General features: G+C 49.3%; 1 long non-coding RNA gene across 1 annotated transcript; it reads right to left on the bottom strand.

Annotated features, from left to right (window-relative positions):
• Positions 1 to 39,014: 39,014 nt before the first annotated feature.
• On the bottom strand, positions 39,015 to 111,664 carry LOC123567214 (uncharacterized). Its single transcript, XR_012418348.1, has 7 exons — positions 111,564 to 111,664; positions 103,985 to 104,411; positions 103,753 to 103,900; positions 78,376 to 78,546; positions 47,101 to 47,289; positions 42,809 to 45,117; positions 39,015 to 42,341 (listed from the first exon to the last, which is right to left on the bottom strand). It is a non-coding gene; the product is annotated as an uncharacterized lncRNA (long non-coding RNA).
• Positions 111,665 to 144,179: the final 32,515 nt, after the last annotated feature.

The following is a 144,179-nucleotide window of genomic DNA, read 5'->3' as shown; positions in this document are numbered from 1 at the left end:
GGCCCAGTGTGAGAGGCATCAGGCAGGTAACCAAGATAACCATCAGTGATGGGGATGGGGGGCAAAATAGGGACAAGCTCTGGTAGTAAACAAGAGTCCTGTGGTCAGACCAAGGCTCTGAGAGGATTGGAGGCCAAGGTCAGGCTGTGGGAAGGAGCTGAGGAACGACCTTTAATGCCTGTCCAAGGTGGTGTGGGGACTCTGGGAAGGGCTGAGCCTGCAGGGAGGAATCGTGCTAAAGCTTAGCATTATCAGAGTAGAGGTTCTGTTCATCCCATCCTGCTGTGGATTTACACGTGGTACAGATGCAAACGGTGCCTCCCTGGGCATACACCCCATACTTACCACCCCAGTGCATGCTGCTGAATGCACGTGACAGCAAGCACCTGCAGCTCTCTACCAGCGCTTTTGCTCAGATGATGTGCATGAGGGCAAGGTCAGAAGCACCAGGAGTTAATGCTCCAAAAGCACCCTTCCAGTGATGGACAGAAGTTGGAGGATAAATATCTCAGCTCCCTCACTTTCTGGGTAGATAACTGAGGTATGTGTTTTACACTGGTTCTCAGAATTCCCCAATGGGATTGAGTCCCAGCTGCTCAACGTGATCAACTGCTCATTAGTGCACCCTGGATAAGCTTTTCCCTTCTCTGTCTCACTCCTTTCCTTCCCCACCAGTGCTTCCTGGATTATTCCTCTAAAATGCCACTCGCCTTCACATCCCTGTCTTGGGGTCTGTTTTAGGGGAAGCCTATGTTTAGACAGCATACACCCTGGGAGCAGGACTGGCTTATGGCTGGCTCTCCAGCCATTTAAAAGAAGCCTATCATTTTCATTTCCATGTAAACCATTTGTTCTGGAAGCACTTCCTGCCTTGGCCAGGTCTCCCTGGCATTTGCTCTCAGGAACTCATGAAACTTCCTACTTAACTTTGCATGACTCCCTTGCACTGGACTTTTGAGTCCATGAGGGCAGGGCTACCATTGTTTTGTCATCCCCCAAGCCCCCAGCACCTGTCACAGGACCCAGGGTTGGTCCAGGATATATTTGTTAACTAAGATATAAAATATTCATGTGCTGAACTCTTCCTGGGCACCAGACCCTGTACCTATTTCCTACGGACTTTTCAGGCATCATTGCATCCACTTTACAGATGGGGAGGTAGAACTCACTTCCCCCAAGGTTACTGTATTCATTATCTATGCCAAGTAACGAATTACCCCAAAGCGGAGATGCTTGAAACAACAGCACGGGTATCTCATGATTTCTATAGATCAGCCATCGAGCTTTACCTGGTTCCCCTGTTTTAGGGTCTCTCAGAGTCTACCATTAAGGTCTGGGGCTGCAGTGTCATCCTAATAAACTTGGCTGGAACGGGACACGACTTAAACTCACTCACTTGCTTGCTGGCAGAATTTGATTTCTCGCAGATTGTAGGACCGAGGGTCTTGTACTGGCTGTTCAATCCAGATGATACTTTGAAGTTCAGGATCCTGGATCTGGTTGAAGACAGGAAGAGCACTCTGGAGGGGATCTCCAATATAGCAGCTTTCTCCCTCCAAGTATGCAGGTGAGAGAGAGAGAGAGAGAGACAGAGACAGAGACAGAGAGGCAGAGGCAGAGAGAACAAGAAGGAATTCATGGTCTCTTTTAGCCTACTCTCAGAATTAACATTTCATCACTTATGCAGTATTCTATTCTTTAGGAGCAAGTGACCAGGTCCAGCTCACACTTAAAGGGAGGGAATACCGTGGTGTGAATACCAGGAGGCAGGACCACACCAGAACCTGCTGCCACAATCATTACTAAGGATCTGAACCCAGGCAGTGTGGTCTTTCTCAATGCCACAGATTCTCTCTGAAATAAGGGTGTATGGACAGACCTCAAGGGCTGAAGAGGGTACCCCAAGCTGAAAGAGAAAGAAAAAGCCATTTCCGACTACCTGAGCTTTTCTCATTGCATAGAAATAATGGAAAGGAAAGAACAGAGGATTTAAAAATATATACGTATAGGAAGCTACCGGCTTTCTCCAAGCCGCCTCAAAGACTGAAAAAAGAAAGAATAAAAAGAAAGAAAGAAAACAGAAAACTACCAACTCTTCCAAGAAGCCCCAAGACCAAGCAAACTGGCAGCATCTTGGAGTCACTTGGGCTGCCAAGAGGCTGCGACTTTTGGATCTGGAGAGCTCTAAATACCAACCAGCTGATCCGAGGAACATTTTCCTCATTTCTTCCAGCATCTGCAAGCTGCTTTGGGGCCAAGAATGCTCCAGCTGGAGAAAGGGCTGTGTAGGTCTGCCAGTAGCTGGCTGCCCCCGCAACTGCAGGCCCATCCCTATCGCAGTCTTTGGGATGGCTGACTCTGTGCTCACAGCTTAGGGAACAGGGACAGATTGAACAGAAGCAAGAGAAGCAGAGACCATTGTGTTCCCGTGAGAATGAAACAATCCATTAACCCTTTTGTTCCTGAGGTCTCAGGGCCAGGATCAGAGTGACCATTGACATAAACCTATAGGTTTGCCACACTCTTCTTTGGGATTTGTAATTATGACTGAGGTCCACTTGCCCTCTCTGGACCTTCCCCTCTCTTCTATTTTCTCATATATAAAATGACATTGACTCATGTGGTACCACCAACCTTGGAAGGAAGGTCCACTGTCAGTTTGGCAAACTCCTACTCATTCCTCAAAACCCCAACCAAAATATCCTTTCCCCCTGAACCCAGGTAGGAAGTATAACAGCAGCTCACTTGTCTTATGATTCTCATAGTAATAATAAAAGCTAATATTATTGGAATGCCTACTATGTGCCAGGCATTGTTCTACACGCATTACATAATTTAAATAATTTGATCCTAACATTGACCTATGAGGCAGGTGTTGCCATTACCTCTATTTGCAGATGAGGACATTGAGACTCAGAGGTTAAGTGACCTGCCCAGGGTCACCCCATTAGTAAGTGGCACAAACAGTATTTGAACCCTGCTCTGGCTCAGGTCTGGCTTAAAACCTGTCTGCCCTAAGCAATCAGGGTCCTCGCCACCTTGCCTGGGTGGTTGATATTTGGGGATGGGTGTACTCTGTAGTACTGTGAACTCCTGGAGAATGAGGTTGGAATGCCTACTATGTGCCAGGCATTGTTTAATTCTGAGTCTGTCCTCCCAGCCCCGGGAACCACGCTCACTCCCAGGGCTTCTGGTCTCATTTGTCACACTCGCCTCTTCCTCAATCAGAATCCTTGGAGGAGATGGGGGAGGCGCGCCGTGATGTGAGCAGCTCTGAAACCCTAAGCCATCGCTCTGACCCATCATTGCACAAGCCAGGACACGGAACATTGAAGAGAAAGTTCACACTGGTGTGTACAGGGCCCAGAAGCTGATGGCCAAGAGGGCGTCTTCTAATTGAGTGGGGAGGTTGAGGCAGAGATGCAGGGGCAGAACGCAGGGAGAAGGAGACCCATTGAAGGAGACACACACGGGGACCAACACAAGACAGAAATGTTGAGAAAGACAGAGACCCAGAGGGAAGAGACAAGTGTCGTGGGAGAGACAGGGACAGAGACAGGAGAAAGAGGGAGACAGAGAGATGCACACAGAAACCCACAGGTGGAAGAGGGAGAGAATGAGTTGGAAAGGGGAAGGGTTGGAAAGAGGGGACAGATAGAGAGGGCCATGCACAGGGACAAAGGACAGAAAGAGGGAGAGAGAGAGAAAGAGAGAGAGAGACAGAGACAGAGATAGAGACAGAGGGAAAGAAACCCTGGGGGACAGAGACCCAGAAGCCAAGACTGAGAGAGAGATGAGCTGGGCTCAGAGGCAGGGAGGACAGCCTGGCCAGGAGGGTCAGGGGACAGAGGACCAGGCTTGCAGACAGTCCTCATCCCTGTTCCATCTCATCACCCTCGCTATTGATTCCTGAACGAACTGGCTTTGTTGGCCAAACAAATCCAGGCCAAGTCTGGGCTGGGATCTCTTTTGTGTGGCAACTGTTGCCATGTGGAGAGAAAACCAGATCTAAAGGATTCCACGATTTTCCCTGTTCCTTCTGGTTCCTGGTCTTGGCAGGCAGGAGCTGGGGAGAAGGTGGGATGTGCAGCCCCTCGGCAGGAGAAGGAAGGGAGGTGGGGGTGTGGAACTCCTGCTTCTGAAAAAATAAAATGTTCCTCTAGCTCTTCTTCACTTTCTTTTTTTTTTTTTCTTTTATCACAGCCAAACCCATCACACATCCCAAGGATTTTTTTTTTTTTTAAAGGAAAACAAGTCTTTGGAGACAGAGGTGACCCCGGCAGTGATAAGTGAGGAGGTTCACCTGCACAAGTGTTATCAGCGCTCCATGGCTGCCCGGACCACAGATTTCTCATTTCGATGAGGAGCCGGCGGAATTGGATGCACCCCGGTGGTGCTCCTCTGATGAGCTTCCGTGAGCAGGGATGGCAAGGGCGACTGCTGGGCCTCGTTGTCAGAGGTTGAGGGGTTGCCAGGGAGGCTGCGGGAGGCTGCAAGAAGCCTTAGGGGCTGTGCCAACTCCTTGGGGAACCCAGAGCCCCCAATTTCACCAGGCGCATCCAGCAGAAGCTGAGGCAGGGAGGGTGAAGCGAGGCCCAGGAAGGGGAGGGATTTCCAGAGTGACTTTCTCTTGCACCTTTTTATTTCTGTGACTTCTTCCCTAGCCTGTCCTCCATCTCCCGTGCTCAGTTTTAGCTGAGGGACCTTCCTGGGTAAGGAAGACATAGATGCCTACTGAGCCAGCTCCATGACCAGTGCTGTGAACCCAGCCCTTTTTCTGGGCCAAGTGGCCTCAAATCCATCTTCTCGTTTCATTCTTTCAACATCACTTCAGGGGTTGGCAAACTCATGCTGTAAAGGGCCAGATAGTAAATATGTTCAGCTTTGCATGCCACATAGCCTCTGTCACAACTGCCCAACTCTCTCACTGTAGCATGAAAAACGTCATAGACAATATGTAAATAAGCGTGTGGCCATGTTCCAATAGAACTTGATGTACAAAAGAAGATGGCAGGCCCACGGGCTGAAGTTTGCCAACCACTGATCTAGGCTAAGCCTCGACTACTCAAGATGCGGTCCCCAAACTTGGAGCCTCGGTGTCCCCAGGAGCTTGTCTGAAATGCAGAACCCCAGGCACTGCCCCAGACGTACTGCGTCAGAGCCAGCATTTAACAAATTCCCCAGCAATCAGCGTGTGTGACTGTCTGAGAAGTCCTGGTCTGTGTAAATGGAAAGCTTGCAGTCTTTTGCATATAAGGCACCGTGTCCATCTGCCAAACGAGGAAACAGGCTCATAGAGAGGTCAGTTGCCCAAGGTCATGGGCCAGGAGCAGCAGAGCCAGGATTTGTGCCCAAGGTCAGAGTCCACACTCTCGACCACCACATTCTACAGGAATTGAAGGAGCTTTGTAGAAAAGGGACACCAGTCTCTCTGAAACCCACAGACAACCCAAGGAATATAGCCAGGCCTTACAAGAGACAGGATTTTCAGGGGCTGAGGCTGTTCTCAGCCTCTCTCCCACGGGCCAAGTGGTGTCCCATGTAGACTGTGGTGTCTCTCTGTCTCTGCAGAGGTCATGCCTGTGTCCCCACCTCCTGCCAGGATTGTGGCTTCTCCTGCCTGGGGGACTGCGGAGGGTGCCAGGTGCTGAGCTGGAAACAGATGTAAACAGGAGCTTCTTGTCACCCCTAATGAGCGGAGAGTCTGGTAGGGGAGGCAGATAGGTGCCAAAGTTGCCAGAGTTCAGAGCTGCTGTTATTGTCCTTATTATTATGACAGTATTCTCACTGCTACTGATAGTATTCTTCTGCCAGACTAACCACTTGAGGAAATCTAGACTTACCCCATGTGTCTGCCAACACTAAGCAGATTGAATTTCCTTCTAGAAGGGAAGACCAGATAGAGAAATACCTTCTCCCTGCTTTATCCATTAGGATGCAGATTAACTTAGAGAAAAGCTAAAGACCAGCAACTTCAATAAGACAGAAGGTTATTTCTCACTCCTGTAACAGAATTCCAGAGGCAGGCAGTCCACCCTTTGGATGGAGCTTCTTTCCTCATGGTACAACATGGTTGCTTGAGCGTCAGCCATCCCATTCACATCCCAGCCAGTAGGAAGGAGGCAAGGAAGAAGAGGCAAAAGGGTGTCCACCAACTGTGCTTCCAAGGAGTATCCCTGATGCTGTTCTATATCACTCTGCCTGCACCTCATTGACCAAAATTGTAAGTCACCTGGCCACACTCAGCTACAAGGAAGATTGAGAACTATAGCACTGTGAAGAAGAAAACAGATTTGAGGTGGACAACTCAGTCTCTGCTGCCCTTATCATTTGGAGGGTGGTCTCCCAAAGCAGCCTAGGACTCACCTACTGGAGAATTCTCGTTGAAGGGTCCCAGACCCAGTAAGGAGGAGCCACCACAGGCATTCAGGTGGCACTTCACAGCGTGCCAGGCGCACTCTCATCCCTTTGTCTTCAGACAGTGCTGAGAAGTAAGAGATGATAATGAGGGGACGCAGGTTCCAAGAGAGAGTCTCTCCAAGATTACCCCGCTGGCCAGGGACAGGACTGGCCCCTAGGAGGCCAAGCTCAGGCCACTTTTCAACATAGCATGCCTTGAGCTGTTGAGAATATGTTCATTTCCTTTCTGTTTCTCTGTCTCTCTTGTCTCTATTTCTCCCTGTTTCTCTGTCTCTGTTTTTCTCTTGACAGATAGATGGATGGATAGATAGACAGACAGCCAGACATATGTATGTATGTATATATATACTTGTGTGTATCTGTATCTCTATCTTCATCTCTGTCTCTCCCTCTTTCCCCCTTCCCCCATCAAAAAGAATTTTGAATTTCAATTTGCCAAGGCTCACCCTTTCTCAAATAGGGTGCTCCCGATAAACCCAAGCACCTCTGCCTCCCCCTTCCCTGCTAGGGCTCCCATCCATGGTGTCTCCCCATCCCTGTCGCTGTCACGTAAATGGGGAGATGGGCCCAGGGAGCTTGGCGTCACACAGGAGCCTCTGTTGGGAGGTCCTGGGCGCCAGATGTCTCTGGGCTTTGAGGAGCGTGTCTGAAACTGCCCTGAGCACCTGGTGCCTTCCCCACAGCTGGGGAGTCGGGGGCTTCCTCCATCAGGGCCTGTGAAAGCAAATGTCTTTAAGACCCCAGTGTGGGGAGGGGGAGGGGGAGGGTGGCCCCTGTAGACAGACATCACCGCACCTTTGTAATTGCCAGGCAGGCGTGTGCTGAGATAGCCCCATTTCACTAGGGAGAAACTGAGGCTTAGGGGCCACCAACCTCGAGTCTTAGCCTTCCTGGCAGAAAGTGGTGAATCCAGGATTTGAACCAGGGCAACTCCAGAGGTCAGTGTCCTCATGGTCCCATTTCAGTCCCATCCTGGGGAGCTGCTGAGTTCTTAAATCCATAGTGACCTGAGATTCCAGCAAAAGTCCAAATGATGCAGACAGAAGTGGTAGGTGAGGGGTAGTTTGCACACAAATACACACAGGCACCAAGGCCATGCATACACACACAGACACACAGGCATGTGGATGGACATATGACACACATATACACATGCATGGGCACAAGCAAGCAAACATGTGCATACACATGCACACACAGGTGTACACATGGACACAGGCACGTATGCACACATGTGTGCCTGCTGTCAAGCAGGGACATACCGTTGCTCTGGCCCCAGGTTGGGGGACGCTTTCCACAGACATTCCATTCTGTGATCCCACACTGAACACTCAATCGAGGATAGAGGAAAGCCCAGAGCCCAGAACAAGGGTCAGTCCTCCAGCTCTGAATCTTTGATCCGACCTCAGCTCTTCAGATCTCCGTGGAGGACCCTTTGGGGTATTTTGCAATCATCCAACTCAGCCTCCACCCTACAGAACCTCCTTCTGAGTCCAGCCTGTGAGCTGGAATGCACCCAGCGATGGGCAGCTCATTACATTTCTAAAACCCACCCTAGTGCCAGGTGGCCCCCAACATCAGATGGATCCTCTCTTACTAGCCATGTGGCTTAAAAGAAAGCCCCTTCACCTCTCTGTGCCTCAGTGTACATAACCATGAACAGGGCCATAGTACCCAGCACCAACCACTCTGAGGCCCAGAGGAACAATGAATGTGGCCAGTGTGTCCATGATAAAGCTTTGGCTGGCTTCAAAAGAGCAGGTAGGGAAGACGTCAGATTCAAGAATCAGTCGGACCTGGATTCGAGTCTAAGCTTTGCCACTTGTTAGATGTGAGGGCGTAGGTAAGTGGCTGTCCCCCTCCAAGACCTCATATCCCCATCTGAAAACGGGAGCATCATATGCTGGTGTCTGACACTATGAGGCTTAAATGCCACTGGGCGTGTACAGCTCTTCCTCAAAGAGGCGGAACACGTGAGAGTAATTATTCTTCATTATGGTCTCCTCCAAAGCCACGGCCCTTCCCTGTCTAGTGCATGGTGTTCCTGCCTTGGGGAGAGGAGAAACAGGGGACAGACGCAGCTACAGTGGCCTCTCTGCTTATAGAGACAGCTCCATAACCTGGCATGCTAGAATGAGGGCTGGGGACAGTTGCCCTGTCCCTACCCATGAGGGTCTCCAGCCCTCACAAGGCCTGGCTGGCCTCCTGCAGGTGACTAGCTCTGGCCTCTGGTCCCTGGGGCCTTAATTTCTCATGGAGAGCTGGGGTGGTGGCCAGCAGGGTTTCACTGCACAGGATGGCTGCCAGCACACATGAGCAACAGTATGCAAGAATGCAGTAAGGGATTACACTCTGAACCAGAAACTCAAGCAGATCTCTGATGTTATCACCCACTCCTGTGTTATCTCCAGCAAGCCTCCATTCTACCCTGGGCCTCAGTTTCCTCATCTCTCCAATGGAGACAAGCAGGCCAACCTCAGTGGGCTGTTGTGAGAATCAAATCCACAAGCAGATGCTTGTGCCCAAGACAATACTGCATGATGATTAATTTCAATGGAACCATTTTATAGACACAATAGCTGAGGCCCAGAGAGGGCAGGTCATTGGTCTACGGCCACACAGCACGCAGGACCCAGCCCATGCCATCCTGTTCTTCATCCCTAGTCAGAGAAAGGAAAGAACTTGTTCCACTGATGTCAAGATCTTCAGCACTGGGACCCCATTTCGGCCCCTCCAGAACATACACCAAGCCCATTGGGCATTGGATTAACTCTTCCTTTTTGCAAATGATCCCCGACAGAAAATCCTTCCAAGACAAGGAAAAATATTTCCCCAAAACCTATTTACTTTTCAAATTTCAGTTGCCATAACAACTCGGCACAACTATTTATATGAAATCTTCGCCTTCCAAGTCTTGCTGAGCGCCGCGCTCTGTAAAGAGTTCAACTCGGCCCTTTCAATAACAACACGTTTTTTCAATCAATTTGGGTTGGGGATTTTTTTTTCTATAAACACACATAAAATATGTTTGCAAAACTTTTTAAAGCTAACGGGGAAACGCCACATTTTATAGACTCACTCTCCTCTGATTGCCCCCAATAGTTACTTTCTGAAGCATGACAGTGACAAAAAATGACTGGTCAGCTTAGTATTTAAAAAAAAAAATCTTTTAAAAGTATTTATGTTCTTCATCATCGGGGGAGTCGGTAGAATCCTTGGTGGGGAGCTTTGAACACCAGCTTGGGATCTGTCCCTGTCACTAAAAGACTATGTGTCCTTAGAAAAGTCAGCAGAGGTCTCTGGCCCAGAGAGGGACATATTTTGATCCAAATAAGCCCTACCCAAAATTGGGAATGGAGAGGGGTGCAGAGGCCCTGTGTCTGAGGCATCTGTGCAGATGCTCTGGGGCCACAGCGGTCACATGTTTGGATTTTCGGAGACAATTCCTGTTTCAAATTTTCTGTTCCAGGCTCCTTGTAAGCCTTTGTACAAGCTGTTCCCCTTGCCTGGAATTTCCCCTTTGTCAACCTGTCAAGCTGACATGAATGGACCCGTACTTGGTTTAATGCTCAGCCGTTGCTGTCTTGAAATTCTTAATTGTTTTTGAGCAAGACACTCTGAGCATTCATTTTGCAACTGGCCCCACAGATTCTGCAGTGATACTGGTCAGTCTCTAGTGTGCTGTGTGCTTCAAGTCATTTAATCCAACACAACCCTTTGAGGCAGGCACTGTTGTGATCTTCATTTTACAGATGAGGAAACTGAGTCCAAAGAGGTGAAAGACCCTCCCAGTGCCCACAGTGGCAATACAAGGCTGTTATGCACTTCGCTCTGTTCCAGGGACTTCTGTGTTACTTCATCTAGTCCTCATGAGATGGGAAATATTGTGATCCTTGTTTCCCAAAGGCCCAGAGAGGTTGGGTAATTTGCTCAAGGTCACACAGCAAGCAAGTGAAGGAGCCATGATTTCCAGAGAGGCCCATTGGATCTCACCCCAGATGCCAGCAGTAACTTTCTCAACAGGTCTTGGCCTCCAGGCTTACTTCTTCCAGCCCATTCATGACATGGTGACCAGAACCATCCATCTCCCTTTACCTGACCTCCCGTCATGCCATTTTCTGGCTGCAAATCCTTCTATGGTTCCCAGTGCTCTCAAGAAGTATCTAACCTCCTTAGCCTGACCATTGAGACCCTCAGTGATATCACCTCGGCACGCCTCTGCAGCCTTGGTGCCTGCCTGAACTCCTGGCACTTGGTGCTCTTGCTCTCCAGACTACCTGCTGTTAGATCTCTGCACAAACAAGACTGCTTCTTGAATTGCCAGGTTAGGAACCACTGGTTCCCTAAACAGTGGCTGGCACATGGGTATTCTAGGAAAGAATTGGATAGGTTGCTGGACTTAAGTAACCTGTTCAGTTGGAGCCCCTTCACCCCCATAGCCAGGATGCTATCCCTTCCATGTCCCTCCAAGATGCCCTTTCTCTATCCTCTGCCAACCCTCTATCTAGAACCACCACGACTGTTCGTGCAGATGCCTGTACTACCTTCTCCCCAGCTTCTCCACCTCCACTCATGCCCCTGCAGGTCAATTCCCCAAACTGCAGCTGGAGAAACATTTTTAAAACACGAATCATTTCTAACCATTTCAGTCTCTGCTGAATACCCATCATTCTCAAAATGAATCTAAAAAGCCAACAAGACCATGACATCCAAGCCCTGCTGACCTCACTGGCCATGTCCCCATACCCCCAGACACCCGACATGAGGCTGGGCCACCTCAGACCTCTGGCTCCCCATGAACCCTTCTTCCTGGCTTGCTGCTCTCCCACTTCTGCCTCAGTTAAATAGCTCTTCTTCCAGGAAGCTTTCCCTGACCACAGCTCCTTACCTCAGCAAAGTCAGGCTCCTCCTGGGCTCCCATAGTCCCCTGTCCTTCCCCATAAAAACACGTATCACACTATTGCAAGCACTGGTCTGCATGGCTGCAACCTGTCCTCCACATGGAGGCTGAGCTTCCTGAGAGCAGAGGCCATAGTCTGTTCCTCAAGGTACTTTCCATGCTTGGAACGTAGAAAATGCTCAATAAATAGATAGATGGATGCATGCTGGATAGTGGATGGATAGATAACAGATGAATGAGTGAGTGGATGGATAAGTGGGTAGTTAGATGAATGAATAGATGAATAAATGAATGAATGGGTAGATGGATGGGTGGATGGATAAATAATGGATGAATGAGTAGATGGATGAGTGGATAGATGAATGGGTAGATGAGTGGATGGATAAATAATGGATGAATGAGTAGATGGATGAGTGGATGAATGCATGGGTGGGTGGGTGGATAGATGAATAAAGGGGATGATGGATGAATGGATGGATAGGTGGATGAATGGATGAATGAGATGGTGGATGGATGGGTGGATGGATGGATAGATTGATGGGTAGGTAGACAGGCAGATGGGTGGGTGGGTGAATGGATGGGTGAATGGATGGATAAATTGAGAACATGGATGAATGAAGGATAGGTGGATGAGTAGATGAATGGATGTATAGGATTGTGGATGGGTGGATTAGATTATGGATGGATGGATGGATGGATGGATGGATGGATGGATGGATGGATAGACAGGTAGATGGGTGGGTGGGTGAATGGATGGATGGATGGATGGATGGATGGATGGATGGATGGATAAATTGAGGAGAAGATGGATGAATGAAGGATAGGTGGATGAGTGGATGAATGGATGCATGGGATGGTGGATGGATGGGTGGGTAGATAGATAGGTGGATAGATGGATAGGTGTGTGGATGGATGGGTAGATGGTTAGATGAATAAGTAGATGGATGGACAAATGGATGGATGGGTGGATGAATGGATAGATAGAAGGATGAATAATAAATGGGTGGATGAAGATATGATGGACGAATGGGTGAATGAATGAATGGATGGATGGGTGGTTGGGTGGACGGATGGAGAGATTGATGGGTGGAAGGGTAGATGGGTGGGTAGGTAAGTAGGTAAATGGTGGGTGGATGAATGGATAAATTGAGTGGATAATGGATAAATGAATGGGTGGGTAGATGGATGGATAAATAGATGGATGAGACGGCGGATGGATAGGTGGGTAGGTGGCTGTGTGGCTACATGGATGGGTAGACAGATGGGCCATGAATGATGAACATATAGATAAAAGAAAACCCCAGGAACCACCTTGCAGTAGTTAATATTTGGATGTTAAGGTACTCAAAGTTCCTAGCATGTAGTAGGCCAGCAATAAATGTTTATTGAATTAATGGTTAAATGAATGTCACAGAGCAGCTGGTCATTAACCTTTCACGATCACCTGTTTTCTTCCCTTTGTTTCCATTCTCTCCACCTCTGCCTCCTAATCTCTCAGGCTCCCATTGCTTCCCGCAGTTACCATGTGACTCACAGTGGCCAAGTTCCCCGGATTCATGTCTGCACATTAATTATTGAGTGATATAATCCAAATTTAGCTAATGAATTAATAATAGACCATAGGGGTATTTTAATAATGAAATACTTGGAGTTGTGTTTTGATAATTACAGCAGGCTTTCATAATTACACCAAGGCTGTGAAAATAAAATCAAAATCAATTAGGCAGTGTGCAGTCCCACCCCAGGAGCACCCCCTCAAAGCTGTGACAAATAGACCCACCAGGAACAGAAAGATCCATTTAGCTCTGAATCGGGTGATGTCTCAGGGGTTGGGTGGTCAAGATCTTTGCAGGATTGTAGATTTGGGGAGAGATTCCGGGAAGGACAAGAAAAAGAACATCCCAGAAATGCATCGGATGTGTGAATCAGAAAGCACCTCAAAGACCAAGAGAACAAGCCTCTGCTTTTACAGACGGAAAGACCAAGACTGAGAGAGGAGCCATGACTCACCAAGTCAACTTCAGAACAATGACAGAGACTGGACCTTGTCTCTGGACTCCTAGTTCAGTGCTCTCTTGGCCCTGGACCATTCATGTGCCTTGCTCTACCATGACAAAGCTCTCAGTGGTCTGCCTGAGCCCTGGCTATGCCTCGTGTCTCATCCTCTACCACTCCCCATATGTATAACCAAACCACAATCGTACAGGAAGTTAGACTACTCCATACCCCTCTGCCTTTGCCTATGTTGTGCCCTCTGCCTAGGATGCCTTCTCCTCCCTCCCTCCACCTCTGGACATCCACCTGGAAAACTCCCCCAAGCAGGGATGACATCCTCCTCTGGCCCTCCAGGGCCCCCACTACATGATAAGTGTTCATCTAGCATGTAGTAGGCCAGCAATAAATGTTTATTGAATTAATGGTTAAATGAATGTCAAGAGCAGCTGGTCTTCCCTAAAAGATCGGAAGCTTCAGCCAGATGCACTGGCTCACACAGGTAATGAGCCACTTTGGAAGGCTGAGGTGGAAGGATCACTTGAGCCCAGGAGTTCAAGACCAGTCAGGCAACACAGTGAGACCCCATCTCTACAAAAAAATGAAGAAATTAGCTGGCCATGATGGTGCATGCCTGTAGTACCAGCTACTTGGGAGGCTGAGGCAGGAGGATCATTTGAACCTGGGAGTTTGAAGTTGCAGTGAGCTATGATCGTGCCACTTCACTCTAGCCTGAGTGACAGAGGTGACAGAGTGAGATCATGTCTCTTTAAACAAACAAACGAACGAACAAGACGGGCAGCTTCTTGAAGGCAAAGATAAGTCCTACTCATTCAGTCTCCCCAGGATGTTAACATGGGGTCTGACAAACAGTTAAATGTATAATACAGATTTGTTCAAGGCCAGATGGATAGAAGGAGAGGGAGAGAAGAAACGCAGGAAGGGAAAGAAACAAGGAAGGTTGGCTCGGGATTTATTTCCAGAATGTGCTTAACCAAGGCCACCAGAAGAATGTTTTGATTTAAAAGTGCTACCGTGGCGACATCTTACTGGATATTTGAGCAACAATAAAATTGGAAACATTAAAGAGAGAGAAATCTTTTCAGGTGGATAGTGATAATGATGGCAGATTGGTAGATTCTAAACCACCACCCCCACCGCACCCACACACAGGCCCCATCAAGAAGCCTGGGCTGTTGACCCCAAGGTCCTTCTCTAAGAAGTGTCCTCAAGAAGACACTTGAAAGTGTCAATTATAAATCAAAATAATTAATTTTAAAAAGAAGGCACTTGAACTTGCCACAGACATTGCCCAAAATGGGTCCCCCGTGTGGAACTGACAAGAGGCAGCTGGGGCTAGAGCTGATGTGATGATGAGGTTTCTGCAGACTCCGTGGTGACGTCACCACTGGTAACTACAGACACAAGGTCGAACTTCAGGTGTCAGCCTGGCTTGGCCGTCTTTGCCGTCTAATGTCAACAGTCATGTTGGGGGGAGCTGTCTAAATCACAGGAGGTTGGTGAATGTAAAACATCATCACCTCCTCTTCCTCTCCCCTTCCTCCCTCATTTCAACTCCAAACAGGATCTATTGATTTCATCTTCAGGCATTATTCTGAGAGGCAGTGTAGTACTGCAGATAAAAAGCGCGGACTCAGAAGCCAGACTTTCAGGTTCAGCACTGCGGTTCACAAGTTGTATAACCTTGGGTGAGTCCCTGAGCCTCTCTGTGCCTCTGGGTTGCTGGGGGGATTGATTAATGGGTTGATTTGCATAAAATGCTGGATTAAGGGATATCTGCTATTCTTACCTCCTCTGCTAAGAGCACCTTGACGACTTGCACTGCCCTCCCTGGCTCTTAATGTGGATTGGGTGGCACAGAACCCGCCCACCAGCTCAGGGACTTAGTTAGGCACAGTTCCTACAACTGGTCAATCAGCTGAGTCCATTCCTCTGACTACCATGATTGGTCAGAATCAAGCCCTTGACTGAACCCCACCAGTCACAGCTAACGAGAGTAATCATCAACTAATATTAGCTGGTGTTACTGCTCCATTATTGTGACAAATGTTAACTCCATCCCCCACCCATAGCCGGGTCTTGGTAGGGAGAGGGTAAAATGATGGACCAGGAGGGATGTGGGATCCTTGGGACACATCTTGCCTTTTCCAGCAAGGCTGGGTTGCATGCCCTCTCTCTCTCGGCTCCTCGAATTCCCCCTTGGCTTGCTCCTATTCTGAGAGGAAGTAAAACGGGTGATTCTAAGCATGGGTCTTGAGTCTGGCAGACCAGGTTTAACTCCCAAACCCAATTCTTTCTTCCCAGCTATGGGCCCTTGGCCCTCACCTCCCACTTCTCAGTTTCTTCACCTGGGCAATGAAGATGACTAAGGAACCTGGGCCTTGGAAGGTTCTGGGAATTCAGTGGAGTCAGGTATGCCCGGGGCTGGCACCAAGGTGGGGCTCCAGAAGAGTTGCTAGCTATGAATAACATGCCTGTCACTGCCTTCTGTTGTAACTGGCTGTGAAACGTCTGTCTTCTGCCAGACTAGGCTTCTAAGGTAGAGATGGGTTTGGTCAAGATTGTGTCCATAGCATACTGTGCAAGGCTAGACATGGAGTGGGAAGGAATGAATGAATGAACAGCAGGAGGGAGGGCAGAGGAAGGGAGAGACAAAGAGAAAAACCACAAGTCTCTCTTTTTTTTTTTTTTTTTTTTGCTTGAGACAGAGTCTCATTCCGTCTTGCCCAGGCTGGAGTGCAGTGGCACGATCTCGGCTCACTGCAGCCCCCGCCTCCCAGGTTCAAGTGATTCTCCTGTCTCACCCTCCTGAATAGCTGGGACTACAGACGTGTGCCACCACACCCGGCTAATTTTGTATTTGTAGTAGAGATGGGGTTTCACCATGTTGGCCGGACTGGTCTCAAACTCCTGACCTCAGGTGACCCACCCACCTTGGCTTCCCAAAGTGCTGGGATTACAGCAAGAGCCACCGTGCCCGGCTGAAAAACCACAAGTCTCTTGATGACGCTGGAAAGCCCAGCTACTCCAGCATCAAAGAGTGTTCAAAATGGGAGACAGAAGACCAGCTTGAAGCCCTTCGCTCTGCAGAGATGGAGCCCAGAGAGGCCACGTGACTTCCCCAGGGGCACACAGCAGGGCATGATGGGACAGGCTGCAGAAGACAGTGCTTCCTTCAGCTCCCTTGCAGCCTGTCTCTAACACCCAGGCACTGGGGCCTGCTCTACCTGCCCAGCCCTCTCCACCCCTCCTCGCCCGCCCGTCTTCACCTGGGGCCAGTCCCAACACAGGGTGCCTCTTCCTGTCTGCAGACAACACCGCCCCGCAAGCCAGGTGTTCCCTCAGGTGTCTCTTCCCTAAGCGGGCTGGGTTCCTCCGGTGGAAAATATCCTGGGGGCTTCAGGCTGGAAGGAGTGAGATGACTCAGGGCCAGGTGGGAGAAGCTCAGGGAGAAGGAGGCCGGGGGCACAGATGGTGGGAGTTCTTTGTAAATGAGTCAGAAAAACAAGCCTTTCTCCAGATAATACCAAGAATCTATTGGCCCGAACTCAAGTATGCAGGACATGAATGTTAGTTTCCTGTAACTGAACTTGCAGTGCCGTAGCCGCACTAGTTAAATTCTGATCCCACCTGCCGTTCATCTCGCATCTTGGAGCGACTGTGACACGCAGCCTCCTTCTGTGCCTTCCTCTGCCTGCCCCTCCTAGGAAGCCTCTGTCCGGTTCGGAGGTGGGAGAGGGGTCTCTCATCCCCAGTTCTTCTCCACCTGTTGTTTATATCCAAGGTTCTGGTTTTTGAAGTTGATTATTCCCTCCTCGAGGTGATAAATGCAAACTGCTTCCCTGCCCTGATGCGGGGAAGGACAGGGGTTATCTAGGAAGGCTAAAGGAACAACTTTGCTTCATGTTTCAAGGATTCTTCAAGGAGAACTCCCTTCCTGACTGGGGTGTGGGTTGCCCTGAAGCACATCCTGCAACAAGAACTGCAGTGTGTGGGGAGGTGAGAGGGTGAGGGAGTGAAGCCAGGAAGGGAAGCTTCATTAGCAAGCAAGGTTCCACTGTGGGCAGCCGGGGCACCTGAGTCCAGGGCCTCATATGACTATGTCCCAGTTCCTGGGGTTTAATTCAATGCCAGGAGCCCCCTTCTCCTTGACCTGATCCTCAAAGGGCTTCATCTGCCTCTCTGTGCCCTCTCTCGCCTGTGAGCAGAAATGAGTTTTAAACTCAAGTGGCCGGGCACGGCAGCTCACACCTATAATCCCAGCACTTTAGGAGGTGGAGGCGGGCTGATCACGAGGTCAGGAGATCAAGATCCTGGCTAACATGGTGAAACCCCGTCTCTACCTCTGGGAGCCAACATGGAACATGGCTGGGAGTTGTCTCGCCCAAGGAGCAAAGGAGCTGAGGTATTTATCCTGCAGCCCCCATAGGCTCTGCCACGGGCTGAGGGGTACTGCCCTGGCACTTCATTGTGTTGGAAACTGTAGAGTGGACACACATGGGGATGGTGAGAGCCCAGGAGGAGTGGGTGGGCGCCAACAGCCTCTGCTGCATTCACATGTGTAATATGGGGGTACAAATCTTCTCATCTGCATATGGGGATAGTTCATATGCTCATGTATGCTAGCAGCATGACCTGCAAACCCCAGTGCCACCCCCATCTTACAAATGAGGCAGTTGAGGCCTCGCCTACGGAAGTACCTCATTGATAAAAGCGGAGAGGCTCAGAGATCCAGGTCTTTGGCATCTATGTCTAGGAGAACCGGCTCTGTGTGAGCTCAGGCCCAGGTTCCAAATCCTGGCCTGCCTCCTCCCAGCTTTATTTTTCTGAGCTGTCGATTTCACTTCCTTTTAGCCTCATTTTTTTCCTCTGCAAAGTGGGAACAGGATCGTCCCCCATCGCAAGGCTGATGCGAAGATGCAAGATAATGCGTGCACACGTGTTGTGGACCAAGCCTAGCACACTTTAGGTGCTTCATAATCATTCCCCTCCCACCCTCTTCTCAGCCTCGCTCTGCCACCAAGTCCCTCTGGGACTTTGAGCCAGTCCTGTGTTCAATTCAGTGAACATTTTCAGAGCCTCCGAATGTTCCATGGTTGTGGCTGTAGGTGAGTCAGGCTGGCCACATCCGAGTCAGCAGTGACTCACCTGAGACGGGACGTGGGGCGAGGCCCCATGGGGTCCTCCCGTGGGAAGGTCAGGGACAGCAGACAGGAGCAGGGGTGGCGGGCGCAGTGTGGAGGGCTATAAGCTAGGTGTGGTGGAATCAGGTTTCTGAAACTTCCTCCACTGCCTTGTGGATGCAAGGCTGAAGCTGGCCCAGGAGGGTCACTTAGAAGGCCACCTCTTAAAATGGAGATGAGCAAAGATAAGGCTGACCTGGGGCAGGGGAATTAGGGGTGGGGGAAGGGGAGAGGAGATGCTGCGTGGGCTGGGGGCGGTCTTTCCTGAGGCAGCCAGAGGAGCCAAGGATGGCCACTGAATGGGAGGCTGGGGCTGAGTCCAGCCATCCCAGGACCTCCGGTGTGTGACTTCTGGACACAGCAGTCTTTGCCATCCTGCTGCCCTTCAGAGCTACAGCCATGGCCCTCAGGCCTGTCCACCGCCCTCAGCTCCATCATGGCTAACCTGGGCTCCATGCTTTTCTTGCATCAGCAGACAATGCCCCTCTGGGGGAAGCTCTGAGACCCAGCACCTGTCAGGAAAAATTCGAAGGCCTGGGCACTGAATCCAAGCCGGGTAAAAATGTAGATAAAGAGTGCTGGGAAGGAACTTTTTTGAAAACACACCCACCCAGCCCCTGGGGTTGAATTGAATGCCAGGAGCCCCTTTCTCCTTGACCTGATCCTCAAAGGGCTTCAGCTGCCTCTCTGTGCCCTCTCTCGCCCATGGACAGGGATGAGTTTTAAACTCACAAGCGGCCAGGCGCAGTCGCTCATGCCTGTAATCCCAGCACTTTGGGTGGCCGAGGCAGGTGGATCACGAGGTCAGGAGATCGACACCATCCTGGCTAACATGGTGAAACCCCATCTCTACTAAAAATACAAAAAAAAAAATCAGCCAGGCATGGTGGCTCACGCCTGTAATCCCAGCTACTCGGGAGGCTGCAGCAGGAGAATCACTTGAACCCAGGAGGTGGAGGTTGCAGTGAGCCGAGATCACGCCATTGCACTCCAGCCTGGGCGATAGAGTGAGACTCCGTCTCATTCAGATCAACAGAGGATGGATGGAGCGTCCCGAGTCGGAACGTGGCTCCAGCAAAGAAGACAACACTTGAGAGTTGGCTTCAAAATACACAACACAACGGCCACATTCAAAGCCACAGGAACTGTTTTTTGGGTGTTGGGCCATTTTGTTTTGGTTTGGTTTGGATTGGTTTGGTTTGGGATTTATTTTTTTTGCAGCTATATCAGGGGGTCCAGAAAGGAAGGCCTAAGTTTTTATTTTTAAATAACAGCTTTTTAAAAACTTTAAAAACAAAAAACAGCTTTACTGAGATATAATTCACATACCACTTAATTCACCCATTTACAGCACACGATTCAATCATTTTTAGTCTATTCAATATGAGCAAAACAGTCACCACGGGGTTTAGAACAATTCCACCACCCCACAAAGAAACTCAGTTCCTCTCAGCTATCACCCCATGTTCCCATCACACCCCCCAGCCCCTGAAAACCACCATCTACCTTCTGTCTCTATGGATTGCACTGATCTGAATGTTTCATAGAAATGGAATCATATAGTACATGATGTTTTGTGTGTGGCTTCCTTCACTTAGAATAATGTCTTCAAGGTTCATCCATGTTGTGGCATGTGTCAGTGTGACATTCCTTTTCGAGGTGAACCCATTGTATGGGTGGACCACACTTTGACTGTTCGTTTATATTGATGAACTTCCACACTTGGCTCTTATGAATAACGCTGCTGTGAATGTTCCTGTACCAGTCTCTGTGTGGCCATGCGTTCTCATTTCTCTCGGGTAGATACGTAGGAGTGGAATTGCCGGGTCACGTGGTAACTGTCTGTTTATTCCTTTGAGGATCTGCCCCACTGTTTTCCAAAGTGGCTGTATCTTTTTTATTCCCACTCTCCCTTACTTTTCAAAACTACCGTATATTGAGCCAGGCACTCATGGGCATCATCTCTTTGAATCCTCCCCACAATCTACCCACGGGATATCTGGGCATGACCATCACCCCATCTTCCAGATAAACTGAGGCTCAGAGACACAAGGCTGCTTGCCTGGGTCACTTGGCTGGTTGATGTTGCAGGATCCTGATCAGCTGCCCTGCTTCCAGCCATGCCTCTGGGGCCTTCCATCCGTCCCCAGTGGGGCTGCTGTTTGGGAGGCTGGGATGCCCCACTGGGCCTGTGGTGACTCCTGCTCCAAGGAGACCCTCCCCCATGCCTGACAGGTGATCCTGGGAGGAATATTTACCCTGGGGCTCCGTCTGCCGAATGGGAAAGCCCTCGGGGGCTGTAACTGGAGAGGCCCGGTCCTGAGGCTCTGCTGAGGCTGGAGGAAAAGCACAAAGGGTCCTTTGTCCTGCCCATTGTTTGCACTCACAGCCAGCCTTGCTGTGCCCCTCAGACCAGCACGGGGCACGCTGGGTCTGCAGAGCAGCTGGGCTGTCTCAGGTTCTCTGGGGGGCCCCCTGGGATGAACCAGAGGATTCACCGGGGCGGAGGCAGAGGGGATGTGGAAAATATTGGGAGCTTAGTAGGCACTCAGCCTATGGGAAATCATCCCCCAGACTTTTTAAAGGAGTCCTTTGTGCTTGGGTTATAAAGTCAACGGGCACATGCGTAAAAAGGACGAAACAGCCCCAAGGGTGTGTGTACCCTCCTCTTCCCACCCTGAGCCCAGCAGCCACATCCACACCTCTCGTGTGTCTTTCCAGAAAGTTTTTAATGCTTACATATGAAAATGAACGCGTGTGTGTGTGTGTGCTTCTTTTTTACATATGAATGGTGGCTTTCTTTTTTCTTTAAGATTTAACTGGATTTTACTGCGACAGGGGAGACCCCACCAAGCAGGGCCAATATATGTGGTCCCAGGAGGTCAACACATGGTGACTTTCTGTATCCACTCCTGTCTTTCACTGCACAAAGCCCTCAGAAGATTATTCCATAGCAGTATGATGACAGCATCCTCCTTCTAGGGACTGCATCGTCTTCCGTCTCTGGATGTGCCATCTTTTACTCAGCTAGTCTGCATCTCAGTTGTTCCCTGTCTTCTGCACACAAGTCTTTGCACACGTGTGTGAGCGTGTGCTGTGGGCACATTCTTACCGGTGGTATCATTGGGTCATGGGAGGTGTGTCTTGTTTTTGCATGTGACAAGCACAAGCAAATTGTCTTCCATGGGGGTGGCCTCAATTACCCATCCCCAGCATGGCTTGGGAGTGCCTGTGTGCCCATAATCTCACCAATAGGATAGCATCAGCTCTTTCATTTTTCTTTACTTTTTTTTTTTTTGAGACAGAGTCTTGCTCTGGCACCCAGACTGGATGCAGTGGCATGATCTCAGCTCACCTGCAGCCTCCACCTCCCGGGTTCCAGCGATTCTTCAGCCTTACCCTTCCAAGTAGCTGGGACTAGAGGCAAGCACCACCACGCAGGGCTAATTTTTGTATTTTTAATAGAGATGGGCTTTTGCAATGTTGGCCAGGCTTGTCTGGAGCTCCTGACCTCAAGCGATCTGTCTGCCTCAGCCTCCCAAAGTACTGGGATTACAGGCATGAGCCACCGCACCTGGCCTTTTACTTTTCACTGAAGTGAAATGTACATACAAAAAAGTGCGCCTATCATCAGAGCCCAGCTCGCTGGATTTTCACAGCGTCCACGCCTCCATAAAACCAGCACTTAGATCAAGACGGGAGGGTCCCCAGTCCCTGAAGCCTGCTTGTCCCTCCCCTCCCAACATAACCTTGATCTTTTGTCAGTCTTTTTTGTTCACTAAAATCCCCTTCCCTTTCCAAATTCCCCTGTCTGCATTGACCATGTCAGTGCTGCCTAAAGCATATGCCAGGAAACTGAAAAACTAAAATGTTTTGATTTTTTAAAGGGAAAATAAATCAGTAAGAACGAGGGTCCCCAAACTATTCCCCATGGGCCAAATCCATTTTGCAGTCCTTTTACATGTGGCCCACATGCTAACAATTATAGTCATTTTTTTAAATGATTGGGAAAAAAATCAAAAGAAGAATAAATCTGGACACATAAACATTTTATCAAATTCAAATCTCAGTGTCCATAAATAACGTTTTCTTGGCACACAGGCATGTTCTTCATTTGTGTATTATCTTGCTGCAACAGCAGAATCAAGAAGCTGCGAGAGAGACCCCGTGGCCTGCAAAGCTGAAAATATTTACTTCCTGGCCATTCACAGAAAATGTTTGCCAACCCGTGACCTAAAGCATCATCTCTCAGAGGGCTGGGAAGGAACCTGGAAGTTGTCCCATTCAGGAGCGGGAGCTTCAACGGGACCCTGTGTCTTCTGCCTCCAAGGCCTGTAGTAGGGCTGTCGCAGGCTGCAGAGGAGCCTAGAAGGGAGATGCTACAGGTAAGGCAGGAGGATGGAGAAGAGAGAACGGACTTGAACTAGACTTAGGGTCACACTAGCAACTGTGAGTGGCTGATGAGTGTTCCAGTGCACAGAGAAGAGGTTGCAAGAGCCAGGGATTATGCATTAATTAGCTTCCATTGCTGCAGGAATTAGCTTGTCTGTGCATGGTGCAAGGGTCTGGAACACACATTTAACCAAGACAAGGAGCGAAGTGAGAGGAAGCAATATTGTTGTTTGCAGGAGGTAATGGATGAGATGAGAGAAGAATCTGCATGGTCAGAATCTGTTTGGCACCAGAAGGGAAGTACCCAGGAAATCTGAGGATCACCTCGTCCAGTTGTCTGTGGAACTGAACTGTGAGTTGTCCGTGAGGGATGAATGGCAACACCAATGTTTCCAGGGTTTCTGTTGTGAGGTCTCCTGGCTTGGAGATGGAGAGGGCACACACAGGTTTCGGATTCAAGCCTGCAGGACAATCCTGGCTGCACCACTCAGGAACCCTGGGTGAGTCTCTTTACCCCTCACAGCCTCAGTTTGCCCTTCCTGGAAATGGGACCACAATCTGAACCTTGTAGAACTGCTTCAAAGATGAAAGGAGACGTCGTGTGTGAGATGCCGGCCCATAGGAGCCACTGCCCAAATGGCAGCTCCCCATTAGGTCCCCAGAAAGTCTCCGCAGGTTGGCAGCCAGGAGAGCTACCATTTCTTTATTTGGAGAGATTCCACCCCCCGGCAAGGGTAATCCTGCAGGAAAGGAGGAGGGAGTCGTTCCGGAGTTTGGGAGATGTCAGCTTTGACTCTGAGTGATGCCTCCTCAAACACTTACTGTCATACAGGAAGTTACTCAAACACAATCAATTAGACACCCATATTAGCATATTTTTCATTGTAATACAGCCGCAGACAGTAGATGCTGGAGACTGTTTATTGCTGTTCTGAGCTAATATTTATTAAAGTGATTAATATGTTTTTCAAATATCTGTGACAGGCATGGCAGGCATTATTTATCTCCTCCCTCGCAAGCCTGAAACCGTGAGGGGTGGGAGTCACTTAGAGAGGGGCGGCAGGTAGGGGCCTTGGGTTCTGGGGGACCGTGACCTCCTCTGGGGCCCCTTTCCTGCTCGGGCCTCCTGCCTTCCATCTTCCCCTGTCTCCTCCACCTTCAACTTCCCCCTCTACTGACCGTTCCCATTGGCATTCTGAGACATCTCCCACCATGACAAATAGAGGCCTCCCAGGACGCCCTGTCCCCCTGCTCCTCCCTGGATCCCCTCACCCCTGGCCATTCTGCCATCTTCCTCCTTCCCTCCATAGCCAAACTCTTCAAAAGACCTCTTCCCTCCTTACCTCCTTTGCTCATCTTCCAGTCTCTGCTTTTTAAAACTCCTTACAAAAAATTAAAAGTGGCCGAGCGTGGTGGCCCAAGTCCATAATCCCACTACTTTGGGAGGCCGAGGTGGGGGGAATCACCTAAGGTCAGGAGTTCGAGACCAGCCTGGCCAACATGGTGAAACCCCGCCTCTACTAAAAATACAAACATTAGTGGGGCATGGTAGCGGGTGCCTGTTATCCCAGCTACTCAGGAGGCTGAGGCAGGAGAATAGCTTGAACCTGGGAGGCGGAGGTTGCAGTGAGCTGAGATCACGCCATTGCACTCCAGCCTGGATGACAAGGGCGAAACTCTATCTCAAAAAAAAAAAAAAAAAAAGTTAAAAGCAGCATCCAGGATGCTCTAGAACAGCAACATGCAAAAAAACTTTCTGCAGTCATGGAAACATTCTGTGTCTGCATTGTCCAATTCAGAAACTGCCAGCTACATGTGGCTTTTGAGCTCTTGAAATGTGGCTAGTACAACTGAAGAATCAGATTTTTTTTTTTTTTTTGAGATGGAGTCTCGCTCTGTCACCCAGGCTGGAGTGCAGTGGCGTGATCTCAGCTCACTGCAAGCTCCGTCTCCCTGGTTCAAGCAATTCTCCTGCCTCAGCCTCCTGAGTAGCTGGGACTACAGGCGCCCGCCACCACACCCAGCTAATTTCTTTTGTATTTTTAGTAGAGATGTGATTTCACCGTGTGAGCCAGAATGGTCTCCATCTCCTGACCTTGTGATCCGCCCTGCTCAGCCTCCTTTTTTTTATTTTTTGAGACCAAGCCTTGCTCTGTCATCCAGGTTGGAGTGCAGTGATACAATCAGGACTCATGGCAGTCTTGACCTCCTGGGCTCAGGTGATCCTCCCACCTCACCCTCCCAAGTAGGTGGAACCACAGGCACACGCACCACACCTGGCTAATTTTTGTACTTTTTTGTAGAGATGGGGTTTCACCATGTTGTCCAGGCTGGAGGAACCAGATTTGTAATGTTATTTAATTTTAATGAATTTATATCTAGATTTAAGTAGCCATGTATGGCTCTAGAGGATTATACAGTGGGCCCCTGGATCCCCAGCACCCACCAGCATTATCAAATGTCTACACTTTGTCATATCTGTTTGAGGATTTTTAAAGTAACAAAATCTTACAGACATGTTTCCCTTTTTTCTCTGCTGACGTAATTACTATCTTAAGGTTGGTCTCTATCTTTTTCCATTCATGTTTGTATACTGTTACTACGTTTGAATGTGTCCACAAGCAATATATAGTATTATTTTTCACATTTTAGTAACTTATATACATGGTAACCTACTTTATGCATCTTTTTGCAATTTTTTTTTTTTTTTTGGCTAAGTTTTGTTTTCCCAGTTAACACAAAACTAGCTCATTTTCACCATTGTATAATATTCTACTATAAAAGGCATGCTTCAATGTATTTCTCCTCCTTCTATTGGGCAACTTGTGTTACTTAATGCTGCAGTGAATGTCTTTGAACATGTCCATTAGAGCAATGGGTTAACATTTCTGAAGCCTATTCAAGAAGAAATAGAATTGCTGGGTCAGTTTGCATAGCTTTAACTTTACTAGCTGCCCCGAGATGGCTCTACAACACGGCTGTGCCAATATACCCTCCAACCAATGCCAGAAGAGAGGCCCTGCTTCCCCACCGGCTCATTGATGCTTGGTATTCTCAAGTTTTAAATTTCTGTCAAATAGATGGGTAGGATGGTGTAGTTGTTTTCATTTGTGTTCCCTGTTTATCCGTGAATTTAAACATCTTTCATAATTATTGGCCATGTGAATTTTCTCTTTTGATGACTGTCTGGTCATGCTCATTGCATATTTGCCTATTGGGAAGTTAGTGTCATTGATTTGTCAGAGCTCTTTACATATTATGGATTCAATCCTCTTTCAGTTATATGTGTTCAGATATCTTTTTTGAGTCTCACCTCCTATTTTAACTTATTTATGATGACTTACTTTGAAAATAAGGTTTTAATTTTAAGGTAGTCAAATGTGTCAATATTTTTCTTTAATGTTTATGGTTTTTGTACTATGAATAAGAAAACTTCCCTTACCCCAGGGTTATAAAGGCATCCTATATTTCCATATAGAACTTTTCAAGTTTTCCTTTTTGTATTTAGATCTTTAATGAATCTTGAGACTATTTGTGTATATGTGTGCTATATGAGTTTGGAATCTAGCATAATATTGTTTATGTAATATAAGGCAAGACTAGAAAAAGGTATTGTTTATGTAATATAAGGCAAGACTGGAAAAAGATATCTGAACACTTAAAACTGAGAGAGGATTGAATCTATAATATGTAAAGAGCTCTGGCAAATCAGTAAGACACTAACCTCCCAGTAGGCAAATAAGCAATGAGCATGACCAGACAGACAGTTTTTGAAAGAGAAAATCCAAATGGCCAGTAATCATTAGTTGTCTATGCTGATGGCAAATTGCCACAATTGGTGGATTAAAACAACACACACATGTTTACTATCCCAGTTTCTGTGGGTCAGGAGCCTGGCACAGCTTAGCTGGAGCCTCTGCTTAGGGTGTCACAATGCAAACAACCAAGGTGTTGGCTGGAGCTGGGTTCTCATCAGAGGCTTGACTGGGGAAAGATCCTCCTTCAGGCTCCTCAGCTTGTTCACAGAGTTCATTGCCTTGCAGCTGTATGATCCATGGAAGTTTGTTTCTTTAAAACCAGTAATGAGGCTGGGTGCAGTGGCTCATGACTGTAATCCCAGCAGTTGGGGAGGCCAAGATGGGTGGATCACAAGGTCAGGAGATCAAGACCATCTTGGCTAACACAGTGAAATCCCATCTCTACTAAAAATACAAAAAAAAATTAGCCAGGCGTGGTAGCAGGCGCCTGTAGTCCCAGCTCGGGAGGCTGACTCGAGGACTGCCTGCCACAGTGTATACTGATCTTCATCTTCCAGCATTTTTTTTAGGTGGTCCACCCCTTCCTCACCAACTGGCAATGCATCCTCCACCATGTATGAAGTTTCCGTAGGCACAGAGGTCTGTTTTGGGCTCCTTTGTTATTGCTGTTGTTCCAGTGGTCTTCCTGCCCCTACCACCCTCTAAATATGCTCCAGTTTGGGGTCACCAATGCCCACCATACTGCTGAATTCCATTAAGTCTTTTCAGTCTCACCCTACTAGACCCTCAGGGGTATCCGGCACCATGGACATCTCCTTCCCTCTGCAATCATTCTCCCCAGACTTGAGGCTCCTCATCCGGGGTGTCCTATGCCAGGTGCCCCTCCTGCCTGATGTAGGGGTCCCCCAGGTTCACTGCCTGGGTGATCTCATCAGCTCCTGGGACCAAATTCCACCTGAGGGTTGAGGATGCTCGATGACCACCCCAGGCTGGGGCCTCCTGGAGCTCCAAGAATGTGCAACTGATGGCCCATCAGACTCCACTTGGAAGACCTCTGCTCACGTCTGACTCAATGTGCCCACACCGATTTCCCAATTCCACGCTCCCCTCTAGAAGACCCCCTTCCCACTCACCATCACTGCCTCCATGGATGGATGGAATGGATGTTGAAATCCATGGTGGGCTGGACTCCTTCCTTCTGTCTCTGCTGCCTCCCTGCCCGAGCCACCATCACCTCTCACTTGGGTGTCTCCAGTAGCTTTCCAACTTCCACTCTTGCCCCCTGCAGTCAATTCCCCACATGGCGGTCAGGGTAATATTTGTAAAAACATAAATCATTTCACATCATCCCCCCACTTAAAATCCTTTCTGTGGCTTCCCACTGCTTTTGGAATAGGATCCAGATTCCTCAATGTGCTCTCCGTCATAGGCGGCCACCTCCTCTGCAGCTCCATCTATCACCACCCTCCCCCAACGTGCACCTCCCCCCTCGTCGGACCCTGGAGATTATCTGATTATTTCTCTAAGTGGGAGACTTTGGGGTGGTCCAAGTGGTCTGCGGGGAAAGGTGCCAAATTTCCCCTCTGAGTGGCAGGGCCTGGGCAGAGCCACGAGCCCCGAGGAGGTCAGGTTAAACGGCACTGTTTACTTTAGCCCTCTCCAAAGTGTGTTTTGGTGGTGAGAGAGAGTTATGAATAAGCTCTTAATTCCAGCAAGGGCGTGGGTCAGCTCTCCGACCGCGGCGTTTATTGACACACGCGTCTGCTCCCTTGCCCAGCGCCCCAAGTCTGAGGGGCCCGTCTCTGTGCAGGGGCTGGCGGCCCCGGCTCACCTGGGCGGGGGCCGGGCTTACCTGCAGCCTCTCTCCAAATGCACCGTGGCATCAGTTTTTCCATTAGTGCTGGTGGGGGCCAGGGAGGGTGGGAGGGGGTGCATCTGGGAAAACTGTCATGAGCAGGGAGGGACCCAGACCCCACCCCTGGCTGCGAGGGTGCCCAGAAGCCAGATGCCACCCAAGGAACGAGGTGGGTGGGAGGTCCGTGGGGCTGTTTGGAACTCTGTCACCTGGTTAGGCTGTTTGTTTGTGTTTTTACCGGGCTGATGGCATCCTTGGGGCCTGAGTTGGGAGCAAGCTGAACTCATGAGCTCACTTGCTATGTGGCTTGAGACCAGTTGGGTTCTTCTGCTGGTTGGGCCTCAGTTTCCCCATCTGCGTTACAGTCATTCTATTCTACAGGCAGCAGACTGTGTCCTCACATAGGATGGTGGTTTTTGGAAGAAGGATATTTGAGAACACGTTCTCAAATGGAAATCACAAGTTCAGAGAGGTCCATTTATGTACATCTGCCCAGGAGCCTTCCTGATGCAAGCCAAGAGCCAGGACAAGAAGGTCCAGATAAATATATGAGCCAAGAGTCACACAGTGACGCTGCTGTGAGGCTGCCAGTGCACCAGTCTCAAAATGACAAGATGGCAGAGATGGAGAACAGATTAGTGGTTGCCTGGGGATAGCAGCGGGATGGGAGATGGACGCAATTCTAAAGGGGCAGCACAAGGAACCTCTTTCTAGGGTGATGAAGCCATTCTGTATCTTGACTGTGGCGCTGGTCACAGGAATCCAAACATGGCACCAAGTTGCACAAAACGACACACACACACACCCCCCCCCCGAATTCATGTAAAAACTGGTGAAAATACAACATAGTCCATGATCTACTTAACAGTAGAGTACCAGTGTCAATTTCCTGATGTTGAGGTCATGCTACAGCCATATAAGCTGTTGCCATTGGAGGAAGCGGGGGGCAGGGGAGAGAGTACATAGGACTTTGTACTTTTTTCCCAGGGTCCTGTGAGTCTGTTATATAATTGCAAAATTAAAAGTTGTTTTTTTAAAAGCTCGGGAAGGGTATTCATGTGCCCAAGGTCACACAGCAAATTGAGAACTAGGCTAGACTTAATCCCCAGAGCTTTTGATAGCCATGTGTTTTCCACTCTATCATAGAAAGACAGAGCAAGACAGGCATTCTGTAAAATAATCCTAGATGAGTAATAGTGAAGACATGAGAGTAGTAATAGTGGAAGTAATCATAATTCTTTTTTTTTTTTTTTGAGATGAGGTCTCTGTCACCCAGACTGGAGTGCAGTGGCACAATCATGGCTCACTGCAGCCTTGACCTCCCTAGCTAAAGCAATCCTCCAGCCTTGGCCTCCCAAAGTGCTGGACTATAGCCATGGATCATAGTGCTTGGCTGCTAGTAATAATCATTGTAGTAATTGTAGCAGTGACAGTAGCAATAATCATGACAGCTTATGTTTATTGAGGACTGGCCTCAAGCCAAGAACCTTGTGTCTGCTTTACATATATTACTCCTGCTCTTCCTCACAGCACCCAAGGTTGTATAGATGGGAAACTGAGGCACAGTTCCCAGCTCACACAGAAGATAGTAAAGGTTGAATCTAAGCCTTTCACTCCATTTTTCGATTCAGGTGTCCACCATAAGCCTTTGTCCTTATCCCATGTCCCCATTTGAAACCCTCCTGCAAAATTATGCCAGCCAGGTTGAAATTCCAACCTGGTGTCCAGGATCCACACCTTGGTCATATCTGCTCTCTGACAGAGGTCCTGGCTAGCACAAAGGGGCCACAAATGGGTCAGTGGCAGGATCAGTGACCTTGCTTGGGAATCTAGGTAGGTGGCCAGAGATGGTTTTGGCACTGAGTGGCCCTCGCAATTTACATCCACCCTGATGCCATCCTGATGGAGGTCGTGGGCCAGGACAAGGAGGTGTCCAAATAAACAAACAAGCCTATAGCCAGGAGGTGCGGCTGCGAGGTGGCTATAAACAGGGAGCATATTGGGAGGCTGAGGCGGGCCGATCACGAGGTCAGGAGATCAAGACCATCCTGGCTAATACGGTGAAACCCCATCTCCGCTAAAAATACAAAAAAATTAGCCAGGCATGGTGATGGGAGCCTGTAGTCCCAGCTAATCGGGAGGCTGAGGCAGGAGAATGGTGTGAACCCAGGAGGTAGAGCTTGCAGTGAGCCGAGATTGTGCTACTGCACTCCAGCCTGGGCGACAGAGCAAGACTCCATCTCAAGAAAAAACAAAACAAAACAGGGAGCATAGAACACCGGATGGAGAGCCCAGAGCCCCTGGTCCTTTTTGTTTTCTGTTTTTTTTGGGGGGTGGCGGGGGGAAGACAGGGTCTCCCTCTGTCTCCCAGGCTGAAGTGCAGTGGCATGATCCTGGCTCACTGCAGCCCCAAACTCCTGGCCTCAAGTGATCCTCCCATTCAGCTTCCCAAAGTGCTGGGATTACAGGCATGAGCCACCGTGCCTAGCCTGCCCAGGTGCTATTTATTCACTGATCCACCCCCATGGGCTGGGCACCTGGGTTGACACGCCCCCTCTGTGCCTCAGTTTTGGTCTCAGAAAGCTCTGGGGGCCCTCCCATTTGAGTTGCACACCTGCTTTGTGTGGGGCTGTTTCTGGCTCCTGGATAGCCTGGCCCATGCTGGTGTGGCCTGGAGGTCCCTCTCCTGCTAGATGGGGCTGGGCAGCCATAACAAATGATCACAAACCTGGGTGCTTTGAACAACAAGATTTAGTGTCTTACATTTCCGGAGGCCAGAAGTCTGAAACTGAGGTGTCAGCAGGACCGTGCTCCCTCTGAAGGCTCTAGGAGAGTATCCTTCCTTGTCGCTTCCAACTTCTAGTGGCTCCAGGCATTCCTTGGCTCATGGCTGCATCCCTACAATCTTTATCTCTGTTGTCACCTGGCCTTCTCTTTTCTCCCTGTTTCTTCTCTATGTGTCCCTTACAAGGACACTTGTCATTGGATTTAAGGCACCCCTGGATAATCTCAATGATCTCACCTCGAGATCCTTAACTTCATTAAATTAGCAAATAAGTTCAATTCACAGGTTCCAGAATTAGGATATAGACATATCTTTTGGAGGGCCGCCATTCTACCCACTACAGACCCTCTGCATCAATCATGCCGGAGATCAAGAGAGATCATGACACCAGAGGCCTTCCTGACCCTGACCCAGCCTCTGCTTTCTCCACCCCTCATGCCCTCTGCTTCTGCACAGTGACTTAGCACACGCTTGCTTTCTCAGTTTGGGACACTCCTTCCCCCATGTGTCGCCAGTTTCTTCCTGACCCTCTCTGAGCCCCCATAGTGGGCCTAACTCCAGCTACAAATCCTTAGCACTCCCAGAACTTCTCCTTCGAAGAACATGTTATGTTAAAGTGAAATAACTCAGTTTCTCCATCTGTGAAATGGACCCAATATGATACCTCCCTTGCTGGGTCAATGTGAAGATTCAGTAAGGCCCTGGCTGGTCATGTGTTCAGCTAGTGGCCCAACATATACCAAAGGCTCAGTAAGAGGAAGGCTGCGTATCTGTTTTAATGAAAAGTCAAAGCTCTTTATCACCTGTCACCCAGATCTGAGCACTCATTAGGCATTCTGGCCTATGACGGAGATGGACAACTTAGAAGGGGCTCAGGAGAGGAACACGGGAGTTTATTAAAAGGAATTCAAGTCCAATGAAAAGAATAAAAGCAGGATGTGGGAGTGACTGGAACAGTAGAGGCAAGAGGCACCTTAGTTGTGGTGGCCAGGGAAGGCCTCAAAATGAAATCTGAGTGACAAGAAGGAGCCAGCCTGAGGGCAGCATGATCTGCAGAGGCAATAGGTGAGGCAAAGGCCCCGAGGTGGGAAGGAGCTGAATGCTTCCAAGGAAGAGAATTAAGCTCAGTGTGGCTGGAGCAGAATAGATATGAGCAGGGCTGGTGAGGCCTGAAGTCAGAGAGCTGGGCAGAGGCTAGGTCAGGCGACATTTGTAGGCTAGGGCAAGATGGAGTGGGCTGGAATAGGATGGAGTCTGTTCCCAGTGCAAAGAAGAAGCCATCGGTCAGTTTAAGAAGATCTGAGGCCTGTTTTAAAAGCTCTCTGATCCTAAGGAGAAGAGTCTGGAAGGCCCCAGGGTGGAAGCTGTGATAACATGGGTGACTAATGGGCAGATTCCAGAAAAATAATGGAGGGACCTTTGACAGGATGTGCTGGCATGTGGTGTTTCCATTGCTTATCATGTGTAACAAATCACCCAAACTTAGTGGCTCAGAACAACATCATTTTATTGCTCATGGTTCTGTGGATTAGGTGGGCTCAGCAGGGACGGTTCATCTCTCCTCTACAAGGTGTTGCAGGGATAATTCACAAGGCTACACTCGGCTGGGGGCTGAATTGGCCTGGAAATTTCCAGATGCATCCACCCATGCCTGAGGCCTTGGGGCTGGCTGTCAACTGGGGCACCTCAGTCCCTTGTAGGTGGCCTCTTTGTCCAGCAGGATAGCCTTGGCTTCCTTCTCTGGCAGCTTACGGGAGCACAAGATTGAAAGTGAAAGTCACTAGGCCTCTTGAGGCCTAGGCCCAGAAGCATTGGAGTCACTTCCACCGCATTCTGTTGACTACAGTAATTCACATGTAATTCACATTCTGTTGGCTACAGTAATTCACATGCTAGAGTCTGGGCTCAAGAGCAAGGAAAATAGACTCTGCCCATTGGTGGGGGGAGCAGCATGCACATACAGGGAAGAATTGATGGCCACCGTATTTGCCAATGACTAGCACAGATGAGATGTGGGTGGTGGGGGCTGGAACTCAGGACAATGCCCAGGGCTTTGCTGAGCCCTGGGTGCACAGCGGTGCCACTGAGATGGGGAAGACTGGGGGAGAAGCAGCTTGACGGAAGGGAAGGGAATCAGGAGTTCTGCTTAGGCTGTGTGGATGTCAAGCTGCCGGGTGGCTGATGGAGCATCCTCCATAACAAATGGGACTGCATGTGAAAGAGGAGGGAGCTCCTTGTATGTGCAATGACCCTGAGAGTTAAGGCTAATTCGCCCCATTCTAGACATGAAAGAACCTGAGGCTCACAGCATTTTACCCACAGTCACCTAACAATTTAGTCTCAGAACAGTGATTCGAACCTTGGGTGAGAAGCAAAAAGCATTTGATCTTCCCCCTCTTGCTCATCATGGACCTAAGGGAGGCTGGTTGGGACATAGTGTGTTTCTATTACAAATGAAAGCAATCACCGGTGTGGTGTTCCTTCAGGGCTCACCATGCACCAAGGCATTGCTAAGTTGTCATCCCAACAAAAAAGTAGAATAGGCACTGTTATTGTCCGCATTTTACAGAGGAGGGAACTGAGGCTCAGAGAGGGGAAGTGATTGGCCCAAGGTCACACAGCAGTCGCTCTTCAGAGACAGGAATCAAACTCAGGCCTGCAAGACCTCAGAGCTCGCAACCATTCACCTCACCCCTCTGTCATCTATCATTTGGGACTCATGGCATGGCAACCCCATGAAACTTTGCCCAAAAATCTACACCAAGGGTTGGCAAACCACAGCCCACTGTGGGCCAAATCCAGCCCACTTCCTGTTTTTGAAAATAAAGTTTTATTAGAACTCAGCCACACTCATTTGGTTCCATATTGTCTGTGATATCTTTTGTGGAATGGTGGCAGAGTTGAGTAGTTCCAACTGCTACTACTGCATATCCAAAAATATGTACTGTGTAGAGGTCCTTAGAGAACAGTTTTAGAGAAAAGGTGTACCAAGCCCTGATCTAGAACAAAGACAGTAGGATCTTGGCTCTTCATTATGGAAATGAGGAGAGTGATGCCTGAGGGGGCATCCCTCAGCCGAGGCCACAGAGTGGCAGGGCAGGGACAAGAGCAGAGGCCTCAGGACTCTGTCCCTCACTCATTTAGCTGATGGAGCCCTCCAGAAGCAATATGCTGCCAGGTTGGGACTCAGGAAAGACACGCTTTGATGGGAAGGCAAGAAGGACTGAGAAAGGCTCTTTCCCCAACTCAGAGAAAGTTCTCTTCCAGTAGGGATGAAAAGTCAGAGAGATATGGGCTGCTCTGAAGTTTTGCTGGACTGGTTTTCAGGCAACTCTTCCACCCTTCCCCTTTCTCTTCAGCTCAAGGGCTCCTTCCAGGGCTCTGGCATGTTCTAGAGAATGTAGCCCCTGACTTTCTAAGTCATCAGGGACCTCCACCCCCAAGCGAGCCGCTCTTGCAAGGACTCTGAGAATCGAATGAAAGGTCAGCGAGAAACCCAATCTGGGCTATCAGGTGGGGGCTTAGCCAGCGTCTCTTTCTCCCCGAGATGGGCAGGATCCCTTTTCCTCTCGCAGCCAACGACCGTGCATTCCAAGTACCAGCTGGATTCTCCCGGCCGAAAATAAAAGTCCTTCGAACATTGCAGAGGTTCAGAAGACTTCTTTTAAAAGTAACCCCCCAAACAGCGGCTTTGCAAGCCACCCACAGGCAGAATCAAGCTCCATTTGTTTCCAGAAGGCCGAGGGGCAGGGGCTTCGAAAAAAGAACCTTCTCTGAAACTCACGGGGAGGCAAAGGCGGGGTCAGAGGGCACATTCCGATTGCTAAGATGCATTGATGAGAGCCCAGGCCCCCCTGGGCCCTGCCAGGGAGAAAAGGAGGGGGCTATAGCAGGGGGCACCGGGGCCTACAAGGCAGCCGGCCTCAGAAACACTCCCCCTGGAGCTGGCCACAAAGAGTCGGAGAGCAGACCATCCTCCCTAGCTGGGCCCCTACCTCCTGCAGATATACCGAAAAAGAATCCTCAGGTCTTCTGAAAGGAACAGAAAGCAGCGAGGTTTTGCTAAGAGGGTTATTTATTATTTATTTATTTTTGATTGGTTTGGTTGGCTGCATTTTGCCCCAAAATCGGAAACTGCAAGGGGGAGTAGTGAGTGATGAGCAAAAGCCGGGCAATGTTTTGTTTCTTTACCATTTGCAAGAGGGGAGCAGGAAGGATGGTCAGGATGTTCTGGAATGAGTCCTGGTTCGGCCGTCCAGGGCTGGGTGATCTTGGACAGACGTCCTCACCTCTCTGAGCCTTGGTTTCCTGCGCGTTGACTGGGTCCCTAGTTCCTGCCTCCCGAGGTTGAGACTATCCACTAAGATGACAGAAGGGTACAAGGACCTGTGTGTGGCTAGCACAGAGGAGCTGCTCTGAAACGCTGAAGGCAGAGGTAGCTAGAGGGTCCACTGGGAGGCATGACACAGGAGTCTGCCAGTTGAGGCCCCAGTGGTGGGCAGGGAGGAATTCTGCTCGGAAAGAAGGAGCAGCGGGTAAAGTGATCTTGAGCTATGAAGTGGCTCAAACAGAAAGAAGCTCTGAGAGCATCTTCTCAAAATCTTTCCGGAGGTAAACTGAGGCTGAGGAACACATGGGCAAGTCAGTGAGCGAACTCTTGGCATCATCTAAGGCCCCAGTCCATAGTTTTCTCAACTCACCTTCTCTCGGAAGCACGTTGGCCAAACGCCTTGGTCCATCCCTTTAAAGGTGGGTCAGGGAAAGCTCTTTTCCCTTCAGAAAAGTGGGGCTGGGGGGAGGTTCCCTAAAGTATTAAGAAATGAGGAAAGAAAACTTGCCTTACTCCCTACTAAGGAGAAGAACTCACAGCCTATGTAGTTTGGCCTCCGCTGGAAAATAGCACAGAAAATAATAGCCCATTATTCAAAATACATTCAAGGAGCTTGATGGTGGAGTCACTGTGGGCTGGGGCAGCCCAGGAAGCTTTGGGCCCTGCAACTCCTGGAGGCGCAGAGGGAAAAAATAGCAAGTAGACAATGGGGAGTGAATTTATAAGACAACTTCTTATAATCCCAGTGCTTTGGGATACCAAGGTGGGAGGATGGCTTGAGGCCAGGAGTTTGAGACCAGCCTGGGCAACATAGTGAGACCCCCACCTCTACAAAAAATTTTAAAAGTCCCGGGCGCGGTGGCTCACACCTGCAATCCCAGCACTTTGGGAGGCTGAGGTGGGTGGATCATGAGGTCAGGAGATCGAGACCATCCTGGCTAAAACGGTGAAACTCAGTCTCTACTAAAAAATACAAAAAAATTAGCCAGGCGTGGTGGCAGGGGCCTGTAGTCCCAGCTACTCGGGAGGCTGAGACAGGAGAATGGCGTGAACCCGGGAGGCGGAGCTTGCAGTGAGCCGAGATCGTGCCAGTGCACTCCAACCTGGATGACAAAGCAAGACTTTGTCTCAAAAAAAAAAAAAAAAAAAAAAAAAAATTTAAAGTTAGCCGGGCATGGTGCAGGCCTGTAGTCCCACCTTCTTGGGAGGCTGAGGCAGAGGATTGTTTGAATCCAGGAGTTTGAGGCTGCAGTGAGCTATGATTGCACCGCTGCACTCCAGGCTGAGTGACAGAGCGAGACTCCATCTCAAAAATAAAATTTATAAAAGATGCTTTGAACTCATTTCTGTTGACAAATAATCGGGAACTGAGTTCCATGTGCTCAGGGGGAAATAGCAGGGCACAGTGGCTCCTCACGGGGCCTGGACCTCCTCAGCATGAATGAGTGACCTCATTTATCTCATTTCCTCAGTGAAATTGTCAAGATCGGAGGTGATGAAAAGGCCCTGGGGTAGGTAACCCCCAGTTCACAGGTCCTTCCTGGGTGTTTCCCAGCCTGTGTGTCATCCCTGTTTCTTGCACAGTGCCTGGGACCTGGTCTACGCCGCTCTCATACAAACTGCTCACTAACTGGTGGCTCCAGGCACTGAAGAAGGAAGGCCACACCTCCAGCTGCCCCCTCGGGGTCCTTAAACTCACTGCCCCCAACAAATCCCTAACAAACGTGTGACAACTCAACTCCCTCAGTTCCATGTCTCCCCCATCCCATCTCAAAAGCTCTTCCCACAAGGAGGAATCTGTGCTTCTGGAATGCCCTGGGCCTTTCCTGTCTCTGAAGTTCTTCCATCAGCTCTTTTTTTTTATGCTTAATTTTTTTTTTCTTTTTTTGACTGTGTCACCCAGACTGGAGTGCAGTGGCACCATCTCGGCTCACTGCAACCTCCACCTCCCAGACTCAAGCGATTCTCCTGCCTCAGCCTCCCAAGTAGCTGGGACTATAGGCAGGTGCCATCACACCCACCTAATTTTTGTATTTTTAGTAGAGTGGGGTTTTGCCAAGTTGGCCAGGCTGGTCTTGAACAACTGACCTCAAGTGATCCACCGGCCTGGGCCTCCCAAAGTGCTGGGATTACAGGATTACAGGCACGAGCCACTGCTCTCGGCCTTTTTATGTTTAATTTTTAGAGACAGGGTCTCACTCTGTCGCCCAGGCTGGAGTGCAGTGGCATGATCATGTCTCACTGCAACCTTGACCTCCCGGGCTCAAGTGATCCTCCTTCCTCAGCCCCTTGAGTAGCTGAGACTATAGGTGCACAACGTTTTTAATTTTTGTAGAGACAGGGTCTTGCTATGTTGTCCAGCCTTGTCTCAAACTCCTGGCCTGAAGGGCTTCTCCTGCCTCAGCTTTCCAAAGCACAGGCATGAGCCACCACACCCAGCTCATCAGCTCTTTCTGGGCCTCTCTTAAGAGAGGACAATTTTTTTATTATTATACTTTAAGATCTAGGGTACATGTGCACAACATGCAGGTTTGTTACGTATGTATACATGTGCCACGTTGGTTTGCTGCACCCATTAACCTGTCACTTACATTAGGTATATCTCCTAATGCTATCCCTCCCCCGACCCCACGACAGGCCCCAGTGTGTGATGTTCCCCACCCTGTGTTCAAGTGTTCTCATTGTTCAGTTCCCGCCTATGAGTGAGAACATGCGGTGTTTGGTTTTCTGTCCTTGCGATAGTTTCCTCAGAATGATGGTTTATGAGTTCATGTCCTTTGTAGGGACATGGATGAAGAGAGGACAATTATTGTTCCCACCACATAGGGTTTGTGGAGGGATCCTGAAGCTGCACAGTGGCCCCTTTACTGGGATGTCTCTGAGAATCAGGCCCCCAGAAGATGCTAATGGTGACAGGGCACGGGGGGAAGTATAAAGGTAACACCCTGAAAATCATCTATCTTCATCTGCACATGAAAATGAGAGGCAAAGCCCACCCTAGTCTGGTGCACAGCCCTTCAGAATTTGCAATATGCTTTTCCTTCCCAAGAGCTCCCTGGCTTCTCTGAGTGACCTCAAAAGGGAGGGAGGACAGGGATTCTTATCCCCACTGGACAGATGAGGATCCTGAGGTCAGAGAGGACCAGGAGGACTAAGCTGGAAGGAACACTGAACAGGAGACAGGAGCAACTGATGGAAGCCCTGACTCAAGGGCCACGCTGTGGGGGAACAAACCATGGATCCACTACAGATTAGCTGTGTGACCCTCAGTAAGTGGCTTAACCTGTCTGTGCCTCAGTTCCTTCATCTGTCAAATGGGGATACTAATAAATTCCTCTCTCCTGGGGCTATTGTAAGGACTAAATGAGTTAATGAACGTAAAACACTTAGAACAGACCCCTGTGCATAATAAGCACAAGAACTGTTAGTTTTTATTTTTATTGTCGTCATCATCACCATCCTTACCCCACAGCCAACCGGCAATGGGACCTTGGGTATGCTCCTTTTCCTCTCTGGGCCTCAGTTTCCCCACGGGCAGAATGATCTTGGTTTGACGGTCTGTAACAGTTCAGTGTGTCCAGAATTCCTGCTTCCATGCCCAATATACAGACGAGAAGCGGGGTAGAAACTCGGGACTCACAGAGTCCCCGCAGGAGACCACATTCTCTTTTCTAGGTCTCAGTTTCCCCATTTGCCAGGTGAGGAAGTGAACAAGTCATGCCCTGAGAAGCACAGAGCACTGTGACCTCCCCAGATCCCCAGAAGCCTGTGGAGCCCTGGGGGAAACCGAGTCACCTGGCTTCAACTGCCCTTCTGCAGTGTCCCAGGCCTAAGGCCAGAGCAGGGTCCAAAGGGTTAATCCCCATGGGCAAGGTGAAGGGAGCCCCTTCGTGGTCTCCACAGCCAAAGCCCCAGAGGGAAGAGCCCCATGTTTGTGTTGGCAGCTGGGCCAGACGGTGGGAGGAACCGGCGCTCAGTGGGGCCTGGAAAAGTCGGCTCATCCTGCAGCGGGGCTGGGCCAGCCTCGCCCAGGTCCCCGCTCCGCCACCTGCTGCCCCATTACCTAAGCCCCACACAGGACATGAGCACATGGGCCGGGCGTGAGCAGCAGCAGCAGCTCAAACAGGACGGCCATTCACACAGCCGCCCCCAGCCCGGCCCAGACACAGCCCCAAGTGGGGTCTGCAGCCGGCCTCCTCTTGCTCCGCCATTCACCATGAGGCCTGTGGGTGCCAGGCATGGAGGGAGGACACCTGGCAGGGGAGAAGGGGACAAGACAAACCAAACGTGGCTGGGGCCCCCCACCCCCGAGAGCTCGTGGGCCAGGAGGAAACGTGCTTTAACGGGGGTGTGAGGCACCAGTGATTAAGGAGCAAGAGGAATGTTCCAGACGCTGAGGACCAGGGGCCTCCATGAAGGCTTCTTGGAGAGTACAAGGCCTGAGCCCATTTAGGAGCTTGTCCAGGAAAAGTGACGACTTCAGGGAGGACCACAGAAGGCTGCAGAACAAACACAACACTTGAACTGACCCTCAAAGGATAAGGTTCCATTTGACTCAGTACACAAATAAGAGAGAACTCCGGGTGGAGGGAGCTGCATGCACAAAGCCTTGGCGGTGTGAGGTCCTAGGAGGTTGGAGCACACCCGAAGCATCACATGGGTGTCTCTGATTGGGAGGGGAGGAGTTTTTCCTGCAGTGACAGCTACAGCCCCCTCCTCAAGCAAAGCTGTGGGGTACTGTGGTCTGAGCGGCAGACTCAGGCCCAGATCTCCTGGGGGGTAAACCCCTGCTCCACCCCTTGCCCTCTGTGAGACCTTGGGCGAGGTCTGTGCGTGGCAATTTGTCTTGCCTCAGTGTCCTCATCTGTAAAATGGGCAGAATGAGTGGGTTACAGATGAGGTAGACTGAAGAGCAGGAAGGGCCTTTGCTCTGCCGTTTGCCGTAGTTCCCACCATGCCCTACTGCCTTGCACTCTGTTCAGTTATATTTTTACCTTCCTCGTCTGGCCCAAGCCTTCTCCGTTTACTACCAGCGACCCAGAATGTCACGTGCCATCCCAGCAAGCTGAGCTTTGCCCTGGACGGGCGCATGAATGTCTGACTCTCCTTACTGGCTTGGACATTTTCTAGGGAAAGAAGGGACCCCAAGGGATGGCTCCAGGGAAGGGTGTGGGGGCTTGCCTGAGGAAAGCAAACAGCTCCAATGATAGCCCCCAGCCTGGGCAGGATAAAGGGAAGGGAGAGAAGGGGGCAGCTCAAAGCTCCTATTAGAGGTATTTGTGCTGTTGGGGAGCAGGGGAGTGAAGGGGAAGGTTGGGGATAGGGAGGTGGGTGGGGGGTAGGGAGGAGGAACAGGGCCTGAGACTGGCTCATACCTCCCCAGAAGCTAATTGTTTTGCCTTCTTCTGTCTGAGAGGTCAGAGCTGGGCACACTACTGGGGGAATGTTGAAGAGCTCAAGGGCTGCAGCTGCTGACCCAGGGCTGTGACCACCTGGCTGGGGGCCTGGGGCTGGCATAAAACTGGGCATAGGGTCTGGGTCAAAGTTCAGGATCTACATGGCCAGAAGTTCAAACTGAAACAGGAATATGATTATCATTATTTTTAAGCAATATGACCTGAGCTATAATTTTGAATGCTTCCTGTATACTAGGTGTGTTAAGCCTTAAAAAAAAATCTTATTTAATTTAATTTAATTTTTTTTTTTTTTGAGACAGGGCCTTGTTCTGTAGCCTGGGCTAGAGGGCAGTGGTGTGATCATAGCCTACTGCAGCCTTGACCTCCTGGGCTCAAGTGATCAGGAATGTGGGTCCAGAATGCACACTTATTTCTTGGAGAGAAACTGCAAGTTTAGCTTTTAAAAATGTTTAAGAGTTACTGTCTTTTAAAACCCTACAGGGGCCTAGTGAAAAATATCTGAGGGCTGGATTTGACCTATGAGACAGTAGTTTGTGACCTGATTCCAGGTCAGTGTGTCCTGCAGACCAAGAATTCTACAAAATGTTCACTGATAAAAGCATCCCCTGGTCAGTACCACTGGGCAACTCAGCATTCCTATGCTGAGTTGAACTCTGGGAATCCCAGAGTTCATTAGCATATTAAAGGCTCTGAAAAGGTCTGTAAGAAAGAGATGTGATTAACTTGTGAAGCCCAGAAGGGCATCAGTGCTCCATAGGACCTGTCTTGTGACATAGCCCCTCCTAGAGCTGTGATCTCTTCAGTGTGCTCACCGTTTCATAGGGTCATGGGTCCTGGAGGCCCATCTAAGCCCTGAGTTAGGAACCTACCTCTTTTATCTGCTAATCTGACAATAGTTATGAAGCCTGTTTCTAGGCCAGGCATGGTGTGAGCACCAGGGACACAGTGATGACCTGACAGGTGTATGTCCCCTGCCCTGCCTTGTACAGACCACACCTAATGGCCCCTTTGTCTAGGTTTGCTCTCGCCTCCAACTCCAACCCTTCCAATCACACAACGATAATGCACACATAAAGGCCTTGTCAGCCCAAAGCAGGCACTGGTGTTCTCTCCCAGAAGATCTGGGTTCTATCTTGGCTCTGTCCTGAACACACCATGAGATGTCCAGTTGACATTCAGTCATCATATATCTACTGGGCAGCTACTATGTCCAGGCACTGAGCTCAGTGCTAGGGACAAAGGCAAGAAGAGGAAGGATTCTAAGAGCTGGCTCTGGCCATCGTGAAACCTGCAGCAGAGAAGAACAGAGAGAGAAATAATAAGAATAATAATAAGGAACAGCAAGGACTGACACATAAAATAATTAAATTGCTCTTAGGTTTTGTTTTGTTTTGTTTTTTGAGGTGGAGTCTCGCTCTTGTCACCCAGGCTGGAGTGCAATGGTGCAATCTTGGCTCACTGCAACCTTCACTTCCCAGGTTCAAGCGATTCTCCTGCCTCATCTTCCCAAGTAGCTGAGATGACACCTTGCCCAGCTAATTTTTTTGTATTTTTAGTAGAGACAGAGTTTCCGCATGTTGGCCAGGCTGGTCTCGAACTCCTGACCTCAGGTGATCTGCCAGCCTCAGTCTCCCAAAGTGCTGGGATTATAGGCATGAGCCACCAAACCCAGCCTGTTGTTGTTTTTATTTTAACTTTTATGAAGCACATAAACAAGAGATTGAAATAGAGAATGTAATAGATCGGGAAACTTACTTTTGAAGGGATGGTCAAAGAAGGTCTACGGAAGTGGCATTTATACTGAGACCTAAAGGGCAGGAAGAAAACCATGACAAAAACTGTCCAGATGGAGAGCACTGTAAGGGCAAAGGCCTGGAGAGAGGGAAGAGCAATAATTATAGAGGAGAAGGATAGGAGATGAGATTGGAGAAGTTAGAAGGGCCTAAATCATGCAAGGGCTTATAAACAATATGTATCAGTTAGCTTTTGCTGCATAACAAACAATCCCAAAACTTGATGGCATGTAAGACCTATCATCTATTATTATAGTTCACACTTCTAGGGGTCAGTAGTTGGCTTGGGGGGTGTTCTTCTCTATGTTTGGATTGGCTGGAGCATTTTAGCTGGAACAAATTTGCCCCTAGCTGTCTCATCCTCTCCTGGGATTGAAAGCTAGCCTGGGCGTGTCCTTCTCATAGCGATGGCAGAATCTCAAGACAGTGGAAACCACAAGGCCACTGGAAGTCTTGACTGGAACTGACACATTGATACTTCTGCTTCATTCTAGTGACAAAGTCACATGGCCACCTTCCGAAGCAGGCAATTCCATCCCATCCACAGTAGGAGAGCACAGCAAGAGAGAGGGAGAGGTGGTGGCTTGGACAAGGATGGTGATCATAATTAGGAGAAAAGTAGATTAATTCTGGAGCCATTTAAGGGGCAGAAACAACAGGAATGTTGATGATGGGTTGGACAAAAGAAGTGGAGAAAAGGGTAGACTCAAGTTAGGCTTCTCAAGGTCTTCCAGAGCGAGGGGTTGGATGATGAGAGCAGTGGAGGCAGGAGAAAATAGGTGTGGGGCTGACCTCAGTCCACTCTGGCCCCCAGCTTCCTCATCTGAACCATAAGAGGATAGGGAAGGGCCTCCCGGGCTAGCCCATGCCCCTCTTCACCTCCATCCCCAGCCAGAGCCCAAGCTGCCTGCTGACTGTGGCTTCCATGGTGTACAGTGAAGAGCAGCCAGGCCTGCCGTGATATATGACCCCCATAGCTCACAGCCCGGCTGCCGCTGGGATGATGTGTTGTTGCCATCCATCACCAGCCCGACGGGCACCCAGCGCCAGAATTCGGCAGCTGCCCTTCACCGGGACACTTAATTATAAAGGCCTGAATTTTTTCCCCACCGACCTGGGAAATAAAGGCTTTGTTTACCAACGGCAAGTTGGGAGGCTCCCAGGAGAGGGCCGATATATCAGAGCAGCCTGGCAGACGCAGTGCAAATCCTGATGGGGTGGTGGAGGGGTGGGGGCTTCCGAGGAGCTGTCACCTCGAGCCCCCTGGTCACCCCCGAGCCCTGCTCTCCAACGCTGCACGAGAAGATTGATTCCCGAAGCTCTATGCCGTCGTCTCACCTGTGCCGTGTTGGAGTTCGCTGAAAGCTCACTCCGTTGCTGCAGAGCCCTCAGATCCGCTCTCTAGACTTCTCCTCTGGGTTTGCCAGAAAACTCGCAGGACATCATCTCTGTCAGGACTCATGTGAGCAGAGCCACTGGGGAAGTGGGTCACGGATCGCAGGGGAAGCCAGCGGACTCAGCAGTACTTGGAAGAAACCATTCAATGTCACTACTCAAAAGAATCTGAGTTCATCCAGCCAAGTGGTCCTCAAAAGTGTGGTCCCTGGACCATCAGCATCAGCATCTCCCTGGAACTTATCAGAAATACACACTCTTGGGCCCCATCCCTGACCTAATGAATCAGCAATTCATTGCTGGGGATGAGCCCGGTGATCTGTGTTGTAACGAGACCTCCAGAACATTCTCATGTGCGCCGAAGCTTGAGAACCACTGGCTGGTCCACTCACAGCCTCCTTTTGTGCTTCTGGGTTACCAAAGCTCCAGAGAAGGGGACATGGCTTGCCCAGGTGACCCAGAAAGCAGAAACAGCTGCGACATTCGACCCAGGTACCAACACTCCCTAGGTTTCTGTGTGTAATCCTGGGGTGGTGGTTAAGTCTCTCCAAGCCTCTGTTTTCTCTTCTGTAAAATGGGATTAAGAGTGCTAACCATGTAACTTGAGCTCAGGGTTGAGTGAGGAAGGCCCCTGGTGCACAGAAGATTCTGGACACAGACGGGCCTTTACTGTGTCTCCCTGCAGTGGGATGTGGCCATTCCCTTCCATCTACACAGAGGGGCCTCCTCGGCATTCCCAGGACCTACCTGCTGCAGGCAGGGGATCCGTCCTTGCTGATGCTCAGCTCAAAGCCAGGGCAAAAACCCATGCCAGCTGGCGTCTGAAAGAGTCCCAAGCAAAGGTATCTTCTTTCCACTCATTCTCCAGCCTCACTCCTGGGATACAGGAATTGGAAGGGTGAAAGAATAGCAGGGATAGGAAGGGGGCTTCAATTGAGAGAGAAGGGCTCTCAGAAGCACAGAGGCCAGAAACAAGAAGGCAGCCCAGGCTCATCTCAGTCACATCCAGAGATGTATCTGGAGCCCTCACATTGGTGGCTTAAGGCAAGGCAGGGCTGGGTAGATTTATCCTCATATCCACCGTCTGTTTGATTCCTCACTGAGATTTTTATTTTTATTTTTTATTTTATTATTATTATGATTTTTTGAGACAGAATCTCGTTCTGTCACCCAGGCTGCAGTACAGTGGCATGATCTCAGCTCACTGTAACCTCTGCCTCCAGGGTTCAAGCAATTCTCCTGCCTCAGCCTCCTGAGTAGCTGGGATTACAGGCACCTACTTGCCACCACGCCCGGCTAATTATTGTATTTTTAGTACAGACGGGGTTTCACCATGTTGGCCAGGCTGGTCTTGAACTCCTGACCTTGTGATCTGCCCACCTCAGCCTCCCAAAGTGCTGGGATTACAGGCGTGAGCCACCGTACCCTGCCTGAGATCTTAAGATAAAGGGCAGGGTCCCGCAGTCTACCAGTGCCAGTCAAGACTCAAACCCGGGTCTGTCTGGCTCCTCTAACAAAGTGTTGGAGTTAGAGAAGGGCAGATGTCCTCCTGGGAGAAGGAAAGCATTCCTGGTGTGGGCCAACCCTGAATCAGGTGCTTCAGGGGGAGGGAGGCAGGTGAAGCATGGGCAGCCTCGCATCAGAGTTTGATCTCTGCCAGGTGACCAGATCCAAGAAACATCCTCTTCCAGATCTAGTCTTCTTGGGGACGGTGGGGAGACTGTGGTCAGAGTGGGTCAGAGAGGGCTCTGTAAACCATCAAGTGTGATGCACAGGTTACTGTGGAAGGACAGTCCCATGGGCAGCCTTCAGGGGGTAAGTCTTTCTCTGGGACTCGGTTTCCCCACTTGTACAACCAGAGGATTGGACAAAGTGATCCTGCAGTCTCCTGCTCTGCATCCCTGAGTCCTTTTGTAGGATGACAACAAATGACATTGGTCTACAGGGTCCAGGCTCACAGCAGGTGCCTACTAAGTGCAGAAGTGCTCAGGGGGTGACTGCCCCAAGCCACATAGTGGTGCAGGATCAAAACCCCGGCCTCCCAACCCCCAGTACCTATCTCCTTTCTCCTTCCCCTGCCACCACTCCCCAGAAATGACATCTGCAACTTGGCTTTTGGTTCCTGGTCACCAGGGAACCTACTCTCTAGTGGCAATTGGTTTATTGAGCACAGAAAGGTCAGCTCCCCCATTGTGCAGCTAAGGAAGTGGCTGCAAAACACCAGCCTTTCATCGAGTGCAGGATCTTAGTAATCGGCAGTCAATCTGCCCCGGCTTCTGCTTCCCAGGCTTGGGAAAGACCCAGCCAACTCTCCCAGAAGCTCCTCAGAGTCAGGTTGAAAGGGACAAACAGCATTTTGGCCAGCAGCCCCACTCCAGCAAACCGGGTTATTCTCTTGGCAATCATCTCCTCCAAACCTAAATGGGGGTACCTAATCTGATTGCTGGAGAGAGGAGTGGGACTGAGGGCTGGGGCTAGCACAGTGTCTGGGGCATGGCAAACATTTAACTAATCTTTTCCAAAAGGGGCTGGGAAGGAAAGGAGGGAGGGGGTGATCCTGGGGACTTTCATTAGTCAGATACTTGGTATGCACATTGCAGAAAACCCAATTCGAATTGGCCTAAGCCAAAATCTTTTTTAAAAACATAGGACAGGGAGGGGCTTTAAGAACATTTGGTGGGATGGGAGTGGTTGATTGAACTGTCTGATATTCCAATTTGTGGTAGTGGTTATATGACTATATGTGTTTGTCAAAATACATAAAACTATACACTGAAGAATGTGGATTTTACCATGAGTAGATTATACCTTGATAAACCTAACCCTCATCCAATAAAAAGGAGAAATATATTAACTTACGTGTTGAAGTCAAGATATGCTGCTTTCAGGCAAGGCTTGATCCAGCAGCTCAATGTCTCCAAAGTCCCAGTTTCTCTGTTTTCCCACTCTGCCTTCTCTGGTGCTTGTTTCTCTCTCACTTCCCTCTGAGGCATCCAGGAAGCTTCAAGGTGTCTCTTATAAGGTACCCAGAAGCTCCGGAGTCTCGACCTGGTAACAATTTGACCATATCTATCACAGAGATTATATCTTTACTTCTCACTCTTAAGTAGAAGAAAGAGGAATTGTCTCTTTTCTAGAAATCCCAGCAGATGACTTCTTGCATCTCCTGGGCTCTCATTGTCTGACCTTGAACCAATCACTATGACTTGATAGTGGAAAATGATGACTGGTATAAGCCAATCAGGGCACTCCCTGCAGTGAGTTCCATGCCACCCCAAACGCAGGGCTAAGAATAAGAGAGGGGTGATGCATCCCAAAGCAATAAATTAGTCAGGAGGGGGAAAGACAAATGCCCCTTACAGCCTCCCTTGGAAATTTCCCAACCTCTTACTCATGAAAGTTCCTACTCTTCTTTTTGGCTTCTTCAAATACTATCATGCTATAGAGACTCTTCCCAGCCCCACTTTCCCCAAGCATTTTGAATGCATTCAACCACACTTCATCAATTGATTGCTCACTACTCAGAGAATCCAGCATCCAGGCCCCATCCAGCAGGGCTGGAGCTCTTTGCACAGTAGCACCTGCTGCCTGCACAAAACTACCCCCTCAACACACACACACACACACACACACACACACACACACACACACCCTCCTGGCTGTCCCCCACCTTGTTCCAGGGGTCTCTGAGATGTGTCAGCTGCCCCAAGGGAAGAAGGTGGCTTGTGTCTGAGGGACAGGGGAGGCACACAGTGGAAACATACCTTGCACCCTGCTCCAGAGAATCATACAGTAACCTGCAGAGAAACTGAGTCACAGAGCCCTGAAAGATGTACAACAAGACATGGTGGTATTCCTGGCCTCGAATCACAGGTTCCTGGCTTCTAGTCTGCACCACACAACCACTGGCTCTGTGTTTCTGAGCAAGTCAACTTACTTGTCTGAACTTTGGAGTCTTTACCTGCAAAATGAGAATTGAGGATGTTCCCCAGTGGGCTGGTCCAAGCCAGGTCAGAATGGGAATGGCCAATGATAATGGATACCTAGTTTAATCATTGACAATAGATCACTCATCACATTTCAGGAATGTGTCATGTTGGTGATCCATGCTTCTCTCACTGTCTTGGTTTGGATTTTCCCAAAAGCTGGCCCCCACATTAATAGCAGTTTACTCAGAATGTGCAGAAAGCCCTTGCTGAAGAGTGGGAAAAGGAGATAAGGAAGAAGCCAGCCATAGAGGATGCATTATCTATGGCAATTACCATGATGGGTAACTAGGGGTCAATCCCAATGGGGAACATTGGGAGATTCTGCAGAATACACAACTCAATGTTATTCCATCTGAGTGGGGAGGGAGCTGGGGTATTGATACACCAACTCCCATCTGTTAGCAGTTGAGGGCTTCCTGGGAATGTTAATTCCCAGCCTCTCTCTGCCTACCACTCACAAGGACAAAACAAACTCTGGTGACCAGAAAAACCCTCAAAGAGCATTTGGTGTTGGCCATTGGAATGGGACAGGTACACGTAGAAACGTTTTGTGCTGAGAGCAATGTGGGTAAAGCACTAAAATACATGCCACATCCTCCTCCCTTCTCCACCTGGAGAAATACTTTATCTTCTTCAAGACTCAGCTCAGAGTATAATTTCCTCTCTGAAACCTTCTGCTAATCTCCCAAGGAGAATGGGAATTTACTTTCTTGCAGCAACTTTATCTTGTCTCTATCACAAACACTGCTTTCATTCATTTGCTGGACATTTCCTCAAAGACAGCCGGGTGCCAGGCACTATGTGGATCTCTGATCTCACTGCACTGTAACTGTTTTTTACCTGCCTGTGAGCACTAGACCATGAGTTCTCTGCAGGTGGGACTATGTCAGATTCATTTTTGCATCTCCAGCTCCCAGCACATAGTAAGCACTCCATGTTGGCTGATTTACACTTCAAAGTAAAAGTAATCCAATAATACATGAAAAGCACTTGACTTGAAACAAGACCTGCCACAATAAAAGTCAAAGAAAATTATAGTTAATGTGTGGATACAAACTGTGTGGGTCCCTCTTGAACATATCACAACCCTCATCTGTTCTGGAAGGCACCCACTTCACCCCAGGCACTCCAAACAACAGAGCTTGAATTCCCTTGGGAGCCCCCGGCACAAGAGTCACCCCGAATTAGACCTGCCCCTGCTGGTGCTTAAAATTAGAAGGAGTTTGCATTCCAATATGCCAACAGGTGCAAGCAATAGTTCATGGACCAAAATAAATTGGTGACACACTAGGGCTTAAAATTAGATGAACCCTCTTGGTTCAAACTGTTGTCCATGTCGGGTGGTTGTCTTGGGTAAAGGATAGGGAGGAGGATGCTCAAGCTACTCAAAACCTGAACCCAGGAGATGAAGAGAATCCACATGGACTGAAAATGTACCTGGTGCCGGCAGTCTGGATTAAATTATGCAGCTGGATGTGCACAGTGGTGCTGGAAAACAGTGCTGTCCTTATTATCATCATACCTTGCCAATGACAAAACCCAGCTTCATGCTAGGGACTTGTCCAAAGGCACCCAGCTAGCAGGAGGCAGAGCAGGGTTTGAAACTCCGCCTCTCGCTGGCTGCTCCAGGCTTGTTTCAGTGAGCCAGACTACCCACCACTCCTACTTCCCTAAGCAGCCTTTGTCTGGATGAATCATGTGTCCTGGCCCTGAACACACTGATTGGACAAATCATTGGTTGTGTGCCCTAGTGCAAACCACTCATTGGCCAGGGACTTACAGGTGGAAAGGATGAACTGAACCAATCAGATGTCACCTGGAGGAATGTGCACTAGGCAACTGTCCTAAGAGGAAGGGATGGAGTAGGCTCTATTGAGGAAAGCGAGAGAGGTGGAGCAGCAGCCCAGAGCAACACGGTCACATAACGACTTCAGCAAATACTAAGGGGCAGATGGGCATATTACATTGTATCCTCAACTCATCCCTGGGAATTTTACCCCCTTTTATAGATGAAAGCAGCTGGGTATTGGTGAGGCCACCAAGCAACCCCAGAGAGAGAGGAAGGCAAGGTTTCAGATTTCAAAGTCGTCCAGTCTACTGTAGGAACGTAGGGGTGTGTGTATATTCACACACGTGTACACAGTATGGGAGAGTGCATGTGTGTGTGAGTGGCTGTGTGTGTGCCTATTGTGTATGTGTGCATGGATGGGGGTGTCATACAGGAAGGATGCGAGAATGGGGGATTCAGAACAGGTTTGTTCCTCAAAGTGGCTGCCATGGGTGCCTCACTCCTCAAGCCACCAGTAACTCTGGATCCTCTTCACATTTCCCCTGTTTTCCAGCAGTGGGGCCACATCAGCCCCACCAGGGCTCCACTGGAAATTGTTGTTGATACCCAGAGAGAAAGGGCCTTTCACTGTCCAGACCCCCCGTGGGCTGGTCGCTCTCCCAGGATCAGCACGAGGACTTTCTGTGAACTCTGGAAAAAAGTAGGCTGCGCTTAAGAAAAAAGTTCCCAAAGGAGTAGATTTTAAGTCTGGTTCAATTGAATGCCATTGATCTCTTTCTCTAAAAGACCCTCAACAGTGAGAGAGTCCTACTCAGAGGTTCTGATCAAGGCTGGGTAAGGCTCTGTCCCCACCAGCCCTCTGTGTGCTACCGAACACAGGCATCAAGCTTTGGGAAGAAGCCACTTCAAGACAAATTCCGGGTCCTCCACGGGGAGCCAGCTCAAACCTCCCTGAACCTGTTTCCCCATCAGTAACACGGGGAATATTCCTCCTTCATCGGTTGTTCCAAAGAAGTTACAACTATAAAGTCATTGATCAGTAATAGTCAGTTTCTTTGAGCATCTTGCACGATGACATAAAATAAAACTGTACTAAGTGTCAGGAACATTGGGTTCCATTTTTTCACCTAGCCGTTGACATACTCCATGATTTCGGACAAGCTCCTTGTCCTCTATGGACCATATTGTTCTCAGTTCTATAATTGAAGTGTTGGCCCTGATTAATTGATTCATTCCTACTATGTGCTAAGTCTTGGACTCAACATGGTAGGTGTAGATGTGAATGTGACAAAGAAGGTCCCCGTGGCATCTGGGAAGGCTTTACCTAGACACCTTAGGTAACTACTATTGGTGACTGATCTTTGGAAGAAGAGGTGTCTAAGTTAACTCCTTTTTTTCTTTCTCGGGAGGTTGCAAGAGTAAAGAGCATGTTCAAGGAAAAAAGGAGTCCCTCTCCAGGGTTCTCCTAGGTCTATTTGTTGATTGGCTTGTTGAGTACTTAACCTACACGTGCACACACACACATCCGCACGGGCATGCGTAGACTTGTGGCGCACACACCTACCAGAAGGCAGGGTTCAACAGGCCCTGCAACGGCGTCTTGGGGAAAAGGATCGATTGGAGAGAAAACAGGAAGCAACTCCAACTGTTCAAGCCTCCCTTAGCAACCCTGTTCCTTTTCCACACATGATGAAAATGGGATTGGACGGTGGAGGGTGGAGAGGTGCGTAATGCTCCTGCTATTTCCTGACGTCCTTCCCAGTGCCTCAGAGGCCCAGATCGAGTGGAATTATCTCCTCCCCTGGCTGGGAGGGAGCTAGCTTAGAGCCAAAAACACCAAGATATGGGGAAGAAGCCTGAAGAACTATACAAACAAGTTAGGCTTGTGGCTTCAGGCCAAGAGGAACTGAGCCAACAACCCTCCCCTGTCCCAGTCCAAACCTAGATGTTGGCTAGCCCCCCAGCTATTGGCCACAGAGGTAATGGGGGTCCCACTTCAGGATCTGAGTCCTGCTTGATTAAGACTGACAGGGGGCTGGTATGTGAATCTGGAGAGAAACAAGAGGCTGGATGCCTTCCTTTCTCTTTCTCTCTGTCTCTCTCTCTCTCTCTCTCTCGCTTCCCAGTCTCTGCCTCATCATCTTGTCACCTATGTGTATCTCTCTCTTTCTCTTTGCAGTGTTGGCCCAATCTTTTTCTCTGGAACAAGTAGGGTGAAGCCGGCAGGATGTCTGAAAAATCCAACCTGACCAAAAACTTGCTATGAAACCCAAATTAACATAAGACACCCTGTTTTGTCTATCACACTGATAAAAACAGAAACATCAATAATATTCTCATTAACAAGGGTAGAGCAAACAAGCTTTCTCAAAAATTATTAGTGGGAGTAAAAACCAGTATTAAATGTGCATGCTCCTGACCAAACAATGTTACTGGCACAAAGTCAATGTGCACAAAGATATATGACGAAGTGTAAGAACACAATGGTATTGTTTATACACCAGTGAAATGTGGCAATAATGCAAGAATGATCTAAAGGGGATGGGTTAAATAAGTCAAGGTGTCACCATACTATGGAATATTATGCAGATATGTAAAAGAATGAGCTAGGTCTACATGTCAGGGCATGGAAAGACATCCATGAACAAAGAAAGTCACATAAAGGTTTAGCTGAGTTAGCTTAGGCTATGCTGTAATAACAAATATGTCTGAACACCTCAGTGGCTTACTACAAAAAGGCTCATTTCTTGCTCACACAACATCTCATGGAAGCCTGGTCACTCTCCAGGGTAGCTGTGCTCCATGGTGTGACTCAGTGATCCAGTCTGAGTCCATCCCGTAGCTCTACTATCTCAATACTATCTCAGCATCCTGTTCACTATAGAGGGAAGAGAATGCAGAAAGTACTCACACCTGATCATGCATACACCACCCTTTGCTGGGAAGTCACATGCCCTTTGCCTAAGTACAAGGAGACAGGAAAATTGGGAGGAGTAAGTTGATTTTAAGTGAGCCATAAAAAGGCAAATGTAAGAATTATCCCCACTTTATATATGAAAAAATGAAGTCCCAGATAGACCACCACTCACTGCAATGAATGTTTTTACCTCCCTAGCATCCATCCACCTCTTCTTCAGCCAAGGGTATCATTATATCCCTTCGAATGACCTGTCCTAATCTCACCTACACAGAATATGTGGGTCATAATTGCCTTAGGTTAGTTGCTTCCACAATTCTCTCAGTCATAATGACTGGTCTGGGAGGTCCTATAGTTCCATCAGAGCCAATGAAACCGATGGACACTCTCATGGGAGTTCTGTGTAAGCATCTGGATCAATCCATTCCTGAAGCTAATAGCAACCACTTTGGCCAATATGTTATTACTCCCTTACTCCCCCGTCCCCTTTTATTATGTGTGTTGATTTTTGTTTTGGTTTGTTTGTTCCTAAGCCTCTTAGGGTTTTTATCAGGACTTAATCCCAGGTCTTCCAGATTCCAATGCCCACTCTCTTAACCAGCAATATAAGATACCCTGTCTTAGATGAGGGAGCAGAAGGGACCTTATATATTTTCTGGTCCAAACCCTTTTATTTCACAAATGAGATTGAGACCCAGGGAAGTCAAGTGACTCTCCTGAGGTCACACAGCAAGCCCATCTCAGAGCTTGCATTGCTGTCCACAGACCCCTGATCTTGCCACAAAACCTCCACTCAAATTTACCTGACCTAAGCCCCTTGTGTGACTCTGGAGATGCCGGCATCATTTCTGATTTAAACAGATGATGACCAAGGCCCACCCTGATACGTCTGGCTGTGAACTATGTTCCAAGCCATCGGTTGCCAATAACAGTTCAAGTGCTGACATTTTAGAATGACTTAGTTTCTTTTTCATTTCATTTAGTGTGGATTCTAATGACATCATCCTCACTCAGTCACCTTCTGATGGGTTTTGTCCAGTGCAGAGAAAGCCAGAGATTTGCAGGTGGCCTTCTGCAGGAATTGCATGTCCAGCCTCTCAAGGTGTCCAAGCCTCAGTTTCCTTCCCTATAAAATGGTGAAAATGATCGCACCCATCTCGCAGGATGTTGTCAGAATTAAATGAAATCTCACATGGAAGAGCCAAGCACAGAATGCAGTGCAAACAGTATTGTGTAAACTCCAGTTAGCATCTTCCTCAACATCCCCTGATGGGGCCCAGCAATGTCATGAATTCTCTGGGCCCCAACAAAGTTCTCTCCACTCTGAACCTCAGTTTCCCCAAGGGCAAAGTGAGACCGAGACACTCTAAGGACCTTCTAGCCCTAACAGCTGGACAGCCAGCTGGAGAATAGCATTTAGCTGATTGCTACAATTCCCTGGATATCTGCAGGGTGCCAGCTCTGTGTCAGGGCCCCTCCCTCCATGAGCTCACCAGCCCTTGTGGGGGTGGATACTTTTCCCCCAATTTGCAGAGGAGGAAAGTGAGGCCAAAGATACCCAGGCAGACTTGCACTGGCCGTCCAGATCCAACATTCCTGGACACTTTCCTAAGCAAGCAAGTTAGACTTTATTCCAAGTTTCAACAAGCTCTACGGCATGTTTTTTATGTTTCCTTTGAAGGAGAGGCCACAGCTGATGGATGGGGAAACCCAAGTCCAGAGTGTTTGATGGACTCGACCAAAGCCACCTAGCCATAGGCAAGAGGTGCAGAGTTGGAACCCAGGGCATGTGATTCCCAATAAATTATTCTTTCCACCAGACCACATGATTCTTTTGGATTGAACCCTTCTCCACTCTTTCCAAACAGAAGACATCAAGCTGTTTTCAGAGGCAAGGAAAACTTTGCTCTATATTTTTGAGATCAGGAGGTGGGAAGAACTTGAGTCTGAACTCTCTTCTTACAGTTTCTTAACCTTAGGTAACTACTACTGGTGACTGACCTTTGGAATCACTCGAACTGGCCCCAGGATGATTCCTGGGGAAGAAATGTGAGTGTGATAGACCCAAAGAGGCCAAGGTTTGAAAAGAATAGATCTAGTGTCTGCCTCTCAATTATAGCTGTATGACCTTGGGCAAGTTACCTTACCTCTCTGAACCTCAGTCTTTTCATGTGTACTGTGGAGATAACAGTTGCTTGTGACATTACTAGGTGGCTAGAAAAAAGTAAAATTGGTCTGCATGAACTGATAAGGATTATTAAATCTCTGATGTGTTATTAAGTGGAAAGATAATATTGCAGGACACTGTGGTGTGATCGTGTTTGTGGATGTGCCTTCCTCTCCCTCATCCTCCACTCTTATAGCAGACAGCAGGAATGGCCCCAGTTCTCCATTATTCACCCCAGCATCCATGCCCTTGGTCATATGACCTACAGTGCCCTTCCACTCTGACCTTAGAGTATCCTCTCACATGGTTCAACCATATGACTTGCTTTGGCCAATGAGATGTTAACAAACATGACGCTTGTGTATTTCACTTGCACTTTCCTGCTCTTCCATGATTGCCATTGGAATGTGACCTGGGCAGCCTTTTGGAAGATGATTGACAAGGGGGCTCAGGTGAGTTGTCCCCAGCTGAGGCCATCCTAGATCAACCAACAGCCAGGCTGACCCCTGGATATGTAAGCCAGCCCAGCCAAGAGCAGAAGAACCATCCAACCAAACCCAATCTAAATCATCAACCTGCAGATTCGTAAGTGAAATAAATGCCCATGAATTGACACCATGACATTTTGGGGTGGTTTGTTAACATGGCCTCATTGTGTCAACAGGTGACTGATACACCCCTCACCCCATCCAGTTAATTCCACCTTCCAAATATGTCTGAACCTTTTTGTTTACCTCCTCTCCTTCTCCACTCTCCTCTCCTCTCCTTTCCCACCACCACTGTATTCTAAGCCACCAATTTCTCTCTCCCAGATTTCTGCAAGAGCCTCCTTACAGGTCATTCCCCTACAGATTACCGGCCCGTTCAATCAATACGAGGTTACTCCAATCCACAACCTTGCAGAAACATTTGGGGCATATGACCTTTTGTGTTTCTAAGTGTATGACGTGGAAATACTCAAAGGTAAAGTTCAAAATGCTCTACCATCAGTACTAAGTGGACACCAAGAAGTCAACAGACAGCCAAGTATGGCAGTCCAAGATTCCCAATGTCAGCCCAACATAGCTGTCATGAGGATTACATAAACATAAGTTCTACCCACTAGGAGGAAGTGACAGCTAAATAAAGAGCTGGAAGGAACTTTGAAATTAGACTCCAGTCTCCTCATTTTAGATCCAAGGAAACTGAGGCACAGAGAGAAAAAGCAACCTGTCCAGAGTCGCACAGTGACCAGGAACCTGTAGGGGAAGGAAGAAGACCAGAGTCATGAGGCAGTGTTTTTCTGGTTCTTGTCGCGTGTATTCTAGCACCCACCACATGGTTTGGCTCATATTTGTTGATAAATGAACCAAGGATCTAGACACTTCCTAACTTTTGCCACATCCCTCTCCAAACCCCTTCCCAGACACACTCGCCTCTAACCTGAACAAGGGTAAGGGTGGGGATGGTTCTCCCACAGCCAGCAGAAAAGAGGTCTGGAGTCACCCTTCTGTGTGTTCACTGGATCAGTAAATCTGGGCTCCACATGTACCTTGAGCAGAACAGCTAAGAAGCCCCAGCAACACCAGGAAGAATCCACGATGGAGGGTGGGGGGTTGCCGTAGGAACTACAAGCCATTCAGACCATCTCAGGCTTGTGCCTTGGCTCAACCAAATGGCTGCGTCTTACTGTGCCTCTCTTTGCCCGTCTATGAAATGGGTATAACAGATCCTCTCACACAAGAGGCAAATGGTAAATATTAGCCCTTCTTGTTGCAGCACCAGGGTCTTGGTCACCTTCTTTCATTTTGTTAATTTCATTTTCATTTTGTTAACTTTTTAAAATGTGGATATAAACTCCAAAAATGGCCTTCAAGGGACCCCCTCAAGGAAGGCATCTAAAAGGAGACCTCTAAGAACCACCTTTCCCCAAAGGTGTCTACAAGTTGGGGAACCCCTTCCTCCTGCCTAACCTTAACAGCCACTGTGAAATATTTTTTTCCCCTCAAATATTCACTGTGCAGGATGAACTCTGGCCAGATGTGGACAAAAGTAACTTGGGGGTGGTGACTCAGCCCCAACAGAAGGAAAATGGAGCCAGGCCTGATGCTTTTGGGTGTTCAGCTGGTGGCCACGTGGTACCCAGGCCACACAGCAGACAGGAGAAGGAGGTGGATTTGAAACCAGCCCCCATGCCCAGCCCACAGCAGGGATCCTAGGAGCCAAAGGGGCTGAGGTTTGAATTCCAGTTCAGCCACCTACTGTCTGACTACAAGCAAGTCCCTGTTCCTATCTGAGCCTCAGTTTCTCTGTCCTGTTGGGGTATGGCAGCTGGCTGGGTCCTGGCGGAGGATAAGAGAGAAAATGACCTGAGTCTGAGCATAGGAGTCTGTTGAGGTGCGCATGTGTGTGTGCACACGCGTGTGTGTGTGTGTGTGAGCATGCACACCCCTTGCAGAGTGTCCAGTAGGTGTGACTATCTGAGCCAGTGTAAGAGCCGGGGCTGGAACCAAGGGGAGGCCTGCAAGGTGCCTGGGACGCATGCTTTATGGAGACATCCAGTCCCAGTCCTGGTGGGGGTTCCTGTTTCCATCACTCCAACATCCCCTGGAAGACCAGGTAGGAAAAATGAGCCGTAACCTCCCCAGTCTGGCTACCACCTCCCAAGCCCCCTCCCTCTCGAGTCAGCCTCCAGCAGCCTTCCAGGCAAGAAGGAGTTAACTGGATGCCCTTCCAAAGCAAATAGGGCCCAGAGCACAGCCAGTCCAGAACTCAAAACACATGAGAAGAGGGAAGCCCCTTCCCCCATTTTCTCCCCCATCTCCTCCCCCACTCCAGGGCTGCTTTTGTGCGGTTCCTCCCACACACCCTGCCCTTTTTCCCTCCTGCCCCTGGCTATCACTAGCAAGTCTCACAGATTTTTCCTGCTCCCTCCCTCCTTATCTCCATCTCTTGTGTCCCCAGTCTGCTCCTGCCTAGAGTACAGGCAATCGGGCCAGGAGTTGACCTGTTCTCTGTGGCTCTCTGGCCTTCCCCAGTCCTAGACGCCCGGACTGTGCAGGGGGCCCTGCCTAGAGACCCTCCTCTGTCACGCACTATTGTGGGAGCACAGAGCCCTGTCAACACTTCTGCTGCCTCCATTGCCTCTGAAGGTGAAGATGCGCATGAAATGCACACAATGAACCACCCACTTACTCTTAGGCGGAGAAGGACCCTTCCCTGGGGAGATCTGTGGCAGAGACTAGGCTGACAGCAGCAATATCTGGGCCTGCATCCTCTGTATGGGTGACACATAGCCCCTATCTGAGGCTGCAGTCCTCCTGGAAAATGAAGTTGCAGCTACCAGTCCTTCTCAGGGCAACCGTAAGGCTGGAAGGAGACCAAGGGTGTGAAGGCTTCACACACTGCACGGGCAGCCCACAGGTTTCTCAGCATCACGGTGCCTCTACTGACCAGCTTTCTTACTCCAGTGAGATGTGCTAAGAAGTAGACGGGCATATGGCTGTTAGAATTCCTGCCCCTGTGAAACAAGGGCAGACTGGCACTGATGGTTGAGTGTTTTTTGGTGTTTTTGGTTAGTTTTTTCTTTTTTTGTTGTTTTTAAGACAAAGTCTTACTCTGTTGCCCGGGCTGGAGTCCAGTGGTGTAATCTCAGCTCACTGCAACCTCCGCCTCCCAGGTTCAAGTGACTTTTGTGCCTCAACCTCCCAGTAGCTGGGACCACAGGCACGCAGCACCACACCCGGCTAATTTTTGTATTTTTAGTAGAGATGGGTTTTCACCATGTTGGCCAGGCTGGTCTCGAACTCCTGACCTCAGGTGATCCACCTGCCTCAGCCTCCCAAAGTGCTGGGATAACAGGCGTGAGCCACTGTGCCCAGCCTATGTTTTTAGTAAGAATAAGAATATGAATATTGATCCCTGCACTTGCACCTTGTGCTATGCCCATTCTATAAATTATTTCATTGAATCTGCATGTCAGTCCTGAAAGGCGGGTAGTACTGTCCCCATTTTACAGATGAGGAAACTGAGGTGTCCAGTGATATTTACCTTCCAAGAACAGAAGGAGGTTTACATTCTTTCTACCAAACTCATCATTTATCAGTTGCCCAATAAGCAAAAAAAAAAAAATCATTTTTAAGAGTCAGAGAAACTTCTAGTCCACACTGGGGACCAGAGAAGGGGTGACTTGTGGATTCCCAGAACAGACCAACCAGGTAACCCAGGAGCCAAAGTCATTTATTTCCTTATTCATAAAAGTGTTTTTAAAATGATTTGTGCAGCTGGGCATGGTGGCTCACACCTGTAATGCGAGCACTTTGGGAAGCCAAGGCAGGAGAATTGTTGGAGGCCAGGAGTTCAAGACCAGCCTGGGTGACATAACAAGACCCTGTCTCTATAAAAAGGGGGAAAAGTGATATGCGTTTGCAATGCTTTATAGTCATCATGAACAAGGTTGTGTGTCACCCTCAAAGCCACCTGCAAGAAAGATCCGACCTGCCCATGTTACAGATGAGGAAGCTGAGACCCAGAGCAAGGAAAAGACTTGCTTGGGGTCACAGCCAGTTAATCAGATCCAGACGGGGCCCAGTTTCCTGACTCCCAGCCTGGGATTCTAGGGTTCAGCATAGTCGGTCTAGGTCTGTACCAATGGATCCCATCCTCAGCATCCCCTGGGAGGGTTATTTCTGGGGTTTTGTTTTTGTTTTTTTGAGACAGGGTCTCGCTGTCACCCAGGCTGGAGTGTAGTGACGCAATATCGGCTCACTGCAACCTCTGCCTCCCGGGCTCAAGTGATCCTCCTGCCTCAGCCTCCCAAGTAGCTGGGACTACAGTCTCATCCCACCATGCTGGGCTAATGTTTTTGAATTTTTGAGAGTCAGGCTTTCACCATGTTGCCCAGACTGGTCTCAAATTCCTGGGCTCAAGCGATCTGCCCACTGTAGTCTCCGAAAGTGCTAGGATTACAGGCATGAGCCACCATGCCCAGACATCCACACAGATAAGTGCCCCAAGCTCAGAGTTTCTGATTCGGAAGGTGTAGGTGGACCCAATAATCTGTATTTCTAACAAATTCTCAGGTGATGTTGACACTGCTGATCAAGGGCCTCCACCATGAGAATCAGTGATTATTATGGGGGACCTGTCAGGCATTTTCAAGCTATTGCAAAAAGAAATTAAAATAAAAAAAGATATTTCAGGTAGGGCTGGCAGCACCTCAAATGTCATTCCATGTAATCACTTGAGTCCTCCCATTCTGCAGCTGGGAAAACTGAGGTCCCGAGATAGAATGTGCAAGAACCAGACATTGCCACGGCTACACCTGGACCCTGACGCAAAACAGGCTGCATAATTTGCCAGGCCACATGCAAAACCAAAATGCAGGGCTCCTCATTTTAAAACATGTTAAGAATTTTGGCCGGGTGCAGTGGCTCAGGCCTGTAATCCCATCATGCCTGTAATCCCATCACGCCCATAATCCCAGCACTTTGGGAGGACAAGGCGGGTGGATCACGAGGTCAGTAAATGAAGACCAGTGTGGCCAACATGGTGAAACCCCGTCTCCACTGAAAACACAAACATTAGCTGGGCATGGTGGCAATTGCCTGTAGTCCCAGTTATTCGGGAGGCTGAGGCATGAGAATCGCTTGAACCCGGGAAGCGGAGGTTGCAGTGAGCCGAGATCATTCCACTGCATTCCAGCCTGGGCAACAAACAGAGCGAGACTCTGTCTCAAAAAAAAAAAAAAAAGAATTTTAAGATGGTAACAGTAGAGCATTCAGCAAACATGGCGCCCTTCTCAGCTCAGGGCCCTGTTCAATTACAGAGGTCCCAAGGCCATGAAGCCAGCCCTCCCCTCAGGTCTCCTGGCTGCATCCTATACTGAGGCTACAGTTGATAGTCCAGAGCCACAGTGGGGGTGAACCCCAACTCCCCAGATGAAGCTGCCTTCCTGGGGAGCAGCCTGAGCCATTTATCCTCCAGGTGAGAAGACCAACAAGGCCACCTGCACTGAATTTCAGTTTGTTTTCTTTAAGTAGAACGGCACCTCAGGAAGCCGCTTTTGGCAGAACTACAACCCCTGAAGAATTTGACCTGCCTCAGCCGGCTCTCATGGGCCCCCACCAAGCCCCTTCATCCTCCCCCTCTCACCTCAGCCTGTGTCCTATTCTTTCGTTTTTCACTGCAACCTCCGCCTCCCAGGCTCAAGCAATTCTCCTGCCTCAGCCTCCCAAGTAGCCGGGAATACAGGTGCGTGACACCACACCTGGCTACTTTTTGTATTTTTAGTAGAGATGGGTTTCACCATGTTGGCCAGGCTGGCCTCGAATTCCTGACCTCAGGTGATCCACCCACCTCGGCCTCCCAAGCATAAGCCACCGTGCCCGACCCTACATCCTATTCTTAGGCATTTTAGGAAGGTTTGTAAAGATGGAGCAGGAACCAGCTGGACCAAAAAGAGAAAGGAGAACTTGATGTTTTAAGTTGCAGACCGGGGAGGGACACCACTGCGGAGTCGCTGAAAACAGGGGCAAGTTTGATGGAATCAGTTGAGGATGGAGTGACGCTTACAGTAAAGCCTCCTCTCCCTACAGAAAGCAAGCCCCGTGGGGACTCGGGAAGGAGGGGCCTCCCAGGAACGGAGACCCTCCCCATTGCCTCCCTGGGACCCCACCTGATCCCCAGCTGCTACCAGATTCTTCTTTCCACACGGAGACACCTTGGTGGCCAGACTCCGATGACAGAGAGAACAGCATGCCAGGCTGTGGAGCTAGAACCCCTGAGTGAGACCAGTACGAAAGATGTCTAGGGAAAGGCGAGTGGAGTTCCCGCCTTGTCTCCAGTGACTTCAAAAGCAGAGGAAGAAAACCAACTGCCAAAAAGATGCCTCAGAGAACCCCATTTAGGTCACTGTGCAATGTGTGCGTGTGTGTGTGTGTGTATGACAACAGTCTGTTGACAGTGGTTATCTGGAGAAGGAGGTGGGAGAGAGGCTGACCTCTGATTTTTGTTTTGTTAGAGACAGGGTCTCACTGTATTGCCCAGGCTGGAGCGCAATGACATAATCATAGCTCACTGCAGCCTCAACCTCTCCAGCTCCAGGCGATCCTCCCGCCTTAGCCTCCTGAGTAGCTGGAACAATGGGCACATGCTACCATGCCTGGCTAATTTTTTTTTTATTTTTTGTAGATACAGGGTCTCACTATGTTGCCCGGGCTGGTCTCAAACTCCTGGCCTTGCGTGATCCTCCTGCCTTAGCCTCTTAAAGCACTGGGATTATAGGCATGAGCCACCGTGTCCAGCCAAAAAACTTTTTAAACACGAAAGAAATGTTTGAGGAAGTCAGCAGTGCCTGCTGAAACCAGACGTGCCCCTGCCCTGGGAGCCAGCAACCCTGCTCCTGGGCAAACCACCAACATAAAGTGTGTGTGGGCACCAGAGACCCACAGGAGGACACTAGCAGAACCGCTCTTCCTACTAGCGCTAAACTAGACACCACCCAGGTGCCTATCAACAGGCAAATGGATGTGCAGACTATGGAAGACTCACAGAAGACAAAACTCCTTGGCAAGGAGAAAGAACAAACTGTTGATACCCACAACTGAGTGGATGAATCTTGCGGATATAGTGTGAGCAAAAGAAGCTGGACATGAAAGAACTCGCACTCCTTGACTCCTTCAGGTGAAACTCAAGAACTGGCACTGTTAGAAGTCCGGCTAGAGATTCCATCTGGTGGGCAGGGGGTGGGAGTGCCAAAAACAAGACAAGGAGAAGAGTTCTCATAGATGGCGTAGTTTTGAGTGTCCCCTGCGAACCAGGCAGCATCTTAAGCACTCGAGGTGCAATGCATCCTCATCCATTGATCTACCCATTTCACAGATGAAGAAACAGAGGCTCCGAAAGGTGAAGTTCTTTTCTAGAGATCCAGCAAAGAGCTAAGTGACAGAGGTTGTGGTTTGGATGCAGTTCTGCTGGGTTCCAGGGTCTGTGTTCCAAAGTATGTGGGGACTTCATCAAAGACTTATGACACCTCAAAATGGGACTTGGACCCAGTACCCTTCTGAAACCAAAGTCCCCCATGCTGTTAATGCCTACCTCCCTAAGTTAAGGTGTGGTAAATGCTTAGCACACAGCAAGAGTTCACTATGTTGTTATGATAATCAATAATAACAGGAGGAGGCATTGTCTAGCAAGTGTAAGAAGAGGGAGAGCACAGCCTCCCTAGGGGAACAGGCTTGTGACTCCACGGTAAACCCAGCAGTGCAGGCGGACAGGGCAGAGGCCCATTGCTCAGGAGGCTGCAAGCCAAGGAGGATTTTCTTTACACCTGAGCCCTGACTTTTAGGGCCTGCTATCCTAGAGCCCCCAGGCCCTGGTGCTTCGGAGATATTATTGGTCAACTGGAACAAACTGCATGGTCCACGCCAGGCCTGGCCTGGATGGAAGGAGCCGGAGCATGTGCTTAGACAACCTTGGATGGAGCAGCTGGGGAACCAGGGCTGTGGGTTCTGAGCTATTCCTCCGTGAAGTGTGCATTAAAAATACGTCTGTATCGATCAGAGGCCTGAGGTCAGGATCCAAGGACAATGTGTATTCCCTGCATGTTAGGACGTCCCTTGCAATTTCAGAAATGAACACTGAGAATGCCTTAATTACCTCTCCTGAGGCAGACAGGAGTGAACTGCCCCGTGTCTCCTTCCAAGGCTGGCTTCTCACACTGGCCGAGGCCATCCCAGGCTGGCAGAGCTAGAAATTGCCTCAATTTCGTCTACTCCAATACCTCCATCCTACAGATGGGGACACTGAGGCCCAGAAGGAGAAACAGGTTTACCCGAGGTCAAAGAGTGAGAGGTGGACGCAGAACAAGAATTCAAACCCAGGTTTCTGGACTCCCAGGCAAGATTCTCGTTCAGCACCCCATCTCTTGACTAAAGTACTCATTCTCTAAAGGAGGTCTTTGAACCACTCGTTCATTTAGCAAATATGTATTCAGTACCTACTATACACTAGGCTTTATGTTAGAAATTAGGAAAACCACAGAAAGCAATCCCAGGCCATGTCTCTACCCTTGGGGAGGTTACAGTCTAAGGTGGTGGAGTTCCCAGGCCTGCTGGCCACTCTTGTAAACTCATTCCCAGTCACCTTGGCATTTAATAGAATTTACGGGGAATTAATAGAATTTATTAGAATTTATTAGAAATTTAACAGAATTTATGGGGAATGTAAAGAGGAAGCAGGCACAGTTTAGGGTCCTAGAAAATCCAGTAGTTTGGATAGTGCACCTACACAATAACAAATTGAAGGAAATTCGTGATGCAAGGTAAAATAGACAGATGGTGCCACACAACGCAGGAAGGTTAGCAAGGGCTTCTCGGAAAATGTGACCTTTGGTGTGGATGTTGAGACCATGAAGATTTTAGGGCCGGGCACTGTGGCTCATGCCTGTAATCCCAGCACTTTGGGAGGCCGAGGTGGGTGGATCACCTGAGGTCAGTTGTTCAAGACCAGCCTGGCCAACACGGTGAAACCCAGTCTCTACTAAAAGTACAAAAATTCAGCCAGGTATTGTATCACATGCCTGTAATCCCTGTTACTTGGGAGGCTGAGGCAGGAGAATCACTTGAACCCAGGAGGTAGACGTTGCAGTGAGCCAAGATTGCACCACTGCACTCCAGCCTGGGCTACAGAGTGAGATTCTGTCTCAAAAAAAGAAATAATAATAAAATAAAAGATTTTAGAAGGGAGGTGATAGAGGGATACAGCATTCCAAGTGGGAGAAATGGTTATGAGCGAAGGAAGGTGCAGAGGTGAGACCATGAACATTCTGTTCAGGAAATAGCAAATGGCCTTACTATTTGGCACAATGGATAGAAGCCAGAATAGTAGCTCAGGGTTGTATCATAGAAGGAGGTCCAAGTCCAACAAGGAGGTTATTCTTTATTCTGTAATGCAAGGGGAGAATGGTTAGAAATTTAGGTTCCTCCTCTCTACCCGAGACCTATTAACCCAGTATGCCTAGGACCAGTCTGGCCATTCCTCAAAAGGTGCAATACAGAGTGACCACATAACCCAGCAATTTCACTTCAGGTATTTATCCAAGAGAAGTGAAAACAACTTGTCCACACAAAAACTTGCCCACAAGTGCCCACAGCGGCAGTCTTCATTCTAGCCAAAAAGTGAAAATACCCCAAATGTCCGTCAACAGAGGAGTGAATAAACAAACTGTGGTCTATGTGTGCAGTGGAATAGTATTCGGCCATGTAAAGGAATGAAGTTCTAATCCATGCTACAACATGGATGTTTCAAGGAAGAACTTTGAAAACAGCGTGCTAAGAGAAAGAAACCGGTCACAGAAGGCCACATATTGTATGATGCATTTATAGGGAGTGTCTAAAACAGGTAAATCTATAGAGACAGAGACTAGATTAGCAGTAGCTGGGGCTGGACTGGGGTGGGGGTTGGTAGTGATGGCTAAGGGTTTAAATAGGGTGGTGCAGGGAGGTCTCCAGGGGAAGGTAATATTGGAGCCAAGACATGCAGCAGGTGGGGCTCTGGCCTTTTGCTTTCCAGAGAAACGACTCAGACTCACGGCCAGCAGGCAGAAGGCAATGAGTGGAAGCTACTGATTTATTGATCCTGTCATGTCTGGGTTTTCCTCCATACTCTTCTCTCCAACAGCAGGAGAGGACAGACAGAAATGCTCCCCTCTTATAAAGAGGAAACTGAGGCCCAACGAGGGTTGCTCTGTCTACCATCACACAGCAGCTTACCAGTCCATGTGGCACTCGGGCGTAGGGGTCTTCCTGCTCCATTCCAGCTGGTGAGGCAGGCAGGGCCAACCTGCAACAGCCCCCAAATCTCAGGGCACAGCAAAGGGAAAATGCTACCCCCACCGCCACTGCCACAGCCACCTGCCTCAGGTGTGCCTTCAGGAGTGTCCAGGGAAATCACCCCTGGGGCAGCTCTGCAGACCTCCAGCCCCCGCTCCCCGCCAAGCACGCATGCACAGGACAAGCCCATGATCTCACGGAGGCTCTTGCCAAAGCAACTGAAATTGTTCAGGGCTTGGCGAGCGCCTGCTGGCGAGGCTGTGGGTGGGAGGACTTCGTGGGGGCCAGGGGGGTGGATACTGGGGAAGGGGATGGCGAGCAACAAAGCCTTCCTCCTTAGAGACAGTTTGTTCTTTCAACAGCTGTTAGAAATTTGAGGTTTTTCATGCTCCAGGCTCAGAAAGGAAAGCAGGGAGACAGCTCTGGGGACACACTGCTTGCAATGCCTGTGTCCTGGGAAGGAGGATGCGCACCTACCAGTCACCTACTTTGTGCAACCACCATCGGCCATGCACACACTTCACCAGCCCTGTGGGCAAGCAGCAGGCTCTAGCTGGGCATCCAGTGGGTTCACAATAGTGTTGAATTCATGACTCCACCACTGAAATCCTGCAAGCAACTTTGCCACTCCTAGCCTCAGCTTCCTCATCTATAAAATGGGCATGGTAATCACCCGCGTCTTCACAGGGTGACTGGGAGAGTCATCAGTGTCAAGCACTTAGCACATGTGCAGTCAATGCAATTCATAGTAATTGCTTCTGCATACGAGATTTTAATTGTAATTGTTACAGCAACACTGTGAGATCGAGATGACTGTCTTCCTTTTCAAATCAAGAGTTAAGGTCCCAGGGAGGTTAAATGACTTTTCCAAGTTCCCACGGCCACAGGAACAGCTACGTGTTTCGTGGGGCCCAGTGCAAAATAAAAACATGGAGACTTTTGTTCAAAACTTATCAAGAATTGCAAGGTGGCAACAGCCGAGCATTAAGTCAAGCATGGGGCACGATGTGGTGCCATGAGGACAGCTCTGCGCAGCCAGACTGAGCCAAGCCAGAATGCATATCCAGGTACCCCCGACTCAAAAGCCAGTGCTTGTTCCACTCCTAAACTCCACTGTGGCCTAGAACTTCACCCTGCCCATCCAGCAGTGATTGTGCTGGAAAACAGCATTTTCCAAAAAGCATCCTCTGTTACCTTAAAGAGAAAACAGATATGCACATGTTTAGGGGAAACCCAGTGACTGGTGAAGTTCAGAGCAAGCCCTGCCCAGAAGTTGCCAGGAGGTGCCCCCACCTCTCCTGTGTCCAGGGAAGCTTCCCCAAGGCTCAGATGGAAAGCTGCCTCTTTCCAAAAGTCATCTGTGATTGGATCCCTTTTTTTCTGGCATTCCTTCAATTATCGTAAGACGTTTGCTGATACCTATACATGTGAGTCTCTGTCCTAGGCCCGGAGAGCTGGGCACATACAGAAGGTGGGCCCCACCCTCAAGGGAGACTTGTTGTCATTAGAAGGAAATGAAAACATTACACATCAACAGCGGGTCTCATCTATGCAAAAAATTAGACCTAGAAAAAAAGACTGGAAGGAAGTACTTCCACATGAGGGTTACTCAGCCCCGGATGGTGGAACTGGAGAGGGTTTTCTTTGTGGGTAAAAAAGGAGTAGCTTGCCCTGGGGCTGCTACATCTGGCACGGGAACTTCTGAACTACGGGATTTACGTTTTAGGAGGCAATAATGTTCAGATTTAGATATTTTTTAGATATAGCTTTTGTATTTTTTTGCAGTTTCCTATAAGGATCCTATCACAGTTGCATATTTAAGGACTATGAAATGAACATATTTTAAGGCATGAACTGTGACTAAATGATGGGGCAGGGATAGGAGCCTATGTGTGCCTGACTCCCAAACTTGTATATCATCTCATTGCTCCATGCCTCAGTTTCCCCATCTGTTGATAAGGCAATGGGATCTGCCACCCTTTGAGGTCCTGCTACCCTGACATTCAGAGTGTGTTTGACACCGTAAGCTGCCAAGCAGGGAAAACTGGGGTGGTTTGTGGCCATCAGCGGAACCCGATCACTCCATCACAGATGCTCACTGAACACCTATGACGTGCCAAACCTGGGGACACCATGAATAACAAGCCCACATGCCACTAACAAGCTATGCCACATAGCTTCGGAGGGAAACAGCAAACAGTTGATCCCAAATGATCACTTACGTGAGTCCAAGTTTGCAACACGCTGCAGGGAAGAAGGTAGAGCGTTCTGGGGTCAAAAGCATGAGACTTAATGCAGAGGCCAGGGGAGGCTTCCTCATGGAAGTGGCACTTTGGGTCAACAAGAGTCAGCCAGGGGAAGGAAGGAGAGGAGCACACACAAGGACCCTGAGTCGGGGTGATCACGGCTCTGGGAGGGATGTCTAGAACAGCTGGAGCAGAGAAAACCAGAAGGACCGAGCTAGAGGATGAGGCCTCAGAGACCAGAGGGGCTGGTTCACACGGGGCCTCGCAAGCCACCGGCAGGATTCTGCACTTTTCTCAAGGGCACTGGGGAGCCATGGATGGCTCAGCCTGGAAGGAGCCTGACAAACTCATAGGAAGACCAGAGTCCTCTGTCCCAAGCAGCAGTTCCTGTGGGGCCTGTTGTGGCCACACTTTACTAGGTACTGGAGATGGGTTCATTCATAAATTAGGTTTAGCCTGAGCGCCAGGAGGAGGGGCCTCACAGGCAAGAGGTTTGTTCAGGGTCAGGTACCTAGAACATTCCCTGGTTGCCACCAGAAGGCTCTGTCTTTACCAAAAAGTCATCCCAGGAGAGCTCACTGCTCTCCACCCCAAGGCCACATTGTCTCATCTCAGAGCCTCACACCTTGAAGGCCGGCAGGTTCAGTATAAAACATCCCAGCACGGGGCCAGTGCACAGTAGGTGTTTCACGACAAAAGCTACCATTCTTTGAGTAGTTACCATGTTCTCATGGTTCTGAGACTTTCTATTCATAAACATAGTTTACCATCATATTAATCCATGAGGTAGGAACCAGCATCCTCTTTGTTCTGGAGATGCCTGTCAGACTGACGCTTGGAGATGTTTCTTTTCAGGGCCAAGGCCTCAAAGAGGCCTCACAGCAGGTCTCCGTCACAAGCACCTGTCTTCTTAACTCCTTCTCTGCCCCACTTCCTCTTTACACATAGTAGGGCATCCTCTGACTCCTTCCAGAGGCCATTTGCACGTGTTTTCTTGTGGGTGGCAGAATGAGGGTCACAGCCAACAGCAGGGTTAAAACCCTTGCACGTGGGCTGTGGTGAGGGTTGAGACAGCACTGGTAAAGCACTGGCTTAGTGGTTGGTATACCATACCCACTCGATAAATGACGGAGGGTCCATGATGATTGGATGCTTACACCACCACTGAGCCAGGGAGAGCGCTGTGGTATTCATTCCACTGGTCAGATAGGTCAAAGCAGGTCCAGAGAGCTAATGTCAAGCCAAAATTCTCACAGCAAGATCAGAGTTGGGACTGTCCCAACCCCAGAAACAGGATCCATGGATTGCTCCACAGAAGTTCCCTGAGGGCAGGGCCACATCTATCTTGCTTACTATCAATAGTACCAGTTGAGATGGGGGCAGTGGTTCATACCTGTAATCTCAGCTACTCCGGAGGCTGAAGCAGGAGAATCACTCGAACCCAGGAGGTCGAGGCTCTACAAGCTATGATTGCACCACTGGACTCCAGCCTGGCCACAGAGCAAGACCCTATCTCTACAAAAAATAAAAGTAAAAATAAAAAATAATACTAGCTGAATGAATGAATGAGCCATTGTGGCAGACAGACTCTTCTCCTAATGTTTATGCCCTTGTGTAGCCAGTCCCTTTTCCTGGCATGTAGGAAGAGCCTGTGACCTGCTTCTAATCCATAAAATACAGCAAATTGACAAGATGTGTGTGATTACATACTTAAGATTATAGCACCCATCTTTCTGGAATCTCCTGCTTCCTGACAACTTTGAAAGCAGCAAGCAGCAAAGGTGTAGGCTACCTATGTTGGGATGCCCATGTGGCAAGGAAATGTGAGGGGTTTCTAGGAGCTGAAGGTGGCCTCTGATCAACAGTCAGGAAAAAGCTAAGTCTTCAGTCCTACACCCACAAGGACCTAACTCCTGTCAATCATCTGCATGATCGTGGGAAGCAGTTGAGCCTCCGATGAGAACATAGCCGCAGCTGATACCTGGGTTGCAGTCTTGTGAGACCCTAAACAGAAGACCCACCCACACCCTGCTCAGACTCCTGATCCACAGAAACTGTGAGATCGTAAATGTAAATTGTTTTAAGCCACGAAATTAGTAGCAGTATGTTACACAGCAGTAGATAACCAACACAGCCATAGATAGCAACAGCCATAGTTCCCAACTTGACTCATTCACAAACCAGTTCCTCTTCCATAGTTTCAGTCAAGGAAGATTTTACCAAGACAAAATGGCCGAGCATGGTGGCTTACACCTGTAATCCCAGCACTTTGGGAGGCCAGACAAGAAAGATATTTGAAGCCAGAAGTTCAAGACCAGCCTGAGCAACACAGCAGGACCTCATTTCTATTAAAAAAACAAAAAATAAAAATTAGCCAGGCATGGTGACAGCATCTGTAGTCCCAGCTGCTTAGGAGGCTGGGGCAGGAAGATTACTTGAGCTCAGGAGTTCAAGACTGTGGGGGGTTATGATGGCACCACTACACTCCAGCCTGGGTGACAGAACAAGACCCGGTCCCTTAAAAAGGAAGAAGAAGAAGAAGAAGAAGAAGAAGAAGAAGAAGAAGGAGAAGGAGAAGGAGAAGGAGAAGGAGAAGGAGAAGGAGAAGGAGAAGGAGAAGGAGAAGGAGAAGGAGAAGGAGAAGGAGAAGGAGAAGGAGAAGGAGAAGGAGAAGGAGAAGGAGAAGGAGAAGGAGAAGGAGAAGGAGAAGGAGAAAGAAAACCATTTGGAGTTGGGAGTGGAGGGAAAAGGGGAGTTCTTAAAACTGTCCCTGGGAGCCCAGATGTGGTCGAACATGAAAACACACTCTTCTTACAAGTGGCTTGGAAATAGGACCTAATGTAATTATCTTAAACAAATTCACAAGAGGAGAGCATTCTTGCTTGAGGTCATCTTAACTCACCAATGCAGCCTTGCTCTGCTCAGCCTGACACAGTGCTTAGCCTGGGTGCCTGATTTGGACTGAGAAAAAGACCTCTCTGGCTGTTACTTTTCCATATGGATTATCTGAATGTCAGAATGTTCCAGGCATCAGCTCCTTAAGTCTAGGAGTCATGAAATGCCAGACCTCTGCAGACACTGGAACGTAGACTGTGATTACCAGCACGTTTCCGCTAATAACCAATTTGTTTCTAGATAATCTAGTTTGGGTGGTCGAGACATGGATGAACACAACCGGGAGTGTGTTGATGAATGTTGAGGCAGGCGATAGGTGTCTGGGGGTTCTTCACACTACTATTCTTTTTGCTTTCACACGTTTGAGGTTTTCCACAGTGAAAAATTAAATCAGCGGAAAGGCAGTGCAGTCCAGTGGTTACATGCATGGACTCTGAGTCCCACAGATCTGGGAGTGTGTCCTGGCTCATCCAAGTTAAATCATCCCAGGCTAAATCTCCACAGTAGTAACCTCAGTGAGATCTTAGCTCCACTTTACAGATGAGGCCACTGAGGCTCAGGGAGGGGCTGTGACTTGCCCAGAGTCCCACAGTTGGGAAGGCCTGAGCCAGGATTTGAACCAAGTCCTTTTGCCTCCAAAATCTTCTAACTGGTACACTCAGGGCTGGCTGTATAATTTGTGGGACCCAGTGAACAAACGGCATGTGGGGACCCTTGTTAAAAAATGATGATTGCTTCTTGGAATAGGGGATTTGAAAAAATACTAATAGTGGTGAATTTCAAGTGGATGACAGCAGAGCATTAAACCAAGCACAGGGCCCTCTGCGAAGCTGGCCCTGGCTACACTGTATATGTTAGCTGCCATTATTCTTACTACAATTGCATATTCACAGTCCCCTGGAGTCTTCAAATCAAAGAAGAATAGAACAGAATTCTGGTGTCTCAAAGATCTTGACGATCCCAGAATTACAGAACAGTGCCCACTCCCACAAATTCTTGCTAAGTCAGAACCCAGAACACGAGAAAGAATAAAAAGCACATTGGCAAATACAGAATGCTGGAACCGGAAGAGGTCATCAAATCAGCCCATTTTACAGATGTGGAAGTCAAGACCCAGAAAGCAGTAGCGACTTTCCTAGTATTCAGGACTCCAAGACCCCAGGGTCCCTCATCACCCCTGAGAGCAACTCTCTGGATCTTCCCATTCAGCTGACAGGCCTTCCCCATTCCTTCAGTTTCCAGCCCCTGGAGTGGGATTCTTCCTCCATTGTTCTCCTCGTGGGCCAACCTTCTCCCACACCATCGCCTCTCTTAGCTCAATGTCCCAGAAGAGCATTACAAGCAGCTGCTTAACTCAAATTATAGCTTCTTTAGGAAGAAAGAAAACATGGGATAAGAGATCGAGGCAAACATTGCCACTCTAAAGAGGTTCTCGTCAGCCTGTTATGAGTGAGGAGTTTGTTTTTTGTTAATATTTTTTCTGCATGGCGTGCTGCAAATAAGAACATTCAGAGAGCAAATTGGTGGCGTATTTATTGCTGTCGGTTCTTCAGCAGCACTAAGCCAGTAATAACGGAGAAGCTGCTTGAAGTGTGAGCTCAATTCCGCCTGGTTAAAGCGATCAGGGCTCCGCTCCGGGGCTGTGTTTTGTCAAGTAGACACAGAGCACAACCCCAGAACACCCAAACTAATAGCATAATCGGATTGAGACTTCCGCATGCTCCCCACATCCCTGCAGGTTCCCTGGGGCAGCGGGCTGGCCTCCAAGCTCCAGGTGCCCACCCGGCACCCAGCCCAGACCCAGAGAAGACTGGTACCTCTCCCTACCCAGATAAGCCATGCTCTTAGCTTTGTACCTTGCTCCCAGGTACCTGAGAGGGATGGCAGTGTGAGACCTAAGTCATGCACCCAGGAGGGTGGGGGTGTCTGCTCGAGTAGAGGGTTCCACAGAGAAGATACCAAGGGGGCCACCTTAAAGTCCAGCACCGGCAGATCCTGGTTCAGTGACCTTGAGCAAGTTACTGAACCTCTCCATCCATACCTCTACTTCTCCGTAAGTAAAATGGGTATAATAATAAATACCTATATCGTAGAGTCACTATAAGGATTAAACTGAGTTAATGCATGGGAAGGGAATCCTTTAGAACAGTGCCTGGCCCTTGGTAAGAATTACACAAGCACTGGTTTTATTTATTTAAAATCCGTCGCCTAGGCTAGAGTGCAGTGGTGCAAACATAGCTCACCGCAGCCTCAAACTCCTGGGCTCAAGCGATCCTCCCTCTCCAGCTTCCACAGTAGCTGGGACTACAGACGTGCGCCACCACACCCAGCTAATTTTTTTAAATTTTTGTGTAGAGACAACATTTAAATTTTGTGTAGAGGGGCATCTCACTATGTTGTCCAGGGTGGTCTCAAGGCAGAATTCAGATCATCAAAAATCTTCAGGATCCCAGAATTACAGAACTCTTGGGCTCAAGCGATAGCCCTACCTCGTCCCCCAAAGCTCTGGGATTACAGGTGTGAGCCGACGTGGCTAGCGTTGGATTTTTACTGGAAAGATAGCAAGCTCTGGAGTCTGCAACCTGGACTTTGCACACTGTGTGAACTTGGGTGGGTCACTTCAGCTCTGGCTTCTTTGTCTGAACAGACACGAGGTGATAACTCATGTGTATGTCTCAGGGGGCTGTGAGGGTTAACCGGGGTAAGGAGTGTTGATGGGTTTTGTAAGCAGCGCTGGTCGAGGCCTCTTGGGAAACAGTGTAGCACGCTGTTGGTGAGAGTGTGAATTATGACAACTACTTGGAAAATAATTTGGCAATGTGGCATCATGTGAAAGATGCACATACTCTCTGCAAGAAGACGCCCAAAAAGAACTCTGGCTGATGTGTTCACATACACATATGGATGCTCATAGCAGTGTGTTCAGGGGGAGTTCTGGGCAAGAAAACACCTTAGTGCCATGGCCAGGAGATCACATGAATCAATTGTGGGACAGCCAAGCAATGGACTCCCACACAGCCCTAAAAATAAATTAACCACACCACTAGGGAACGATACCAGGGAATCTTTTCCGGATGGAATAGCTCTGTATCTTGACTGTTGGGATGACTATTCAAACCTACACACATTTTCAAGAACTGCACACCTGGGGTCAGGGGAAGAAATAAAAGATGCATGTAAAAAAACAAAAACAAAAACCTGATGACATCTGAATATGACCCACCCCTGAGTTAACAGTATTGTCCAGTGGTTAGGTGCATGGGCTCTGGGTGCCACAGATCAGGGGTGTGTTCTGGCTCATCCAAGCTAAATCATCCCCGGCTGAGTCTCCATAGTAGTAACCTCAGTGAGATTGTACTATTGTGTCAATTTCCTGTTTTGATCATTTTTACTATGACCTTGAAAGGTATTATCATTGGGGGAAGCTGGGTGAAGGTTGACAGGGTCTCTCTGTATTATTTTTTCAACTTCGTGTGAGTCTTAAATGATTTTAAAAAAAAGAATTAAAACTGATTAAATAATTCATTACAGTGCATGCAACAACATAAAGGAATCTCAAAAACAGAATAAGGAAAGATAAAGAAGAAAATACAGTGGGATTCCATTTATACTGAGTTCAAAACCAGGCAACCCCTACACTATAGTATCTAGGAATCTTATACATGTAATAAGTCACTAACAAACAGCCAACCTGAGCCCGGAAGAGGGGTTCGCCTTGGCAGTAGAGACGAGTAGGTAGCAGGTGGGGTGGAGTCCACAGGGCTTAGCCACATGGGTAGCATTGCATTTCTCAAGCTCAGTGGTGGAGAGGCTGTTGTTTGTTTCATTTTGCTTTGTCCCTTATACCTACCTTATGTATTTCATTTTATTTGTATAAAATATCTCCATAAAAATAAGTTTTAAAAAGGGTTTGGTCTTTGGAGTCAGAAAGTCCTGGGTCAAGTGCTGGCTTTGCTGCCTAGCAGCCAAGTGACCTTGGCCAAGTCACCTCTGGGCCTCAGGGTCCTGTGTGGAGCCTACTGGGCAGGAAGACGGCTATCTTATTACAGGGCCTTCCTGGAAAAATGACCTCCCAGCACCTTCAGGCATCTGGGCCTCCCTTTTTCTACAGGGACTTGGAGTAAGGCCTGAAGGGACAGCTTTGCCCAACTGTGCAGCCCTGTAGGGGCACTGCCCACCCATGTCCCTGACGTTTTCTGCTGGGAAAGGGAATGTGAACTCTCTCTCTATTTTTATTATTTTTTTGACGGGGTCTTACTCCGTTGCCCAGGCTGGAGTGCAGTGGCACAATCATGGCTCACTGCTACCTTAAATTCCCAGCCATCGTCTTCCCTCAGCCTCCCCAGTAGCTGGGACTACAGGCACACATCACCATGCCCAGCTATTTTTTTTTTTTTTTTTTTTTTTTTGGTAGAGACAGGGTTTTGCCATGTAGCCCAAGCTGGTCTTGAACTCCTGAGCTCAAGAGATCCTCTCACCTCAGCCTCCCAAAGTGCTGGGATTACAGGTGCATGTTTAACATTGCTCCAGGCGTGTGCTTGCCCTCTCTCAACACCTTCCCCAGCTTATCTCTCCCACTGAGAAGGAGTCACCCCAAGTGGCTTAGATTTGGGGCAATGACTGGGCCAGGTTTGCTGACGGCAGGGCCTTCTCCCGCATGCAATGGCCAAGCTTCCCTGCTTCCTATCTCTTCTTTGATGTACCCACCTGGGTACAGATCTTGTTGCTTTTCTCTTCTGCAACAAGCCAGAGCAAGGCAAGCTTCTGCATCTGACTTAGCTGGATAGTCAGCCCCTCAGACCTCATGCCTAGACCCAGCTGGGCCGACCCTCATGAACAACCGTGCTGTTCACCTTCCTATCCCACTCTTCCCATCCATATTACACTTGCAGACCTTGTCCTGTTTATTGCTTTGAACAACTTAATTCTACTCCTCGGAGGGACACACCTGGTTCTGTGTTCAAAGCTCAAACACCAAGGCAAACTCAACCAGTATTCACCTCTCTTCATTGGCTCTTATGCAACATCACTGCCATCCAGAAGACACCTTCGTCTTTTTTTCCCCTGCTCCCAGCTCCCTCGATACGTGTGAATATAAAATATAAATAGATGTAAATATAATTCTGTGGCCGTTTGTGTTCAAGATTTGGAATCTCCTCCTAGAGGGAAAAGGCAGGAAGGGAATGGCTTGTAAGCACAGGCTGTGCTTCATTAAGAAGCATGTTTGGGGTGGTGATCACTTTTCTCTAAGCTAGACAAGCCGGCTGGAAGCTGACCTCCCTACATCCTGAAATTTCATCAACTCCTTTTCTCCTCCAAAGAGCCTCTCCCAACCCCTCCTCCACCAAAACAGAGCCCCTTCCTTCCTGTCTCCCCAGGGACCGCCAGGGGTCACAGGGACTGCGTGAAATGCGCTCCTCTGCTCCGATCCAAGGGGCTCTGGGCTTCCAGACGGCTTTAGATGCCTGGCAGTCGGCCCACCGGCACGTGATGGGGCCCCAGGTCATGAACAACGGGGCTGGAGGGCTACAGCTGAGCGTCTGGAGGGGACAGCCGCTGCCTGCTGCCTGAACTGATGGAAAGGAATCCTTGCCCTAATTTTCGCAACAGACACATGTTGTAACACTCTGCATCTTTAACAAAACCGTTTCATAATAACAATAAACAGCCGTGTCAATAATAACACTGATAATGATAATTGCCCTATTTGAGAGCTCACCATCTCCAAGAGGGCTGGAAATGGTGACAGCCACTGATAGGGTTGCTTCTTAGATGCTACCGTTTTATAAATACTAGAACATCCAGTTCTCACATCTATCCTCCAGGGGAGGACTGATGATTCTCCCCATTTTATAGACAAGGAAACTGAGGCTCCAGGGAGGTTGGCTCCTGTCCGGGGCACTTAGGTGGTAAGGGGTGGAGCCTGGAGTTGTAACTTAGGCCACATCTTTCTCTCCAGTCCCAACATTCAGCTCCGTAAGGAGACATCAGAATGACGCTTCTTCCTGGAGTTAGTTCAATGAGAAGGCTCATCCTGAGCCAGGACCCTTGCTAGGTGACCCTGGGGCTCCCAAATCGCCTCAACTATAAAATTCCAAGATTCCCAACCAAGGCCTATCCTGACAGAGCCTTATGAGAAGGCAGTTTCCTGCCAACCCCCCAGCATGTGGGCTCTCCCAGCCTTTGTAATACCAGAAATATTGAAAATAGCTCACAGACATTCCCCCACCACTGTCACCTTTGGAGCCAGCAGGGTACCCCTCAATGCCTGACTTTCTGGGGACATCCAAGGCCACCATGCTGGTTTCAGTCCTGGGCAGGCCAGAAGGTACAACCTCCTGGTGCTCGGGACTTAACCTCGCTCACCCAGAGTCAGCCGGTCGTGAGGGAGCAGGGGTGGGGGTGGAGGGCCCGTTCAGCCCAGGCCACGAAGGCCCCTCAGCTGGCGGGACATCAAAACCCACACAAAACGCTTCCATGTGGTACCAGCCCTTGGCCCGCGTCCTTCACGTCGGATTAATCCTCCGGCTGCTCGGACAGACGTGTCCTCACTACTCTGCTTTCATGTTTGCCCACAATTTGAATGTCATCACACAAAATCAAGGCTAATTGTGAACAGACCTCCCCTCCCCCTCCCCCCGGCCTGCTTCCCCTCCCCCTTCCTCCTTCCCTGTCCACATCTGGATCCCACAACCACTCTTGGGGACCTTGGAGACCTGCTTAGGCTGCGAACTCTGAGAATCTAACCTGATTTCCTTTTCCTGTCTCCCAGCCTCCTAAATACATAACATGGAATGTTACTTTACTTTCCTTTGCTGTAGCCATTGCCCAGATGACCCTACAAATTCTCCACCTTTCTGGGCTCTCTCCAAGAGGAGAGCAAAGCTCTGGCAAAGTTAGCTGGGTGCCGTGGCTCATACCTGTAATCCCAGCACTTTGGGAGGCCAGAACAGGAAGGTTACTTAAGCCCAGGAGTTCGAGACCAGCCTGGGCAACAAAGTAGAACTGGGTCTCTACAAAAAAATACAAAGATTAGCTGGGCGTGGTGCCACACACCTCTGGTCCCAGCTACTTGGGAGGCTGAGGTGGGAGGATTTCTTGAGCCCAGGAGTTCGAGACCAGGCTGGGCAGCATAGTGAGACCCCATCTCAAAAAGCAAGGCAAAATAAAATAAAAGAGCTCTGGCAAAGCCAGTGGAAACCTACCCTCAACTCAGCCAGGTAAAACCTCTTCCCCTCAGCCTGCCAGCCACATCCCGCTCTCCTAACACATATCCATTTCACACGTGCTGCAGCCCATCAGGCTATATGATATACTCACCTGCCCCTTGTGCCCAGACCAGGTTGTGACATGTCACTCACAGTACATGGGACACGGTCCAGCTTGATAAGGCTCCCTGAGCTGAGCAAAGGAATTTGGTCCAGGAGAAACAGAAGTGCTTGTCATCTTCGGAGAACTCCAAAAAGCGAATCTTTGGTGTTTCCTGGGAGCCTGTTTGAGGAAGCAGAAGAGAAGCTACAGGGAATCTCGGTGCTGAGAGTCCCTCGGAGGTGGAATGGGTGTTTGCAGGGACTTGGGGCTCCAGACAAGAAAAGTCTCTGGGGACAGGAATTCTAGGGGAAAGAGTTTTCGAGCACTGGTGAATATCAACTGTGTGGTCCAAGCACCCCAAACAGCAATTGCTTGGGTTGTGGTGACACCCATCCTCTCCACTTAAAAGAGGTCCAAAAGAGGCTGAGATGACTCAAGGGCCCATTGCATACAGGAGAAAGCTGAAGCCTGGAGAAAAGAGAAGGGCCAGCCCAAGGTTCAAGAGAAAGTCAGTTATTTGGGCCCAGGTTGGCCTTTGCCTAATGTTGCTTTCTGGAAAAGATGGCAATGAACACCACTTGGGGCCTGCACTGGCTGCTGGGGAATCCTACAGAAGAGGACCCCACCCTGGAGACATCCAAGAGGTGACATAAGAATCTGAGTTTAGGTCTGTGCTCTGCAAATACCACTTAATTGTGGATCCGGTAGTGCAGAGCTGTCACCAGACCCAGGCAACACGTGCAGAAGAGCAGATCCAAAGGAAGGAACAAAGGTTCCGGAACCAGACCCCTGGGATCAACCCACTTCATCCACACACCACCCTGTGGCCGTGAGCAGCCACCTAACCTCTGCAGGATGGAGTATGTTTCCACGACTCCCTCCCCAGCCATAGTACCGGCGCTTTCCTGTGGGTGTTTGCCGAGTGCCAGGACGCAAACAGAGCACCAGGGAGTAAACAAACTGTTTAGCCCTAGTGTAATCCTAAAGTATCATCATTCCCATTTCCCAGGTGCAGAAACTGAGGGTCTGACATACATAAGGACACACAAGAAGTCAAGATTCAAAGTGATGAGAGGAATGACTAAATGACAACAAGAACTATTTAATAACCCAGTTATTATAATCAGCAAGGGGAGAGATGAATGAGTGAGTGAGTGAGTGAGTGAGTGAATGAATGAATGAATGAATGAATGAATGAATGAAAATTTGCCCTTCTCCTGGGCTCCAGGACACATCTGACGATTTTCTCTGCATTGATGGAGAAATACCCCTACTTCATTTCCAAGGACTGCAGAAGGGAATTTAAACGTACACACTCCCGTATCGTTGGCATCTGCCAAGAATGAGGCTGAAGCTTGCTCGGACAAATGAAATTCTGACAAAGCGTGTCACAGGCTTGAAGCATCTGTCACTGACTGGGAGACACGCACATGTGAATCTGAGAGAAGTGCCGCTCGCCTGCGAATGACAATTGTGCAGTCGGGGCCGACTTTCCCTCTGACCTTCCGGCCAGCTCCAAAGGGTTCTCTCCTGTAAACATCCTCCAAATAGTTTATCTTAATAAAAGCGCCTGTAATGGAGATGGAGTTAATTTGAAATGGTTTCCTTGGCCGTTTGTCTTGTCGGCCAATTGCTGGGAGAGGGCTGAAGTCAATACTGCCTGAGCCGCGGTGGGGTCCCGCAGGCCTCGGACTTATCCTGGGATCATGCCACTGATGTGACAGCCGACACTGTTCCTTGAAGCACGGAGGAGCCTCAGTGGATGATGGCAGCCAGTGCTGGACTTGACCTCAGACACATTTGCAGGCTAAGTTCCCAGACGCCACCCTCCTTGTCCTGCAGTTCAGAGAGCGGAAGATAGGCAACTAGATGACCACTTTACAGATATAGAAACTGAGGCACAGAAAGAGGAAATGGCAAATTTGCGGTTGCCTAGCAAATTATTGGGAAGACTAGAAATAGTGTTTCTTTTCCTGAACACACACGCAATCACTGGCTAATTGCGTGGCGCTGCAGATGCAAAGTTAAATAAATCACAATAGGAACCCCCAGGGCTCCCTCTCTCCAGTTAGTGAAAAGAATGGGGAATAGGGACTTTGGAGACGGAAAGACCCGAATACAAATTCTGTATCAGCTGCTTCCTGGCTACATCACTCAGAGGACATCACTTAACTTTTCTGAGCCCCAAAAAGAAAAGCGATACTATTTTCGCAGGAAGGCTTTGAGGGTCAGATGGCTTTGCGCGGGGATAGAAAGGCCTTGCGCTGTGCCTGCCACAGAGGAGTCCTCTCACCAAGTGTGAATTCCCTCCTCCAGTGCCTAATCCAGCGCCTTTTCACCCAGTTCTCTCTGTCTTCCCGTTCTGCTGAGGCCTGAGCCTCCCCCGGCCCGACCCTGGACCTTGCAGATGTGGCAAACCCGGAAAACATTAGGTTCGCTGGCGATTGTCTGCACAGCCCTGTTTATGTTTGCAATAAAAGCAAGCAGGTGCTGGCAATTTAGCTAATCAGGTACCATCCCGGCCCCAGACGCCTGCCCGCCTGCCCGTCGTCACTGCTTAATGTGGCTTTCTCCAAGCCTGCAATTAGCCTGGTCCCCCAGCCCTGCACACGGCTCGGATTACCCCCACAGGATGCACAAATGGCCCAATGGACGGTCCCTTGGCAGTCCATGACCAACGGCGTGGGGCCGAAACCTCTTCAGGCCTGTGCCCTCTGCAACATCAAAACAGGACTCTCTTGCCCTCTACAGAACCATTTTTGGGGGTCAAGCCTGCTAAAGGAGTGGGCTCTGTCTGGAGTTTTCGCGGGGGAAGATGAGCAACGTATAGAAGTGGTACAGTCATCAGACCCTCAGACTCCCCCCAGCCTGGGTCAGGCTATGTCCCCCAAAGTCACTTGATCACACTGGCCTGCAGAATCTGGCACAACAATCTCTAACCCTGAGCATTTAGCAGTATCAGGTACACCACCCAGGGATGGACGTTCATGAGCCCTGCTTGCCAGGCCCTGTGTGACCCCAGACACACCCCACTGGCCAGTCTGAGCCTCAGTTTCCTCATCTGTCAAACAGGTAGATTAGACCAGCTCAAGGTCTGTCAACCACAGCACTACTAATGCTTGAGCCTGGAGGGTTCCTGCTGGGGAGCCGTCCTGCCCATCGCAGGATGTTAAGCAGCATCCCTGGCCTCTACCCACTGCATCCCAGCAGCCGCCCTCACCCGTTGTAACAACCAACAACATCCCTAGACATTGCCAAACCTCCTCTAGGAGCAGAGACAACATCACCCCCAGTAGAGACGCTGGAGTAGAGCCATGGCTGCCAGCCCCAGCTGCACAGCAAGCTCCCTTGGGAGGACTTCGAGAGGTGAATCGTGCTCTACCCCATAGTTCCAGATGCAACCACTCTGGGGGGCAGCCCAAGCATTCATGCTGTCAGTTTCAAAAGTTCCCCAGGGATTCGAATGACCTGATAGGGTTGAGACCCACTGGGGGCTCAAAGATCTATGAGGACCACCACCCCCACTTTTTCTGGGCAGAGATGTCCTTACAGAAGTTCAGCGCAGCCTTTCGCAGTCCAGGTCTAACCCATTTCCCCAGCTGCACCGCAGGCCTCCAGTGACCCCCACCTGGAGGGTCTTGTGTGGTGCTTTTATTTTTCTTAGCAGACATTATTTAAGCAATTCCGAGTTGAACAGAATCCAATCAAATGCAGTGCCTACAACACTTTTACAGCTAATTGGTTTGACTGGTACATTGTAAATGTGTGAAGGGACTCTAGTGAGGGAAGCGGGGACCTGGTTAACCTTTCCGTGGGGCTTAGTTCATTGCTGTGTCTCTCTTAGGCCTGTCCAGCCTAGGGAGCACCTCCTCTTGCCCACTGAGGGGACTCCAGCCCTCAGAGCTTCCAGCTCTTCTCCCAGGGTCCCAGGACCAAGGCCTTCTGGTAGCCCTGAGCACTCAGGGCTGAGCCCGATCTCATCCTTCCGAGACAAAGTCCCTTAAGGAATCCTGGCCTGGCCCTCCCTTCCTCCTTCCTCCCTGTTTCTCTGCTCCATCCTCCCTGTCTCCCTCTTCCTTATCTCCCTCCTCCCTCCTCTCTCCTCTCCACCTCTCCTCCTTCCTCCCTTCCTCTCTTCTTCCCTGCCTCCTCCCTTCCCTGCCTCTTCTTCCCTCCTCCCTTCCCTCCTCCTTCCTTTATCCTCCCTTCTCCCTACTCCCCTCCTACCATGTGTCCAGCTACACTGGTGTCCAGGCTGTTCCTTGGACAACCAACCTCTTTCCCTTCTTAATAGCCCTCACCCATGCTGTTCCCTTGACTTAGACATCTGTTTCCAGCACCTCTGCTGGCTTCATGCCCCTCCATGCCCTCACAGGTCAACACAAATGTCACTTCCTCCAGGAAGCCCTCCCTGTCACCAACTCTCAGCACAGGCGATCTCCTTCAGAGGACCCATTACTGACTGTAACTAGGGAAGTTTATCTGGGCAATTCTCTGTCTTCTCAAATTCAACCAGGGAGACAGAGGACAGGCTCTAGTCTGCCTGGTCAGTCCTGCTGTGGAGGAAGGTCACTGTGGCAGGGCAGGAGCTGGGTACCAGGAATAGAAAGCTGGTGGGGCCCAGCCTCTGCCCTCAGAGGCTCCCACCAAGTGTAAGGTCAGATGAGCCCAGAGTCGGTACGAGGGAGGCTGAGAATCCGTGCTAGCTCTCAGCCTGGCTGCTTCTCGCAAATGTGAAAACCACCACCATCTCTGTTATTGGTGAAGTCACTCTGTGGGCCAAGATGTGGCCAGGCTGGAGGGATGCCGTGCGACCTTAAAACTATAAGTCTGACCTCCATGGGCCGGGCTGGGACCCAAGCTGCTGAGAGCTTCCTTTCCCCCAAGGACCTTGAAAATGGTTTAGATAGTCTTTTATGGGAAATTGCCACTTTTTGTAATTAATCTTTTATTTTCCATAAAAGGAATGCAGGCGGCCAGGCTCGGTGGCTCACACCTGTTATCCCAGCACCTTGGGAGGCCGAAGCAGGCGGATCACCTGAGGTCAGGAGATCAAGACCAGCCTGGCCAACATGGTGAAACCCCATCTCTACTAAAAATACAAAAAGTAGCCGGGCATGGTGGCACGCGCCTGTAGTCCCAGCTGTTTGGGAGGCTGAGGCAGGAGAATTGCTTGAACCTGGTGGAGTTTGCAGTGAGCCGATATCACGTCACTGCACTCCAGCCTGGGAGATAAGGGTGAAACTTCATCTCAAAAAAAAAAAAACAAAAAGGGAATGCAGGCTCGTAGTTAAAAACAAAATCCAATGGCACTGTAAGGTGTGTAACCTAAATGAGAGGTCCCCACTCCGCCGCCACTCCTTCCCTCCTCATGCTGCTTCCCAGAGGCAGCTACTTTCCATACTTTCACCCACTTCTTAACTCTACGTTTCTCAATAATATGTATCCTGCGTATTTGACTCCTTCCATTTTAATTATGCTAAAAAAATTACATAGACATGTTCTCCCTAAAAGTACAGGTTTAAAAATCCGACAGACACAGTGCTTGAGGTCCCACTCCGCTGCTTCCTGGCTGCGTGGTCCTGAGCTGATTTCTTGACCCCTCTGAGAATCCATTTCCTCGGCTGTCATATGGGAATAAGAACACCTGTTTGGTTCAATCGCTGGGGTTTAAAATGGGATGATTGTGTAAACCTCGGAGGCTCAAGGGATGTGCAATAAACCACTGCTGTAGCTTGAGGACTTGCTTGCTCGTCACCCCTTGTGGAAAATGAGTAGCTCAGTACACAGCACTTAGAAGGCGAGATAATAACAGATCCACCTCCCCAATGCTGTGAAATCTGAGAGAGGAGAGAGAGTAGTGGAAAGGCTGGCAGATAGGAGCAGAGCAGAAGGAGCAGTCTGATGAACATTCTGCTGTGAGTTCCATTTCTGTGCAGCCCACATCAGCTCCTTCATAAGGGACTGATGGTGTGTGCAGCGTTCAGGGGCCCCAGCCCCTGGCAGCCCCATCCTCCAACCTCCTGTCTCCCCTGTTCATATTGCAACCTAGTTTTGGCATCCGCCCCAGACCCCCAATTCACTGGACAAATGGTTGCCTTTGACCTTGTCCTGATCCCAAGCCAGCCCATCTCAGAGGTCCCCTCCTCCAGGAAGATGCTTGTGATCTTCCCAGCACTCAGCCACTCTTCCCCTTCTGTAGTACCTACATGTCCAGTGAGGACACTGGCCACTCTTTTCAGGCACAAGTTCTCCCACCCAGATCCCGTTTTTCCCCAGCACTACAAGCCCTGAGTACAGAGGTCTCTGCTCTTCCCTCTCACTTAGAGAAGTTCAGCCCAGCTTTTTGTTGGGAGACCAACAGAGAAACCACATAGTAGGACAATGGCCAACATGTGTCAACAGAGGAGAAGGGTCTCATGTGAGATCCATGTGGCACTAAATGCCTATTCTGATCAAGCCACTCAGAACTCTGGCCATATATCTCCTCTGTACCTACATTCCCTCCTCCAGCCAAGTTTTATTGAGCACCTACTGTTTGCCATGCATTGTCCCGGAGGCTGAAGAAGAAGAAATTTTTATTCACAACTTTTAGACACAAACATTTATTAAGCACCTACGACATGCTGGGCAGTGTGGGTGTATATTAGTCCATTCTCACACTGCTAATAAGGACGTATTAGAGAGTGGGTAATTTATAAAGGAAAGAGGTTTAACTGACTTACAGTTCTGCCTGGCTGGGGAGGCCTCAAGTAACTTACAATCCTGGGGGAAAGTGAAACAAACACATCCTTCTTCACATGGTGGCTACAAGAAGAAGTGCTGAGCAAAAGGGGAAGTGCCCCTTATAAAACCATCAGATCTCGTGAGAACTCACTCACTATCACGAGAACAGGATGGGGGAAACTGCCCCACAATTCAATTATCTCCACCTGGTCTCTCCCACAACATGTGGGGATTATGGGAACTATAATTCAAGATGAGATTTGGACGGGGACACAGCCAAACCATATCAGGATGCAACAGTTGCAATGCAGACCGCGCCCCTGCCCTCCTAGGGATGCTTCTGATCACATCTAAGAAAGGAGGCTGTAGGCCGGGTGAGGTGACTCACGCCTGTAATCCCAGCACTTTGGGATGCCGAGGCGGGTGGATCACTGGAGGTCGGGAGTTCGAGACCAGCCTGACCAACACGGAGAAAAACCCCATGTCTACTAAAAATACAAAATTAGCTGGGCACGGTGGTGCATGCTTACAATCCCAGCTGCTTGGGAGGCTGAGGCAGGAGAATCGCTTGAACCCAGGAGGCAGAGGTTGCAGTTAGCTGAGATTGTGCCATTGCACTCCAGCCTGGGCAGCAAGAGCAAAACTCAGTCTCAAAAAAAAAAAGAAAGACAGAAAGACAGAAAGACAGAAAGACAGAAAGGAAGGAAGGAAGGAAGGAAGGAAGGAAGGAAGGAAGGAAGGAAGGAAGGAAGGAAGGAAGGAAGGAAGGAAGGAAGGAAGAAAAGAAAGAAAGAAAGAAAGAAAGAAAGAAAGAAAGAAAGAAAGAAAGAAAGAAAGAAAGAAAGAAAGAAAGAAAGAAAGAAAGAAAGAAAGAAAGAAAGAGAAAGAAAGCAAGCAAGCAGGCTGTATACCAGCCATGGGCACAGAGTTAGAACTCAAGATACAATTGCTGAATTGAATAAGAAGTATTTATCTTTGCCTTGTGCATACGAGAATCAAATGGCTGTAAGCTGGTCGTGAGTGTTCACTGAGCGCTGATGCACACCACCGAGCTGGACTCCGGACATGCTGAGACCATCACCAGCCTCCCCACTTTGCAGGGAGGAAGCTGAGGCTCAGAGAAGCTGGTGTGTCCAAGGTGACCCAAGTAGAAATGAAATACAGGCCAGCTGCAGTGACTCACGCCAGTAATCCTAGCACTTTAGGAGGCCAAGGCGGGCAGATCACTTGAGGTCAAGAGTTCAAGACCAGCCTGGCCAATATAGTGAAAAAACCCTATCTCTACTAAAAATACAAAAATTAGCCAGACGTGGTGGTGGGCACCTGTAATCTCAGATACTCGGGAGGCTGAGGCAGGAGAATCGCTTGAATCCAGGAGACACAAGTTGCAGTGAGCTGAGATCGTGCCACTGCACTCCAGCCTGGGCAACAGAGCAAGACTCTATCTCAAAAAAAGAAAAAAACCAAAAACAAAAAAACACAGTGCTCCTGTAAGTGTAGGCACCTAGTTACAACATCATTTGTAACTCTTTTCTTTCTTTAGACTTTTATTTTTATACTGGGGACTTGTTACCAGCTTTCTGGCTGCCCGGGGGAGAGAACTTCATGGACAGTTGGGTGGACTCTCAAATAAAGAGAAGGTTGAGGTTCTCTTTATTAAAAGGGGGTCAGAGACCCTAACAAGACAGCACCTATGTCTGCCCGCAGTGATGAGGCCATCTGGGAAAAGGAGAAGCCAGTGTGTACAGGGCAATCCGGGAGGCCTCACAGAGGAGGTGGCCTCAACTGCAGCCATACGGAAAGCAAGGGAGGGCTTTATGAAGTCACAGAAGACACAGGTGCCAACAGATGGAACAGGCTGACCCATGTGGAAGTGAGCACCCCATCACGGGGGGGACCCAAGCCCTTGGCAAAGGTGCTGTAGTGGAATCCAGCATTAAGAATTGGTCAGGCAGGCACGGTGGCTCAGGCCTGTAATCCCAGCACTTTGGGAGGACAAGGTGGGCGGATCACGAGGTCAGGAGAGGGAGACCACCCTGGCCAACATGGTGAAACCCTGTCTGTACTAAAAATACAAAAATTAGCTAGATGTGGTGGTGCGTGCCTGTAGTCCCAGCTACTCAGGAGGCTGAGGCACGAGAATTGCTTGAACCCAGGAGGCGCGGGTTGCAGTGAGCGGAGATACGCCACTGCACTCCAGCCTGGCAACAGGCTATTTTTTTGAGACTCCATCTCAAAAAAACAGAATTGCACTAACAAACTGAAATAACGACATTTATTAACTATAGTAAATTATAACCAATAATGAGTATTATTATATAATAAATATGTAATAAATTATATGATTATACATCATATATATATATATATATATACACACACACACATATACATAAATTATAAGAAGGTGTTGTCCAGTCATGGTGGCTCACGCCTGTAATCCCAGCACTATGGGAGGCTGAGGTGGGTGGATCGCCTGAGGTCAGTAGTTCAAGACTAGCCTGGCCAACATGGTGAAACCGCTGTCTCTACAAAAAATACAAAAAATTAGCCAGGTGTGGTGGCGCATGCCTGTAATCCCAGCTACTCGGGAGGCTAAGGCAGGAGAATTGTTTGAACCTAGGAGACGGAGGGTGCAGTGAGCCAAGATCATGCTACTGCACTCCAGCCTGAGCAACAAGAGTGAAACTCTGCCTCAAAAAAAAAAGGGTTATTTGTCATTTACAAATGGGGAAACTGAGGCTTGAAGAGGCTAAGTGACATAGCAGAGAGCCAGCCCTAAGCCATCAATCTAACGCTAAAACTAGGCTCTGAACAAGATCTGTGAAGATTCTATCTGCTCTTCATGTTTGTGATCACCTTCTCACTGTGGGCTGGGAAAGGCAAACAAGTTTGAGGGGTGATGGAGAGAGAGCATCTAAGAGGTCTGTCTTGCTGGACAGCAAGACCTTTGGGGAACCGTGGCGGAAACCGGAACTTATCAGCCCCAAGGAGACCATGAACCCCAGAAAGGACCAGGTTCAACTCAGGCTCTGAAGGTTTCCCCCGCTGCTAGGATCCTGAGGAGGTTCGGGGGCTGCTGTTCCCCACCCAAGAGAGGCCTCTGGGGGCCCTGGCCTCCCTGTTCAGCCCGCCTAACGTTTTCTATTTAAATGCAAATTTTGACTTTTCACTTGGCAGCTAGGAAAAGTTTTTTGCACTAGAATGAGGGTCACGATAATAATTTATCTACAGGCCTTTTTCTAACAATTATTATTTGTTCAAGGGAGAAGGTGGAGGCCCCAGAGGCTGGGAGAGGGAGCTCGGTGCTGGAACACCACACACATGGACTGGCCTGCAGGTGTCAGGGCAGAGGCCAAGGGCCTCTCTCTGGGGCAGAGGGAACGAGGTGTAAGTAGAAGCTGCCCATCCTGGGGCCCCCGGCCCTGGGAGCTTGCTGAAAGGAGCTGATATTTACTCAGCCCTCAGCTATGCACTGAGAAGACTTTCCCATAAGCAAGGTCTCAGGTCTCAAGTCTTGGGGAGCTGCCAGTCCGATGACAAGGACAGAAAAAGAAATAATCCATTACAATACAGGGTGCCACATGCCTGGCCCCGGGGTGGGGTCCCAGGCAAGGCTCCTGTGCTAGCTTGAAGATCTAGAAAGGCTTCCTGAGGGAGGTGACCACTGTTCACAGTCTTCAACAACACTGACAGATCAGGCCATAGTGGGGGAAAGTGTCCATTGGTATCTTCTAGGGGGGATAATTAGATACAATCAATCAATATAATAAATTGGTAATTTCAGGCCTAGGAAGGAATGCTATAGTTTCTCCCCCAGATGCAGGCAGGTGTACAATATTATTCAATGAAGCATTCTAAGTCGTGGCGAAACACGAGAAACAGTCTAGATACTCATCGACAGGAGACTAGATCGATAAATGAGGCTGCGTCCATGCAGCAGAATACCATGCAGCTCTGTAAAATGAATGAGGAAGCACTTTATGTACTGATCTGGAAGAGTTCCAAAGTATAGTGAGTGGGAAAAGATGCAGTGAGTATTGTACATTTTGTGTAAAAGGCAGCAGGTGGATAATCTTTTTAAGATTTCCTTATATTTGCATAAAATGTCTCTGAAAGGATTCATACAAATTGAACACATGGTTTGCCTGTGAGGAGGGGCCTTGGGGGACTGAAGAATAAAAACGGGAGAGAGTTTTGCAGTTTCAGTTTTTGGTGTATGCATTTCTGTACCTTGTGAATTCCGATGCATCTGAATGTGATGCTGATTTAAAAACTGAGTTTGGAAAAAAAAAAAAAAACACAGGCGGGACACGGTGGCTCATGCCTGTAATCCCAGCGCTTTGGAAGGCCGAGGCGGATGGATCATGAGGTCAAGAGATCAAGGCCATCCTGGCCAACATGGTGAAACTCTGTCTCTACTAAAAATACAAAAAATTAGCTGGACGTGATGGCGCATGCCTGTAGTCCCAGCTACTCAGGAGGCTGAGGCAGGAGGATCACTTGAACCCAGGAGGTGGAAGTTGCAGTGAGCTGAGATCGCACCACTGCACTCCAGTCCGGTGACACAGCAAGACTTCATCTCAAAACAAAACAAAACAGAAAACACAAAATCCAAAGGGCTGACCAGGCTATCGGGAAGACAGCGGGAGTCCCAGGCAGAAGGAACAGCATGTGCAAAGGTTGGGCTCACTTTCTGGGGTGAGAGAGAATCTGCAAAGAGAATGACTGGGAGGGTAGAAGTGAGGTAGGAGAGAGTGGCCTGGCTCACTGGGCTCAGTGCTGGCTAGCTGTGCTCAAGTCTGTTCTTGTCCTAAAGACCCCAGGGGCCACTGGAGTGTTTTATACACAGGAGAGGCAGCCAGACTTGCTGTTTGGAAAAATCACTCTGGGGAAGGCATTTGCGGAGGACAGGAGGAGGCAGGCAGGCCAGTGGGAGGCTGCTGCAGGGACACACTCATTGCATTTAATCCCTCACGGTAACACTTTCATTTTAGAGAGGAGGACATTGAGGCACAGAGAGGGGAAGTCACTTGCTCAAGGTCACAGAGCTGGGATTAGAAACTGATCTGTCTGCTACTTGGCTTTGCATGTACCCAGGATCTCCCAAGAGGAAACACTTTGCTGGGAAGTGGCGGCCTCAGTCCCAGGCAATTCGTGTGTCTCTGAGCAGGCTGCTGCCTCTGTCTGAGCCTCGCTGGACTCATCTAAGGATGAGGTGCACTGTGCCTCTTGGCTGAGGTCACTTGGTTGTTTTGACAGCCCAGGACCAATGGTAGGGAAAGGGTTTTATAAGCTGTAAAGTGCTGTGTTCCCTTTGTGTTTGCTCTCCTTCCCGCAGGAGCCATGCTGGGGAGTGTCGCATCTGCCTGATCGGTGACTTCTCCGCATCCCCCAGTGGGACACCCTGCAGCTTGAGGATGACTGCCCTCTGGGTGTCCCAGCCAAACCTCCACCTGATCCGGCAGAGGGTGAAGCCCCTATCTTTGCACAAGAAAGCAGTTACTGAGACAAGGACTTGGGGACTTGCGGAGGGGATTCCAGAAAAAAGCAACAAGGGAGCAGAGAAAGTGAGACAGGGAAGGAGGGAGAGCCAGGAAAGGGGTGATTTGGGGGATGACTCTGTGGGCACCCGGGACTATGTTCCTCTGGAGACCTTCCCAGAAACCAAATACAGTATGCCTTAGGGTGGTCCCCTCCAAAGGACAGGAGGCTAGGCCTTTTATCCAGGATCCCAGCTCCCCATGCACAGGTGGCATCCTACAGAGCCAGGCTGCACCTGCACAGGCTGAGGGGCTCCTTCAAGACCCAAGACAGACAACATGGCTGTGCCAGGGCTCAGTGGGGTGCCAGCACCATGCCCCAGTCTGTGCACACAGCTGCCCCTAAATCAGAGTGAGGGCCAAGGGCCTGTGACGCAGGACACAGAAAGCACCTACTTCACTGGGCGGGTCCACCTTCCCTTCCAGCCTTCCTTTCATGCCCCATGCCACCTCCAAACTCTGTTCCCCAAGTTTCCCCATCTCAGCTGGAGGGCGGGGAACAACCACTGGGGGAGAAATCACACTAATGAAGGAAAACTTCAAAAACCAGATGCCAGAAAAGTGTGTGGCCAGAGTGGAGGGGCAATGAGTTAAAACTCCTCCATGACGGGCTAACCTGTGTCCCCCTGAAATTCACATGATGAGGTCCTAACCTCCAGGACCTCAGAATGGGACTGTATTCGGAGATAATTCAGGGGAAATGGGGTCAACAGGGTGGGCCTTAATCCAATATGACAGTCCTCACAAGAGAAGACTAGGCCACAGACAGAGAGAGACGCCAGGCCTGTGTTCACACAGAGCAAAGACCCCTTGGGGGCGCAGCGAGAACGTGGTCCCCTCCAAACCTGCCAACACTTTCATCTTGGACTTCCAGCCTCCGGGTCTGCCAAACACCACATTTCTGTTGTTTAAGCACCCAGACTGGAGTGTTTTGTCATGGCAGCCCTGTGACACTGACACACCCTCCTACCGGAATGGGTGGGGCAAGTCAATGAGGGTGTGTTCTCATCATTCACTGTGGCCTCCGTGGGTGGGCTCTCCACGTACCTTCTCATGCATCCCTGATGTGCTTTGGATCTGTGTCTCCGCCCAAATTTCATGTTGAAATGCAATCCTCAACGCTGGAGGTGGGGCCAGAGGAGGTGACTGGACCGTGGGGGCAGAGCCTTCATGAATGGTTTAGCACCATCCCTGTAGTGCTATTCTCACAATAGTTCTCTTGCAAGCTCTGGTTGTTTTAAAAGTGTGTGGTGGCCGGGCGCAGTGGCTCACGCCTGTAATCCTAGCACTTTGGGAGGCCGAGTCAGGTGGATCACGAGGTCAGGAGATCGAGACCATCCTGGTCAACATGGTGAAACCCCATCTCTACTAAAAATACAAAAATTAGGTGGCATGTGCCTGTAATCCCAGCTACTTGGGAGGCTGAGGCAGGAGAATCGCTTAAACCCGGGAATCAGAGGGTGCGGTGAGCCAAGACATCACTATTGCACTCCAGCTTGGTGACAGAGCAAGGCTCCATCTCAAAAAAAAAAAAAAAAAATGTGTGTGGCATCTCCCTCCCCATCTCTCTGAGTCCCTCTCCTGCCATGGAAGACACCTGCTCCTGCTCTGCCTTCTGTCATGAGGAAAAGCTCCCTGTGGCCTCCCCAGAAGCAGATGCTACCATGCTTCCTGTACAGACTGCAGAACCATGAGCCAATTAAACCTCTTTTCTTTATCAATTACCCTGTCTTGGGTATTTCTTTATAGCAGTGGGAGAACAGACTAATACAATCCCCGTCTGCACCCTCCCACCCCCACCCCACCACACACACACAACAGACACACACACACACACACCAGTCACTGGTTCCCTAAGCCCATTTAGGCCAAGACCGTATTTTTAGTAAATGTCACCTCTTCTGCATCCTGCCATGTATGCCGTTAAAATAAGCAACAGCAGCAGCCGCCTTCATTCACACTCCTACTGCTACATGGTAGGATGAGAACCCAGAGCCATGACAGCTCTTCCTCAAACACCAGGATCATCTGCAGGGTTGCATGATTTAGCCCCCATCCATCTTTCACCCACATCCCATGCCATTCTCCTTATTCACCACACCCAAGCCACATCAGCCTCCTTTCTGTCCCCAAAACAAACTTTTGCATTTTCCACCTCAGAGCCTCTGTGCTTGCTGTCCCCGCTCCCTATAATTCTCTTCCAGCAGCTTTTCTCACTACTATTACTTTCTAATCCTTTGGGCCTCAGACAAAATGTCACCTGCTCAGACTGACCTTTTGTATCAGTTAGCTACTGCCGCATAACAAAACATCTCAAAACTCTGTGGCTTACAAAGAGCAGGCATTTGTATGGCTACAGAGCTTCTGTGGCTGAAGGTTGGATGGGTAGTTCTATTGATCTGGGCTCATCAAATGATTGCTCTGCCTTTGAGGTTAGCTAGCAGATCAGCCCAGTTCTGGTTGATCTAGGTTGGCTTCAACCGGGACAGCTCATCTCTGCTCTATGTGCTTCTCACCCTCCAGCAGGAGAGCCCAGGCTTATACTCAAGGTGGTCACAGGGTTCCAAGTGAGTGAGCAGAAATGTGCAAGGCCAGGCCAGCACAGTGGCTCACACCTGTAATCTTAGCACTTTAGGAGGCCGAGGCAGGAGGATCACTTGAGGCCAGGAATTCAAGATCAGTCTGGGCAAAGTAATGAGATTCCCATCTCTACAAAAAATATAAATTAACAAGTTACCCAGGCATGGTGGCATGTGCCTGTAGTTCCAGTTACCTGAGAGGCTGAGGTGGTAGGATGGCTTGAGCCCAGGAGTTTGGGGCTGCAGTGAGCTATGATTACACCACTGCCCCCCAGCCTGGGTGACAGGGCAAGACTCCATCTCTAAAAAAAAAAGAAAGAAAGAAATGTGCAAGGCCTCTCTGGCCTCGGGTCAGAGCTGGACCTGTATCACCTGTACCACATCCTATCAGCCAAAGCAGGGGACATGGCCAAGCCCAGGTGCAAGGGATGGAAAATAGATTCCCCTTATAGGTGGCAGAGTCATGTGGCAAAGGGCAGTGGCTACCAGGAGGAGTGAAAGGTTCAGGGCACTTTTGCCATCAACCTTCCCTGACCACTTTATCTAAGAAATACCCTCAGAGAGTGTCACTTTGCCTATTTTATTTCCCTCCTTGCACATGTTCCAATGTATTTTTTTTTTTTTTTTTTTTTTTTTTAGAGACAGAGTCTCACTCTGTTGCCCAGGCTAGGGTGCAGCAGCATGATCTCGTCTCACTGCAGCATCTGCCTCCCCAGTTCAAGCGATTCTCCTGCCTCAGCCTCCCAACTAGCTGAGCATACAGGAGCGCACCACCACACCTGGCTAATTTTTGTATTTTTTAGTAGAAATGGGGCTTCACCATGTTGGCTAGGCTGGTCTTGAACTCCTGACCTCAAGTGATCTGCCCGCCTCGGCCTCCCAGAGTGCTGGGATTACAGGCAGGAGCCACCGCACCCGGCCCCAATGCGTCATTATCTTGTTTATTTAGTAGTTAACTCGTTCTTGTGTGTGACTCCTGAGGGCCTAGACAGAGAGACAAGCACAGTGTCTGGCACATAGGAGTTTCGAAAACACTGCCCTGTCCCCATCTCCACCAGCACAAACATTTCCTCCTATCCCAAGAACAAGCCAGAATAAGCCAGATCCTAGCAAGCTCAGGGTTGAGGGTGCGGAGGGTGCTGGACCAGTTGGGATATTTCCTCTGGAAAGCAGGGGTACAGGGTTCAGCTCAGCCAGGACCACACTGCCCAGCCTAAGAGCTGCGAATCCTGCTCCCCTTTCTGGGGCCCGCTCTGAGGAAGCCGTTTCTTGCCTCATAATTGTATCTGAATGCAAATAGCTCTGCCAGTGTGAATATATTAAAATCTGCGTTGTCAGCAATCACAGTGGAGGGTGGGGAGAGGAGGGGGCCATGCAGAACCCGGAACACAAATGACTGGATGATCACTCCATCCCAAGGAGGCCGGGGGACAGGAAGCTCATTGTGTGCCTGGGTGGGGAGGGGGTGGCTCTTGCTTTGCTCACTAAAAATGCTCACGTTTAAGGCTGAACTCATCCTGGCTGTGGAGCTGAGGCACCGAGAGAAGGAAGAGGGGCCAAGATGGTGCAGGTGGTGCTTTCAAAAGAGGACACCTGCCAGGTGGGGCTGATGTTGGGGGGAAAGGGATAAAAGAGGGTGGGACGTTGAACTCCAGGAGGGCACAGTGTGTGTAGGGTGCTCACTCACCAACTCATTCACTCAATCATTCTTTCATTCACTCAGCATTTCCTGGGCAGCCACTCAAACTTCTGACTGTGCTGAATCCTTTCCTTAACGCATCTCCCTGCAGCACCAAAGACCGAGCCTGTGAGGTCCTTTTCTAACTGACATCTGCTTGCCTTGCCTCACCAGTCCCCGCACCAACCTGCCCCCGTCAGCAGCACTGCATTCAAAACTCTGCTATGGTTGCCTCCTTCAGGAAGTCCTCCCTGACTGCCCCCTTGACAATAGCATCATTCCCAATCCCTTACCCTGTTCTGTATTTCTTCATAAACACTGACACCATCATGTATAATTTTTGCTTTTCACCTCAATCTCCCCACTTAAAATGTCAGCTCTGTGCCCGTCTTATCCGAAAGCCGGGTCCCAAACACTTGCACCTTGCCTGGCATAGGACAATAAATGTTTGCTGAGTGACTGAATGAGCAGTCAGGATAAGAGGTGACTGTTACTCATCAATGCTGCCCAGCTCATGTTGCTTTTTAAAAGAAGGGGCAATAATGGGACCACCCCTCGGCTCTGAATCAGGAGGTCGGTGGACACAAGCCCCAGGATGAGATCCAGGGATGGCCCCACCACAAGCCTGAAGGTTATGTGTGAATACATGTGAACCCATTATGAACCTGGGGACACAATGCCTGATCTCAGGAGCTCACGGGCTGGCGTGGGAGGCAGAAAATGATCCATTGAACAAATACGTGATGTAGTATAAAGCAGTGATTTGTGCAGAGAAGGAAGATGAAGCTGAAAAGGGGGGTAGGTAGTGATCGATGGGGAATCTGGGAAGACTTCTTAGAGGCAGTGTTTAAAGCAGAAACCTGAATGGAGAAGGGGGCAGCCCTGTGAGGACCTGGGGGAAGGACATTCCAGGCAGAGGGAACAGCCAGCACAAAGGGAACACAGTTGGCATATTCAAGGGACAGCAAAAGTTCCGGGGAGGTGTGAATGAAGCAAATAGGAGGGAGACGGGCAGTAGTTGTGGTAACAGGGGCCGGGTTATGAGGGCCTCGAGATGGGGGTCAACAGAAAGTTCTGAGCAGATGGGGGAGATCCGACACGTGGATTCAAGGCTTCCCTCTGCTTTGTGAAGAGGAAGGACTGAAGGGTCCAGGAGAGAAGTAGGGAGCCAGAGAGGGGACCCCGCAGGTGCCAGGTGAAAGGTGTAGGGAGGGAGTGAGAGCTGGTGGCCTTGAGATGTGGTTTTGTTTTTTTGTTTGTTTGTTTGTTTTGAGCCAGAGGCTCACTCTTGTCGCCCAGGCTGGAATGCAATGATGCGATCTCGGCTCACTGCAGCATCCGCCTCCTGGGTTCAAGCGATTCTCCTGCCTCAGCCTCCCGAGTAGCTGGGATTGCAGGCACCCACCACCATGACCCGCTAATTTTGATTTTTAGTAGAGATGGGGTTTCACCATGTTGGCCAGCCTGATCTCAAACTCTTGACTTCAAGTGATTTGCCTGCCCCGGCCTCCCAAAGTGCGGGGATTACAGGCGTGAGTCACTGACTGCACGGGCTGAGATGTTTTAAAGACGAAGTTTGCCCAGGTCGAGCATGGGGTAGTGGGTAGGAGAAGATTCCAGAATGCCTCGCAGGTATGGGGCCTGTGTGATGGAAGCAAAATCAGGCCAACTGCTATAGGGTCTGGGGATGGAGTGGGTTGTGTAGGGAACAAAGCAGGAGTGGAAGTGGGCCGGTTGCAAGGCTGGTACTGGTTCCTCAATCCACATGGCAACTGTTGGAACATCCTCACCAGGCTGGCATTGGTTTTGGCTTCCACTTACACCCCTCGGATGGCGGGGAGCTCATCACCCAGCCAGAGAGCCGGTTTCACTGTCACAAATACATCGTTTAAGCTGCACTCCTCGCTGCTTTCCTGAGCTCTCCCTCCACCCAGCCCCGGCATAGCACTCGCCATGGAGTTCTAGAATCCATGAGAGAACACAAAGAGAGGAGGTAAAAGAGGGAGAGAAAGAGAACGGGCCAGGGACTTCGGCTCGCAGAATCTCCCCTTTTTCTCCATGCTACTCCACTACAAAGATACCGCCACTATCACAGAACAGCCAGGGGGCTGTGGTTCAGAGAGGTGAAGCGACTCGCCCAAGGCGCCTCAGGAATTAAATGGCAGAGGTGAGATTCCAGCCTCAAGATCCCATACAGTCTCTAAACAGAACTAACTGGGGTGTTCATGCTGTCCAGCCCCCTGCCTCCCACCAGGCACAAAGAAAGGTGAATACAAAACCCAGGGCAGCCTCCTCCTTCTCTGTGCAAAGATGGGGCCAGACAGTTTCCAGGCCCCTCTGCCTTGGGGGAACCTAGAGGAATGATTTGAGGCCCACAGTCTCCCACATCAGTGGGGCCCACGATGACCTCTCCCGACACCTAGACCAACCCGGCTTACTGATCTGTCTGCCGGTCCAAAGTTCTATGCCTGACCCCAGCACCCAGCAGAGACCCTTGGCACACAGTAGACACTCAATAAACCTTGTTGGGTGTGTATCTGAATCATGGGATGAAGTCACGACCTGTGTGTGTTCCTTCCTCCCTAGTAAGAAGAAAAGATCAAACCATATATATATATACATAAAGAAAATCAGTCCATCCATCCCAGAGTTTCTATTGCAGGGGCCGAGACTGAGCAAGTACGCCAAGTTGAGCCAGGACAGAGAGACAGCGTCAGCCCCACTGTGAACCACTGATAAGAGGGGGTTGGCTGGGGAATCCAGACGGCTTGTCTATCAGCCTATTAAACACCATTCTTACAAGTTTTCTTCCCTCCCCCCTTTTCATTAATACGCAGGGTGAATAGAACATTGAATAAAAATCAGCCCTTGCCACACAATTGTGGGATTGAAAGGTAACTGTCAACAGAAGGATTTGGGTGACAAAGGGAATGGTTTCGGCGCTTAGCAAATGATTTTCGGCTTGTCATTTCAATGGGCTGTGTTTTTCAGAGATTGTGGGGTGGGTTTTTCTCTACTTTTTTTCTTTTTTTTGTGAATAGCATTTATTACCATGCTTTTAAAAATTGTGCGTCTGTGTGTGTGTGTGTGTGTGTGTGTGTTGTCTTCTTCCAGACGCCCTTCCTTCACAGATGCTGTGTTCCCCTCCTCCTGGGTCTCACAAATGCGTCTTTCTCCAAAAATAAAATGAGATAAAATAAGACACACAACAGCTCTGGGAGGACAAGGAGGGGAGAAGATGTTTTGTGAGGAATGGATAGTGGCAGGGTAGGGGACAGAGGGCCAGGGGGCCCGGAGAGGGAGAAGGGCACGGCTGGGGGGCTTAAACCCTGACCTGTGGCTCCCAGGTCAACTATAGCCTCAAGCCTCGCTGGTGGCCATGTCCCTCTCAGGGTGGAGATTAGTGACACCCCCTTAGCATCAAGATGCAGCCTCTGTCGGCTGGGTGGGCCAGAGTCAGGCAGCCCCCACTCCCTGGCCAGACTCCACCATCGCCCTCAGGGCAGCTCAAGAGAGCTCTCAATCTATAAAGAAGAGATGTCCCCGCATCCAGCAACCATTGTGTGGTGACAACACATCCCTCCGAGACAGCTTGAAGCCAGCCCTCCAAGTGGACAAGAATCCTGAGGGACAAGACATCACAGAAAGCACACCCGCCTCCGTTAAAATATCAAAATGATGCTTTCCACACCTCCAAGTAAACGTACACATGCTTTTAAAGAGCTTTGCAAAATCTCTCTCCTCTCTGAATGGCCTATGATCAGGGTCAAAATCAGGAGATCCAGCTGCAGCTGGCCATGTTGATTGCAGTCTCTAGGTCTCGGTTTCTCTCATCTGTGAAATGGGCCAGTGGGACCCAATCATGGTTCAAAACATTAAAAAATAAAAAACTGCAGACCCGTTAGAGAAATGCACATTTAAACCACAATGAGCTACCACCACACCCCTGTCAGAATGGCTAAAATAAAAAAAATAGTGGCAACACCAAATGCCAGTGAGATGAAGGGAGGAAAACGTGCTCTCACACTGTACGGTGGGGAAGATAGGTCGGCAGTTTCTTTAAAAAGTAAATACTCTACCATGCTACCCAGCAATTGCACTCCTGGGCACTGATCCCAGAGAAACGAAGACTTATGTTCACAGAAAAACCTGTACGTGAATGTTTATAGCAGTTCTATCCGTAATAACCCAAAACTGGAAACCACCCAGGTGTCCTTCAACAGGTGACTGGGCTGACACACTGTGACACAGCTACATTGTGGAATATGACTCAGCGGTAACAAGGAACGACGATTGATACACATGACAACCCGGATGGATCGATGGGAAATTACGTCCAATCCAAAAAGCAAAACCCAGAGAAGTTACATGCTGCATGTACGTTTACATTCCATTTACTTTCCATTGTGAAAATGACAACATTACGGACACGGAGAACGGATTAATGGTTGCCAGGAGTTAAGGAGGTGGTGGAGGCAGGAGATAAGTGGGCGTGGCTACTAGAAAAGGGGCCACCTGAAGGATGGAAATGTTTTGTATCTGTATCAAAGTCAATATCAAGGTTGGAACATTAGACTATAGTTTTTGCAAGATGTTATCACCAGGGAAAACTAGGTAAAGGAAGCATGGTGTACTCTGTATTATTTCTTACAACAGCATGCAACTCTACAATTATCTCAAAATAAAAAGGTTTATTTAAAAATCAAAATAAAACCCACAGAGCCCATTTTACAAGTAGAATGTTACGCGGCCCATATGTGTGCCAGGTGCATAGGAAGACACTCTTGTTGAACTGAATACCTGGCCCACGGCCCCTACTCCGTCTTTTAGGGGCACCGGCGGTTTGGAGACCCACTGGATCTAGGGTCCCCAGGGTATTCCCCAGCTCCAGAATATGCAGGTTCCGGGAAGTGTCACTGGCGGGCGTGCCAGCCTTGGGTTCCCATAGCTTACATGTTTGGGCTCCAGACAGCCAGAAACTTTTAGTACTTTCAGCTGGTGTGGCCACTCACCATCTAGGCCCTGTGGGGGATGCGGGCTGCAAGGGAGTGAACAAGGCATGCCAGGCCAAGGCAGAGGGGACAGCATGGTCCCTGGGGTGCTGGAAAGGTCTAGCCTTTCCAGGTGGGTGGGCCACACCATGCCCACACCCACACCACACCCCTCTGGGGCTATCTCTCCAGGACCGCCCTCCTCCCAAACCTCCACCCACAGAGCCACATCCTCACCTCTCCAACCCAGCTGCCCCACCTCCCAGCGCGCTGCGATGAGACTGGCAGAGAGTTACGGGAAAGCCCAAAACAGGGCACAGGAGAAGCGCCCAGCATGTGGAGAATCAGGCACCTGCCTCCTGCTCCAGACTCTCCCACCCACTCACTCACTGCTCAGCGGAGCACAAGACACATCCCTTCTCCTCTTTGAACTTCTGTGTCCACATCTGCAACTGAGCATGCACTCAGCAAAGAAATTAATATTTACTAAGCACTGCTTCGGTGTGGGGCATTTTTACCAAGGCCGGAGGGGACGCGTGGATACAACAGGCTCAGCTCACTCTCCACTAGGGGAGTTGGATATTAAACCAGTTATCACATAAACAAGAAAATTTCACAACAAAACTAGGTGATGAAACAGGAGTGGTGTCAGGGGCCTCTCTGGAGAGGGGAGGTTTGAAGAGGAAGCAGATCTTGTTCACTCCCTATTGACACACACGACAACCTGGATGGATCAATAGAAAATTACATCCAATCCAAAAAGTAAAACCCAAAGAAGTTACACATGGCATGATTCCATTGACATGCCATTGTGAAAACGACAAAGTTATAGAAACGGAGAACGGATTAGTAGTTGCCAGGAGTAAAGGAGGTGGTAGCGGCAGGAGGCAAGTGGGCAACGTCAAGGTCTGGGGGAAGGAGGGTCCTCTGAAAAGGAGAGTATGTGCAAAGGCCCTGGGGTACAGGCAAGCTCAGCATGCTTGTGGCACAGAGACAAGGCTGGTGTCACTGGAAGGGAGTGAGAGAGGACAGAGTTGCAGGACCTCAGGTCCCACAGGAGGAAGGGGCCTGATCCTGAGGGGACTGGGGGGCCAAGCATGGGGAAAAGTCTAGTTTTCCTTCTCTGCAGAGGTAGAAGGCATTGCCGGGCTGATCTCACGTGTGCTTTAAAAGGATCACTGTCTGCAGTGGTAAGCAGGAAGACGTGAACAGAGCAGGGAAACCTTACCTGGTTACCTGGGACCTTGGAGGTGAGGTTTTATGGATCCCACAAACTGCAAAGTATCGTTAACACATATGACCTCCAGCCAGCCTCTAACCAGCCCAACTCACCAGCTTGTTGGTCCAACCCAGCTGGTACCAGTGGTTTGAACCTCCGAGGTGTCCCAAGGACATAAGCATGACAGCAGCCCCAAGGGTCAGCCCCAGTGGTCACGGTCCAGATGTGCCCGTTGCTGGGTGGAATTCGGGCTCATCTTTCAGGACTTACACATTATTTCTGAATGTGTCTGTGAGGCATTTCTGCAAGAGACTGCCATTGAAATTGGCGGGCTGAGTAAAGATGGCCCTGCCCCAAGTGGATGGAGAGGGCCTGGATAGAACAAAAGGGTGGAGGAGAGTTGAATTCCCTTGGCCTGACTGCTTGAGCTGGGACACTGGTCTTTTTCCCGCTCTCATGCTCCAAGTTCTCAGGTCTTTGGACTCCAGCAAGAATCTATACCGTCGGCTTTCAGGTCTTCAGCCTACGCCATTGGCCCTCCTCCATCTCCAGCTCGCAGATGGCAGATCCCCCCGGGGACTCCTCAGCCTCCACAATCCCATGAGCCAAAACCTTATAATAAATCCCTTCATGTATGTTTATATATAAATCTCATTCTATATATAAACCTTTTAAATATATATTTTATGTAAAAATCTCTCTATATATTCATATACGTGTTTATGCTTTTCTATTGATTTTGGTTTTCTGGAGAACCCCGATGAATACAGCTGCCTTTCTGGCCCAGTTGTGTTTACTCCACACAGCCCAGAGCAGAGAATTCTGCCTCTGAAGTAGGGCTTGGCTGCAAGCTCCGACTTCACCCTGGAGAATCCTGGGTTCAGGCTTTTAACTTAGAAAGAAAAGTTGGCCGGGTGTAGTGGCTCATGCTTGTAATCCCAGCACTTTGGGAGACCGAGGTGGGCAAATCACGAGTTCAGGAGTTCGAGACCAGCCTGGCCAACACAGTCAAACCCCATCTCTACTAAAAACACAAAAACTAGTTGAGCGTGGTGGTGGGTGCCTGTAATCCCAGCTACTCGGGAGGCTGAGGTAGGAGAATTGCTTGAACCCGGGAGGCAGAGGTTGCCATGAGCCGAGATCGCACCACTGCACTCCAGCCTGGGCAACAGTGCGAGACTCCATCAAAAAAGACAAGACAAGACAAGAAAGAAAAGAAAAGAAAAGAAAAGAAAAGAAAAGAAAAGAAAAGAAAAGAAAAGAAAAGAAAAGAAAAGAGAAAGGAAGGAAGGAAGGCAAGCAAAGCTCTGACCCTCCCTGGGCTCTGGAATATGCCTTGGCTTCCCCCACCTGCAAGGGGAAGAAAGGTCAGATGATCTTCCAAGCCCCTTTGCTGAAATTCCAAGAATTCTCCATGCATCTGTAGTAATAAGGCCTGTCATTGAGTGAGCACCTACTGTATTCCCCTCATACTACCTGCCCTGCATGCACAGGCTCACTCAGTCTTCACAAGCTCCTCCCAAGGCAGGTGAGGCTAGCATTCTCATTGAACAGGTGAGAACACCACGGCACAGAGAACCTGAGTCACTTGCTTCAGGTCACACAGCTGATCTGTGGCACCACTGGAATTTGATCTAATTTCTACCTGACCCTGAGTCTGTCCCTTTAACCACTCTCCTACATGGCTCCTTGATCATTAACCAAAATCCCCAAAATTATGATTGACACCCATTTGTTCATCCATAGAAGATGGATTGAGGTCCACTAAATGCCTCATAGGTGCCGAGACTCCTGGATGTTGAGCAGTGAACGCAGCAGACAGAACTTTCTGTCTCCACAAAATTTATATTCTAGTTGAGGGGAGGAAGAAAATAAATAAGTAGGTGATATGGCAGAAGGTGAAAAGTGCCGTCAAGCAGGGAATAAAGCAGGGAAGGGCGATGGGAAGTCCTGGTGCCAGGACAGTGACTTAAGAGAGTGGCCACGGAGACTGTGTGGAGAAGATGTCAGAAGTCACATCAGGAAGGAGATGAGGAAGACGGCCCTGCAGATGTCTGGACCTGGACCAGTCATGGCAGGGGGAACAGCAAATGCAAGGCCTGAGGAAGAGGGTGTTAGGGAGGCAGGAGGAGGCTGAGGTGTTGGGGTGGGACCCGAGAGATGGGTGAAGGCAGGGAAGTGTGGGTGTCCGGAGCACATTGGCGCTGGCTGTGGGGGCGAAGGGGCTCTAGGAAGGAGTGCAGCAGATGATGTTATATGCAGTCTCATGCGTTAGGGTCCCTCTGGCTGCTGGAGCTGAAGATAGGCTACTGGGAGACAAGGATGGAGGTAGGAACACCTTCAAGGAGGCTGCCACAATAATCCAGATGAGTGACAATGGTGGCTCCAGCCAGGGTGTTCAGGGGCCTCTCCACACAGCCTCTCCTGCCTCCATCCCTCTGCCCTGGGAGTGGTTTTAAAGGGGCCTCCGCTGACACTTACTCCCACTGTTGCACCATCTCCTAGGGCTTCCCCCTTCCCTGCCCTCCCCGTGGCATCAGTCATCAAGGCCACAGCTGGAGTCTTTTCCAGACCTTTCAGCTCCACGTCAGGCACAGAGCAGCCACTTGGCAAATGTCGGTGCTCGTTCATTATTATGGAAGGTCCATACCTTGGCAAGAGAGAAAGACACGCAGAAAGAATCCTAGTCCCCAAAAGCTCCAGAGTCGACAGGTCTGGGTTCCAATCCTGGTTCCGCCGCATCCTCGCTATGGGACCCTGGCCACATCATTCTTCTCTCTGAGGCTCAGTTTCCCCATCTGTAAAATGGGGAGGGCCACGCAGGGTCACACTCTCCACCCAGAGCTCATCTTTGACTCCTCTTTGGAGATAACCTGACTCACCGGCGCCTACTCTTCAATGTCTTCCCAAACAGGCCCTACAACGTATACAGTGCTCCTGCCGCCCCTGGCCAGAGTTTGTGGCCACCTCAGGGGTCCGGGCTGCTGCAGCTGAGCACCCCACGAGGACGGAACATGGGCCTCGCTCTCCTCCTCTGTGCAACGGGCACCGCACCACCAGGCTCGCAGCTGTCTTCGATGATTCCTGGGGATGATGAACACAAAGTGCCTCATCCTGGGCTCAGGATCGGTGAAGCTCCCCATGAGAAAGCCACACAAAGATAGAGGGGAACTAGAGTGATGTGGCTACAAGCCAAGGAATGCCTGGAGCCATCATAAGCTGGCAGAGGCCAGAAAGGATCCATCCCGGGCCCTTTGGACAAAGCACAGCTCTTCCAGCATCTTGATTTTGGACTTCTGGCCTCTAGCACTGTAAGAAAATTAATTTTTGTTATTTTTAAGCCATGAACTTTGTGGTCATTTTTCATAGCAGCAACAGGAAACTAATAATAGTTTTGGTTCACCTAACATTCCTGCATCACTATGATTGTGAATTATAGCTGCTGGCACATCTGTCTTTCCCTCTAGACTGTGAATGTCTAGAACACAAGGACTATGTTTAGGGATCTACAGATAAGTGGGGTTGCCTAAACACTCTGCATTAGAGAAAGTCAGCCCTTGCTGGGTCAGGCTGGAAAAAACTTCAGAAACCCTAGGAACAATCTACTTACGTCAGGACCAGAGGGTGGCAGGTCTTGAACCCAGAGCCCTGGACCCCACCCACAGCTCCTGCCAAGCAGACCTGCAGCCCCCAAGGGCACATCACCTTTTCAGCCAGCAATTTAAGGCCCTGCCTGAGTGCAGACTCAGAGAGAGGGAGAGAAAGAGAGAGAAGACTTGAGGATCTCAATGGACTTGTGGTTCTTTCAGTCAAGTCTTTGTGAGAGAAAGCATTTTATTAGTACCAAAGAATTTAGTGCTGTAATTCATGAGACTCAGAAAGAATTGGCTCCGTGCCCTGCACCTATTGACAGGTGAGCTGGAATTATAGGCTGGTGGAGAGAGATTGCCTGTGGGTTTCTGGGAGGGAAGTGAACTACTTATGCCAGCCACTCTCTCCACCCCCTACACACACCATCTTCCAAGCGCGTCTTCTGATGCCACACTCCAATCTCCATGCCAGGTGGAAGATGCCCTGCAGCTTGTTGCTTCCTGCCTCTTCCTAGAAAAGTTGAGACTAAGGTCTCCAGCATGGTTCAAGTGTCTGTCATGATGGCTTCTGGTCAGCCCCAGGATGGGGTAGCCTTGGGGTCCCCTCTAATCCCCCAAGAAATCACTCATAGTGATGAAGGAGGGTTATTGCCCAGCACGTGCTTGATTGACATTGGATGGATGAATGGATGGGTGGGTGAGTGTGTGGATGGGTGGATGGATGGATGGGTGGGTGGATGGATGGATAGGTCGATGGATGAATAGATGGATGGATGATGGATGGATAAAAGGAAGGAAAAATAAATGGATGGATAGATGGGGGTGGATGAATGAATGGATGGGCGGGTGGATGGATGGATGGATAGATGGATGGATGGATAAATGGAAGTAAGGAAAAATAAATGGATGAATAGATGGAGGGGTAGATGGATGGATGAAGGAATGGGTGGAAGGAAAAACAAATGGATGGATGGATGGATGGATGGATGGATGGATGGATGGATGGATGGATGAGTGGGTAGGTATATGGATGAACAGAAGGAAGGAAGGGAAAAAGGAAGGAAGGATGGAAAGATGAATGTGTAGGTGGGTAAGGGAATGCATGAATGAAAAAATGAGTGGATGAGTGAATGAGTGAATTATTTTAAAGTTAAACAACCCCAGATTCAACTTATTTTCCCACTAACATCTGTGTGACTTGTTCAAGTTACTTCCCACCTTTGAGCCTCAGTCTTCTCGTTTGTAAAATGGGGGTCATATTGCTCAGCTGGTGATGCTCATCCACAAAATGAGAGTGATGGTGCTGGGAGTTCTAACAACATTGTGCATATAAAGAGACTGGTCCTATTTTCATCACACCCTTCTCAGAGTCTCCCGGAAGTGGCAAATCTGGCATACAGTAAGTCCTCAGGAATAATGAGTTAGCCTTAAGTCAGCTTACGGGGGATGACTTTTAGGCCTCAGATCACCTGGTTCCCCTTAGGTCTCTAAAAGCCCTTTCCTCTGTGAAGTTGGAGAGAATTTCTGATGTTGATTTCCCCTGTAGGGTGAGAGGAGCCAAGCTGGAGCACGTACCCTGCTTCCCTCAAGGTCACGTCCAACACCACCCCAAGCCTTGTCTTCTAGGGGACCCAGAGCATGTACTTCCCAGCTGACCCCTCCACAAGTAGGACCTGTAAAAGTAGCAGCCCTTTTCCTCTACCACCCCCAGAATTGGAGAAGGGGGCACGGCAAGAACAGAAACAGGCCAGTGCACTCTACCACGCTAGGGGACCAGAAAAGTTTCCTGCCATCCAACCATCAGCAAAGGGAATATTAGGGGTCTTGGAGAATTTTCCAACTGGGCTTCAAATCCACAATTCTTGTGTGCGATGCAGGAAAGTGTACGGGCTTAGGAGTCAGGCAGAACTCGCGTTGGCTCACGGAGTGTATACGCCACTCCAAAAGATTGTGTGAGCTGTCATGTGTCAAAGAGATGTGAGCTATGAAAAGTGTTCTACTGTGTAAGAATAGAAATTCTCAACCCATCACCCAGGACACAGGCTGAGTGTCCCCAGTGTGAGCAACAGAGGTCATGCGAGTGAGCCTGGTGGATGAAAAAAGGTGTGAAATCATTGTTCTCAGCTCTTCGCCTGTTCTATTACAGCAAGCATCAGAGGTTCTGCTGGGAAGACCTGCCGTATTATGGGATAAAGCTGCCCCATTGCAAAGTCCCGGAGGGTTATCCCACGAATGGTCCCAGCTCTTCTACCCAATCCTTCCTTCTAGAATAAAACAGCAGAGAACTTTCTTCTCCCTCCAGACACATCCTCTAACAGGGGCCCCAGGAAAGGGCTCCCAGAATAATTGAATAATCCCAGACAAGTGTGAACAGCAGTCGAGGAGGTGTGTGGAGGAGGAACCCAAGGTGAAATTTATTTCTGTCAACTGGTGGTCTATTTCCCTGATACCATTTCCTTGTATACAGATAAGGAGTTATCTTAAATGACCATGTCTTTTTCAATTTGTACTTAACAGTCAATCCCATTTTCCTTATATGATACTATCGCAGCTGGATGAAAAATGCATTCAATAATCCCTAAGGATCTTCATATATCAATATCAAATGGTCTGAAATTGACCTGTTATAAAACCAGTCCTTCAAGCTAGCAAGAGACTAAATCAAAAAGAAGCAAATTTTAGCACTCACCGCGTTTTGCGTAAGCTGAGTGCTCCAGCACCAAAGCCCGTGTTTTCCAGGGCCTTAAAGTGAATAAATGCTTATCCATTAAAAAAAAAAAAATTGTCTGAAAGATATATCTGGATTATTGATACATCTGCCTAATGAATGAAGCTTCTTCAAGGGTCACGCCTGGCAGAAATACTAATGAGCAGGGGGTGTTAACAAGATCCTTCCAGTGAAAGTTCATAGGAACCCCAGGTTTGTTCTCCATGCTGAAGCATGTTGTGGAGCCCTTGGGGAGGGAAACGTCTTGGGCTCAGGAGAGAAGGCGCAGATGTGCACTTCACAGAATTGTCTGTTCGTGTGTCTTGATCCCTTCTCAGTAGTAAATACGTAATAGGTATTCTTCCAAAGTTTATCTGATGGCTTGATGTGAGCAGTTAAACTAAGAGGGGTTAGTCACCATTCACAGCTCTTCATCCGCTCTTAGCAAGTCATCAGGAGTTCTACTGGGGAGAGCGATTTTCTTCCTGGCTATATAGCTGGTGTGCTCTAAAGCCTCCCAGATTCACTCCCTTAATTGTTACAGTGAAACTTCTGGCCGGGTGTGTCTGCCCGGGTGTGGTGGCTCGTGCCTGGAATCCCAGCTCTTTGGGAGGCAGAAGCGGCTGGATTACTTGAGGTCAGGAGTTGAAGACCAGCCTGGCCAACATGGCAAAACCCCGTCTCTACTAAAAATACAAAAATTAGTCAGGCATGGTGGCGTGCACCTCTAGTCCCAGTTACTCAGGAGGCTGAGGCAGGAGAATCGCTTGAAACCTTGAACCCGGGAGGCAGAGGTTGCAGTGAGCTGAGATCTTGCCACTGCACTCCAGCCTGGGCGACAGAGCAAGACTTTGTCAAGGAAAGAGAGAAAGAGAAAGAAAGGAGAGGAAGAGAGAGAGAAGGAAGGAAGGAAGGAAGGAAGGAAGGAAGGAAGGAAGGAAGGAAGGAAGGAAGGAAGGAAGGAAGGAAGGAAGGAAGGAAGGAAGGAGGGAGGGAGGGAGGGAGGGAGGGAGGGAGGGAGGGAGGGAGGGAGGGAGGGAGGGAAGGAAGGAAGGAAGGAAGGAAGGAAGGAAGGAAGGAAGGAAGGAAGGAAGGAAGGAAGGAAGGAAGGAAGGAAGCCACCACACCTGGCTAATTTGTTTGTATTTTTAGTAGAGATGGGGTTTCACCATGTTGGCCAAGATGGTCTCGATCTCCTGACCTCATGATCCGCCCACCTCGGCCTCCCAAAGTGCTGGGATTACAGGCGTGAGCCACCGCGCCCGACCAGCCTTTTCACTTCTAACCATGCAACACTCTCTGACAGCTTCTTGTCTGATTCAGAATAAAACCCAGACTCTGCTGCAGTCTGCATGTGGTGTGCTCCATGCCCATCTCATGGTGCTCTCCCCTTTACTCACTCCACTCCAGCCACACTGGCCTTCTTCCTCTGCCTTGAACACTTCTGGGTCTTGTCTGCCTCTGGACCTCTACACATGCTGTTCCTCCTGCCTGGAATGCCATTTCCCCAGTTCTCAAGTAATCAGCCTCTTCTTGTCTTTGGATCTCAACTCAAAAGTCCTATCCTCGCAGAGCCCTTCTCTGTCCAGCCTCGTAGTGGAAAGTAGCTGCCCCCCAGGTCCCTATTTATGTTTACGCCCTTGGGAAACATACAATTTACAGATATTTTATAGAGTTGTGTCTTGGCTTGTTTGAGCTGTCTCCCCCATTAGACCTTGGACTCTGGGCGGGGGCAACAGTTACCAAATCTGTCTCAGTCATTGCTCTGTCCTCAGTGCCTGGCATGTAGCAGGTGATCAATACAGACTTGGCAAATGACTGACTGAATGAATGAATGAACTAATGGCTTCCACATCTGAAGAACTGACATCAGGCAGAGGACTCAGACCTCAGGCTCCCCTCGTGTAGTTCTGAGAAACTGAGCCAGAGGAAATGAGAGGGGTAGGCGCAACAGGGTCATTACGAGTGTGAGCTATTCTGTGAAACGGGGGATCAGGGATGACTTCCTGGAGACACAGCCCAGCTGGGCCTTGACATGACCAGGAATGTGCTGGACCAAGGGAACGGAGGCCACAGGATCTTTCTTCCACATCACGTGTTTTTCCAAGAGTGTTTCCCCAGGACCACCTGCATTAGTATCTCTAGGAAGGAGAAGGCAGTATTTTAAAAATGTGGGTACCTAGGCCACCCTCCCTGGCCTCGTGAATTAGAATCTCCAGGGTTGGAGCCTGGGCATCTGCATTCTCACCAGCTCTCCCGCAAGGCTCTGAGCACAACAGAGTTTGAGGAATACTGGGATTCTGAAAGTCAGCCAGAAAATCGGAGCCAAAACTATGCCAAGGAGCAAGCGGATGACACCCGATCCAGAGGTCTAGTACCCCTCACGCCCAGAGCTTTCTCTCTCTCTCTCTTCCTGACAGTGGTACATCTCAGCACAGCCCTTCCTCCCTTGGGTCACTGGAAAGAAAATCTGAAAACCCTTCCCTGCTTGGTTCAAAAGGATTTGGGCTGCCCTGGGTCTCCACAGCTGCACCCCAGGAACCTGCTAAATCAGAGAATGATCTGCAAACACAAAGCAAACATCACTCATCCTGTTTGGTGGTAGGAGAGATTTTCTTTTCTAAAGAGAAAAAAAAAAATCCCTGATGATTGACTGCGTTTTTGCATCTTCCAGCCATTTGTTGCCATGTAATATAGACATTTGCCTGTCAACAAAAACGCCGTCAGTTTTACAAACACGCTTCTTCTACTGGCTTCGTCGGGGGGAGTGTTTTGACTGGCTTCACTTGTTGAGTGTCTGTGCACTGCTCTGCCCCAACCAGCTGCAATACAGACTCGGGCTGCCCAGAGTTTCTCTTCCCAGCAAGTCTCCCTCCCTTTGGAGCAGCAGAATCCAACCCCCATAGTTACTGGGTCCATGAGAAGCAGGGGCAGGAGAAAGAACTCAGATCTGGAATTCAACGCTTGGGCAAATTGCTTTCCTTTTATGGGCCCCAGCCTCCTCTGTAAAATGGAAATCAGCCTTGAATCTCCCTTGGCAAGATTAAAGAAGATCATAAAAGTCATCACAGTTTCCATCTTGCTCTCTTGGATCATGCATTCTGGAGAAAGCCAGCCGCCATGTTGTGAGGATGCTCAAGCAGCCCTGAGAACAGCCCATGTGAAGACCCAGAAGAACTGAGGACCCTGATCAAAAGCCAGCCATGAGTGAGCCACCTTGGAATTAGAGCTTTCAGCCCTGGTCAGGACTTCAGATAACTGTAGCCCCAGACACACGACTGCAACAGCAAGAGAAATTCTGAACCAAATCCATCCAATGAAGCTGCTACCAATGCCCAATACACAGAAACTATGAATGATAATAAGTGCTTATTGTTGTTTTAAGCTACTAAGTCTTAGCAGTGATTGGCTTCACATCAATAGATAACTACACAGTACCTGAGAGATATATACCCAAAGATAAATCACCAATATTGATTGTTTATTGTGTGCGAGGTACTGTGCTCAGTAATTTACATACATATCTCCTTCCATCCTTACCCCACACTGCAAGGCAGATGCCAGTATGAGACTTGTTTTACAGATAAGGAAACCGAGGCTCAGAGATGCAGCAAACTGCCCAAGGTCACACAGCCTGAAATTGACAGAGGCAGGGTTTGAACCCAGGTCCCTCTGACCCTAGAACCAAAATTCTGAATTACTACACTACACAGCATTCCAGATATCCATATAAATTATTATTATCACTAGTATTAACTTTTAAAGGGGTGCTTTTCCCAATGGGAGGACTTAGAGAGAAAGCAAATTGCCTTTGAGTCCTTCAATCCTCCATGGTTAATCAGACAAACTCCAGACCTCTCCTGCTCTCAGAACCTGAAGTCGGGCAGCTGCAGGTGACCGTGAGGAGGAGGAAGGAGGCACAGAGATGGGTGGGGATTCCCAGGACAGCACAACAGGAGTAGCCTGTCTGCTCCCTGCCGGGGCTGCGGGGGTTAAAGAGAACCGCCTAGCTGCAAGAAAATCTCTCCAACGGTGTTAGAGCAGGGGAAAAAGGCAAAATGATTGTAAATTCCACCAGGGGAATTCTGCCATGAATCCGGCTCACCTTTCAGAGACCCCCCCGCTCCGCTGCCGCCCCCCGCCCCGCCTGAGAGGATAACTGACCTTTGGAGGGAAATAATGAAAAGAAGAAATTCCTTGGAGAAAATAATGTGTCCGGGCCCCAGTAATGAGATCGGCTCCTTTTATGTTGCCATGGAGACAGCAGTCATTTTATAATACAAAATACATGAATGGGTGCGGGCGGGCACAGCCTCGCCAACCCAGAGGGGGGTCACAGGCAGCGTTCGGGGGGCAGGTTAGCCTCTTGCAGGCTGTGGTCTGGGGTCAGGCAAATGGCTGGGGTCAGGGGCCACCGTGCCTCACTTCCCCAGAGAAGCAGGCCTGGCTCCTGGGGCCTTCTTAGGCTGGGGCCTTGGGACTCAGAGAGGGGCTGGGAGCCTGATGGGTGACAGCAGCCTCCATGACTGCCGGAAGCAGGGGAGGCCCAGGCTCTGGCACACTCGTAACATTAACCATAAGGCACACCTTGCTCGTCTGTGCCTGCTGTGTAACCTAAGACAGGCTTTTTCCGCAGCTGTCCTACGAGGGAGAGGATTGTAGCTCTATTTTACAGATCAGGAAACTGAGGCACAGAGAGGCAAATCAACTTGATCAATGTCACACAATAGGGATTTCAGCCCAGATGTGGCTAGAGCTGAAGTTTTGAGTTAAGACCAGGGACTCTGGGTGTCAACTGGGAGGCTGGCACAAGGGAAATTTTCCGGGTGCTGAAAATGTGCTATTTTGTAATGGGTGGTATATACATGTAAAAATGCATTGAGCTGCTCTCTTACACTCTGTATACTTGACAGTTTGTAAGTTAACTCTCCTTTTTAAAGCTTGAGTGTGTGTGTGTCTTTTACAACATGAAGTCTCTGATGTGAGCCAGATCTACACAGAGACCCCAGCCCAAGCCCCAGCTTCATGTGGGACCTTGGCAGGTGGCTTCCTCCTCCGGGTCCCCCTGTCCTGTCCTTGCCTGTAAAGTGATGAGATATGGTACCCATCTCCTAGGGTTGTTGAAGGACGTTATGCACCGGATGGCCTGGGTGCAGGGTTTGGGCGGGGAGGAACCCAGACATGTCATCTCTCTCTCCTGATGTGTTTCCAGTGTTATAATGATGATGGTGACAGAAAAAGGAGTGGGGTAAGAAGACTTCTAGAGAAAGGCTTGGAAGAGAGGAGGGAAGGGAAACTGGAGCTGAGAGAGGAAGAAGGGGAAGAGGAAGGCGACAGGGAAGAGAAGGAAGGAAAGGAATATAGGAAGGGGAAGAGGAGGAAGAGTTCAGGGAGGGGAGAAGAGGCAGCGGATGAAGAAAAGAGGCAGGCAGGAAAAGCGTTCGGAGCCGGGAGTCCAGGAGAACCATGCACTTTTCTGCTGTGTGTGCTTGGAGAAAGTGCTGTCCCTCTCTGAGTCATGGCTTCCTCATCTGTAAAAAGATTACCTGGGAAGTCCTTGGAGCATAGAGTAGGTACTCAGGCTGCCGAAAAATAAGAGAGACAGTAGAGGAAGGGCTACGGGTGGTGAGGCTGCTTTTCCTCAGAGCATGAATTTAGCCCCCATCCTCAGGCAGTGGCCGCCACTCTCTGTCCATTCCTTGTCCTTGAAAGCCAGCTCACAGATCTGCCACCAGTCATGGGAACAGCAGGCCAGTTCCAGCAGAGAGCCTTGAAGGGAAATGCAGTGACAGCATTTAAAATAACAGCCCCGGTCAGCTTTTTATAGGTCTGAGACTGAGTAGGTAGTGCAGGAACTAGTTACGGGGATCTTTGTCTGCAAAGAGATATTAGGATAGGCAAACATGGTGGCTGCAGAGAAGCTGAGGTCTTTTCCAGAGGGAAAGCATGGAAAAACGAAGTCACACGTCACCCAGGGGGCCGACCTACAGCCAGAGCCAAGCTTCAAAGGTGGCCTACCTGGGACTCGTCCCTTTGTCTCTCTGGAAAATGAGCTTAACTGCCAAGCACTTCCCGTACCAGCCCTGCTGAGCACTGCACATCTGTTATCTTATTTAAGCCTCATGACATATGTTCATCCCCATTTTACAGATGAGAAAACTGAGGCTCAGAGAGGTTAAGAAACATGTCCAAGGTCACTCAGCTAGTGAGAGGCCTGGCTGGGATTTGAGCTCACATCTGCCTCACTCGGAAGCCCATACTCCTGACACTGACATTCTCCCTCCTTGCCACCTCCCTGAGAGGAGAGAGACAGCCCAAACCCAGCCTATAGTCGCGTCAGTATGGAGCACTATGATGCAATGTCCTTGCCATTGACCCCAGGTCTCTGAAATCTGGATCAGGGAGTCTGGGGTGAAACAGACCAAAGCCCAGGGTTTGGGAGAAGTAAATGTTATATTTGACGGCACTGGTATTTGGACCAATTGGATGCGTCTCAGAGAAAATTCCATTTTGTTCATCAGTAACCCCAGAGAAAAATGTCTTGGGGCAAAAAGGAAATGTCAGAACAGGCCTGCTAGCAAGAAGACAGAACAATCCTTTCATTCCTGTGTTCTGCTACCTGGTGCCAATGAAGAAGCTGGTTACGTTAAATATGAGACGCTTCCAGCCAAGATTTGTAGGAACCAGTTTCCAAGCTCAATTTTGCCACTGACTCTCAGCGTGATACAAGCCTCAGTTTCCCCATCAGCAAATTGAGAACTCAAGAGATCTTTAAGATTCCTTTCCATTTGAAATGTGTTCAGTCCCCATGACACCCTCGAGAGGCCAACCTGGCCTGGCTGTCCCCATTGCACAAAGTGGAAGCTAAGGCTCAGGAAGGGCAGACGGCTCGCGCTCAGTCTCATGGTGGCTTCAAGCTGGACTCAGCCTTAGAGTTCGTGCTTGGACCACAAAATTCAGCTCTCGTGGCTAACTGCCCCCTGCACCGTGACAGCCCAGCAACCTTGCAGAGCAATGGGTCCCTTTCAAGGGTCTGGCTCCTCTCAGCCTGGGGCCGGATGGTGTCACGGAGACATCTGGGGGCAGTCTGGCAACCCCCTCAGCCTGTGGGTCTCTGAGACATCCTGGGCCATGGTGCACATCTGGCTAGTTGGCTGGAACCACAGCAAACATCTGTGGGAAGGGAGGGAAGGGAGGAAGGAAGCTGGTGCTCCCAGGGTCTGAGGGACAGTCCTGGCCCTGCTCCAGAGATCCAGGTAAGCACTCTGGCTTCAGGTTTTGAAATGTGTCTATGAGTCAGTGCATGCACGCACATGGTGTACGTGTGTGTACGTGTGTTCCTGTGAGCACTGTGTCCATCGTGTGTTGTATGTGCATGCATGTTGTATATGCATATGTGTTCTTGTGCTGCATCCATGTCTTTGTGTGTGTGTTGTGTCCATGTGTTTGTGCACACACATGTATTGTGTCCATGCTCGCTTGTGTGTACATACATGGGTAGGTGGGTGTGTTTAGGTGTATGTAACAGGGATGTACAGCAGCAAAAGACTGAGCTTGGCCGGGCGCGGTGGCTCAAGCCTGTAATCCCAGCACTTTGGGAGGCCGAGACGGGTGGATCACAAGGTCAGGAGATCGAGACTATCCTGGCTAACACAGTGAAACCCCGTCTCTACTAAAAAATACAAAAAACTAGCCGGGCGAGGTGGCGGGCGCCTGTGGTCCCAGCTACTCGGGAGGCTGAGGCAGGAGAATGGCGTGAACCCGGGAGGCGGAGCCTGCAGTGAGCTGAGATCCGGCCACTACACTCCAGCCTGGGCGACAGAGCGAGACTCCGTCTCAAAAAAAAAAAAAAAAAAAAAAAAGACTGAGCTCGAATTCCAGCCCCACCACTTTCTGGCTGTGTGACCCTGAACCAGTTAGTGTACCTCTCTGGGTCACTAACAATAGCACCCACCCCATTCAGCTCATGAGGCTTTGGGGAGCTAACCGATGAAGACCAATGAACACTGGCCCACAGCAAAAGCTGTGTCACTGGCTGCGATTATTCCTCTTCTTTTCCTGCCGGCTGCGTCTCTGGGTGCTGCAAAGATCCAGCCATCAGGGCCGGCTGCTTGTTGATGGGCCTGCATGCGGCCCCCCGTAAATTCAGGAATCGCCTGCCGCAGGAATGCCATATTTCTATCATCTCCCAGACAGCGTCAGCCTTCTCTGAGCTGTTTCCCTTTGGCTCGCAGCCAGGTTTAAGAGTTTTACGAAAATTCCCAAGACCTTTAGCCGTCTCGCCTTGAGAAGACAGGGCTGCTGGGCTGGGGAGAAAATCAGAGACTACTGAAGGCAGGAAGCAGGCTGCATTCCTGGTCCCAAGGAGGTACGGCTGGCGGGAGGCTCAGAAAGCCCAGGACATTCTTCTCCAAGTTAAAAATACGCAGCACGTCAGCTGCAGCAAAGGCCTCTGCAACCTAAATCTATTCCAGAGAGCAGAAAGGTACAGCAGCACTGACGTTTCAGGCTAAGAGGAAAAGAAGGTCGAAGGCTCCCAGCCGGCTTGTGTCCTCCGCACCGTCACCACCGGCAGCGGCGTTCCTTCCACCAAGTCCGCGCGTCCTTAGCCACATTCTCCAATGCACAGCACCCGGATCTGGGGTTCAAATCCCAGCTCCACCCCTTACTGCCACATTCTCCAATGCACAGCACCCGGATCTGGGGTTCAAATCCCAGCTCCACCCCTTACTCACTGTGTGTCCTCTGGAGACTTGCTCTACCTCTCTGAGCCTCAGTCCTTTCAACTTTAAAATGGGAACAAGAAGGCATTCCTGAAGAGGTGCGCTGAGGGTTAACAGAGATGGTGTCTGTGAAACGGAGCCTTGTCTCCTTCCAAACTCAGGCAGGGCCTACCCCTGGGTGAGCTCCGCCTCTCCTGACATACACACTTGTTTGAGGGGCCGGGAATGCCCCAGGCTTGGGAGTCAGGAGGTCTCAGCTGTGTTGGCTGTGTGGCTTTAGGCAAATCACTGAACTTCTCTGTGTGACACTCCCACTTCCCCACCCATGAAATAAGATGATTGAACTGGATCTGTAAGTCCCAAAAAGAGGTTTAAACACCCCAGTGACTGGGAAATGGTGGTACACAGGCATAAAACTTTTTGGTTTTAATTCTCAAATATTTTTATGTGTATTAAAAATATCATCATCACTTCAAATTTGGGATGTCATGGATATTGTTGCTAAGGCTGAGGCTAAAATCTTTTTTAAGTGAGTTAGTGTAAAGTGGATTTAAAGAATGATGTTGGGTTAATAATGGGGCAAAAGCTACCTAGGTGGCCATGAAAGACCAAGATTGGGGGATAGTCCACAGAGAAGGTAGTCGCAACCCCTAGCTTCTCTCCTTCTTGGTTTTGATATTTTGAGTAAGGACCTGGCACAGTGGCTCATGCCTGGAATCCCAGCACTTTGTGGGAGGCAGGAGGATCACTTGAGGCCAGGAATTTGAGACCAGCCTGGGCAACATAGTGAGACCGCGTCTTTACAAAAAATTTTAAAAATAGCCAAGTGTGATGATGTGTGCCTGCAGTTCCGGCTACTCAGGAGGCTGAGGCAGGAGGATCACTAGAGCCCAGAAACTGGAGATTGCAGTGAGCTAGGACTGCACCCCTGCACTCCAGCCTAGACTACAGAGCTAGACTCTGTCTCTAGAAAAACTAAACATTGGCCGGGCGCGGTGGCTCAAGCCTGTAATCCCAGCACTTTGGGAGGCCGAGGCAGGCGGATCACGAGGTCAGGAGATCGAGACCATCCTGGCTAACACGGTGAAACCCCGTCTCTACTAAAAATACAAAAAGAAATTAGCCGGGCGTGGTGGCGGGCGCCTGTAGTCCCAGCTACTTGGGAGGCTGAGGCAGGAGAATGGCGTGAACCCGGGAGGCGGAGCTTGCAGTGAGCCGAGATCGCGCCACTGCACTCCAGTCTGGGCGACAGAGCGAGACTCCGTCTCAAAAAAAAAAAAAAAAAAAAAAAAAAAAAAAAAAAAAAGAAAAACTAAACATTAAAATTATGGGTAAGTCATGGCATCTATGAGCCTTAGTTTCCTAGTCAGTGAAATGGGGGTAATAAAAGTGCCCCCCAAGGCCACGAGGAAGGTCTAATGAGAAGATGGCTTGCAAAGCACCTGAGGAGATGCCTGACCAGTAACAGATGCCCAGAGGAGTGACTGTTATTGCCGAACTTGTATCAGAAGCCTAAAAAATTAATCATCATACTCCAAATTACTATTAATTGTATTATTATTTTCCAGACAGTGTTCCAGGCACCTTACATGAATACAGCAGCGATCGTTTATGAAGCACCGACTGTGGAACAGACCCTTACCACATTTTATCTCATTTAACAGCTCTGCAGTTCACACAAACAGCTCTGTAGTTCACACTTCCAACAGATGGCTATTGAGCATTTACTCGATTCAAGACACGGAGGATTCCAGAGTAAACAAGCCAGGAGAATCCCCGCCTGAGGAGGCTTCAGTGATACAAGGGCTATTTTACAGCTGAGAGGTCTTGGAGATGAGATGAGGCTCTAGGACAAGGCAGAGGGCAGATGTGAGCCTGAGCCTGTCTGATTCGAGTATTCAGGCTCTCCCCACAGGGACTCCTCATCCCCTGGGTATAATCAGAGCATCTTCACACCCAGGCAGCTGTGAAGGAGACTGGAGACCCATCCATGTAAAACACAAGAGCGGGAGCCGACAGTTACCCTCATCTTCGATGCTCCCTCCCTTGGCCCCACTGGAGGACGAGTGTCCAAGAGGCTGAGACAGCCCCAACTGCCATCATCAGCAAACAGAGAGATGGGGTTACTGTCACCCCTTTTGCCCATGGAAGGGGGATCACCATGGGACAGAGAGACCCCAAGGGCATGTTAATGAACCACCAATGCTGAACTTGACAGACACACTGGAGGCTCCAACTCATTCCTAAGGGATCTGGACCGTAATTTTTGCCCATAATGGGCTCCAGGTACTGTCATTCAAAAGGAGTCAGTTTGTCCCTTACAGAGCACTAAGGATTGAGTGAGATGGGGCTGGGTGTGAGGAAGGAGGAGAAGGCAACTGCAGGAGATGTGGACACCGTGTGGTCTCCTGCAAATCGGACAGCAGACTTGACATTCCTTCCTAGGCTTTAACTTCTCGGCTCTTTGAAATGGTCCATAAAACCTGAGCCTCAACTTTGCCATATGTAAAATGGGGATAATCCTATCAACCTTACAGGGTCCTGTGTGTGGAACTGCACACAGGGTGTACATCACAAGCAGCAGCTCAAAAGTGGCCCAGGGTCCTGCTGCTGCTTTCCCAGGCAGACACCATGAAGGGCAGCTCAGTTCTGGGTTCTGCTTCAGCAGGAATGGGCTATGCACTCTGGCACAAGTGCTCCTCCTCCAGGAAGCCTTCCTTGACTGCCTCTTGTCAGGCTGATTTCTCCTGCCTTGAATCTACTGCAGGGCTTACATCAAAATCACAGGTCATTCCACTGCCTCATCCTCAGGTCGTGGCAGCATTTAGTGGCACATAATTGCCCTGCTCATCTTGCAGATGAGGAAACTGAGGCCCAACAATGGAAAACGGAGCCAGTGTGGCTCTCTCCACCTCCCTGCTTCTCTGGGCTTTGCCTCCCCACCACTCTGAAGAACAACATAAAGCAAGCAGCCGCTCACTGAAATCAGCCTTAAACCCGAGCCAATGCTGCCCCTTGACTTCAACCAGGAACCCTGAGTCATGCCCTGGCCTCAGCCCTGGTGGCTCCAGATGGGGGCACCAAGGCAGGTCGGCAGTTTGCCAAAAAACACCAGCAGGAAAGGGGTGAGGCCATGTGTGTGCCAAGTGGGCACCACACATGGGTGTCCCTCTGTGTGCACTGCGTGTGTGCCTAAGAGCTCACCCACATGCATGTTACAACAGGAACCACACATGGGTGTCCCTCTGTGTGCACTGCGTGTGTGCCTAAGAGCTCACCCACATGCATGTTACAACAAGAACCACACATGGGTGTGCACAGATGAGACCGGATCACGCGTGCGTGCCTGAGGGTGTCCCGCATACGTGTGTGCAGGCATCATATGGCGAACATGGAGGTCTTAGAACAATCTCTAAGCTCACAGTCGCACATGGAAGAATCTGAACTCCGCACCAGGACGGCAGGACCCTGAACGTGCTGCCTTACCACTACCACTGTCACTGACCTCATTTCCACCCGCTCCGTCCTGCCTTCCTGCTACTCCTCAAGGCCCTGTCCCTCTTCTGGAACATTCTGCCCCCAGATCTTCCCATAACTGACTCCTTCTCGTCCTCCGCGATTTCAGTATGGCCTTCAATATGGGGTGGGGGAGGAGGGAAGATGTCGCTTTGATGCCTCCATTGTACCCGCCAAGACCCTCACCGTCATTCCTCAGGTTACTTCCAGCACAGCTCCTCCTCAGTCGAAGTGATTTCGTTCTATGTGGTTTGGTTTGGGCTCTGAGAGTCCGCCTCCCCCATTAGACAAGACGTTCCATGAGGATGTGAACTTCATCGGCCTTTCTCAAAGTTAGCAAGAGTTGTCTAACGTGACCTGCTTGAAATACACCCATTGGCTAAATCGTATTGAGTGTACACACGTGTGTATGTGTGCCAAGGGGTGTGTGTGCGTGTGCCCAAGTGTGTAAGGCTGGCATGTGCTCCCGTGTGCTAGCATGTCTGCATGTATTTGTCTGTGTCCATCTCTAAATGGTTGTGTGTCCATGCCACGTGTGTCTGAGAGAGTGGGCGTGTGTATTCGGGGAAGATGCCCCAGAACTAAAGGCACTGGCCAGAGTCCAGGAAGGGCCCTGTCCCTTGGGTAGGTTTCGTGGTTCCATCTCTGCAGAGCCTCCAGTGTGGAGAAGAAAAGGTGGCCATGACTGCCGTGCCTTGAATGTCGGGGTGCATGGTCTCGTTTCATCTTCCCTAATATAGAAGAGGTGTGGGTCTTACCAGTCATTCCCATCTTACAGACGAGAACCTGGGAATGGGGACGTCATGCACACAGTCCCCACAGTCAGCAAGTGGGAGTCAGAATCCAAACCCGGACCCTTGGGCCTGAGCCCTCTGGGTCCCACTGCCTCGGCCAGAGTCTTCCAAGAAGACCAGAAGAGGCACAGGGAGCGCGGGAGGAAGAGAATTCAGAAGGCTCCAATCCCCGCCCAGCACTTGGCAGCGCTTCCCCACACATGACAACAGTGTGAACACAGAGATGGGAGTAACAGCTGGTCTCTGCCCCAATCCAGATGTGGGAGAGACAGTTTCTCCCAAAATACTCTCGCTGTGAAGTCAGAAACCCTCCCAGTATAAACAAAATGTGCTGCTCAGTGCTGGGAAGGAACTGCTCACGTCTCCGCCAACGGTCCACCTGCTCCCGAGAGCTCACCCGGGTCCCCAGCCCTCCTGTCATTCCCTCTTAGGGTCGTCTCCAGCTAAAAGTCTCTGGGAAGCCCCTGTTAAAATACGAACCTATTCATCGTGGTAGAACCAATTACAAATGCTCCTTGACTTACACTGGAGCTGTGTCCAAATAAACCCATGGTAAATTGAAAATATTGAAGTTGAAAATGCATTTAATATGCCTAACCTACCAAACAGCACAGCTTAGCCTCGCATACCTGCAGCGTGCTCAGAACACTTACGTTAGCCTACAGTAGGGCCAAATCATCTAACACAAAGTCTGCTTCATAGTAAAGTGTTGAATGTCTCATGTAACTTATTGAACACTGTACTGAAAGTGGAAACCAGAATGATCGTATGGGTATCCAAGGTACAGTTTCTACTGAATACGTATCATTTTCAAACCATCTTTATTTTATGTATGTATTTATTTATTGAGACAGGATCTTGCTCTGTTGCCCAGGCCGGAGTGCAGTGGTGCCATCACAACTCACCGAACCTTCAAACTCCTGGGCTCAAGCGATCCCCCCACCTCCGCCTCCCGAGGAGCTGGGACTCCAGGTGTGGACCAACACAATTGGCTAATTTTTGTTTTAATTTTTTGGTAGAGACGGGGACTCACTATGTTGTCCAGGCTGATTGTAAATTCCTGGGCTCCAGCAATCCTCCCACCTCATCCTCCCATAAGTTCTGGGATTACAGGCATGAGCCATCACACCCAGCCTCGAGCCACATTAAAGCCAAAAATGTATAGGTTCAACCAGGGACCGTCTATACACAATCAGTTCTAAGCAGAGGACAGGAACATGAGAGAATGGGACGTAGGATGGACATGTTTGGACAGGGCAAGAGGCCCAGTAGGTGATCCTAAATTTTAACTGTTTAGCCTCTTTCCTTGCCAGTCCCTCCCTAGTGCTGCCTTTGCCTCCAAGGGAGAATTTTCTAGATCCCCACCTGTGTCTTGGTCTGTCCCCCCTTGTTCACGCTGTTTCACCTAAGATTTTATTCAAAGGAAAGATGTTGCTGCAAATAGAAAAAAAAAAAGCAGAGTGTTGGGGCGGGGAGGATAAAGTCTAAAATCACTGACCTGACCTAATTCAAACATTAGACAGGAAACCAAGGCCCAGAAAGGAGCTGTGACCTGCTGAAAGCTAAACAGTAGAGTTTAATAAAATTGAGTAGCATTCAGGTCCCCTATCTGCTGAGCCAATGGCGTCTGGCCCTCCATTGGCGGGGTGAAAGGGACTCTGGGTTCCACAAAGTCCAGGAGGGACAGGGACATCAGAAGGACAGGGCATCATGGACACAAGCCCCGCTCCAGGCCTAAGGTCAGGTGAGAGATGGGAGAGAAATGATGGGAATGTCGAGGGAATTTTGGGAAACAAGCAAGCCCATCGGTCATCGTGGACACCCAGCCTTCAGCCTGGAGTCAAAGAGAAATCCACTAGGGTGGGAATGTCGGGGTGGCTGTTCTAGGATCTGTTCCCTCATCCCAAGAGGGTTTCCTCACCACCCAAGCCTGTCCAGGTTCTCCAGGAGAGACTAAGCCTTGTCATCATTGAGATAGACACAGGGAGGGTCTAGACACTCTAGCTAAGCATGTCCATAGGGAGGATTAAGGATCGGGCAGGATTTGAATTCATTCAGCCCAGCCATAGAGCTTGGGTTTGAACTCCACCCTACATGGCTAGGAAGAAGGTCTCACGGCTGGAGCCAGAAGGAAAACCAGGAGCTCTTGTGAGCCCAGGGTGCTTGGAAACACCCTTATCAATGGGTTTGCATCCAAGAGACCTGCTCAGACGCTCAGACAGGAGACAGGAGCAGCTGCTGTGTTCAAAAACCATGGAAAAGCCCAAAAGTCAGTGGGCTCTGAGTGGGGCGTGGATCCAGCATCGCTCCGGCAACCCTGGACAACAGCCTCATACACAGGAGGGGCCCAGGAGGAGGCAGTGGGGGAAGGGCCCCTCCCAGCCGGCCCCAGGATCCAAGGGTGCCCGGCAGAACCAGACAGGTTTGAGGAGCCAGAAGTCAGTGTGATGTGAGCTGGGAGCATGGGCTCATAGCCATCAGGCTTCGGACAATTCCATAGCAGCAGAGCCTGGAGAGCGTCCAGCCCACAGTCATGGACACCTGGAGCTGGGAGGGGCTTTAAAAGTCTCCCAGGCCAACCCCATTAAGAAGTTGTCTAGGATCTGCTTGCACACTTCCAAAGACAGGCAGCTCATTCCCCATTTTCGGTACAGACTAACGTGCCGTCTTTCTGTTGAGCTTAATCATCTTTCCACTCATTCCTCCACCCCTCGGACCACACTGAACAAAGCCTGAAAAATTCCCAAGTCCCATTTATGATTTTTTTCTATCTGCCTATGCTTTCATTAAAAAATACAAATACCATGAGAATTGGATGAGTGTTTTTACTGTTAGTTTCTTACTTCCTAGAACAGTGCCTGGCTCAGGATATAATAGATTCTCAATGCGTATTTACTGAAAGATTGAACAAATGAATGAGATTGGGGTGAACATACAGACAGCATTCCTCCTTAGGTGTTTGAGCTAAAATGCCCAGGCTGGACTGGTTCAGGAAAGAGTAATGTATCCAGGGCAGACAAAGACACTTAGGAGAAGGGATGCCTAGATGTCAATTCCAAGGTAAGACAAGGACCAGGTGAGAGGAAAGAACAATGGAAGCAGGCGGAGGCAAGGAGGGCTGAGTGTGTGGTCCAGGATCAAGGCTGGGAATAAAGTGGGAAATCAGGGTCTCTTGTTATGTCCTGTGGGGGCCATCCTAGAGATGATCCCAACAACTTCATGAAGCCAGATGCGCGACCCTGAAAGGTAAGCAAGAAAGATCCTGTAGGGGCAGGGATAATAATCTCTCTCCCAAGAATACAGCAACCTTGTAGTTCCTCACAGCATCCTTCAAGGGCAGATATAAACCCAGTTTGCAGATGAGGATGCTGAGGCCCAGGAAGTAGCAGAGGCAGAACTAGAAGATGGGTCTCCTCTCTTCATGACACACTTCCCTCCCCTCCTCCCCACCATATGCCTCTAGAGGGCAGAGGAGGCAGAAGGAGGCTGAAAGCACCCTGGCCCTTTGGCGAAGATCGTTTAAGGATGCCAGGCAGGTAGGCTGAGGCCGGAATGTGAAGCAGCAACTTTGAGCTCCCTCCTGCATAGGTAGGACACCACTGGGCAGCCTTAGAGAAGCAACCAAGAGCAGTGGATTAAAGTTATGGCTGAAGCTTAATCAACTGCTCACATCCTTGCTGTGTAATCTGATGAGTAAACAAGCCTCTCTGAGCCCCCTTTTCTCATCTACAAAATGCCAATAATAAGAGTGGCTGCCCAAGGGGTTGGCGTGGACACGATGAGACGTATGTAAGTCACAGCCCCTTGCACACAGTACGTGCCCAATAAATATTGGTTACTTTTTCTTCTTTTTTTTTTTTTTTTTTCAGGCAGAGTCTCACTCTGTTACCAGGCTGGAGTGCAATGGCGCAATCTTGCTCAGGGCAACCTCTGCCTCTCGAGTTCAAGCGATAGTCCTGCCTCGGCTTCCCGAGTAGCTGGGATTATGGGCACACACTGCCACACCCGGCTAATTTTTGTATTTTTAGTAGAGACAGGGTTTCACCATGTTGGCCAGGCTGGTCTCGAACTCCTGACCTCAGGCAATCCACCTGCCTCAGTCTCCCAAAGTTCTGGGATTACAGGCGTGAGCCACTGTGCTCAGCCAATGCTGGTTACTCTTATCAGATATTGAGAAGTGGCATCTCTCCCGCCTCTCATCACAAAATGGGCCCTCCAAGGGGAGCCTTGTCTTCAACCTTCAACAGCCCTCTCTCTACCATGGGGCACATTTGGGCAGGGAGGTGTCGTGGATGTGGCTGCCTGTTGTTGCACCCCGAGAGTCTTAAGCCAGCTCCAGCAGGGCAAGGTAAACCAACTCACTCTGTAATCTTCACAACTGCTTATTAATTCTCCTCTCAGGGATATATTTTTCCCGGCGTTCTGCCAATACCTGTCCTGCTATATTTCCTTAATGTGAAAGGAAGAGCAAATAGTTTACTAATTTTGGTATTTGTTCACACCCAGGACTGGAGAAAGATGGAAGTCCTCAGAAATCATGGCTCACTCTCAGAATTTACCCATCCCTCCATTCTTCCACCCATCTAGCCACCCTTTCTCCCATCTACACATCCTTCCTCCCTCCAACCTATCCCTCACCCATTCACCCACCCACACACCCATCTATCCATTTCTTCTTCCATTCCACCAATATTCATTGAGCACCTTCTCTGTGCCAGACCATGTGTCAGGTACTGGAGGATACAGGAGTGGACTAGATAGACCAGACTCTGCTCTTGTGGAATTCACAACACAGATATCAATGGAATAATCAACTGCATAAATGCATCTCACCTTCTAACTCATTCCCCACTCTGGAGGCAGAGAGAGCCTCGGAAAACCCAAATCTCTGGTTCCCATTAGCCTGGAAACAATGACCCCCACTAGACTGGGAAGAAAACATCCTCTCGATCATTGCTGCTGGAGATGTAAAGTGTTACAGCCTTTTAGAAAAGCAATCTTGCTACATTTCTGAAAACGTAAAATCTACCTTATGCCCTAGCAATCCCCCTCCTGGGGATCTCTCCCACAGAAACAAACACACAGCACTTAAAGCCATGTGCTCACGAATGTTTCCTGCAGCATCATTCGTAGCAGCAAAAAGAAAGGAAAGGCAAAGCCAAACAGATGCCCTCAGTCAGGCAATGGTGAAAGCATCAGGGTACACCCAAGCCATGGAGTATTATGCAGCCAAGGACAGGAGGGAATACAGTTGTACCAATCAGCTCAAGAGATTACCAGGAGATGTCTGGCATGGAAAAAGCACTATGGAGAAAGTGTGTGCGATGTGATCCCGTTGTTGCGAAAGGAACATCAATCACAATGCTTCACATACGTGATGACATGGGTATGGGGAGAATTATGATAATTACGGGAGAATTCAGACTAGGTAGTTAACTTGGGTGGCCGGGATTGGGAGGTGGTCTGCAATGGGAGGAAGAAGTGGAGGAAGCCAAGGAGAGAGAAAAAAAGGAAGCGAAACTGTCAGCACTAAAGAAACACATAAGTGACATGACATTTATGCAGGTACATGGAATTACATATTTGGTGTCTTAGTTTGTTTGTATTGCTATAACAGAATACCAGAGACTAGGTAATTTATGAAGAAAAGAAATGCATTTGGTTCATGGTTCTGGGGGCTGGAAAGTCCAAGATCAAGGAGCTACATCTGGAGGGCCTTCTTGTTGCATGCCCCCTGGCGAAAGGCAGAAGGACAAAAAAGTATGTACAAGAGACAGACAACAAGAGTCAGACTTACTTTTATTTATTTATTTATTTATTTTTTGAGACAGAGTCTCGCTCTGTCACCCAGGCTGGAGTGCAGTGGCGTGATCTCGGCTCACTGCAAGCTCTGCCTCCCGGGTTCGTGCCATTCTCCTGCCTCAGCCTCTCAAGTAGCTAGGACTACAGGCACCCGCCACCACGCCCGGCTAATTTTTTGTATGTTTAATAGAGACGGGGTTTCACCATGTTAGCCAGGATAGTCTCGATCTCCTGACCTCGTGATCTGCCCGCCTCGGCCTCCCAAAGTGCTGGGATTACAGGCGTGAGCCACCGAGCCCAGCCCAGACTTACTTTTATAACAAATCCACTCTCATCATAGTGAAGCCATTCTCCATGACAACGATATTAATCCACTCATGAGAAGAGGGCCCTCATGACCTAATCGCCTCTTAAAGGTCCTACCTCTCAACACCGTTACATTGACGAGTAAGTTTTTAACACACAAACTTTGGGGTACACATTCAACTCCATAGCACATTACTACTATATAAAGGAATTCAACAAAATAAATATTTGAGAAAAAGAAAACCCTCATCTGATTGTACCTCCCCATGTGCTACCCCACCCCCTCCCTGCAGTCTCCCTGGCCTCACTCCCTGCAATACTGACCCTCCTTCTTGTCACCCAGAACATGTCATGGTTCCCTAACCGAACCCAGATTCCATCCCACTTCCAGGCCTTCACATATGCTGTTCCCTCTGCCAGGGATGCCCCTTCTTGCTTCTATATACATCATGGCCTCTTTTTCAGGTTCCTTGAGAGATGTTTCTCAAGCCTGAAGACTAGGCATGAGCTGACACTGATGGGTGCCTACTGCATGCCGGGCATGAGGTAGGCTTCATCCTCACAGTGCCCTTGGGTTTCTCTTTTCTGCTCTGCTACCCAATATATGTACCAAGCACAACCACCTCCATCCAATTTTGGCTCTTCTTCAGGAATCTTAGCTGCATTGATTCATTCCAGTTTACAGAGGAAGATACTGAGGTTGAGTGGCAAAATATGGCATCCAAAATCACATAGTTAATGAGGCAGGATTTGAATTCAAGACTGATCTGAGTCCCGGCCTTCTCCTCCCCATTCCAGGCTGCTCTTGGGGAGGAAAAACAAGATGTGAATTGGATTCAGGTACTGCAGTTTGAGGATTAGTATCTCCCTTTCAGGTGAGTTTACTGCTCAGATGCACACTCTGGAGTGACGGATATCGATTGCAGCAGCTGTCACAGGGCCCGGATACAGTCAAGATCTCTCAGGATTCCCAGCTGGAGAGACACCCTCAGCCCAGCTCCCAGCCTATGGTCATCGCCACTGCTCACCTAATATTTACCCAAATCATTAAACGCCTTCTTCCTGATACCTTCCTGGCCCCGCTGCCTCCTACGTCAAACAAGTGCAAACATCACAGCCTCCAGGGCAGGTACATAAATCACCGGGTCTAGCAAAAGAACTATTATGTCCATCTCACCTCTGGGAGGCAGTGGCTGGGCCCTGCCAGGTTTTAACCAGATGTTCGCATTTTGGGGCTCTGCCTGGGTATTTACACCAGAAGTTTCCCCCAGGGTTTGAGGACAGAGGTTGCCTCAACACAGCCTTACCATTCAGAACCTCAGCAAAACAGGCAGGCCTAGGAGCCATAGGAGATTAAAGGACATTGTAGTCCACTAACATCTCCAAGTGGGTGAATGGTCCAAGCCCAGAAAGGGGGAGGACTTTGCCTGAGGCTGCATAGTAATTTAATCAAAAGAACTGACATTCCTCAATAACACAGGAGGTGTCCCCTCAGCAACAAAAAGTCACCAGCACCATCTTCATTATCATCACCATCACCATCATCCTCACCATTTTCATCATCCTCCTCATCATTACCATCATCACCCTCATTCTCCTCTCCTCCTTACCAGCACCATTACCATCATCATCACCATCACTATTATCATCACCATCACCATCACCATCATCACCATCACCATTGCCATCATCATCATCATCATTACACATCATCATCATCATCACTATCATCATCACCGTCATGATCACCATCATCATCATCATCATCACCATCATCAACATCATCATTGTTTTGTAGCCACCCATCCTGGAGGCTATGCTGAGCCCTTAGCATGATACTAAGTACTTCACATGATCTCCCCTGGAACCTGACACACTTTGGCCATTCATCCACTCTCATCATTTCTGTCCCTTTAAATAAATCCTTCCCCCACTATTTGTCCATCATTTTTTAACTTTCGGGGACACTTTTTAAATCTCAGTGTCATCTGAGGCAACAACATCCATGAAAGTACTGGTAGAATGTGCTCATTCTATCTGTGTCCAATAGACACTAGAACAAATACATGAAAGTAGAAAGTTTGCTCATGTCTTGCTCCTTCTGCTGATGAAATTCAGACCACCCCTTGGCAAATGCTGTGTCCTCTGGTTTAATCTTCAGGATGACCTTTCACATTTAGTAAGCTGTACCCTTTCACGGACCAGGTGAACTGAGGCTTGGAGGGGTAAAGTAGCTTGGTCAACCAGCCCTAGAGCAGCAGAGCCAGAATTCAGACTAGGGCTTGTGTGATGCCGAGACCTGAGTCAAAACTCCTCCTTCTGCTGACTCTTTAGGCCAAACGTGAGAGAAAACTTTAGCTCTACTCAGCAACTAAAGAATAATAGAGGTGAAAGGGACCACCCAAATAGAAGTCACCCATTGTACAGATGCAAAAACTGAAGCCCTGATGGCCAAAGTGTAAAATCTCAGGTGGACCAAGATCCAGACCAGACTGAGGTGGCCCAGGAGGTCAACAATGAGCCTCTCTTACCCCCGGAAATTCTGGAATCACCATGGCACCCCTTTGGAGTCTTGACCATCCCACCATGGACCTTGGCATGACCCATCTTCTACTGGGATGCTCCTCACCCCAATTTGCCCACCTCCATTCAACTTAAATGTACCCTCGGCCAGGCGCAGTGGCTCACACTTGTAATCCTAGCACTTTGGGAGGCCAAGGCGGGCGGATCACCCGAAGTCGGGAGTTTGAGACCAGCCTGACGAAAATGGAGAAACCCCGTCTCCACTAAAACTACAAAATTAGCTGGGTGTGGTGGCACATGCCTGTAATCCCAATTACTCGGGAGGCTGAGGCAGGAGACTCGTTTGAACCCAGGAGGCGGAGGTTGTGGTGAGCTGAGATCGTGCCATTGCTCTCCAGCCTGGGCAATAAGAGTGAAATTCTGTCTCAAAAAAAATATATATACCCTCCTCTGCAAGACCTCCGTCTCCAGATAGGGCTACCTGCTTTTCTCTTGTATCTCAGACTTTTTAGTTTTTCACTTTATAGCTCTTTGACACACAATTAATAATCATGACTTCATTGGTAGATTGATTTGATTAATGTCTCCCACTGAACTGTGACCTCCGGGGGGGCAACGGCCCTGCCTTCCCAGTGCCCTACTGTTTACCAGAGTCAGGCACAAGGTCAGGGCTGAGTAAATATTTGTTGAAGGAATAAATGTGTGAATGAATGAAAATTTGCCTTGAGGGCTAGGACCCTTCCCTTATAAGACTTACCTAACTCTTAGCACCCAGCATAGTGCATAACACTTACAAGCTTTCATGAACGTCTATAGGTAGAGGGAAGAGGAGGGAGGGACGAAGACAGGCAGAAAAAGGAAAGGAACAGGGAGCGAAGGATGGGAGAGAGAAAAGGAAAAAGGGAAGGAAAAAGAGAAATAATGAACTTCCACATTTTAAAACAAGGAAGACTGAGGCCCAGAGAGGAAAAAGACGTTCCAAGGACACACAGAAAGACAGCATCCAGGTCCCCAAGTGCCACAGCCTCTAAGTACAACCCCATTTGTCCACCTGCTCTCCCGTCTTTTGTGCACACACCAGGAAAGCCTGCACCGGCCTTGAGCTAGGTGCTGGCAAGGGCGTCCAGAGCTGGGGGAGGCACCAGGGCAGGCAGCCAGTCCCCTTGCCGGGTCTGCCCAGGGGCTAGACCTCTCGGAAGCTGGACAATTGCAAGCCAGAGGACTTCCAGCTCTCCCTCCTGTGGGCCACAGGGTCCCAGGAGGAAAGCAGTTGGGGAGATCGGCCCTTTTGTCACAGACAATTTTCTGACCAATTTATCTGTCAGGATGGTACTTGCAGACCCGAATCCCAGAGCTTATGACACTGTAGTCAAAATACGCTCCTGACACCTTTACCGTATGAATTATGCCCGGCGTCCGTCCACAGGCAGAAGCTGCCATTACCCTACTTTTGTCTCATTGCCCCAGCTGTCCTGAGCCTCAGAGTGGGAAGAACACACAAGCAGTGGCCAAGAGGGTCTTAACTCACTGTGGACAAATTTCTGCCCATCAGCTGCTGGAAGACTGAGCCCTGGGGTGACACCTGCTCATTCCCTGCTTGCTGGTGTCCTGGCAACCCCAGGCAAGAGTGCCTGCCAGGGCTGAGGACCCAGCATCCACATCCAGCAGGTAGCTCTGACCCAGAGTTCAGCAGCATCTAGACAAGCAAAGGGAGCTGTGAGTCAGGGGATGAATGGGGCTCGTCAGGAAGCCAAGGCTGCCCGGGGCCCCTAGAGCCACATGGCTGGAGACGGGACTACAGCATCTGTCTTGGGGTTGGTGGCATTGAAGGGGCTTGCTGTGGAGCAACCTGCATGTGGGTTTCTGCATCTTCTGTTCTTTGCTTAATTCATTCATTCATTCCACACATCACTTATTCAGTCAGTCGTTCCACCAGCCATTTATCATCAAGTCCGTCTATTCATTGGCCATGGGATACAAATGAGACTCAAACACTGGAGTCAAGCAGGTATCAGGCACAGATCCTCGCCTTGGGAGACCCTGGGCCCTCCACTTCACTTCCCCATGCCTTGCCTTGCTTATCTACAAAACAGGATAATAAGAGTTTCTACCTCATGGTAACAGTGGGGGCATTTAATGAGAGGGTGATGGCACTGTTTAGCACAGGGTTCAGCAGGAAGCAGCTGATGTCAGCCTTTGCAGTTATCACTCATCCTATAATTCGGTGACAGGAAAAGAGCACCATCTTAAGAACAGAAGGCTTGAGATTTCAACTTGCTGGGCTCTGCCGGTCGGTTCGTTGGCTAATCTCTTATTAAAGGGTGTAATGGAGTGAGTAATTACTACACACAAGCCACTGAAGATTAATGGAGAGAGACTGGCAAACAAATAGATGTGGCAGGGCCTGTCGGTGGGCCTTGCGGTTGAAGGATGATCATGAAGGACCTCCTTGAGAAGGTGAATCCTTTCAAAATCCTAGACTGGATTTTGTAGGAATAGTAGGAGTTTTCTCGAGAAATGGCGGGGAAGCTCATTCCAGGTGGTGAGAACAGCATGGTTAAAATCTTGGAGGCTTGAAAGGCATACTGGACTTGGGATCATAAATAGTTCCAGATAACTGGAACATGGGCTGTTCCCAGGGACATAAAGGAAGCGGTAGGTGCCTGATCAGAAAAGGCCTGAACAGCAAAGCTGAGAAGTAGTGACACCTTTCAGCATCGTGGCTCCTGGTGATCTGGTCATTGGTTTCAAGAGCCACCATTTCCTAAGTCTCACTTTGTGCTTAGTTCTTTATCGACACTGCCTTCCCTAAACACACAGCCACTCTGAGAGATGATGGCTCTCATGACACCCTTTGGACGGGTGGGAAAACCAAGGCCCAGAGAATTAAAATACCTACCAAAAGCCAAATAACTAGGGAGAGGCAGAGCTGGGATTTGAACCCAGGCCCATGTATCTCCTCACTCAGGCCCTCCTCACACCTGCAGGCCAGTTGTGGAAAAGCAAAAGGGCTAGTGTGGGGGAGATGTGCATGAGTGTGCACACACATCAGAGAGGCATATGCGTATGTGCATATATATGCATAAGCATCCACAAGTGTGTGGGCATGCCTACAGTGTGGATGTAGGAAGGTACAGTGTGTTTGGCAGTTTGGCATGCATGTGTATGCATAGGCGTGCATGTCTACTGGGTGTGCTTGCATGTGTTTGTGCAAATGTGCCCATGCACTAAGGTTGGGTATATGCCTACACTCATGAGTATGACTGGGTGCATCCCTGAGCACATATGTATGGCTTTGTGTGTGCACATGTGGATAAATGTGGGCATGACTGCAGCATGTACACATGTGTGTACAAGTATGCACCTGGCCTCTGGCTAGGTGTAAGCATGAACATATGTGTAACTGTGTACTTTCCCTCCTTCACATGTGTGCATGTGTAAATACATGTGGGCATGCCAAAAGCAAGTGCACATGCATGTGTAGGCATGAACACGTACTACCAAGTAAGCACATACAGGCGCATGCACTTCCAGAAGGCTTCGGGACTCCCTGTGTGTGCATCTCCTGCCATCCCCAGGCAGCCTTGGCCACAACCGCCAGACAGAGGCCACAAAACAAGATTCTCCTTTTCTCTCAAAGCTTCTCAATCAAATGGCCCAACACTGTCAATACTAGGAGGACCAGAATATTAACAGGTAGTGATTTTCATATTAAAAAATAAAACAGCTACATGAATCAGGCCAGTGCTGCGGTCACCACAGCCTCAGGATTAAACACACACGGTGGTTAACATGCTTCAGCATAAATTGAACACCTTCCACTCGGGCCGGGCTGGGTGAAGCCATGTTACGTAAGTGCCGCCTCAAGTGGTGGCTCCTGTCATGGTCCATGTCAGGCCTGAAACAACGGCCCTGATCAGCATGTCCCTAAGAGGCTGAACGAAGGTGGGTCGACCACTTCCGGTTCTCCTGCCATGCTGGCCTCAGAACAGATGAAGACAGGGACTGGAGGGAGGAAGGGCCCTGCGATTCTCTTTCAGCCCTGTTGCCTGCTGCCGCGTGTCTTTGGGCAGTTCATTCAAGCTCTCTGTGCCTTAGTCTCTTTGTTCCACAACATGGGAATATTGATCATACCTCCCTGGGATGTTGTGGGATTCAATGAGATAATAAGGCAAGGGCCTGGCTCTGCAAAGGCCCAGAGTAGGAACCTAACCTCTGTCCTCTGTTGTTGTTGCTGCCAAGGAAACTAGCCACGATCTGGAAGGAAAGCCCCACCTTGGGGAGAGGACCCGCCTGGCTGGTTTATTTTGTCTGAACCAATGCCGATTCCCTAAAGCCTATGTATCTCTCAGGCAAGGGAAGGGTCACATGTTACTGGATGGTCCAATCAGCTCTGGTTCTATGCTGCCTAGAGTCTGTGGACAGGACAGATGGCTCAAGGAGTCACATTGGCCATGCCCCTGCCTCTGCGTGCTCCTGAACCCATCACAGAGGTGGATCTTGCACAGCATAGGGTGATGTGTAAGTGAGGCCAGAATCCCAGGCCCTTCTCTTCATCTCCCCAAACCTCAGTTTCCCCATCTGTAAAATGGGGATTATAAATGTACCTGCCTCCTAAGACTGCCGTCTGGATTCAGTGAGATAATCCATGAAACACACTCAACATAAGGCCTGCCACAGGCACAGCGTTCAGACAATGCCTGCTCGTTATCATTATTATTTTTGCCTGTGTCCTTGGTGAACGTAATTCCGTTTGCTGTTCCTTTGAATTGCATGCCATCCTTCCTTATCCTCCTCTCCCATCTTATCTGTAGTTTGCAGCTTCCACAGCCCCACTGGTCAAGCTGGGTCTGGAGCCAAACGCTGCAGAGGTTACCTGGAGGCATCGGTGACAGTCAAACTCTCAGATCCCAAGCTGCACCCAGAGACAGGGACCCAAAAAGGTCAGGGGCAGTGGGGAGGGCTCTTTCTGAGCCAACAAAACAACCATGCGCCCCACGGGAAATGGACCCAGGGCTCTCGGGCCCTCAGGGGAAGCAAGAGGGCAAGCTCACGGGGGTGTCCAACATTTTGGCTTCCCTGAGCCACATTGGAAGAAGAATTGTCTCAGGCCACACAAAAAACACACTGACAGGACTGCTGATGAGCTGGAAAAAAAAAAAAAAAGTCTCGAGAAAACCTCATAGTGTTTTAAGAAAGTTTACAAATGTGTCTTGGCCACATTCAAAGTCGTCCTGGGCTACGGACAGCCTGTGGGCCATGGGTTGGGCAAGCTTGCTCTAGAGGTCGACCCAGGATCAGATTCCAACCTGTCCTCCCTGAGTCTCGGTTTCCTTATCTATAAAATGGGGTTAGTGCCACTACTTGAGTCACAGAGCTCACTGCAAGCCACCCTGCTGTTTGTGCTCACCTGGGGTAAGGGTGAGCAAATGCACCATTTGACACACAGTCCCCCCACTTCCCAAGCCTGAAGGGCCTCAGATGTTGACTTTGGACAGTGCTTCGCCTGGAGCGCATATGCTCAGTCATAGAGTCTTTGAATTGCATGCCATTCTTCCTTATCCTCCTCTCCCATCTTATCTGTAGCTTGCAGCCTCCACAGCCCACTGGTCAAGCTGGGTCTGAAGCCAAATGCTGCAGAGGTTACCTGGAGGCATCAGTGACAGTCAAATTCTCAGATCCCAAGCTGCACCCAGAGACAGGGACCCACAAAGGTCCAGGGCAGTGGGGAGGGCTCCGTGCTGGGCACGGTGGCTCATCCCTGTAATCCCAGCACTTTGGGAAGCTGAGGGGGGTGGATCACTTGAGGTCAGGATTTTGAAGCCAGACCGGCCAACATGGCAAAACCCTGTCTCTATAAAAAAAATACTAAAATTAGCCAGGTATGGTGGTGTGCACCTGTAGTCTAAGCTACTCAGGAGGCTGAGGCAGGAGAATCACTTGAACCTGGAGGCTGAGGTTGTAGTAAGCTGAGATGGTGCCACTGCACTCCACCCTGGGCAACAGAGCGAGACTCCGTCTCAAAGGAACAAGTGACATGTGAACAGAGTTGAAAGGAGGCTATGATTGGCGCTGTCTGGTGTCCAGACCACACCCCTCATGGTGCCCTGCAAATTAATATTTTTTTAAATATAGTCATTTTCCCCTAACAATCCAGTTTCCCTGCCTTGCAACCTTACTGCATTAAAAGCTGCATTTTGGTCAAGGTGAGCATGGAAAAGACACCTGTGTACTTGTCATCCTGGAACCCCTCTCCTTGGTTGAGAATATACATCAGAAGGCACAGAAAGCCAAAGAGCTAGGGCTGGCCACTCCGCTTCTCCCTGGAAAGCCCTGAGTATCAGGCACCCTTTCCCCCACCACCACCTCCCCTCAGACTGTGGGCCCAGGAGCCCCGGCTTGCTATACCCCCATCTCTTTCCCACTCATCTTCCTCTTAACACAGATACTCCCTGTCTTTACTTGTCAGCCTGCACCTTTTTCTTTTGCTTCTTACCTAGAGCCTCATGGATATTTTACAAATAGTTCTGTTTCTTCCTCTAAGACTCTTTCAATCAAGGATGCCAAGATGTAACTCTATTTCTCTCTCTTCCTCCTCCTAATCCTCTCCTCTCACCTCTCTGTCTCATCTATCCCTTCTTACTCTTCCTCTTTGCCACATTTCTGGCCACGGATTCCAGCCAGGCCTTCCCAAATCCAAGGCCTGTTCCTTCCCACACAGCCCTAGGTTCAAATCCCACCTCCTCTTCTTCACAGCTATACTCCTTACACAGATGACTTCATTTCTCTGTACCTCCTCCCCTGTAAATTGAAGATAATAAAAGTCTCTACCTTGTGGGATTGCTGGGAGAATCTAATGAGAAAATGCACGGAAGCATTTAGCACTGTACCTGCGCATAGTGGGCATGCAATACACGTTCACGGCCATAGCTGCTGCTGCTGGTTCTCCGGCTATTACTGTTACTATTACCCTGGGGCATGAAAACTCTGGGAAGGGTGATCCAGAAGATGGAATGGCATGAGTAAAAGCCCCTGAAGTATAATGTATCATAGCCCATATGGTGGATTTGGGGAAAGGGGCCATGAAGGGAGAGGAAAACAGGGCCCTCAGAACTCATAGGAATTTTCATAATATCTTTAGACTCAAAGTCCCCACTGTGGTGGGAAAGGATTGGTTCCCCCTGGGAACTACTGCAACATCCCCATAAATCACATCCAGTTAAATGGAGCCAGCAGAGTCAGGAATTCCTTCCCCATCCTCCTAATTGCCACGAAGCGGCCTCCCAGGCCCCCTCCTCAATGGAGTGCTCAGATTCCAGTGCTGAGAATGGCGAGGCCTAGCCAGCTCTGGAATGCAGGCTATGGAGAGCTGGGATCCTTCCAGAGCTGAACGTCTGATCCTCCTCACCTCCTGCCTCATACAGAAGAACCAGAAGTCTCAAGCACCGCCACCCAGAGAGACTGATTTCCCTCCCATAGTCTCTCCTATTCCCAGCAAACAGCCCTCCATGGGCCCTGCTCCTCTCTTGCTCAAGAATGTATCACGGCTGCCCAGCGGCTGCCAGCTATGATCCAACTCCTCACTCTGACATTCAAGGCTCTCCACAGTGGGCCTCTTCTGCTTTTCCATGTCCTTTCCTCAAGCCTCCACCCTCTCACCACCCACAGGCTGCCTACTTTAGCCACACCAGGTAATCTAGTCTTCTAGTCTTTCTACCTTGAGGCCATCTGCACATGCTGTTCCCTCTGCCTGGAATCCCATTCACTTTCTCTTTCTCCATGGAAAACTCCTATTAATCCTTCAGGATGCACTTCAAATGGTCCTTCTTAGTAAAACTGACCTGGAGTCAGCCCTCCCTGCTCTGTGTGTGTCAGCACCTAATTCATATAACTGTGGACACATGCACACACACGCGCACACACACACGCACGCTCCTATGTCATTAGCTACATATCACAGCAAAGCAAGCCCGTTTGAAATCATCTAGTCCTAGTCCTACTTTTTAATGACAGAATCCTGTGTTCAAACCAAATTTTGAAATGGAATTCCAAAGTATAAAATGGATAAATATAGATTGGATCCATTTGAAGTCTGATGAGAAAACGGCAAGAGATGAGATTCTTTGCGTCAAAAGTTACAGAAATTCAACTGGAAGTTGCTGAAGCGAAAAAAAAAAAAAAAAAGGAATTTATGGCCTCATATAACAAGAAAGCTCAAGACATCAGGTAGAGCTGGATTGAGGAGTTGAAACAATGCATTGGGAATCTGCCTTGTATCTTGGCTCTCCTCACCTTTGCACTGGCTTCATTCTCAGACATTCTCTTCCCAAATCGTGACCCAGATGGCCTCCAAAGCTGTAGCCTCCCATCCTCCTTGCTCAGCCACCCCCAAAGGAAAGAGTCTCATTCTAGACAGTTCCAGCAATGGTGCTAGGGAAAAGGTTCATCAGCTCTGACTGCCCAGGCTTGAGTCATGTGATTGCTCCAAACCAATCACAGTTACCAGGGCAATGCACTGATCTCACTGGCCACTCCTGAGTCCTCTGGCACCCTCTGGAGTCAGAAGTGAAATAATCCCTCCAGAACCACATGGACTAATGACAAGGAAAGAGAGATTCCCTAAGGTAAAATCAGGGTGATAGCACCCAAAAAGGGAATCTTGGTAGGTTCCCAAAACTGATGCCCACTCCACCGAAACCTTACCCCACCTGCCTCTCTTTTAGCCCTCATGATATTTTCTGAACCCCTAGGGCTCTGCAGATCATGGCTTGAAAACTACTCATCTGGTCCTGTTTGGTAGAAGAAAAGTGAAGGCCCAGAGAGGGAAAGTGTGTCCCCAAAAGTCACACAGCACATTCTATCATCAAGCTCCCAATTCCCTGAAAGTGCCTATGCCTCCTTGATGAGTCTCCTTCCCACTGGGTCCGTAGCATCTCCATTACCAGGTTTGGCTGAAAGGATTTGTCAGTTGTCAGCTTGCTTGTCTAACTAAATTAATGTTTTACATTTCTCTTCCAGTTTGCAAACTTTTTAAAAATTAATCCCATCATTTCAACAAGTGTAACAACTAAATTATCATCTTTACATGATTAAGGAGCCTGCCGCGTCTTCTCTTGGCAAACACTGCATGCACATAATTTTACTAAATGTAATAAACCAACCATAGAACTATTAATTTTGCCATGGTATTCATAACAATTAGAAACGCATGAACCTTAAAATGATAAAAACTGAATGGAATACTGAAATTGCAGGAAATCCCCAATCCTCTCGCTGCAGGCTGAAGACGATGTCATGAGATGCAGATTAAGGTCTAGAAACAGAAATTGGATGTCATTTGCCTCTTAGCTCCATTGTAATACACTCAGAATGATAGACCAAGATGGGAGCACTTGGCTAACTCAATGAAGCTTCCCCCCAAATCTAGACATCTGTGAGGAACAAAGCATCTGGAAAAACTCTCTGCCTTTCCAGAGCTTGAGGATCCTCTAAGAGTGTCTAGTCCTGGAATAACAAATACATGACAAAAGTACCACCATCCTACTTCCCACACCTGTGGCAGACATAATTAATTTATCACAGCACTCTTTCCTGCTGAGTTCAGACAGCTCGACAATCTCAACACAGACCTCTAAGACAGGCACTACCAATCAATCATGAGGTGATCTTATTTGCCAGCTTTAGCCCAGTCTCGCAAGTTTGCAGGAAGAGAAACTTGGTGGCAGAGAGGAAAATGACTTGCTCAAAGTCAAATAGAGATTCAAGCCAGAGTAGAAGGTAGAAGTTGGGATGCTGTGGCTTTATTACAACAGACCAGAAGGCCGCACAGTCACCAACAGACGGTTTTTCTCTCAACCTCTTAAAGAGGAAGCCCACTCCACAGAGCCCTAGCAGGTCAAATATCCTCATGACACCCTCTCCTTTTCCTGCTCCCAGCGTTTTTTGTTTTTGTTTTTTTAAATCAAATTTACCTTTTCTTTCCTGCATTAATGGTGGAACAACACACGGCTAGAACTTTCCTAGAGAAGCATTTGGCAGCTTGTATCAAATGCCTTAAACATCAGCTCTCTTGCTTGAAGTATATATATAATTTATCTCAAAAATATAAAGGACAAATGCCCAAAAAGAATGTTCATCATGATATTGGAAAGAATAAAATTAAAAACAGCCTAGTAATTTATTTTAAACATTATAAAATAAGATTTGTATTAACATAAAAGATGATGACAGTATTTTTCAGTAAGAAATACAATTTTTCAAACGGTATGTGTAGTGTGGTGTCATTTTTGTAAAGAATAAATATTGACAGACATATACACATCCAGGGTTGCCATACACAGTTGCCCAGACTGTGAAATGGATTACTATAGCCACTCAAAATTTGATAGGTATGGTGGCTTCTGGAGTCGGGGGAATTTGACAACTCTGCATATAGATTAGAAGAATTGAAAGGTTATTTACCAAAATAGTAATAGTGGCTATGGTGGAGTAGGGAGGGTGAGTGTGTAATTCTTGCCCTAATTTTCTAGTATTTCCATAATGAACATGGCTCACTTGTGTAAACACAAAATAGTAGCCCTTTCAAAGCACTTTCCTGATTATAATCTACTTATTACATATCCTGGTTTACTTAATTACATATCCTGGCTTACTTGTGTGTGTGTGTGTGTGTGTGTGTGTGTGTGTGTGTGTGTGTGTGTGTATGTGTCTGTGTGTGTGTTATGATATTAACCAAGAGTTGATGGAGGACTTATGAGTGCCAGGCACTGTGCTAGAGATGCAGTCCCAGCATTCATGAGTTTCAAATCTAATAAGAGCCCAGGAAGGCATCCTTTGGGATATTCTATAAGGTATATTATGGGAAGCCTGGCCTTCCCAATAGACCAAGCATCTGGGGGAAGATACTATGCCTTGTCAGTATCCTTAGACCACAGAACTGAGATGCCCATACACACTGCAATGGAAGCTGGGGGCCAGCTAGTGTCTAGCATGCACCGGCAGTGAGAACATTGAGCCTCAGTCTCCAGAAGATCCATGACACTCAGAATTTAATCCCTGAGATCTTCAAAGCCAGAGCACCTGGATTTGAATCCAGACAACTGAACCTCCAGTTCCTCATCTGTGAAATGGAGAGAATCACAGATCCCTAACTCCTGAAGATTAAAAGAAGTCTCACAACGCACAATGCACAATGGCTGGCTTAGAAGCAATGTTCAATTGATGGTAGAGATTATTATGTATTGTTATGATGATCACGTCTGAGCCTCAGCTGATGAAGGGTCTAGACAGAAGCCCCATCCAGCCCTTCAGGACAGGGCTGGAACAGGATCAGAAAGAAAGCAATTTTCCAAGCCGGAGATCTCCAGTTGCCCTGGCCATCGACAGCAGGGCTGGCCCACAGGACACGGGCAGCTGCTGGCAAGAAAAATGACATAGAGTTTTGTAAGGTTCACTTCTCTTTGTTCCCCCCTCTCTGCTTCAGGTCCCCAAGCATTCAGCCCCAGGTCTTTTTCTCTGTAGACGACAGCTTGTTTCCTTTGGGGAAACTGCAATCTGTGTGTCTACAACACCCACTGCCCTTTAAGCAAAATGGAGATGATCTGAACGGGTCTGAGAATTGGCAACTCCATTCCTTGGCCTTCACATGGTTTCTTCTAGGCCAGGAATCTCCCAGTTTTCCTTGAGAATGAATCGCAAGCCTATTCCTGAATAAACAGAGCTGGACTCAGAGTTGGAACTCCTGGCTTTCAAGCCCAGCTCTGCTGTGTGACTAAGCAAGTTCCCCTACCATGGGCCTCAGTTTTCCACCCGTCAATGGAGGATTAAAGACCAAGTTTCTTTTTCTTTTTTTGAACCAGAGTCTCACTCCATCACCCAGGCTTGGGTGCAGTGGCACAAACTTGGCTCATCATAACCTCCACTTCCCAGGTTCAAGTCGTTCTTGTGCCTCAGCCTCCTGAGTAGCTGGAGTTACACGTGCACACCACCACGCCCAGCTAATTTTTATATTTTGAGTAGAAATGAAGTCTCACCATGTTGGCCAGGCTGGTCTCGAACTCCTGACCTCAAGTGATCCGCCTGCCTCAGCTTCCCAAAGTGTTGGGATTACAGGTATGAGCCACTGCACTCGGCCTGCTAGATAGAATGTTTCTGCAGGTTCTTTCAGCTTTGACAGTCTTACTGACATTGCACCAGTTGTGACTTCAGACAAGCCTTGGTGTTTGATGTCTCCCTCCCTGCATCCTCAGTGCCTTTGCACAAACCACTGCACCTTTCAAAACAGGCCTTTCCCAGGTAAGACTCCCTTCCCTTTCCCCTAAACAAGACTCAAACCACCTTAGCCTGACAATCTTCCCTGAACAACCATGTCCTCACAGCTCCCAGATGGCAAGCCCGTTTTACCCCCAGCCCTGAAGACCACCTCCCCACAGCTGGACTGCATGATACCCCTGTGCTGAATGTCCAGGCCCCTGGAACTCACCAAGTGCCTTGTCAAGCCCCAGTGCTTCAGACCACCTCTTCTTAGGACTTGATTGACCAGGATGATGAAGTCATTCACTCATTCAATGAGCATGCAACCAGCCTCCAGGATGTGTTAAGATCTCTGATGGATGCTGGAAATGCAAAAGTGAGTGAAGCCCAGACTCTGTCTCCGAGGAGTCACAGCCTGGGGCAGGAGAGCAACAGGAAAGCAGATCATTTCAATGTATTGTGGCTTTCCAGGCAGAAATGGCAGGGGGTTGCAGGTTTGAGGTATGAGAAGGGAACATCCGAGGAGACCAAATGGTCTTGAGAGAGGTGAGATATCCGGAGGTGGGCGGGGCTGGGGGTAGGCGGGGCCTGGAGGGCAGGATGGGGCTATTTGTGGGCGGGGTCTAGGAGGGTGTAGCTCTTCATGAGCTTTAGTGAGAAGCTGGGGCCGAAGAACCCGTGGAAGGACTTTAAGCACGGTGAAATCTGCATTTTGAAGAGGTACCTCTCGCTACTGGGTGGTAGATAGGTTGCACGAGCAAGAACGGACTTAGGGAAGCCATTGCAGTCACTGAGGGGAGAGAAGATGGTGGCCTTCATGGAGTATTGACAGTAGGGTGGGGAGGGGCAGGACGGATTCCAAAGAGATTTAGGTGGAAGAATCTTAAGGCTTTGAGGTGGTCTTGACGGTGGGTAAGGGAGAGACGAGTCGAGGGGGCCTCCAGGAAAGACTGAGGTGGCCCTACTATTTGTGAGACAACCCCAGAAGAGAGCCAAGTGGGTGACGGTGAACTCGGTTTGGGACGTGGTGAGTTCTAGATATCAAGTGCAGCTAAACACATAGCCAGTGTTCCAATAGAAAAACGAAAAAGTTGAAAATCACATTGGTCAGATGACCCAGTAAATGAAGGACCAGAGAATTGACATTTGCAGCAGAAAAGAGGTCAGGAGGTGTGAAAGGCAGGTCCCCTAAGCAGCTGTTGAAGCCCAGAAAACTAGCCGGGATGCCCTCGTTTACACAGAGACTGCTGCCATTCAGAAGACACAGTGGCCCAAGAACCAGAAGACCTGGGCGGCGTTGGGCCAGCCACTGGCAGATCGTGTCAGCTCGGGCAAGTCCCTTAGCCCTCTGAGCCTGATGGGTTTGCTAGAAGGGTCAGAAATAAGACTGTGTAGGCGAGAGACAGCAAGACAGACAGACAGACAAACTTTATCAATGGAAAAATGAAAAGTGCTGGGCAAATTGTGTCAGGGATGGGTATCAACTTTATAGCTTATCCCCACAGTGCCCAGTGTCCCTGCCCAGCCAGTGCCCTAGACCAACAGCCCCCAGGCACCCAACTTGCTTGGCACTTCTCTATGAAGAGCTTACTTGGCCTCCCTGATTCGATCCCTGAAGATGTCTTGAGTCTGCATTTGCTGAGGAATTGGAGGAAAATCAATGTGAACAATGTAGTCAAAACAGTGTCGGCAGGCGTCGCGCCGGGCCGGGAGTGAACATTGCCGGGGACTCGATTGTGCCCCTTGTCTAGCAGTTTGTTCTCAAAAGTGAGCTCTAGCCTCACTGCGAACCCAATAAGTCTTTCAGCTTGACTGGAAACTTCACATTTTTCCTCTTTAGAAAAATGTCACCGACATTCCTCTGTTTCATTACTCTTGGTTGCGGCTGCTCTGGCCGTAGGGAAATTGCTCAGAGGGGAAGCTGCCTATACCAGCCACCGCCGCCAGACCAGACCCCAGCTGGCTGTGGTCCCAGGCTCCTGCTGGACGTGGCCTTCACTTGCCTTGACTGTGACCCGCCTCCCTGGGCTGGCACCACCTCAGCTCACAGGCTACAGTCCCCAGGAGCTGCCCCACTCCTGCCTCCCCACAGTAGGCCCGGCAGGCACCCCACCTCCCCCTAGGCCTTCTTGCCATTAGACTAGGTATCCTCAGCCAGGCCCTGACCATATCTCACCAAGTCTATCTCTCTCTGTTTCCCCTTTTCATGTCTCTGTCTCTTTCCCCGTCTTTCTGCACTTCTCTGTCTTTTTTATATTTCTGTCTGTTTTTTCACTCATCTCTCCATCTAGGTTATCAGCAAACATTTATTGAGCACCTATTTGACAGGCTCTGTTCCAGAATCCAGGGATATAGCAGTGAGTAAGACAAAGTCCCAGAACTAATGAGGCAGACAGTAAACAGAGAAGCGAATAGATGCATGCAGATTGTATTTTATAAAGCTGGTTACAACAATATCTTCTGCCTTGTGTTCAAGAGGTGAACCCCTTATCCCCATTCTTTTGAAACTGGGCAAGCGTTTATGACTGCCTGACAAACTATGGGTATTTTACTTCCAAGGCTGGATCATAACAATGTCATGAACTTCCACCATATGCTCTCAGGAGACTCACTCTTGGAAACCAGCCTCCATGCTCTGAGGAAGCCCAAGCAGCTCATGGAGAGGCCCACATGGAGGAGAACAGTTGAATGCTAGCCAGCATTCAACGTGTCAATCATGGAAGTGAGCCATCTTGAAAGGGGATCTTCCAGTCTCTAGTCAAGCCCCCGCCCACACTGCTTGGAACAGAGGAGCTGTCCGTGCTGAGCCCTATTCAAATTATAGATTAGCGAGCCAAATAAATGATTGTTGCTGTTTTAAGCCA

Source organism: Macaca fascicularis, chromosome 10 (genome assembly GCF_037993035.2).
Source record: "Macaca fascicularis isolate 582-1 chromosome 10, T2T-MFA8v1.1".
In the NCBI taxonomy this organism is placed as follows: domain Eukaryota; kingdom Metazoa; phylum Chordata; class Mammalia; order Primates; family Cercopithecidae; genus Macaca; species Macaca fascicularis.
Note: the sequence above shows the minus strand (reverse complement) of the source record. Positions and strands in the feature narration are given on the sequence as shown.